This window comes from Anguilla anguilla, chromosome 5 (genome assembly GCF_013347855.1).
Source record: "Anguilla anguilla isolate fAngAng1 chromosome 5, fAngAng1.pri, whole genome shotgun sequence".
Lineage (NCBI taxonomy): Eukaryota > Metazoa > Chordata > Actinopteri > Anguilliformes > Anguillidae > Anguilla > Anguilla anguilla.
The window spans coordinates 39434486-39578664 of NC_049205.1; the positions used below are offsets into that span (position 1 = coordinate 39434486).

The 144179-nt window shown below is 44.0% G+C and overlaps 3 protein-coding genes and 1 long non-coding RNA gene across 9 annotated transcripts; 2 read left to right on the plus strand and 2 right to left on the minus strand.

Annotated features, from left to right (window-relative positions):
• Positions 1 to 3248: 3248 nt before the first annotated feature.
• LOC118228492 (la-related protein 6-like) lies at positions 3249 to 8012 on the minus strand. Its single transcript, XM_035420044.1, has 3 exons — positions 7288 to 8012; positions 5874 to 6072; positions 3249 to 5393 (listed from the first exon to the last, which is right to left on the minus strand). The coding sequence occupies exons 1-3, from the start codon at positions 8010 to 8012 to the stop codon at positions 4242 to 4244; spliced, it is 2076 nt and encodes a 691-aa protein (XP_035275935.1). The 3' UTR covers positions 3249 to 4241.
• A 1008-nt stretch (positions 8013 to 9020) lies between these two features.
• LOC118228261 (leucine-rich repeat-containing protein 49-like) lies at positions 9021 to 58416 on the plus strand. Of its 3 annotated transcripts, none has more exons than XM_035419650.1 (18): positions 9021 to 9150; positions 11404 to 11469; positions 11981 to 12056; positions 12217 to 12438; positions 12703 to 12805; positions 13331 to 13534; positions 14633 to 14699; positions 21646 to 21789; positions 27573 to 27634; positions 29947 to 30094; positions 33831 to 33914; positions 41968 to 42131; positions 42359 to 42445; positions 49388 to 49622; positions 50005 to 50190; positions 50501 to 50610; positions 56814 to 56967; positions 57534 to 58416. In XM_035419650.1, the coding sequence occupies exons 1-18, from the start codon at positions 9100 to 9102 to the stop codon at positions 57747 to 57749; spliced, it is 2379 nt and encodes a 792-aa protein (XP_035275541.1). In that variant the 5' UTR covers positions 9021 to 9099; the 3' UTR covers positions 57750 to 58416. The 3 variants fall into 3 exon arrangements, with proteins under 3 accessions (XP_035275541.1, XP_035275538.1, XP_035275540.1); XM_035419647.1 differs by lacking the exon at positions 9021 to 9150 and adding an exon at positions 10862 to 11209; XM_035419649.1 differs by lacking the exon at positions 9021 to 9150 and adding an exon at positions 10862 to 11209 and having other exon boundaries at positions 12220 to 12438.
• Positions 25823 to 26784, minus strand: LOC118228262. Its single transcript, XR_004765435.1, has 2 exons — positions 26573 to 26784; positions 25823 to 26458 (listed from the first exon to the last, which is right to left on the minus strand). It is a non-coding gene; the product is annotated as an uncharacterized LOC118228262 (long non-coding RNA).
• Positions 58417 to 63194: 4778 nt separating the features above from the next.
• On the plus strand, positions 63195 to 107222 carry LOC118226956 (thrombospondin type-1 domain-containing protein 4-like). Of its 4 annotated transcripts, none has more exons than XM_035416967.1 (18): positions 63195 to 63728; positions 65635 to 65691; positions 66690 to 66759; positions 68181 to 68524; positions 69066 to 69477; positions 70333 to 70435; positions 74417 to 74553; positions 95764 to 95968; positions 98730 to 98905; positions 99550 to 99649; positions 100020 to 100211; positions 100768 to 100897; positions 101633 to 101837; positions 102828 to 103001; positions 103648 to 103821; positions 104366 to 104545; positions 104978 to 105122; positions 105553 to 107222. In XM_035416967.1, exons 2-18 carry the CDS (start codon positions 65663 to 65665, stop codon positions 105693 to 105695), a joined length of 2919 nt encoding a protein of 972 aa, XP_035272858.1. In that variant the 5' UTR covers positions 63195 to 63728; positions 65635 to 65662; the 3' UTR covers positions 105696 to 107222. The 4 variants fall into 4 exon arrangements, with proteins under 4 accessions (XP_035272858.1, XP_035272860.1, XP_035272859.1 ...); XM_035416969.1 differs by having other exon boundaries at positions 63195 to 63550; XM_035416968.1 differs by lacking the exon at positions 63195 to 63728 and adding an exon at positions 65334 to 65507.
• The last annotated feature ends 36957 nt before the right edge of the window (positions 107223 to 144179 follow it).

The window sequence follows — 144179 nt, forward strand, 5'->3', positions numbered from 1 at the left end:
CCTGGCTCGCAGTCAGCATTCCAATTCATCCTAAAGGTGTTTGATGGGGTAGAGGTCAGGGCTCTGTGCAGGTCAATCAAGTTCTTTCCCAGCAAACTCGACAAACCCTTTCTTTTCGTGCTTTGTGCACGAGGGAATTGTCATGCTGAAACAGGAAAGGGCCTTCCCCAAACTGTTGCCGCAAAGTTGGAAGCACGCAATTCTCTAGAATGTCATTATATGCTGTAGCATTTAGATGTCCCTTCACTGGACCTAAGAGGCCTAGCCCAAACCATGAAAAATGGCCCCAGACCATTATTCCTCCTCCACCAAACTTTACTGTTGGCACTGTTCATTCTGCCAAACCCAGATTTGTCTGTTAGACTGCCAGATAGTGAAGTATGATTCATCACTCCACTCCTTGATTTTATGCACCTGTTAGCAACGCGTGTGGCCGAAATAGCCAAAACCACTACTTAGAAGGGGTGACCACATACTTTTGGAAACAAAGTATATATGCATCTGTGATGAATAAGTGGCTTGATTGTTGTGATATATTTTTCAGAACATGTTTGGGAGCAAAACTGGAGTTACAATAGTAATGCAGCGAACCAACAACAGGGATTGAGTGAGAAACTATAAAATAAGAATCAAGCAAGCTTTTAAATGCTTTGTAGAAAAATATATGTACATGTTGTGTTTTAATAGGCTTCTGCTATTTCCAGAGAGACCCAATAGGGAGCTGACTGCAGTGTATTCCTAGCAGGATTTTTTGCACACAAGGACACATACACAGACACACACACAAACTAGTGTAAACAAGCCCTTCTACACAACATAGAAATTGAAAAAATACTTTGTGTGTTTGCCATGAAGCCAGCTAAAAACCAAATCAATAAAAATTGATTTTAAAATGAAGACTTAAAGGAAAACAAGGACGAATGCAAAGCATGGTTATTGAAATGTAGGGAAATTCTCAATTTCACTGCTATTTATGGCCAATCAAATCAGTGACTGTTACTTGGAATGGACTTGAGGTTGCCATGGAGATCACAGAGACTGCAGGTAATTTGTTCCTCTCCAGGGATGGTGTGCTTGTGTTTAAATCTGTTGGGTCCCACTGGTTAGTGGATTTTGCTGGTATTTGCTATGTAAATACAGTGTATTAGCTTTCCTGTAAAAGCTTTAAATAAAAAAACTACATTTACATATGGAGTACTCAAAATTATGTAATAGACAATCCTGAATATATTTTCTAAAGATGAGCTATTATGTTTAATATTCTGTGCTTATGCTATAACAAAAGACCATGGGGTATTACAGAGGATACTCACCCTCAATACCCAAATGTTTTCACATAATCTTTACTCCAATGCATATTGTGAGACCATATTCAGTTCTGTTATTCATAAAGTAATTTTGTACTTACGAGTCAGACTAGGCTCAAAGATACATATTGAGACAATGAAACAAGAATCTCAGAAATGCAATGGCGTGTATGATGCAATGTCCTCCTTCAGAACAGAGTGAAGAGTGCTGTTGGTCCCACCCCCACCACCCACCAGAATTGGCCAATAGAATATTTGCACAAAAGTGGGTGGGTCAAAGATTGCTGGACAAAACACTAGAGAACGACGTTTAAACATTACTGTGGGTCAGTGTGCTTGAGTCACATTTTCACGCTTGCTCACTTTCACAGCAGCCACACACAGATTGCCTAACAGCCAGGGACAGACACACTGCCGCTGCCGAACAGTGACTATCAAAGCAACATTTTAAAGATCTCTCAAACCACTGTCAAATTTTTTTGCAGTGCTTTGGACTATTTTTAGACGCCCCCTGTTCAACATACTGGCCTCTCTCAAGCTCTTGCCATCCAAACCAATACTAAAAGCCTAGCATCCAATAAAACACCACGTCCTGTATCCTGTGATAACCTGCAATGTGTGAGAGTGCTTGCATGCTTTACCCCTGTTGAATAAGTTCTTAAACTGTCCCCTGTACATGACACCTATTTACCAACCTTAATCTCTGAAGTATATAGCTTTATAGTAAGGGAATTTTACTCTTGCTGCAGAATGACTGTTTTTAAAAAAAAAAAAATTTAAAGCAGCAACCAATTCAGATTCAAGGAAGCAGGGGGCTCTCCACTTCCTCCTCCCACCCCTCTTACCACAAGGAAAAGGTCACATGAGTTTATCTAGCACTGTTTCAATGGACCAATCCTGAATAAATTCTATATGGTCCAATCAGAGATTGCTTTGCTTCAATTAATATTTTATGACGTGCTCATCTACGTCCCTCTGAACACGAACACACCTTCCATTCCCTTTGAAACATTAACCTTAGAACAAGAATGACACTGCAGTGCCAGGCTGAAAGACAGGCTTTTGCTATAGGCTGTAGTACATATTAATCAGTGGCCACTCTAACATCTTCAAAAATGTCAAAAATGCATCAGAACTCGGTATTCCTTTTATGAAAAACACCTCAGAGTACTGAATCTGTCATTTTTAACAATGGATTTGTCCTTAAGGCACCAGATTTTAAGGCTCAAGTATATATATATATATATATAGAGAGAGAGAGAGAGAGAGAGAGAGCTTGGCTTTTTTTTAACCATGAAAGGCTAGTATCGACAGTATTTGGCTGGACCGCAACAGCGGGGCCAGCCCTACAAACGCGAATGTCTGTGACTCAGTGACTGAGTGAGTGACGAAGTTACACCATAGGTCGGCCGAGTTATGAAGTTACACCATTGGTCGGCAGGAGAGATCCAGCCATACACTAGGTTTTGACCTGGTCTTGTTTTATTGTCAGGTGACAGCTTGTTTTGCCTACAGCAGGCTAGATTTTTTTTTTGGCAGGTATATATATATTTGAATAGATAAATGAATAGTACCCGAAGACAAAAATACTATTTTGAGGATGTTGATATGGTCGATAAATCAATATAAAAATCTTCCAATCCAGTAAGTACACCTCATTGCAATCCAGGCCTTTTCCAGTTAGTGGTAGCATCCATGCATGAAAATGTCAGTATATAATAAACCACCTGGTCAATGATAAGAGTTATGGAAATAATGGAATAAATGGAACAGCATATTCTGTGTGTGATTCATTCTTTCCACTTAAGACAGAGGAGTACTTCACTGTAGAGGCTGAAACACAAAAAAGCTTTTCATTCTGCTTATAAAATAGTGGGCACATGGACTACCCACATTAACCATGCAAAATTTCATCAACTTAGAAAATAGTTTCATACCATGTCAAATGAAATGCGGTATTTAGTGCTTTATTTGTACAAGAAAATACACTTTGCATTTCAGTGCCCCCTCACAGTCGAGGCAAATGTCAAAGCTGACCCCCCCCCCCCCCCCCCCCCCCCCATGCCCCACTCGCATACCCATGCGTACGTCACATTCACAGGAAATGCAGAGAAATCCCACTTCCTTTCAGCGAGAGCACTCCCCTTTGCACTGCTAAACAGCGACCCCTAAATGTCCTACTTTTATTTACTAAACTGCTACGAGGGAAAACGTTAGTGGGGAAAAAAAAAAACTATTACAGTGGAAAACACGGTTCCAATATGAAAATAAAGAGATAACCATGGCCACAAGTGACAGAATGTCAGTGTCATTTTTTGTAATATTCACAATGAACGAATGACAAAAGGCCTACGGTGAAACAGAATACAAGACTTACACTGTCACACACTTTTACGTAATTCGCTAACAAAGTGCTTCAGGTTGTTCCGTTTTTGTAAACACAATATAAGACTCAAGACACTGTTCTTAAACAAAATCTTACGGAAATCAATTACACCTCCCACCTCATTTCAGGAAGATCACAACCGACAGAGATGCGTTTTCAATTGCCGTGTGCAGCTTGCCATCAAACAAACAAACAAAAAAAAAATTCAAACTTAAGTGGGGATTTCTCAGAAATCAGAAAGAAAATTCTCGGACAGAAGTAACAGTTTTAAAGCATAGCTTATAAATCAATTCCCAACAGTTTCAAATCAAGTTTAACCACGCGTAAACAAACAAATAGCTTACAAAAGGAAAAAAATAAAAAAATACAAGGCAAACCTTGCATTCAATCAGAATTCTCATCTGGCCCATTTAGTGAGAGGGGCAGTGTGGTAGAGTACAGGCCTTGGGCTTAGACTCTAGACAGCACTCGTCTTTCAGCAGTACTGCAAGGTGACTCGGGAATTAGGACACAGGGGATCGAGGTACGGTACTCTCAGCGTGGCAAGATCAGGTTTGGGCGGTCGCAGCAGCGCCCCTCTGTCCCAGTGAGGCGCATTGGAAACCGCGGGTCCCGTCCGGCCCCCGGGGGAGCCTCACCACGCCCGGGGGCAGCCCGTCGGCGTTCTGGATCTTCCGGCCCAGCATGGGGCTGCCCACCGGGCTGCTCTCCTGGGAGGCCACCTGCCGGCGCCGCTGCACCCAGGGGCTGCCCGACGGCGTCAGGCTGCTGTCCGAGGAGTAGTCCGCCCAGCGCCGACCCGACTCCGGGCTCAGCCGGCCCTCGCTGGCCAGGGGCGACTTGTGGCCGTGGGGGGACTTGCGCTGGGAGCAGGGGCTGGCGCGGGGGCTGGACCAGGGGCTGGAGCGGGGCGAGACGCCGGGGCTCAGGTGGTTGTTCTGCTGGTAGGCCGCGCCTCCGCCCGTGGTGGGGCTCAGCTTGTTGGTGGACCGGGCCTTGCGGGCCAGCCGGGGGGAGGTGGGGTTGCTCTCCGTCTCTGAGGAGCTGCAGGCGGAGTCGTCGCCCAGGTACTGCAGCTCCCGCACCCGGCTGTTCAGGGAGCGGCTCTTGCGCAGGCCCCCCTCCTCCCGCTGCCGGTCTTTGGGGACCTTCTTCTTGGGGGGCTTGGTCCCGATAAGCACCACCTTCAGGCCCTGGGCGCCAGCCCCGTCCTCCGTCTCGCCCCCCATGGCTTCGTGGGCCTTGATGGCGGCCTCCACCTCCTCGAACTCCACAATGGCGCACTCCTCGGTGCCCAGCTGGGCGTAGCGGGCGCTCAGCTTCTTCAGGTCGGACGGCAGGTCCTTTCCCGGCTTCAGCACCCGCACCGACGAGATGGCGCCAAACGCCCCGAAAGCTCTGAGCAGAACCTCCATGAGGGGTTCCTGCTGCGCCGCCCCGCCCCCGTTGCCGCCGGCGCCGCCGTCCCCGCCCTCCTGCCCCGTCCCAGCGTCCCCGCCCCCGCCCCTCTGGGCCACGCCCAGCTCCGGCCAGTGCTGCAGCTCGCTGAGCAGCAGCATGCGGCTGGGCAGGCTCTCGCTGGCGAACACGGGCACCAGCGTCCGCCGACGCACCTTCCGCCCCTCCTCGTTCAGCTCGAGCAGCGTCGACTGCCTCAGCGCGTACGCCGTTGTTCGCCAGTCTCGCGTGAGGTGCTTCACCTGACAAGATAAGATTAGGAATCAGAAAATGGAGGTCGGCAAAAATTCCTCACGTCTTATCAGATGGAACTTACTTCACTTTATGTCTCCTGAGTGTGAAAAAATGAAGATCTAGGTTATTATGTCGTAAATGTAACAATATCAGCTCTGTATCAAATCATGTTACTGCAATGCGACAATGCCAAAATTGACAGATGCAGAACAGTATTAATTTCAGCCTCTAAAATGTATGATTTAAAAAAAAAAAATCACATTTTCAAAATGGGCAATTATTTTAACTAAGTTTAACAACTTGTTCACCAGGGGTTTTCAATTTGAAGGTATAATTTTCATAAAGCTGGTGACAACTGAATCAGAACATCAAATTGCCATATTAACATCTCTATACAGAGAATGCCCCGGAAACAGAATGTCAACAGCGGCCTAGTTTCTACATGTTAAACAAAGCAGAGCATGCAGGAGCCGACCGACCAATCATACCTTTTTGAAAGAGGTCAGCAGCTTGACGCTGACGAAGCCCATCTTGTTGCGACGGACGTGTTTGAGCAGAAAGGCGTCGTGCTCCAGGTTCTCGTCTGAAAGGTAGTATTCGATCTGTGCCACGAGCTTCTGCGTCAGATCGGGGTCCGGGGGCTGCCAGCTCTCCTCCTCCAGCTCCCCTCCGCTGGTGCCTGCTCCACTACAGGTGAGAGGGTTTCATTGCACCCAAATGATCAATTATCCGGAACAGCCCATTCCCCAAATTCAAAGCAAGTTGCAGTGAAGGGGAAGAAGCTCACTTCAACCATCAACCTGCAGCATCCAACCAGGTTATGCATGCCAGCCATTAGGCCAAAACACTCTCCATACAACAGTGGCGGTGGAAGAGATTAGATTTAGGGTACAGGCAGGAATTCATGGGGTGGGTTTACATCAGCTAAAGCCAGCCTCTCTTTTCAAGCCCACCATACAGGAAAAATCCATTCCCGAAGACTCACAGGAATCCACTGAGAAGCCTACCGATCCTTGTTCGACTGAGAATGTGACCCTACAATGTGTCCTGGCCAGAGCTTCAACACCAGGGTGTTCCAAGCCGATATGAACCAAACAGCCAAGACCTCTCCATCTGGAGAGTGCTCAATCCCAACACACGGCCCAGGCTCCCACCCACATTGCAGGGCTACTGCCATGCCAGCCATGCTGCCGTTTTAACTTTGCGAAAACCAAGCACTCTGATTCATGTGCATAGGTTTCAGCGTGTTTCCAATTTCGCCGATACAACATTATACCCATCACCCACCTGACGAATCAATAAACTACTCTCGATGTGACGTCACTTGAGTTTAATTTTTCTTGACCCGGCACTTGACACTCGGTTTGACTAGAGGAAGACTCTGATGCATCTGATAGCGCAATTTTCCCTTATTAAACTCACTGAACGGACAATCAATCTACCTTTCTCAAACCTGTGAGAAACATTACTCGCGAAATGACAACTGCACTAACGCATGATATCAATTTAACCAGCGGTTAGTAAATAAAGCCAATAAGAAATTCAATAAAACCGGAATTGCCCTGGAATTACGCAAGATTCTAGCCACACCAACAAGTCACCATGCCATTTTCGATTTGAAAGGTTCTTTTACGTCAATGGTATTACAACGCGTGCTCACAGGTGATCCGAATAAAAAGCCTAAACTAGAAGGCGCAGTTCATATTCGAGTTAAAGTTAATGCCCCAAAATGAAAGAACACTTTCGGTAATACACATATAGCCAAGTTGCCTACAATGTTTTATATTACAGTGGACTGTGGTCATAGCCTACACGGTTACGGTTACAACTATTACTTCCTCAGCACAAGGTAGGCTATATGAAGTAAAATGTCATTGCTGCTACTAGACAGACTAAGGTTACCTGGATTTATCGTGTCTCCCAGCGTCGTCTTCACTACAGCTGCCCCCATGGATATCTAGGTGGTTTGGGGAAAGCACTTCCGAAGGGTCTTCGTCTTCAGCAGCCTCAATAGCCACAGTTATTGTTACTTGGGTCCCCATCTCCTGTACCTGTCGATCCATGACCATCCCGGTTACTGTCAGTCCAGCCGAATCCGTCAAGGATTCAAGCGAGCTGGGCAGCTCCATCGTCGCGCTCATGCCCGGAACGAACGCTTCCCTTCCCAGCTCGTTCCTTCCCTCCTCTTCACAAACGATTACACCCAGCTCTTTTTCAGCTACAGCGCAGCTTTTTCCAGCACTCGTTTTGCAAAAGGAAGGATTCGGATAATTTGGGACCTGACGCGTTTGGCACCAGCGCTGTCGGATAGCGAATGGAATCCAAAAGTTGCGCTCCACAGCTTGCCACGGCTCCCAGATTCTGCCCCACGGAGACCCCTGGGGAAGCACGGGGCTAGCAGCTAGCGAGACGCAACTCTGAACAGGGGAAGTGGCGGAGGTGGAAGGATTTTGTGTTCTTACTTCCTGATCTGTAAGAGGCTTTGTCCCTTTGAAACGAGCTCTGGGATTGGGCCATGCAGTTTTTCTACACTCATCCCCAACCCACCAGCAAAAACCGAGCTGAAGCCAAGGGGGAGGCAAAAGAAAGGATAAACAGCGGAGAAACGCATTGATTATGGTGTGCATTTTTCCACTGCCGTCGTTTTTTAATCGTTAGATTTTCTAAAGGGGTTTTGCTGCCAAATAACATGACTTTAAATAAGGAAGGGGGTGGGGTGACAATTTTATGAAACGGTTAACATAATGCAATCAGAAATGGGAAATGCACGTATATCAATTGGATGGACGTGCTGGTTTGACGGACTGCAAATTGGATAATAGGCTTTACATTTTAGATCGGAGAAAGCTGGTCTATTTCTTTTTATTGAGGCACAAAATAAGCTCAACAAAGAGCATACTAAGGCACTGAACGAACGAACAGCGGTGTGCTCGTTTCAGTCTTTAATTTCATCCAGATTTTCTCCTGCGAATCAGGCCTAAATTGTGATTTCACCTAATAGCTGCTGGCGATTGTTGATTAGCTTGCCACAAACCCTGTTGTTCTCCTTTTAAAGCCACTTTATCGTTATGGCACCTGGCTGTCCCTTCCCCATGAAACGGTTGTCATTGCAGATGTACCACAGTGCCACTCTGGGTCTGTAGAAAACAATGTTTGTTCCATTCATACTTTTCGTTTTAAATTATTTTGACGGTTATCTGCTGTACACTTTTTTCTCCCAAGGAATACAATGATTAAAATAAAGATGTAGATCTTTCATACTGAATACTAATCTGTGTACTTCTCTCCAGTCTGCTAGAGGCACAATGTGGCTGTAGGAAGCTAAAGAAAAGCCATCACGCTCCCCAACACATTTCAATGTGACAAAGCACCTCCAGGCGATCAGAGGTGGCTGAGCTCTTTCATCAAATAAAATTAATTGGACTCAGCTGAAGTAAACGTATATTTTACGACGGCATCTATGTTGCTTAGATGCTACATTATCTTTTGCATGATCAGCATGTGCCATTTTTAAAACAATGTTTTGTTCTCAGGTCTAGCTGCAACTAATTTGTTATTCCTCCAGTGTTGTAGTAAATTATCCAGTGGCAAAGAAAATTGTGAGCTTGAGAGAAATGTATTATTCCTCTTGGCCTGAAATGGCCTGCTGGTAAAGTGACTCACGCTTATGCAGTGCAAAGCCTTGCTTTGGTTTGCACCCTGTTGTTGATCGCTATGGTGCTGGGAACATCACTCAGTGGAGGCAGCAGTAAACTCCAGCAGAGGGTAATGTAATGTTTCTGCTGGCAAATGGGCATGTCGTCTTCTGTGAGATGTCATTGATTAGGGGGTGCACAGTTGGTGCAAGCACTTACTGCACTTTTTCTTTTGGTGGGGGGGCTATAATTTAACAACATGATAAATGCCCTAACTGTCAACACAGCAGGAATAGAGAGCTGGCCAGCAGGGTTTTTTCCTGCAGGGTCAGCGTACCACATCAGCACTCTCATCTTGAGCAGGCTGTGTTTAAGCCCCTCCATTTCTTGAGGTCCTTTGTCCTTTGTTGGGAGGGCACCAGCCATTTTGAGACAGCAATCAAAAGCATAAAAACTAAGCAGACAACAAATGTCCCCAACAAACATAACCCCCCATATCACCCCGTCAAAATTCTATGTTTTTCTATTAACCACTACCATGTTTGTGAATTTTTAAATATTATAATACATGATCATGCTGGGTGGCTGAATGATGATAAATAAATTAATAGACTATCTATGGTTGTTTAGTAGTGAAATTTTAATTAAAAACAGACCTAATTGGCAGGTTTCTGACTGTGGTGAGCTAGGGATTGTGTGTGTAGTATGCACCCTGTCCTTGTCTACAACATAACATAGTGATCTTCTGCTGAAGGTACTTTCTGTTTAATCTATATTAATCCTGCCTGGATTGTGGTTGATTATGTGGCTCACAAGGAAAGAAATTCCTCGCCGGTGTGATTTTGGGTTTTAGATGTGATGACAGTGGGTAGGTGATTTTTTTTGGCCTCCTTCAGCTGACAGACTGCTTTGTGTGGTAAGAGCTCCTCCAGCTGTTTAGGACATGCCCACAAAGTCATGTGACTCTCTGACTCATCAAGGGGTGGGCTGGGGACTTTCCTGCCTCACTCTCCCTTTTCTGTTCCTCTTGTTTTTTGTTTTTTTTGTGTTCTCCATTTCAATTTTGATTAGCATATTTTTTCAAGGCTGCTGTGCGGTAGCGAAAGTCATTTTGTGTGTCTCTTTGTGTAGTTAATTTAATTACTGATTGCTGCAAATTGCCTCTGTCCCACGTCACACTCACATTCTGAGTCAGACAAGATATTTATAGCCTGCTGTAACCCAGAGAGGTCTGACTGGCCAAGCCCCTATGCGTATTGTATCACAACAGAAAAAATTATATTGATCCCTTACATGTCTCCTGGCGGCAGTGTGAGCTGTTTCATGGATTTTGATTATCCCTTTATCTCTTGCCTCAAAGAAAACACCAACCAACAGATAATATGTGGTTGTAGACATAACAGTGCTAACAGGTAACTGAAGAGGAGATGACACTGCACACACAACATATAATTTTGCTTAAAATGTTACTTTAAACATTAAGTGCTGCTAGGTGGACCTGTAGGAATTGGAAAGAACCAGGGAATCATATCTGAAAATCTGTGTCGAGGCAAAATATGTTTTATGTTGCCTGGATTAATTCTAGTGAACAAATTATAATGAAAGTTATCATATACGTATTGTCTGAACAAATTTATGAATACATGAGTGAATCTAGCACTGGGTTAGAGGTTTTGTTGTTTTCGCATATGGAGAAATACATATTTCGCAAACAATATACGTTCTGGCAGCCCTACAGGTGAATTGCCTCGCGCTATTCATACTGTGTAGGAACTTCTGAAAATTGTGTTATAGCTCTTTCGGAATGTTTTCTAAGTAGGAGAGGATGTTGGTGTAGCTAACAACAAAACGACATCGTTGCCAAGGAAGTGCAATCTAAGGAGTCATAGCAGCGCTAACGTTATATTTGTGTCTTTTCTGTTTGATTTCATGAAACTGAAAATGAACGCAACTTAACTCGAACTCCCTTGCTCTAACCACAAAATACACATTTCGTTGGCACAACGTTATCAAAGCTAGTTGACTAGAATTATCTCCACCGTAGTCAGCTAATCTAGCTATAGAGGGGAACAATACCCCATACCAATATTAACTGATTTAGGGGGATTTAGCTAACGCTCAACTTTGTAATGCGCTCCCAGAAACCCCAGAATAGTAACGTTAATAAGGGAAGATTTCTTACTCCCACGGTAAGCTGCTTCTCCGCAATTTTAACAGTTAACGTTAGCTAAGACTAGTAGTTAGGAAGTTACCACAACGTTTTGATTCTGATATTTACAGCTAAGTGTCTTCGTTCAGGCTGTTACTTATCATGTATGATGGTGTTGACCTGCTAGTAGCAGAGACACCGTGATCCTGACAGTGTTGTTGATTCCTTCCGCAGGTTAATTTAAAATTACGCCTGACAGCTATGAACACACTTGCCCCGGAGCGACTAGCGCAGAGACGGGTGAGTATTAGGGCTGGATATTGTCAGGTGCTTCACGATACAATATGTGTCCCGATAAGCATGTCACGGTGTAAGACATATAGTCTACTGATGCGCATAGGGATGTGCTATTTGGAAGCGTTTTTAAACCAGATCAAAAAGCAACCGAGGAAGCTTAATTGAGTACAACACTTGTTTATTGTGTACAATAAAAGTAACTTAAACCATATGATGTCATCCAGGAACAACAAACAATACACAAACGTCTTCAGAGTTCAGTAACCTCCCACACAATGCATTTAAAAAAAAGATAACAGTTATGAAGGCTTAACTTTAGTTTCACTCTTAAAGCAGCACTTACTTGGTAACACAAAGGCACATGTCTCTTCAGGACTTAATTAAATTAACCATTGTCTTTTGTAAGAGCACTGTTTCATTCCAGCAACAGGCAGAATCACACCCTCCGAAATGCAACATTGCATCCTTCTCCATCATCGACAACAGCCTGATATTCATCTTTTTTATTTCTTAGCTGGACCTTCGACTGTACAAAGAACTTTCCAAAGAAACGGCCATAGACCCACTGAAAACGAGCCCTCAAAAGCCAGGTACAGTGCTATTGATGGCGGGTGAACGTTGGCGGTTGTTTACTAGTGATAAAACAGAACTTATCCGTTCAGATTTTGTGATCGCTTAATGTAGGAACGTGAACTGGGGTCATTAACCCCCTCTGACTTGTCCCTGTTTCTTCCCTCTCTCTTAATATAGCAGAAAGCAGGCTCAGCCTTCACAATGGCGGCAGGCCTCTCCGAGGGTTTGACTGCGAGTTCACAGGCCCTGAGTGTACCCTTCTGTCGTTCCCTGCTGCGGCTCCCTGTGGCTTCACAGGCGACACGGGCCAGCAGCCCCACAGAGTCAGGTCCCGTCGTGCCGCCCACAGTGCCGATCCCACCTACGCTCACAGCAACCCCAGCCTATCTCAGGCAGCAGGTAAGAGCTCGCAGGACTTTCTGTGATGTTTCCACCCACTTCCTGCGATGTTTCCACCCACTGTCTGCAAAGGTACAAATCCGAATGGCTCGAATGCCAGTTAGCCTTACTGAGTTACGTTATGCAGGATGGCAGCTTCACATTGGCCGAAGTGATAGGCCCTTTGTTTCAAACAGCTTTCCCAGCTGCCCCTTGGTACGACTCCCGCCCCCCCTCCCCGATCCTTGGGTATTTAAAGGGTTAATGACGAAAATATTGTTTCAGGTGATAGAAGGCATTTCATGGAGAATACTCCTCCCAGTTTCCCCCTTGCCTTCCGGTCTCGCGAGGACTGTACTTCCAACCCTGAGCGTCTGGACATGGACAGGTGAGTTTGGGGTAGGAGAGTCATCCTGTGGTTTGAACACTTGTCGGTAGCCCTGACTCACTAGGTAAGAGTCATTAATGTGGCAGAAATGAACCATGTTGCAGTTTCCTTGGGTCTATGTATATAATTTTCAAAGAGAGTAATAAATAATAGAAGCAAAAATGGCCTGAATGTACTAACTAATTACGGATTACTGGTAATTAGTAAGTAGCTCATGATTTATGCAGTGTCATGTTCTTGCCAGCAGGCGGCAGTTTTGTAAAGCCTAAGACCAATGTTGCTCAGCATTCAGTTATCAACATATTTTGCAGGGATTTCAGAACCATGAGAGCAAGTTACTTAGGCAAGTAATGGAGTCAATTATGTAAATATTCTCAGGTGTCTTGAAGGCCAGTAACATTCTGGCCCTGTTGAACTGGAATTCGCTCTCCCTCCAGTCCGCAGTGCGTCTCAGTGACGCAAGGCAGAGGGCAGAGCATTCATTAGGCAGCAGGGTCATGTGACGGTGCGTGTCTTTCTTGTAAGGCGTGGCCTGGAGGAGTGCCCCCTGCTGGAGGGGGAGGAGAGGCTGCGGCTGCTCAACTTCCAGCACAACCTCATCTCCCGCGTCGAGAACCTCTCCCACCTGCGGCGCCTGGTCTTCCTGGACCTGTATGACAACCGCATCGCGGAGATGTCCGGCATTTCGGCCCTCGCCTCGCTGCGCGTGCTGATGCTGGGCAAGAACAGGTGTGGCGCCGGCGTCGCGTCGAGCTCGCGGGCGTGACGCGCGATTCGCGCGCGCGCAGGCGAACGCAAACATGCTAACATGCACGCATCCGCTGACAGGCACATGTAAAGCTTTACCGGCAGTCTGTCTGCCTGTTTTCCCAATGACGAGAAGAGCTTTTGACATATCTGTGTACCCTGACTTGTATTTGCCGTGTTCCGTCAATGCTGCAAGATCTGACCAATCGCATTAGCAACATTTCTGCCGAGCGGTTGATCTCTGCACAAGGCACGCTTCCCTATGAAAGTCCCGTATCACCTTACTTTGAAGAGCTGGGCAAGAGGAGATGAAAGTTTCAAACCATGAATGGAAATGCCACGGGGATCTCATTGCCATAGTCTGGTTTTCCTCCAAATCTGTAAAACATGACATTTTCTTTCTGGATCACTTACCGTTGGCTTTCTAAAAAAAAAGGGGGCGTACCACAGCTTTGGGTTACAGTGGGCCTTTTTCAGAGTCACGGAAACGCAACTCCCGTATTCCTGACAAAATGGCCACACTGCAGGAGTTCTGCCCTGCATTTGTCCCATCCTGAGAGTGGAAGGAATCCCACACATGCCCATTACATTCTTCACATCATAAGTTCACAAGTTAACTGTCCTTAATGTGGGATTTTTTTTTTGCTACATATATGATGGCAGATTTCTTTTGTAAAAAAATGAAAGGAAAAACATTCTGACCTAGCCAAAGGGATACTTTGGAGCAGTGTACCACACGGCACTGACCTATAGAAATGAGTGACATCCAACGGGCTGACTTTGACCGACTGAGCCAGCATGTCTTTGTCACTTTGATGCAGCTGATCTCTGTAACCTATGCAGGAATGTTTCATTTCTGTTTAACCACACACACAGTTTTAAAAGTACATTATTTTAGCAGTTGCCTTGCATTCAGTAGGCAGAAGCTACTCACCTAATTGATGGTGGAGTAATTGACATTCAATGAACTGTCATTAAAACAAAAAAACTCCTCCAGGAATGTTAAATAATGCGTCTCACAATTTTCTCTTGGTTTTATGACCCAGACCAAAATGACACTTTTTGTCTGTTCATTCTCAGAATCAAGAGGATTTGGAATCTGGACTCCTTGACGAAACTGGACGTTCTCGACCTGCACGGCAATCAGGTAAGAGTCCCCCTGTGCTAGAATGGGATAAAGTCCAACTTGCGTTAAGTAGCCTTGAGTAGCCTTTCACAAATATGTTTCATCCGTCTGTTTGCGTTCGGCTATAGCCTCCGAGAGGTGAAGGCTCCGTTAATTTAGCCCACCGTATTGTCGGTACTTAATGACTGACGGCGCACCGCTGTGGCTCGCAAAGTTAGAGCAGGAGAGACACCTCCTCCAGACAGCCGGTCCCTGGCGCGGCGCGACGGGCTCGCTCGGCTGGCACGGCCGGGCGCGAACGCTCTCATTAGCGGCTGAGTGGAAACGCGCCTGCTAGGCTGCCGCCCACGCGCCGCTAGCCGGAGCTTAACGCTTTCGTTCCCTGTGGTTTTGTTTCCGGGAACTGAGCGGCGGGACCCCTTGCACGGTTCCGGCCTTTGGCGCATGAGGGTTCCTTTGAGGGGGCGGGTTGTTACGCGCGTGTCGACCCCGGGGGGCCGAGCCTGGCGCCCTGGCGTTGCCAGGAAACCCGTTTAGGCCCGGTTGCTTGGACGCGGGGGCCGGAAGCCCCAGTTAGCCCTGGCGAGGGAATGGGGGCTGAGAAAGGGGGGTTAGTGAGGCCGGCGGTACGGTCAGCGTGCTTAAAGGCGGCCGGCAGCTCCGTCTGTGTCTCGGACCCTTTGGGCCCCCGTGTGTCTGAGGCTGGGTGGACTGACTAGAGCAGCGGTCCTTAAACTCCAACAGCCCATGACCCGCTTCGCCAGTGAACTCTTTTCCTGTGACCCACTCCTTAAATCGAACCCAACCAAGCATGATATGGAATTAAAGCTTTAAAACAACTGCACTGGCAGTACGTTGTAGTTAGTACTGTGCACATAAGTTGTTCAGCGTTTCATCCTGGCCGGTGTTAATGTGCATCATTGGATCTTTTTTCACATCTTGTAACCCGCTTGAACGCCAGCAGCTCACAAGCCGCAGTTCTGGAACCGCTGAGCTAGAGGATAAGTGTAGCCGGGGGATGTTTTAAACGCCGTGTGACAGAAGCTCAGAAGCTCCGGACAATGGATTTAGCAGGCCGAATTTGACAGCGCGTTCCGGTAAGAGGCCGATATTACCGAGGGCCTTGGGACATGGCGAAGGGCTCTGCGCGGTAATGGATGCCTGCTCGCGGCCACAGGCTGCGTTGCTATGGCTCACTTGTGCTAAACACATTGAAGCAGACTGTGTGTGTGGTCGCAGGGCTTTCACAGTTTTAACAAACCTCAGGGGGAGAAAAAAAAACAAACAGGAAAGATAAACAGTCCAGGGTCTGTTTGCAGCTCACTTCCTCTCCCCAAGTTCGTCCAAACGGACTCTTCGTCTCGCAGCTTTGTATTGTTATTCATTAATTCCCTTTTTTTAAGATTCTCATTATTATTTTTTTTCCACGGCTATCAAAGGGACAAGACGTTTGGCAGGGTGGTCCGCCTTTCAACCGCGAAAGGAAAGTTTCGCCGGCGCGTTCGTTTCTCGGGCCGCGGCGAGGTCTCGGTCGCATGAATGCCGGCTTTGTGGACCTTCCCCGCCGGTGGGTTTTTTGCGAGAGGTCCGGCTCGGGTCGCCGGCGCTCAAACGGCATTGAAGAGATCAGAGCGCGCTCGCGCGGGGGTAGCACGGGGCCGCCGGCAGCGCCCGAAAAAAGGGATAGAAGATAGAAGAAAAATAGAATAGGAAAAAAAAAGAAAAGAGAGAAAGATTGTAGGTTGGAGCCCGCTTCAGTCGTTCGTGAGGAGATGCAGGTCTGGGGAAGGCCTGTCTCGCGCTCGCTTGCTCAGAAACTTCCTCCTGCTCAGCTCCTGGGCTTGTCCTGTCCTGCGATTACTGCCTGCTGCCACGTTTTAAATCGTCTGGCCTTGAATCGCGCATTGGGATCGGGTTGTTTGTGGGGGGAGAAAAATCACGATGGACCATCAAATTTCTTTGCTTTTGAGAAAAGGCCTGTTTGAAACAGAATGTGCTGAGTCATTCCCACAAGTGAGCTTTGCGTGGTTTATATACGAGTCTTTATCTTGTCAGGTAGGCCAGCTGGAACACAGCTCTCATAAGAAGTGATGACTTGGGGAATCGAGGTGGATTGGGAATGCGAGGAATTGTGTAACTGATCCGCTGTAGGGAGGTGATGACTCTACACCAGATATCTCTAAGCAGCCCTACCTCACTATGACCCAGCTGTGCTGAGTTCAGTCTTTCTCCTTAGCCTGAAAGCAACCCACCTCAATATGACCCAACAGTGCTGAGTTCAGTCTTTCTCCTTAGCCTGAAAGCACCCCTGCCTCAATATGACCCAGCAGTGCTGAGTTCAGTCTTTCTCCTTAGCCTGAAAGCACCCCTGCCTCAATATGACCAAACAGTGCTGAGTTTAGTCTTTCTCCTTAGCCTGAAAGTAGCCATCCCTCAATATGACCCAACTCTGCTGAATTCAGTCTTTCTCCTTAGCCTGAAAGCACCTCTGCCTGAATATGACCCAACTCTGCTGAGTTCAGTCTTTCTCCTTAGCCTGAAAGCACCTCTGCCTGAATATGACCCAACTCTGCTGAGTTCAGTCTTTCTCCTTAGCCTGAAAACACCCCTCCCTCAATATGACCCAACTCTGCTGAGTTCAGTCTTTTTCCTTAGCCTGAAAGCACCCCTCCCTCAATATGACCCAACTCTGCTGAGTTCAGTCTTTCTCCTTAGCCTGAAACTAGCCTGCTGAGTTCAGTCATTCTTCAGACCCCTAAGCAGAGATCTTCAAGTCGTCCCTCTCTTGTAAACGCACACACTTTGCCTACGCACCCCTCCGACTGTAAGCTCCCGCTGTGGTTCCAGCTGTCTCCTGTGAGTTCTGTTGATTCCTGTAGGGGGCAGCAGATCTCTGGGGAGACGGTTCCATAATGCTTTCAGCTGTGCTTGGGTGGACTTCACACTTGGGACAGGCCTCCCAAGGAAATGGAGAATGGGAAACCTGATAAATCCTGTCTGGCCTCCTTTTTTTGTTTTTTTGCTTTCGGTCTTTTGCGGCTGCAGAGCGCATTCCCTCACAGGGATGTCAGGTGGCTTTTATTTACGCCCGAAAATGTAAAACTTACTAGGTCAGGCAGCTGTGAGCCGAGAGGCCGTCGGGTCTGTTCGTCAGAGAGACAGAGAGGGAAAGGGACGGCGCTGTCCCGTCGGGTTTCTGGCAACGGTAAATGGTAAATGGACTGCATTTATATAGCGCTTTTATCCAAAGCGCTTTACAATTGATGCCTCTCATTCGCCAGAGCAGTTAGGGGTTAGGGGTTAAGGTGTCTTGCTCAAGGACACTTCGACATGCCCAGGGCGGGGTTTGAACCGGCAACCCTCCGACTGCCGGACAATCGGTCTTACCTCCTGAGCTATGTCGCTATGTCGCCCCTATGACGGGTAATTTGTAATTAAACTCTCCGGCTGAACATGTGCCTCCTGGACCGCAACGCATTCACGTTGAAAGAGGAGGGCGGCAAAGCCGAGAAGGAATGCGAAGGAGCCCGACTTGGCGATCGCCGGAGCGGGGCGCCGCGGTCGGCGCGCGTTCGAGACGGCCGGTGCGCCGGGCCGGAGAGAATCGACGCGGTGAGCCGTAGCGCGGCACGGTTAAACACGTGGGGGGGCGGGGTTATCTGATCAGGCCCCGATGACTGACGGCTGGAAGATAACGCCAGGGATGCGTTTGCGGGGCGGCGAAAAGGCAGCGAGGCGTCCTCGCTTTGTCACCGAACCGGAAAGAAACGCCGTGGCCACCCGTGCTGCGACGACGCGTTCTACCGGCCCTTCCCCTCGTGCCGTCGTTTGGTTCCACCCTCTTAGCGCGGACACTGAACCTCACCTCTGCCGCGCTAACGCCCCTCCCCAGGCGCCCTGACCCTGTGGAGGCACGCGTTCGAGGCCCGGCTGCCCCCTCCCCCGGAGCCTCTGTGGAGCGCGGCCTGCATGGGACATTAACCCGAGTGGAGCGCTCCGCTATCGTTAGCAGTCATAACAAAGTCATTACCGTTCCCAGATGTGCCCAAACCCCCCCCCCCCCCCAAACGGCCTGCCGCTCGCTCTCCCCCGGACGCCAACATTAGCAATCGAAAGGCGCGGTGGAGATGTGGCACAGCTGTATGGTCTCTGTGAACGTCTACGCGGTCTAACTAGGTGGCCGGCTCCCGCGTAGCTTTTGGTCCTTCCTAATTCCTAACCACAGGAGGTTCAGGTTCATAAAAGGAGTTTCCTGTGGAGTGCTGCGGCACAGAACTGCCGCTGCCTCGGTGTTGTTCTTGGTCTTTCACTCTTCAGGCATATTCATGAGACGCGTCAAATTTGAATATTTCGCCTCTAACGGCGAAGGCAGCGCTTTCGATATTAAAAATATGGGGCGGAATATCCGGGGGGGTGGGGGGGTGTGCCGAATCGGTTCTGCGGTCTACGGGGGCCGGCCTTGACGTGGTCCGGGTCTGGGATAACGAGCGGGGACGAAGAGGGCGACGCGGTCCGGGTCTGGGGTAACGAGCGGGGATGAAGAGGCCCCGCTTCCTCCGGGCCCGTCTCCTGTTACAGCCCGGCGGAGCCCCGTCCGCCGCTGCCGTGGAATTCTACCTTGCGAGCGGACGTGTGCGGTCTGGCCTTGATTTACGAGAACCGGGGGGGGCTCCGTCGGTACCTGCGGCTCTTTTGAATGACCCGCGGGGCCTTCGAATCTCTCGAGAGCCGGGAACAGCACTTGGAGGCCCCCCCTGCGGAAGCACCGGCTCTCATTACCATGCTGTCTAACGCGCGGAAGACTGATGACGAAGTGACAGGCGCCTCAAATCGAACAGGCTGCTGTCTCCCTAGCGTATCTCCCTGGAGGGGATGAGTTAGTTAGGCTCATTACAAGGGGCCCCCTCAAGTCCCATCTTCTTTTGAAGGGAAGTCATATCTCACCGCCCCTGGAGAGTTTTCCTCCTCCTGAAGGTCCTTGTGTAACTTTGCTCGAGGATGTACGGTTAATGGAGAGCCCTGCGGCTTCTGTGAGTTCCGGAGAACCCGAGGGACAAGACTGTGCTGTTCTTACTCATTGTGAACCCTGACCTCAGTTGTGCTTCGCTGCGACAAAAAAGAAAAGAAAATTTTGCTGTGAAATACTCGCAGCTGGGTTGCCAGAACCTTATCGTATAAATAACGGTCGCAGTATGCTCAGTATATGTCAACAATATTTCCGACAAATGTTGAATGTATTATGGTGTTTCACTGTAAATAATACGATACTTTACATTTTAGCTGTCAACAGTTTTGTAGCTTCGCTATTTTACCGTAGAATTCGCTTAATATTTTTTTATGTAGCAGATGGCCTGGGTTCTGTTCATGGCCTGGTATAAACTGACTGAAATTTACATTGAAAGTCTTAGCGAACCAAATAAGGGCAGTCTGTGTAAGTGTAATATAGTAACAGCTCAAAGTATGGTGGCTGCTGCACAGGGGGCTTGTGGTTAGTGTCTGTTAAGAAACTGTCTCTGCTAATGGATGCCCATACAGCCTTACCCGAAATAATGATGAAGGCGTGAACTAGCGCTAAGGTATTTTTTTTCTATCCCCCATTTTTCACCTCTCTTCAGTTTGAAATCCTCAGTTGCATTTGTCAGTCTTTATTATTGCTGCATGCATTAACTGTATTTCAGCCAGCTGAATAGCGTGCACGTCCACCCAGAAGATGATTTTCACTCTGCAGTCCACCAGCTGAGGACTGCAGTCATTGTGCAGCTGCTGCAGGCAGACTGCTGGCACCCGATTGGCCAGAGTAGATGCATTTCTCAGCTGAAACAGGGAATACCTGCTCCCTAAACCCCCCCTCTCTGGTTATTGCTAAAGCCGATTATGCTTTGGCCCCTAGAACTCTCTCACCTCATACAGTACGAGAGAAGTCCTCGTCAGTAAAAGCATATTGGATTTCTACATGTAATTTCCCTGGCTTTGTTTTAGCCTTTTCATTCATTAAAAACAGACAGAGGACAAAAGGCAGGATCACAGTGCTGAGTGCAGTCTGTCTGATACTCCGGAGACATGGCTAATCTTTAAATGGGAATGAGAACTGAGAAACCCCGGCCATTGTTTCCGTGTGAACGCATTGAGTCAGAGGAGCGCAAGTCTCCGTGTGGAAGCTTTAATATCTGGGCGGGATCCTCGCTGGGATGAGGTAGCCTGGCCGTGGAGCAGTGGAGGTGTAAGCGATGACACGCAGCTGTCTGCAGCCTGTTACCTCCCGGAGGGGGCGGTGCTGTGTTTGTGTGACTGCAGCTCCTAGGCTGCCGGCCAATCCAAAATCAGGGAAGACTCCGAGCTGGCCAGTCAGCTGCAGGAGATTCACTGTGAGTGTGGAGAGCTGCACTCATTGTACCAGTGTAAGAGGGCTAACATTTATTTTTTAATTCAAGAAATAACGAATGTTGGATTTAGGCTAGCTTTTGTATATAATGTAAGCACGTATACATATAACAGTATATTGTAGCTCATTACAGTAGGCATGTCCACTTTTTGTCTTGTTTGACACTTGTTTGAATTTGTGTGTGTGTGTGTGTGCGCGTGTGTGTGTGCGCGCGCGTGCATGTATGTGTGCATGTGCATGCATGTATGTGTGCGTGTGCATGTGTGTGTGTGTGTGCGCACGTGTGCATGTATGTGTGCATGTGCATGTGTGTATGTGTGCGTGTGCATGTGTGTGCATGTGCGTGCGTGGTGCGTGTGTGTATGTGTGTGTGTGTGTGTGCATGCGTGTGTGTGTGTGCGCGCGTGTGCATGTATGTGTGCATGTGCATGTGTGTATGTGTGCGTGTGCATGTGTGTGCATGTGCGTGCGTGGTGCGTGTGTGTATGTGTGTATGTGTGCGTGTGCATGTGCATGCGTGGTGCGTGTGTGTATGTGTGTGTGTGTGTGCATGCGTGTGTGTGTGTGTTCTCCTTCTCTCCTCAGATTGCGCAGATAGAGAACCTCTCCCACCTGTCGGAGCTGCGTGTGCTGAACCTGTCGGGGAACCGTATCAGCCGGGTGGAGGGCCTGCAGGGCCTGGACTCCCTGACCGAGCTCAACCTGCGGCACAACCGCATCTCCTGCGTGGTGAGTGCCCCGGGGCCGACGCTGGGCCGACGCTGAGCCCCAACCTGCAGGGAGAGGCTCCAGCCTGCATTCAGATCTGGTATCTACGGGCTACATGCTAACTGTGCTACCACCATGAGTGGTTGCAGACAGAAGCGAAAAATTATTATCACTCTTAGCTTTGCTAATTACAGACAGAAACACACCTCCCACCATCTCCAAAGGCTGCAAAATCTTGCATGTTTGTAACAAGTAAAAATAAAAACAGAATAACGAGATCCTAGTTGTTTTAGAGGCTGCTAAATTCTGAACTATAATTGACAAATAACCTTGTATCCGTCCACCGCCCACAGTGATTATTGGCCTAGTTGTGCAGCGCCACTTGAAGTATGAGTTTGAGGTTGCCAGGTATTGTTGTACTATTCACTGCAGTGGAAGTGGTGGGTGGGATAGCAAGTTTATGTCCAGTGACTCGCTAACTTGGCACCCACCAACTCGTGATTGTATTTACACCACTTAACTTAGCAGAGCTAACGTTGCTTCTGCAGCCATTCATACTGATAGCACAGTTAACAGGCAGCCCCTATTTCTCTGACACTTTGCTTGAATGCCGGCATAAAGAATGATGCAGCATCTGCATGTGCACGCACCCAGGTCATGCACTGAAGAAAAGCAAATGCACTGTCAGCTCTATTTCTCACCCATGTCTTTGTTTCCTGAAAACATCTGGGTTGGAAAGGCTTCCATTTTAATAACGGGATATAGTATTTTTTTTAATTCCGGGAGGGAGGAAAAATTCTGCCCCTCAGCAAAATTTTCGTCTTGTGTCTTTCATTATAAGGCTATCCTGCCAAGATTTTATTGCAGGGACAACCTAAACAGGGAAATCTTAAAAGGTTCTCTTGAAGTGTTTTCTCTTCATCCTTGTGAAATATAAAGTGGATTTTTGGAAGAGGTTGCAGGGATGAGCTATAGCTATCAAGGTTTATTTTATAAACAAGTCGAAACCTACACTTGAAGTAAATCTATGTCACGTGCTTGTACAGTGATTCAGGGACATGGTTAAATTATTGGGTGCTTTATCTCATATGCATCTAAGGCTATTTACCAAAAGAAGACAGCCTGAAATAACATGCCCTAAAGAGAAGTTCAGAGAGCTTCACCTTAAAACATGGATCAGTGTATGCAGTGACTGGATTATATCATTATAGATGTTAGATTACATTTGGTAGCCTACTGAAGGCTGTTTCGGGGCAGCTAATGTAGATGACATTGTCCACTTATGTTGGTGGCTATTTATTGAAGTTACTGAATTCAGGTTACACACTGTAGTTTGCTCAAGGGAATTACAGTAGACCCCCTCATTGGATTCATGACCTTTTCACACACGCTCCACAAAGATATGTACTTAAAATTAAAAAATAAATACAGAAATAAAATGTAGCTTCTAACCTGCGTGTGTTTGTTGGAAAGCCCTTCGTGTAGCGTGTTTTTGCTGCCGCGTTAAAGTTTGCGTCGAGGGCATAACGAGGCGTCGGTGAGTAATTGGCGGCCAAACAAACACCGAGCTGTCAGCGGAGACTGGGCGTGGACGCGGGAGAAGCCGGGGAAAATTGCGGCGGAACGTCCGGAATGTTAAACACAGGACACCTAAAACCGTACGCATGCAACCGGTCTCAGGTTTCCCCCACACAAAGCCGTAACCTGCTTAGCAGTCACGCACCGCTGCACTGCGAGACACGGCTTAAGGTGGGGAGCGTTTTTTTTTTCTTTTTTTTTTTCAAATTCTCGACCGCTTTCCCGTCGGCGTGGTTACGGGATGCATCGCGTTGACTATCTGATGACATCATCTTTCCTCAGCTGAGGTGTGGCTGGCTAACTTCAGCAGCTGCATTGACAGAGGTGGGAGGGTGCGATCAGGAGAATATAGCCTGGGGAGATGTGTTGGCACAACGAGCACGACGCCCTTATTATAGGGCTAGGATAAATATGCAAGATGTTCTTGCTACAGACAAATCTTACTGTAATCAGGTTGTACTTAGTTGCATTCTGTTTGAAACAAGTTCACTAACAGTGCATCATGCATGTCATTGTCTCATGTTTGTGGTTCAGAAACAGAGAGAGCCAGTTTAACACAATTTATCTGGGAATGAGGGACTCCCAAGCTCATGTTATGTACAGTCTGCAGCCTAATGCGCACGTGACTCTAGCCCTAATTTATGTCTTTCAGTTTCCATTGCAGTTTACTGCAGTTCTCTTTGATATATTTTCTTTATGGGGAAAAAACTAAACAATGTTGTCAGAACCTAGCAGTTACCACATTAGGCTAAACTATGAATGCTGGATGAAAGAGATTACCTAGAACCACACAAACCTTCCTGTGTGGAATAGTCTCTGCACTGCATGTTCTGCTTCTGGTTCCTGGCTCATCCAGGTTTACTCTTGAGCCAACATCATGTGGTCTGAGTAGTCCACTGCGCTGTCCAAGGTTCTGAAATCAATAAGTGTTGTTATCCACATGTGCAAGACAAGCTGTCAATGGGCGTAGCAGTATTTAGATGGATATTTTGTAGCTGTGTTCATTTACACAGTTACTTTCAATCAGTACTATACTAAATCTGCAATTTTTTTCACGGCATTCAAGATAGATTGTTGCACTGTAACAATCTATGCCTCAGACCAAGTGGGTAAGGTGCTTAAAGTGACAATATTTGGCCTTGCAAGCACCTACAAGGCAAATGACAGTTCCAGACATGCAAAAAAAAATTCACGTAATCTCGTTTCTGTGTCAGGTTTCAAAAGCCAATGGGGACTGACAAAAAACTAACGTGACTTAAGTGTAAGGAAGAATGTTTGCAGATTTCATGCTTACAGAAGCTACATTTCGCAAGTTGTAAGCTTATTGTTGCGGTAAAATGACTGTAGCATAATTTGAATGAATTGTCCTAACTTGAATGCGGTGTTCTAAGGGGAGAGATGTATACCAAATCTCTCCGTTTAAAAATCTGTAGTAGCGTCAGCCCCTGAATCTAGCATGTCTACAATGACCCACACCTAAAGCATGTCAGTGCGGCACCTTCAGTGAGGTTTTACAGCATGCGTGTTAGGTTGAACAGTATTGCTGTAGTTGTTAAACTCCGCTCTGGGTGTGGTTGTCACTTCAAAGGCTTGCCCGCCTGCCGGGGTCAGTGCCCGCACGGACCTAAGGGGTCGAAGGTCACCCTGTGAAAGTGAAGCAGTTTACAGGGCTCTCTTGAGACTGCGTGAAGCGCAGCAATCCTGTTTATTCTCCATATTTTTGGCGCGCGCCATTTGGCCTTTCGCTCGGGCTCCTGTACGGAAATTAGCGGGAGGCTAGCTAATCCCGTCTGGCCTCCGTCTGCCCGGCCGTGATTTAATTACGGAGGCGCGGCCCGGTCGGGAGAGATTCGAGCCGCCCCGGGCAGTGCGAAGTGCGACGATGAAGATGACCGCGCGGTCGCCCGCAGGAGAGAACCCGAAAGGTGCCAGGTTGCCTAAACCCCCCCCCCCGACTGAGCAGAATTAAGCGGTTGTAATTCCGGGTTTAACACGGAGTGCGTATGAGACTTCCCTCGCGGCAGAACAGAAAAGAGACGGAGCCCTGGCCTCTGTCTGTGCCCGGCTCCACACCAGGGAGGGGTTTTTTAGCTGCTGCCAGTTTTGAGCAGCGTGTGAATTTGGGCCCAGTCCAGCGGCCCTGCTGGTCGGGCGTATGCGCCTCCCGCTTTCCCTCTCTCCGTCTTGTTTTCCTTAGTTTAGTTTGTTAGTTTCTTATCCAGTTTTCACAAGCTCTTGCAGTTTGATTTGGTAGAGGCGCTTGCATTTCGAGCCGGGGAGAAAGCGTTTTAGGGAAAATTACCTCGTGATAATAATTTTGAGCCTCATAAGCTCGAGGGACGGCTGCAGAGGCGGTTCGTACAAGTGAATGGTGTCAGTTTTAAAAACACTGGACCCCTGATGGTGGCATTATGTGAATTGTGCATTAAGTGTTTAACCTATGGCTCTTTTTACTGTTGACTTTACTTAGCCGTTAATACATATCAGTGTTTTATTTCATGGTTACTGGATCCCAGGCCTTTTGTGTGCAATATAATGTTCACCAGGTTATTGATTTTTACATGCTTTGTCACTGCAACATGCTGTATCTCTAATCAATATTTCAGGGAATTCAGTTAATGCTAACTTAAACATACTTTAGGTTCAACGTTGTTTTCGTTTGTTGTTGATTACAGTTGTTTAGGTTTTTGTAACATTGAAATGATTTAATTAGACTTATGAATGTTTATTTTCCTGTATTAATCAGAGTCAAGGTTATCTCAAGGTTATAAGTGGTGGTTTGTAGTCTGTGAACGGGTTAGCTTCTAGGTTTAGCACTGCAGAGCTCATTTACATAACACACGCTCTGGGCAGCGGTATGGAGGCCAGCGGCACCCTTACACAACAAACTCAAAAATGTAATTCACCCGCTGCCAGGCCTGCCGTTGCCAGAGTGTGGGCAGAGGGCGGCCCCGAGTCGCAGATGGGAACAGACGGGCACTGATCGAACCCTCGCGCCACGGGAAAAAACCCGCTGCGCGTTCCAAGTGCCCGCCACAGGAGGGCACGGGGCGCCGGGGTCATCGCTGCCGTGGAGACGGTAGCTCTGGGAACCGGGAGACCGGGAGCCGTCCTGCGAATGGAGTGGAGCAGTGGCAGGGGCGGCTTTAGCAAAGATGGTATACAGAAAAAAAGATAAATGACTGTAAGCTTTACTCTGAGCATTGTGTGTCGGGTCCGTCAGTACCTCGGCGTCTATCGCTCGGTACCCGTACGTAAGAGCTCCTTTAACTCCTCGCCGCCCCGATGGCGTAAAGAGTAGGGGAGCAGCAGATGAGGTAGACTGTGAGAGTGGATGCGGGGGTGGGAGGAAGAAGGCGCGGCGAGATCGTGTCTGCAGTGAGGTCTGACACAGCACAATTCCCCCCCTCCCCCCTCCCCTTGGTGGGAGTGTCCTCTCTCCCCATCCATGCGCACCGCACATCTCTCTCTCTCTCTCTCCCTCTCCCTCTCTCTCTCTCTGTCTCTCCCTCTCTCTCTCTCTCTCGCTCCCTCTCTCCCTCTCTCTCCCTCTCTCTCTCTCTCCCTCTCTCTCTCTCTCTCTCTCTCCCTCCCAGCCTCTCTCTGTGAAGCTGTAAAGCGTAGCACTGTGTCGCTCACACTGGACCGCTGCCCGCGTGCGAGGCTCGCCCTCATCAGGCATGCGGCGAGCTTCCCGTCCCTGGCCACGGCGGAACGTACCGCCGCTCCTCCTCCTCCTCCTCCTCCGCGCTCGCTCGCGATCGTCCGCAGCGCAGCCTCGTCCTCCGCGTCGCCTTTTAAATCCCGTCTCCCGCGTCTGAAAGCTCTTCCCCCCCCCCCCCCCCCCCCCGCGAGCGGAGGAGCCGCCCCTGCAGCCAGGATCTCTGCATTAGCGTAGAAGCTCCCCTCCCCCCCCCTCCTCCTCCCTCCTCCTCCTCTCCCCCCTCCCTCTCCCTCTCCTCCCCGCCCCTCCCCTCCCCTGGCGGTGCAGCGGCGGCGCAGGCAGAGCCGGCAGCGTGGCGGGGCGGGCCGATCGGCGCTGGGAGCGCGCGGGCCCGGCGGAGGAGAGAGAGAAGGTGACTGAGGGGATGGAGCCGGCTGCTGGGCTGGGGATGGACTGACCGCCGGCGTGCCTGCTTAGAGCCGTACTGACGTCCACCCATTGTCTCTCTCTTTCTCTTTTTCTCCCTCTCTCTCTCCCTCTCGCTCTCTCTCTCATCCTGCAGACGGAGGTGGACAGGCTGCCCTTCCTGCAGCGCCTCTTCCTCAGCTGCAACTGCATCGGCAGGTAAGAAGCCGCCGTTTATTCCTCTCCCGGCCCCTCGACACCCGCTCCCCCGCTCCCCCCCCGCCCCCCCACCCCCCACCCCCACCCCCGCCCCGCTTCCGTGGGCCACCGCGGCCCTCCGGCCCAGCGCCACGCCTCACCTAGCCGCAGTCCGAATCCGCCGGGCTCGTTCCGCCGCACCGTCGGGGGCGTGAGCGCGCCGCTCTCCAGCCGGCCGGGTCCTTGTGCGCGAGCGCCAAACTTGTGCGCGGAAGTTCCCTCCTTCGGCTGCGGCGTCTTTGTGCCGCCTGTGGAAAATTACTGCGAGGAGCCGAGACTCGGCGGGAGTCCTCAGCGCTGAGAGAGGAACGCTGCCATCTGTGGTGCCTCCGGCTGGCTGCTACCCTCACCCCCTCCGCCTTTGAAGAAGAAGCGCGTGATTATTTATATCAGTTTTGTCTCGATCGGCCCCAGGAGACGGGCTAGCAGGCAGTCACATTATGCTCAAATTAGTTAAGTGCTCCAACGTTTTCAGGATCTTTCCGGAAATAACTGTGGCCAGTATGTCTAGGCTCATTGTGCTTTTTCTTTCTGTTAGGACTAAAGGTGATGCGCTACTGTGTGCGGTTGTGTTTGGAAGCTCCTGATATCCTGGTTTTTTCGTGTCTGGCACAGATGAATTCGAGAGGTTAGCTGTTATGAAACAGTGCTGCTAACTCCAGGCGAGGGATAGAGATTGAGAGAGAGAGAGAGAGAGAGAGAGAGAGAGAGATGCTTATCTTTGTGATTCCAGATGAGGCCCATTCCACTGTACACAGTAAGATTAATTGTGATTGGCTTATTTTTAAACAGAGATGATGAAGTAGCTGTTAATGTTACAGATATTTTTAAATCCTCTCTTCATTCCATTAGCATTCCCATGTGGTATTGTAGCTTTGTGTGTGATACATAGCTACTTTATGTGTGTGCATGTCTGTGTGGTCTAACCTGCCCACAGTGGCCTCTGCTTGCACATTTTCATGATGCTGTTAAAGTTGCCTTTAGGTCAGATCTACTCATATCCTTTTATTCTGGGAATTTATATAAAAGAAAACAAATTGATTGCAGTTTCCCTTGTCAGTCGATAAAACTCAAGCCTGTACTCCTCAGTCGGTATAACTGGTAGGCTAAGCTAGTTTTAGCTAGCTTTTTGCTGTTCATTTTAAAGACAGATCAGCACAGAACTTGACCTCAGCAGTGTACTGCTGTCCTGCACTCTTCTCCTTGGCAGCAGTGATGCGGTCTCTCCGTATGCTCTAACTTAATTAGCACTGGCTGCGCTGGTTTAACTTCCACACACGCACAGTATGAGTATGCTTACGCAACTTTAGTTTTGGCCGCCTGTCTAGGTTTACCTGGCAGAGTGTGTGTCTGTTTGTTGGTTGAGCTCTAGCCAGAGACACAGTACATGCCATGTGGAAGGTCATCCAGCTCGCATAGACAGCCTTCAGCGCTGTCTGTGCGCATTGAATTAACTGTCACAAGGACACTGTGTGGGCCTGTGCAGCTCTTTTGGAGCTGTCTGTATGTGTTGGAGTAACTGTCACACGGGCCCAGCGCTCATTCGGCTGATTGGCTCGTCCTGGCCTCAGGGCGTGCGCTGGCTTATCTCGTCCCCCCTGGAAAACAGCGCACCGGGTCCCGGTGTCGCTCTGACCCGGCATGGCCTGTTAGTGTGGAGTGTGTGGCCGTAGCCCAGCGCGCGGACATCCAGCAGGGTAGCGCATAGGCTAGCGCAGAGGCTAGCGTGGTGCAGCGGTCCGGGCCGGCTGTGTTCCGCAGGGTCCCATGAGGGCAGAAGGCCTCAGTGTCTTGTCGGCTAAACATAGCCACCTCCCCCTTCCCCCCTCCCGCCCCTCCTGGGACCAAACGGCTCGTGCAACGCTCCTGGAGACAGTGATTACGCAGCGCTGCTGAAGCTCAGGGAAGCTCTTACTCTCTGTCCGGCTCCAAGGCTCCTTGGCGGCGTCCCAACGTTTAAGTGCACGCCCTTAAAAGTCCCGGCCCGCTCCCTGCCGGCTACGCTACGCCACGCCTGCTAACGCTAAGCACCCCGACCGCGTTCAACATCTCGCCGCCGCTGGCGTGCCGCAGTGTTCCTGGGACAAGCGCGTCGGCTCCACCTGGGCTGCCCGAGTCTCCGGAATCTGCCGTCTCAGAGGGGTGTGGAACGAGACTGGAGTTTGCCGGGGTGGTGTGTTGGGGGGAGGTGTGTAGGAAGAGGTGTGGGGCACGGAGAGGGAGAGGGCGTGTCCCGTTTTCAGCGCGGCCTATGTTTGTCTGTGTGGCCGCAGTTTCGATGACCTGACCTGCCTGGGAGAGTCCTGCTCCCTCTCGGAGCTCACCCTGGATGGGAACCCCGTTGCCCAGGAGACATGGTACAGGCAGACCGCCCTGCGCTGCATGCTTCAACTGAAACAGCTGGACATGAAGCGTGTCACAGTAAGGCCCCGCCCCCTCCGCAAACCACACCCTCCGCCTGTTTGCTTCAACTGTGTGTGTGTGTGTGTTTGGGTGCGTGTGTTTGGGTTTGTGTGTGTGTGTCTGTGTGTGTGTGTTTGTGTGTGTGTGTGTCTGTGTGTGTTTGTGTGTGTGGTTGGGTGTGTGTGTGTGTGTGTGTGTTTGGGTTTGTGTGTGTGTGTGTGTGTCTGTGTGTGTGTGTTTGTGTGTGTGTGTCTGTGTGTGTTTGTTTTGTGTGTGTGTGTGTGTGTGTGTGTGTGTGTCTGTGTTTGTGTGTGTTTGTGTGTGTGGTTGTGTGTGTGGTTGTATGTGTGTGTGTGTGTGTTTGTGTGTGTGTGTATTTGGGTGTGTGTGTTTGGGTTTGTGTGTGTGTGTTTGTGTGTGTTTGGGTTTGTGTGTGTGTGTGTGTGTTTGTGTGTGTATGTGTGTGTGAGTGTATATGTATGTGTGTGTGAGTGTACAGGCGCATGCGTTTATCCTGTGGGGCTGCCGGGTACAGTGACAGCATTGGGAGGAAGTCTGTAGCAGGGGCGTGGCCTTTTGCAACACAAGCTTCCCTTGAGATTCATGTTCTTCAAGATAAGTCTTTAACTGGGGTAAGCCTAACGTGCTTATTGGCAATAGATCTACACCACAGCCTCCAAAAAGGCAACGTTTGACATTTCCAGAGAATTTTATTTTGAGAAGTGTAATCCCTGAGTAAATCCCTGTTAAATGTGATGCCTTAAACATGCGAAAGGAAGCGTCTGGGAGGAACCCAGGCCTCAGCTTGCTCTGCACTTGGCGTTCATGCGCAGTTGTGCGTGTCATGTTTGGAGCGAGGAGCCTCCCTGCAGCTTCTCAAAGGAGGCAAGGCCTTTTGTTTGCATTCTGTGCAGGGAGTTATATACTAGCCAGAAATGCTGCCATTTTGCATAACTTTTCAATTTTGCTTTGCTCAGTTCTACATATTTATTGGCTGTGCCCTCGAGGTTCATGAAGTCCTTTGGGTCTGAGTCCTTGGTCATTGTCTTACCACAGCGTTCTCTCATTCATCAGGCACAGACTACACAGGAAGTGTCCAGTGCTAATTCAACTCTCACTGTGCTCATTCAACTCTTAACAGATAACATTTCACCCCACATTCCAGGCACCAAATATTACCTGTTAAATGTTGAATTAATACCATTAGAGTTGACTTAACACTGGACATTTTCCTGTGTAAAGACGTGTACAAACTGCTAGCCATTGCTCTAATTCCCAAGCCGCATTTGGCGACATGGTGGCAAAGCTCAAAATCTGCGTGTTTCATAGCACTGCCGACCTGATTTGGCGCGAGTATTCGCTCATAGTGTCTGGATGCGCATGAAATACAATTTGCCACGGTAAGCAATAAGCCCTGCCAGAAATGCGGCTTACGCTGCCAAGTGCGGTCTACGTGAGCGCGTACCGCCTCGCACGATTTTCACCTGCTCCTTTCACTTTTCTGCCCGTGTCAGTTACTCCTTCTAAACGTGTAGGCATCATTTACATAGTTATTGGCGCCTGCACAACACTGAAGATATTTGTTAGCGCAGGCGTTCATGTGCACGTCTTGCACTTGCCATATTTATCAAATATCGTCTGTAGATAATGCCCTTTGCCGTAGCACAGAGTCAAAAGCCATCTGATTTTAAGCAATAATATGTTGTGGACTGTAAGTAGTTGAATCATTGAAGTATTGTATTTCAGTGAGATGTTTTTGTCCTTAAATGCACATGGACTGGCCTGGATTTGTCCTTAACTTTAACTCCGGTCAGTGCTCATGTTTGTGTTTTTTTTTAAAGCACAACTTGGCAACTTCAGCCATCACCAGAATGGACTTGCCAAGCTATTGTTTATATTGAGAAAAACACTTAATGTAGTTTGTAAATGAAAGCTACGGACATATCTTGATTGAATCCAGACCAGTATCTGGTTTGGGAGCTACTGCAGCGGCTGTGTGTATTCACACACACACACACACACACACACACACGCGTGCATACACACACATGTACGTTTACGCACACACATACATATGCACACACACACACACACACACACGCGTGCATACACACACACGTACGTTTACGCACACACATACATATGCACACACACACACACACACACACGTACGTGCACACACACACATACACACGCACACCCACGCACGCACACGCACACACATTCAGTACAAAGACAGCTCATGAGGTTGGAGTATAAAGATGGCAGCAGCAGGCTTCATAATTTAGCACATGTACTTTACATACAGGAGCCATGCTGTGACAGGGGTAATGAGGATGATGGGTAATAAAGACCAGGAGTGGTAAAATGGAGAAGCAGTAAACCCAGGAGAGGGAGATTGTCTTCCTGAGTGAATAGCTGAACCAGGGGGCCAGGCACGGCATTAGACTCCAGGGAGATTTTGGTGAATGAGACATTTGGCTTTGGGCAAAGTCAAGGTATTTTTGTCCTTGGCAGGGGTGGGTAAAAAAAAAAAAAAGAAAGGCTTGAAAAGCTCGCATTGTGGAGGGATTTTCTGACGGACCGGCGAGGTCGCAGGCTGAAGGGAAGGGAGTCCGAGCGGGCCTGCGAGCGGCGACTTCAGCGGGCCTGTGAAATCGAAATCACTCTGTGGATTAAACCGCGCCGGAGAGGCCCGGCTGTGCGCGGCTCTGATCCGCAGGGAGAGGAACACAGCGCTCGATTCATTCTCGTGACCCCGGAGCGCCGCGATGCCTTTTCTGTATGCCGCGCGCGGAGAGAGGTGGTCTGGAGTGAATCGTGGACTGAATCGGCGAGAAACACCTGCGGGGAGCGACAATGCCCCTTTGAGAGCGATTCCAGGAAATATCGAACTTCCCTCCATAAATCAGCCTCCTGCAGCACCAAGGCTGTTTATGAGAATGTGCACAGCAATAGGAGGGAAGGCCAACGCTTAACGGCTGTGCGACGCTGCATTAACACCAGTCTGTCTGCACAATGAAGACCCCTACAAGTGCCACACTAATACTGTCAGGTATTTTTCACATGCATTCAGGAAAAGTGCCCTTTCCAAGTACACTCAAACTCAAAATTTGGCATAATAAATTATAAGATATTCCTCACTGTTCTTGATTGCTGTTAGGCCAGATGTCTGCGAGAGCGTATTGCTGCAAGAATGAAGAAAATTACACTTTTGGTTCAATAGTGTCTCATTTGCTTCAGTGGGTATATCAGCGGCTGTAAAATATTGATAGCACTTTAGGCTCGATTCTCACAGAGTGTGAAGTCCTTTGAAACAGCACACAGGAATTGAACCTGCTATTATGGCCAAGAGTGGGCTTGCATGAGTCAGAGAATTCATATTCTGAAATATTTCACCATTATTGTTATGGGGCTTGCACCGTAGATATTTTTGTTGCCTGTGACAAGACATTGTTCTTTTGAGTCCTCATTGAGAGCATGGTCCAGATGGGCGTGGCTTTGTGTAACAAGGGGAGCCCGTATTGGCAATGTGTTCCTGTTGGGGTTAGCCTTGTGCCATGCAGTAAACTGTCCTGTGTTAATTAAACCCTTACAGAGCACATACGAGTCCAATAGGTAAGAGTTGATTTGACACAGAACCTTTTAATGTGTACAAGGGGAATGGTTATTGGTTCTAATGGGGTGGGCTTTGTGCTACAAGAATAACCCTTATTGGGAGCGTGGAGCTAATGGAGTTGGCTTTGTGTTTCAGGAGGAGGAGAGGCGCATGGCGTGCGTTTTGGCTCGGAAGGACGATGAGAGAAAGCGAGAGAGCCACAAGCAGGCCGTCCACAAGGTACGCTCCACGTTTACCCAAGCGCCTTCACCTCCATCATTCGCTTCTCCACCTGCCTGTGTGATCGAACATTGTGCACTCACTCCTGTTTTTCTTAGTGACATTCTCTGTCTTCCTCCTTTCTTTCTATGTTTGTGAAAACAAATGGCGGGAATATGTACTCTTAGTTTAGGAAAGCATGTATGATTGAACTGATACACTACATGGCCAAAAGTATGTGGACACTGGACATCCAACATTTTGTCCAAAATTATGGGCCTTAATTAGTTGGTCGACACTTTGCTGCTATAACAACCTCCACTGTTCTGAGAAGGCTTTATACTAGATGTTGGAGCATTGCCGCAGGGATTTGCTTTCTTTCAGCCAGAAGAGCATTAGTGAGGTTGGGCACTGATTGGGCGATTTGGCCTGACTCGCAGTTGGCTCTCTGTTTGATCCCAAATGTGTTGAATGGGGTTGAGGTCAGAGCTCTGTGCAAGCAAGTTGCAAGCAGTCAAGTTCTTCCACACTGTTCCCCACAAAACCATTTCTATACGGACCTTGCTGTGTGCCTAGGGGCATTGTCATGCTAAAACAAGAAAGTGCCTTCCCCAAAGTGTTGGGGAAGCACAGAATCATCTAGAATGTGATTGTAGCATTAAGATTTGCCTTCACTGGAACTAAGGGGCCTAGCCCGAACTATGAAAAACAGCCCCAGACCAAGGGGTGTCCAGATACTTTTGGTCATATAGTGTATGTACTTCAAGAACAATATAATAATAATGCGAAAATATTGCATTCATGTTTTACATCATCACAAAGTGCAGTGGAACCTCTTCTCAGCCATCAACAATGTGTACCACTGACCTTGGTGATACATGACAGCCATTTTGCATCAGAACACATCAACAGATGTGGAGACAAAGGGAATTATCAAGCAACAGCTTGATGCTCAATTCTGATTGGCTAGGGGTGTGTGCATTATTTTTCCATAAACGCCTGGCTATGAAGTACCAGCAAATGCCTAATCACAGTTAAAAATGAAAGCTCATCAACAGTCTGACTTGATAAAACAAACATGGACAATTTGTTGTATTGTAATTTTTAACAAGCCAACTGTTAATATATCTTACTTGCAACATTATCAGACTAATGATCTCGATATCACATTTCACATAAGGGATGCGTCCAGCCACTGCCAACTGAAGCACAGTCAGCTTGATGTCCATGAATGACTGCAGAGAATAGCTAGTTATACTAGCGTGACTGAGGGTTGCCAACTGTGCCGTGAGCGTACAACACGGAATCATTCCATAATAATCTCACATTCCATCTTGAACTCATACAGGTCGCGTTCTGTTCTGTATTTTTGAGAATTTGTAGAAGTTGGCAACCCTACCTTGACTATGTTTATAGATTAGTCTCTGTTTTGAATATAATTTGATGTTGGCTAGCTAGCCATCTGTGATAACAAACATGCTACAAGGCCATTTTGATCTAAACCAAACTGAACTTTAATGTTAGGTAGCATGAGTGACGGGAACATAAAGCTAGCTTTCTATCTAACCCAGTTGAGGGGCTAGAAATATGTGTTTGTTACTAAGTGATAGCCCTGTACGACTTGAGATATTTGCTGGAATACTTAAGTAATGTAAGGTTGCATATTTTGAAATGCATGCCTTTTGTTGGTAAGCTGTTGTATAAGCGGCTTCGTCTCAGGCAATTTACTACCTCTGCATCGAGCATTCAAACTGCATAATTCCTAGCCCGTTAGCCGTAGTTCCTTACCAATAAACTCAGGGGTGATTATGTGGCCAGATTGAGAGGGTTCAGGTTGAGATTTTCTCCAGGAAAATCTCAATTTTCTCCCTGGGGAATGCCCTGTTCTCTATGCACATTTAATGGCTTAGGTTTAATGTGCTCCTCCAGCACAGGGTCCCTATCGCTGCATGGAGATATAGTTATTTTTTTCTTTTTGGTCTGGAGGGAAGACTTGCGTAGCCCATCCCTGCTTAACATCAGTGAGCAGACAGGAGAGAGCTGCAGAGTGTTATGGCTGCTGGCAAATTTCCAGGCTGTGCAATTAACAGAAACTGACATTTCGGGGATAACAAACCCAAAAAAGCGTGTTGGAAAACTCCCCGTTATTTCTCACAACTTTTTTTACCAAGACTACTTTCTATAAAATATTACCAAGGCTCATTTTAAGACTGCACCGCACTCCTGATACTGTACCAATGAGAAGTATTCCCTGTAACTTTTTATTCTTTGGAACAGTAGTAGATTGCTTTGACTACGTGTGCGGTAACACCTCTTCATGGCGGACTGCGGATGCTCATGGCCTATTTGGCAGCTTATAAAGAGATGGCACCCGGACTAGCCTGCAGCCTAGGGGGCCTGGTGCTCGGCGTGTCGCGGCAGCCCCGGCGTTCAGACGAGCTCGTACACCGCACGGTCTCCTGGGGGATTGCACAGGGTTCCTCCCTGACTTTATACGTCTGCTGTACTGGGCCCTTTTCCAGCACCACATCATTTTGCCATCGTTCATGGAATCTCAGTAAGCATATGCAGTTTCCCTCCATCCTGCATAAGACGGTTCGGACATCGCTGTTGTTTCGCAACCTCGCACCGTGAGCTGGAAGTACTGTCAGTGTGGACACAGCTTGACACAGCATGGAATATGGGATTAAGGTGTTTTGCGTTACATGGATAGCGTGCCATGTGAGGGCCTCAGGTGCTCTAGAGATACACAGCTGCATAGTCTCCCTGCCCAGGATGTCTTGCGGTTTGTTCATTGTCGCGTTCAGCATCGTGACCAGGCTACGTCTGTCGGCGTGTAGCGAGTCTTTTTTTACGGTGGTCAGCGGTAGCATTGTAGCGACATGCGGTAGAAGGCTTCCAGCGCAGGGCTTTGAAATGCTGCGCGGCTTGGCCCTGCCTCTCTCTTTAACAGGCTCCACATGTTGAGATTAAGAGGGAAACAGAGTAATAAAGACCAGGAAGCGAAGATGAAGAGTGAGTGTTTCAGCCTCTTTCTGAACCCTCGAAACGACACGGATTTAAGTTGGTTTACCTTGCGTTTTAAAAATGTAATTTATGGGTCTAATTGGTGTTCGAAACTCCTTGTGCGCTTTCTGGAGAAAATCCTCATTTGTGAGTGTTTAAGTAGGAACCCCCATGGGGACATGTTTAATTGGAGACACCCCGCGCATGCCAAGTCAGCCTCCCTCTCAGACAGATTTATGCAGACGTTTTCATTGGCCGTTTCATTGGTTTGCCCCTGTGAACTCTGGGAGCCTTTTAAGCCCGCTTTATCAATTAGGCCTTCGCACTCCCCGGTCCAGCGTGAAAGCAATCGGACAAGGTGGGAGGGGCCCTGATGCGTGCCTCTCGCCTGCTCCCTCCCCCACGGACCCCCCCCCAAACCCCCCCACCCCGCCACCTTGGTCTCTATGGTTTCCCCAGCTGTTCTCTCTGGGGAAACGAGCTCTGTGATTTTCACTGCATTCCTGCTTCACCTTCAAGCCCTGCGATTTGGCTGCCTCGCTGTCATAGGCCGTTTCCTTCTCGTTCATCATCCGTTGCCGAGAAATGGTGGCTAAGGAGGGACCTTCTGGTTTGGGTTCTGTTTTCTAACGAAAGTTCATTTTCAACTTTCTCCCCCAATTCGAAGCCACAAAGAGCCCTTTGATTGCAAGGGCAAGCTTGAGAATTACATACCAGTTGCACATTGTTATGAGTGGCTTTGAACAGGACTGACTGCATGTTTGCCCCATTCATTTTGGGGCAGTCATATTGTGCAAATAATGGGCAGGTTCAGCATCCTTCTCCTTCGTTCTGCTCTGAAGCTAGTGCTAAGAAGGTGTTATTTGGTAAATCAGGTTTATTCATTCCTGGGGTTGATGACTAGATTCTAGATCAAAAAACAGTTCTGCTGCTTCTTGTTATTCAGCATGAATACATGTGGATTGTGTGTGTGTGTGTGTGTCTTTCTGTGTGAGTTTCTGTCTGCGCATGTGTGTGTGTGCATATATACGTACTAATTATCTTGTGCTATGCAGTGGAGTGAAAAGATGAATACATGCATGTGTGTACATGTATGTGTGTGCATGTTCATGTGCATATGTCTGTGTCTGTGTGATCTAATGTGTGCGCATATCTGTGTGAGTGAATTTGTGAGTGCCCGTGTGTTCACATGCGTGTGTGTGTTTGTGTGCGTGGGCGTGCACTCGCTTGCGCACCGTCGCATAGGAGCGCTGAGCGGCGAAGCCCTCCGCTCGGAGAGAAGATGGTGGGCGTTCGTGCTTTTCTGTAACCCAATCCAGCCGATCCCTGCTGAGGGTATGAGAAATACGAGGCCCGGCGGAACGTCACGCGATACCATTACTGTATCCAATAAAGCACCCAGGCTGCTGCTCCGCGCCGGTTCTCCTGTGTGTGGGAGTGATGCATTCCTCCGTCTGGATGACAACCGTACCTGCGCAATTCGCCACCAGGCTGGGGGGGAGAAGGGGGAAACGTCGCTCCCGCCCAAGTCGAAACGGACGTGCGTGGCCGAGTCGGGGCTCGAGGGAGGAGATAATTGCCCGATGTTGGGCGTGTATATTTACCCCTGTGAGCTGGTTGGATGTGCTTTATAAAGAGACTGCGCCTATTGGGCTGTACCTGTCCAGACTGTGTTTTAGAAAGAGACTGCCTGTTGGACTGTGCCTTTCTACATTGTGCTTCAAAGAGACTATGCCTGTTTGGCTGTGCCTGTCCACACTGTGCTTAATAAAGAGACTATGCCTGTTTGGCTGTGCCTGTCCACACTGTGCTTCATAAAGAGACTATGCCTGTTTGGCTGTGCCTGTCCACACTGTGCTTCATAAAGAGACTATGCCTGTTTGGCTGTGCCTGTCCACACTGTGCTTCATAAAGAGACTATGCCTGTTTGGCTGTGCCTGTCCACACTGTGCTTCATAAAGAGACTGTGCCTGTTGGGCTGTGCCTATCTATACTCTGCTTCATAAATAGACTGTACCTGTTGCGCTGCGTGTGTCCACACTGTGCTGTAAGGAGCTGAGATAGTCTGCTGGCTGCTGTTGCTGCACCCTGCTGATGTTTACATAGAGTTGCTGCGTTTTGTTCTCACCCTTTAACAAGAAAAAAAGCCCCTTAGTTTACATGATTGTCGTGGCAAACAACTCCAAAATAAAGGACGAAAGCTGAAAACAGGTCTCATTTCCCTCTGGATAACTAAGAAACTGAGAAAAAGACACTCGCAAGAGATCTGCGGTCTCTTCGCCAAGTGCATCGTTTCCAGGCCTTAGTAAGCTATAGAACCAGCTCCCAGTGACCAAGCTTGTTTTTACCTTTGAAGTACAATAATATCATTTTTTTGTACTTAAATGTACCTCTCTGAAGTGAGTGGTTTTCTCAGTAACACAAGATGGTCTCCTCGTTTTCTGTCTGTCTGTGGGTGTGACTGGGAACGCTTTTGAACCAAACAGGCAGGGATTGCATGCCAGAGTATAATGAAATATCATTTTAACTAATCCCCGTGATGGAGATTGTGTCTGCTGTGCAAGAACGAGCACACACCGCACCATTGGGAAGTCTTCAGTTTCACATCACAATGCGGGCGGCACAGAACTTCTCCATCAAACTCCGACAGCAGTTGAGCTGCAGTCAGCCTACAGGTGTTGAGCTAGTCATACTGTTTCTTGGATGTGTCCGGCTAACTGTCAGCCTTTAACAAGTAAATATTACGCGGAGTTTAGCGTACGGTATTGCAGTGTTAGCGAGAAGCAGTATTTGTGTTCACAGAGAACAGCAGTGCTACTTTCCAAGATCAGTGGCATCCCATGCGCTGGTCCGGCTTCCCTCAATGAGCCAACGCTGGGTGCTTTAGAATGTCCATATGTTCCTGGAAAGCATACCGTACAAACAAAATGTCCTGCCAATGCGACAGGAAGCAAAGTCTACAACAGCAGAGGGCGCCAGAGCAGTTTTACAATTAGGAATGTTATATACAGTATGTAGAAAAATAGGTGTCATCAAACATCACGTCAAAACCCAATCACATCGTTGTGATTTATGGTCTAAATCTTGTTCATACACCCTCCCCTCAGCCATCAGCCCCTGAAGACATTAAAATTCACATTTTATTGTAATGGCCAGCCTTAATACCGGCCGGCTAGGCAGCCTGTTCTGTGTTTCGGATCTAAGTTGCTCAGTCCCACTGCTTGGAATTGTTTGCGGTTGACCTGTGTTGCTTGTGGGGGGAAAATGTACAGTGCAGTAAAAACGTATTTGCCCCCTTCCTGATTTCCTATATTATTGCATATTTGTTCTCAAATAAAAGATCTGAAACACTGTTTTCAGATCTTTTCATAAAATATTTGACAGAGGGAACCTGAGTAAACACAAAACAACTAAAAAAAAAAAGATTATTTAATTTTTTAAATGAAAACTCAATAACTGGTTGTACCTTTAGCAGCAATAACTGCAACCAAATGCTTCCTATTATTTCATATCAGTCTTCCACCTCCCTGTGGAGGAATTTTAGTCCAATCTTTTTTGCTTAGCTGCTTTAATTCAGACAAATTGGTTTGTTTTTGAGCATGAACTGCTCGTTTCAGGTCCTACCACAGCATCTCTATTGGGTTCACGTAAGGACTTTGACTAGGCCACTCCAAAACTTTAACTTTGTTTCTTTTTTGCCATTCAGATATGGACTTGCTTTTGTGTTTTGGATCACTGTCTTGCTGCATAACCCGATTACGTTTCAGCTTCAGATTATGGACTCATGACCAGACATTCTCCTTGTCTGGTAGAGAGTAGAATTCATGGTTCCTTCAATAATATCAAGTTCTCCAGGTCCCGAGGCAGCAACGCATCCCACGTCATCACACTACCACCACCCTGTTTGACTGTTGGTATGATGTTCTTACTGTAAAATACCGTATTTGTTTTACTCCAGACATAACTGGACTCCTGTTGTCCAAAAAACTCCACTTTTGACTCTGTCCATAAAACACTAATACAATTGGCTTGGGGATCATCCAGGTGCATCCAGGTTACAACTGTGAGACAAGCATTGATGTTTCTCTTGGTTAGCAGTGGTTTCCACCTTGTTACTCTCCCATGAATCCCATTTTCTGCTCAGTCTCTTTCTTATTGTGGAGTCATGAACACTGACCTTAGATGAGGCTAGAGAGGCCTGTGGTTCTTTGGATGTTCTTCTGGGTTGTTTTGTGATTCTTGAATGAGTTGTCGCTGCATGCTTGGATAAATTTTGGCAGGCTAGCCACTCCTTGATAGATTCACCACCATTTCAAGTGTTCTCCCTTAGGAGATAATGGCTCTCACTGTGGTTTGGTGGAGTTCCTGAGCCTTAGAAATAACCTTGTAACTCTCTCCAGTCTGATATATTTTAACAACTCATCTCTTCCAGAATTTCCTTTGATTGTGGCTTAGTGCGCTTGTTGTAACTTTGTGGTGACTACTTCACTCTGATGGGAAGGTTCAATATTAGTGAGGTTTAGGTTCAACAGGGCTGGTTGCAAACAGTTGCAATTGTGTTTAATTGGTTGATTGACTAACTAAGGGGGAAATTACTTTTTCACATGGGTGATATGGGTGTTTGATAACTTTTTTCATTAAATAAATGAAATAGTAATTAAAAAATGTTTTGTGTTTACTCTGGTTCCCTTGATCTAATATTACATTTTGTTTAAAGACCTGAAACCATTCATTGTGACAAATATGCAATAATAGAGGAAATCAGGAAGGGGCCAAATACTTCTCACGACACTTTATTAACTGGTCAACTAACAACTAAACTGCTGTGTGTTGCTCTTAAAGCCTGAAGCTGCACAGATGAGTACATCTGAGTGGCATTAGCATCCTTGTGCTTATGCAGCACTGTCAGTGAGTTAGTGACTGAGTGGATGAATGAATGAATGACTCCTAAGTGTGCCCTGTCTTCTCTGTCGGTTCATGTTGGCTGAAGACTATGAGCGTGGCTTGCGTCCTGTGTTAGAGTGGCGCCTGACCTGGCGCTGCCGCTGTCCTCCGTGTCGGTCTGCAGGAGAAGCGTCGGCAGGCCATCCGGAACGCGGCGCAGCAGTGGGAGGGCCTGAAGGCCAGCCTGGAGCCACCAGCACAGAACGGCACCAAGGAGGAGGTCAGCCCTGAACACAGCCCCGCCCAGGCCAATGGGCTCCCTCAGCCCCTTTCCCCCGAAGAGCTCAGGTACAGGGGCGGGAAAAAAGGGCTCGTTGTGTGCAAGAATAATGTGAGCATGGGTGTAATGTGAGTGTGAGTGTGAGTAATATGCGTGTAAGTAATGTGTGTGATTAATGGGATTGTGAGTAATGGGAGAGTGAGTGTGAGTAATGTGAGTGTAAGTGTTGGGCTGGCAGGGGGAGTGTGAGTAGTGGGATTAGAAGCGGGTTGCTATGTGATCTTCCTTTTCTTAGGCGGGTGAGTCCAGTGGGAACCCCAGAGAGACCAGCAGGGGGCAGTGAAGGGAAAACACGCTCAGCCAGCCGACCTGGCAGCCCTCGGTACAGTAGACCCCACATACTGTACCCTCTATTTACACACCCCAGTGAACATTTTTGAGAAAAAAAGCAGGGAAACACTGCACAGACCTTCAGATGAAAAACCGGCTGCATTTGGTTGAAAAGTGAAAGTGTTCAATCCGGCTAGGGCATAGCCAGTCTATATCCGGGTAAAACCTGAGCTATATTGGGGTTAATGTAGTCTGTTCTTGTCAGAGCATCTCTTAACCTAGATTTCCACCCCTCTAGGTGTCTAGATTCTGGCTTTTGTTCACTGGGATACACACATACACACACACACACACACACACAAACACTACACACCATGTGCTCCTTGTACAGAAGTTATAAATACATAATAGTACCTTTCTAATCTCAAATAATCATCAACTGTTACCGGTTAAATACTTGCATGTGCTCAGTGCTGTTTTTTGTTTTGTATATGACATGTAACTGGAGTAATTACAGTCAGGGGGATAGATATAGGACCAGCTGCATTGTTTGCAATAAAGTGGGTTATGCTATTATCCAGTATTTATTAAAGGACATGATGGTATTTACTCTTTTCCCTTCATTTTATACTGCACTTATGTCTGTCCTTTTTACTATTTCTTTGCAATTGTGTTTTTTTCTTTTTTCAAAGCAAATAATGTTTATTTCAAAGGATTTTTATTTCATATTCGGTGCTTATTTCCCTTGCTGATACTGCGAGCTGCGCTGGGGCTTGTACATCCTATGGACAGGCCCATCGATCGAGTGTCTCTCAGCACCATCGCGCAGCTCTTCCCGTGGGAAGGGTTAGTCTCATTCCCCCAAACCCTGGTCCATATATCACAGCTCCACCGCTAGCGTTCCCTCTCCGCACGGAGACCCGTCGCGCTCGCGCTCGCGCTCGGGTGTCTGTTTTCGGTTAGGCTCGCTTAATTCCACCGGCTCACAGAAAATTGCCTCCGGGATGTTATATCGTTCGCTTTTGTGGCCAAAAGGCTTGTGCCGTTTGATATTTATTTTTCGTAGCGATCCCTTGGCTGCTTCGCGTTATCGCCTTCCGCAGCGACTCTCGCTTCCCGAAACGACGCCTTTCCGAGAGCCGCTCTCAAGGCCGGAAGGTTTTGGAAGCGTTCCCACTGGCAACGTGTTGGGGGAGGGGGCGGGGGCGGATAATTTAGGAGAGGCTAAGTAGCAAGGGACTTGGTGGCTGGCTCTTGTGCTGTCGTTATTAGTTCCACAAAGGCGGTTTTTCTTCTTAGCTCCCGAACAAAATGGTGGGTCGAGCAGATTCTGCTTAATTGCTACAGTGGGACATTTGTCTCTGACTGTGCTAGAAAGCTTCAAACCAGCATATAAAAGCGGGGCCCGTCGTGGTTGCTTCCTAGTTTGCTGTCAGTCCCTGCACGCTCTGGGCATTGCCGCCCTCCCTCGTATTTCAGTACAGAGCCTGAGAATACCGGGCTCTTCTGACACATCCTGAGCGAGAACGCTCTTTGATCCTTTCTGCTCCCGGCTTCAGTCTCTCCCGACGACACGACGGGAGTCAGCGGGCTAACATCGGGGAAAAGAATTTAGAAAGTGTGTCAGCGCTGAAAAGAAGACACTGAGGACAGTTCTGCCGCGCAAAAGCCCCCCTTGCTATCGTGACAGATGGGAACCGCCTCACGGTGACAGATTTGCGGCTTCCTAAATTCACTCTCGGTCCAGCTCCGTCCCGTCCGGGCCCTGCGTAACAGGACAGGCTTTTTTGTCATGTAAGGAGGCCCCGCATCGCCCCCGTCCTCGCAGGGTTCGGTAAACGAGTGTGACCCTCAGGCCTCCCTCACTCGTTCTTCCTCTCTCTCTTTCTCTCTCTCTCTCTCTCTCTTTCTTAATCTCTCTCCTCCCTTTCATCATACCTGCAACGCGACAGCCACTGTAATCTGTTGGCTTTTTCGCTTCTGCCAAGATCAGCTTCGAATAACACTTAAAAAAAGAAAGGTACTTGAGAGGCTCATAAATGTTGTAAAAAAAAAAAATGAATAAATAAAATATTGGAGAGGAGCAACCCTTGAATTTCAACACTTTGATTTGACTTCCAGGTGGTAATGATAGCGTATCGTGCTAAAACTGTAAACAACGCGGCACAGTGACACACCCTATTCCTGCACTCAGGTGCACTCTTGAACTTAAAACAGAATTAAAAATGAGACACAACAACACATTAAAACCTGTGTGAAACTGTTTGCATGACTGGCTTGTGTAGACGTTAGACATTTTCTACTTGAAACAGTGCATCGTTATTATTGAAAGCAGGTAGAGTATTACAATGAACAATGAGAAGCAATTTTGAAAAACCAGACTCTGGCCAAAAAGGGCTAGAATTTTCAAATTATTCAGAGCTGGAACAAAGGAAAGCTTGGAATCTGAGACGCACACCTTATTGAGAACAGTGAGATACAGAGTCATTCAGAATGCTGAACTTATGATATGCTAAAAGGTATGAACTTTGGCTGACTTCAGGCTGATGTGTTTCAGCTTTCAGAATTGAATCTGTTTCATAGATACGCATCCAGCGTGATCACAACTTTCCATCCTCTGTTCAGCTGATGCTGTAATTCAACAGATAAAGAAAAGGCAAATGATCTCACCTCTTTGGGGATTTAGAAGTGAGTGAGTTAACAACACAGTGATTGATTGAGGAGATGAAGCAATGCAGGATTCTATGCGTGCATTCGAGCATGTATGTGCAGCATGTGCATACGTTTGCACGTGTGTTTTTGCGTGCATATGTGTGCGTGGCCTGCATTCAATCAACATTTTTCCTTAGCTTTGACTTGCAAGTGAATTTAAGCATTTCTTTTAGTGTGCCAGGTTAGTTTTTGTGATTTCTCAATTTGCCAAACCGTGTTTGTGATGGAAAAAATAATGATACTTGCTTTTATTTATTAAAAGTCATTAGGAACAGCGTTATTAGGAACAGTGTTGATTGAATTCCAGCCTGCATATGTGACTGTGTGTTTGTGTGTGTGCGTGTAAGAGAGAACGTGTGTTTGTGTATGTGTGTATGTGAAGGAGTGTGTATGTTTGGGTACAGGAAAAGGCACAGAGATCTCCTGAAGGCTGTTCCTGACTGTAGACACAACAAAGCAGATGGTCCAGGGGCTGGTCTCCTGGGAGGAAGCACTTATAGACCCCTGGAGAACATGTAGCTCCTGCCCCAGCAGCCTTCCCTCAGGGTCTGCCTTTGAATACGGCCGGGTGGGGAGGTCGCTCGAGAGCGGTCTGTGAACAAAACAAAGCTCTTTGCAGGAATCCGTGGCACATGTGTGACGGTTAGCCAGGAAACACAGTCCTCCTGTGCGTATTCGTCCGAGTTTGTGAGCATGCAAAGATGTGTTCAGTGAATCCTGAGACGTGGGAGGAAGAGTTATGACAGAGATACTCAATGCTCTGAAAGTGTGCAGAGATGGGAGGAATTTTAGTGCCATTTATGTATTCAGTTAATGCCTTTCCATGCAGATATCTCAAGCATCCATGCAGAACAAGGGTGTGAAAATGTAGAATATTATCAAAATGAGGGAAGACATTCAGGCATATGCATAGTATGAGACAGAATTTTGAACAAGGAAACCAAGGAGATCTCCTGGTCCCTGTGTCAAAACTATCAATCAATCAAATCAATCAAATTTTATTTGTATAGCGTATTTTACAACAGTTGTCACAATACGCTTTACAGACAACCCTAGCCTAAACCCCCACAGGAGCAAGCCTAAGGCAACAGTGGCAAGGAAAAACTCCCTGTGGCAGATGGGGAGAAACCTTGGAAGGAACCAGGCTCAAGGGGGAAACCCATCCTCCTCTGGTCGGCTCAGGGTGCCGACTGGTGACCAGCATGTCAGCCAGTTTATGCACAAGATATGATATGTGATGTGGCTCAGATGATGGGTGGGGCCGAGTGGCGGTGATGGGGAACAGCAGGTGGCGGCAGATGTGGGCATTTGCTATGAGAGATTTCCATGCGTGACAAGCACTTTGGGGTCCTGAGTGGTGCATCTAGTTAAGACGCTAGTGTATAGTGAAGAAACATGTCCTGTCGTTTGGACCGAATCCTGACCGTGCGGGCCGGCAGTCCTACAGGGCAACATGTAATGGGCACATCGTTTCTCAGAGGGTTTCAGTCGACCACGCCTCATTGCTGAATGGAGGCTCCTCTGGTTGGTTGGGGGCCTGTAGTCCATCTGCACCAGCTGTACTGCTCTACTGCATTTCTGATTTCGATGTGGAATGTGTGTGGTCTGTGGTGCATTTTGTGCTGTAGTCACCCCAGTATTTCCCTTAATCTCTTTCAAGCTGAGGAGCTTCTTGCATATTTGTAGGTCCAGCCTCACATGCAGAAGGCCTGCTCTCATTCTGAAAATACTAAATATTTGATTCAAGGCCCAGCTAGGATGAATGGAAGTAGGCTTTGTTTTTCCTGAGCCCAATAAATCTGGAAAGGTTGAACATGTTTAATCCACGTAGTTAGGATCCACATGTTTTTTTTTGTTTTGTTTTTTTTTGTATCACCAGTAATTCTTCTGTTAGACAGAATCTGGGAACGTCTCTGATAATTGTACGTATTTCAGAGGGGTACCCGGGGAGCCTGAGGTAAATGTACCTGGCAGCTTCTCAAATAAGATTACGGGGAACGAGATGGTGCACACAGAAGAATTAGCTAGCGTCAGGCATCCAGGTCATTGGTGATTCTGTGCTTATCTGGTCTCTGCCTGCAGCAGACCTACAACGGGAAGGTGGGTGAGGTAGTTCTTTTGCAGCCCCCCCTCATCGCACAACCCCCCCCCCCCCCCCCCCATTTCGGGTCTGAGGGGTGTGGTTCAGTCTTCACATTAGAGCTGTCTGTCAGCAAGTGACGCCACAGTGTCTCTCTTTGGCTGGATACGGCCAAGTACCGAGGTCTCCTCCTTGTGCCCGTACCTGTGTTCTGGCACCCCATCCTGCCTCCACGTGCAACAGCCAGCGCCCTACTCCTTAACCTAACAGGAGGGATTCCAAGACTCTCTGCTGGTGTTGGATGGAAGCAGTGCATGACACTGGCTCTGGGATGGGTCTTGTTGTTGTAACATTTAGACTGAATGTAGTCAGCCAGATTCCACACCTCTCAGTTCAGTGTTTTGTGATATTTTATCTCTTTTTTTGTTGCGAATAGTCCTTTTTTTCCATAGAATCAATTTGTAATCAACATGAATTCTTAGAATTGATCCAAAGGATAATTTTGTTTTCTGATTGATCATGTCGTACTATGTAGTCCTAACAAAAACCCAAGACTGAATTATCAGGTTGTTTGTCTGTGGCAGGCTTCGCCTCAAGGATTATTCTAGGAAGTAAAAGCTTAATATACTGTAACAATAAACATAAACTTTAACGCTTAAATATAATCCGTGAGGCAGTTTCTAAAGTCCAGATTTTCTGCTCCAGATAAATAACTGATCATACTGTCTTCTGTTAGAACTCAATGAGCTGTGACTTAATAGCATTATCCATTTGAACAATCCTACTGAAAACTCCAAAGAACTTATATTTATTACAAAATGAAGAGAAAAAAACCATGTTAACGTATACAACAACAAAACGGAAAAGATTAAACATTAAACTAAAGTGTGAAGTTTATTTGGCTGACTAGGTTCAGTGTTAATGTTAAAATAACAAGAAATCACAGGGCCAGTGTTATTTAATACAGATGCTCATGTTAATTTTGTAAGTAATATGAATTTCATATGCTGTTGCTATGGATACTGTTGTTCGATGTCAGTGGTTGTGCAAACTCAGGAACGTTATGCAGAATTTACAGATATCGCTTCAGTTATCTGATGCCTGCTTGACAATGCATGCCAAAACATCTTTTTTGATGCTCTGTAAAGGGCCCTTAAATTCAAACAGGATTTAGGTATGTACAGCACTTTAGACATTAATGAGTTAACTTTACAATGTATTGAATTCATGCGTCTCTATGGCTAAGTACCAGACTTTTACCTGTCTTTTTCTTGGCATACCTTTACTTGTCTCTCTTAGCTCTTATAGGCTTGTCCAAGACCTGCTCAGCACAAAGCTCTGACTGTTTCCGAAGGTGAACAGTGACACCCCCGGTTTACAGCGCTGTTCTGACTCACTGGCATTTGATTTCCGTCTCCCTCCGTTCCTCTACCCTCGTTTCTTTGGGACATGTCTGGTCTTAATCTTCTTAAATGAATGGAAGGGTCCAGCGGGAATAAAAAATTGGAGCTCTCCTCTTAGTCATCTGAATGGGATGTCCCAGCGAGTGGATCAGATTTGTCGTGCAGCACAATGATGTCTTTGTCTAGGTGGCTTTGGCTCCAGTCCTCTTTGAGCGAGGCACACCGTACCCACAGTCTGACAAATTATCGTATTGTTGTTTTTAGTTCTAAGACTCTGGCAGTGCATCACTCAGTCAGGATTTAATGGACATGTTAATCTTTGGCCTCTTGTTTGTAAGTCCTACGTTGCTTAGCGCCTTGGTATTTGAACCAGTGCATTTTCTGGGAAGAGCTGTAGCATGTCCCCTGTACGAGCGCATAGGTGCAGGGTCGGCTGTCTCCCGGACAGGAGAGCCCGAATCTTGGCAGGCACTTCTGACTCCCAGCCAGCCCTGCTAGTCTCACGACTCTCTTATCATGGGAGGACACTTCCAGTGTTGTCAAGAGAATGGATGGCAAATAGATAGCGTTGGAGGAAAAGTGCTGCACGTACTGCTCTCGATTACCAGGGAGCGTCCATTTAAAAAGAACAGTTTTTCCCTGCACTTCCCTTATGTAGTCATGCGTAAGATAAGGATGAGTTCTAAAATTATATTAAAAAAAAAAAAAAACCACAGTTGAATTAAGGAGTTTGGGATGCTTCAGAGAGACAGCAGCTTGCCGCAGTGCCTCACAGTTGCTGGTTTGTTGCCATTTACAGGTCCTCCGAGGCAGGGGGCGCCAGCGCTCAGAGCCTGTCCTTATCTGACAGTCACCTGGCCGAGCTGGACGGGGACACTCTCCGCCTGTTCGGACCGGGAGCGCTGGAGGCTCTGGAGCGAGGCTGGGGCGTGCAGACGGCGGGAGCCGTCACCGCCATCACGTTCCGCTACATCCCCTTCGACGGCATAGTGCCAACACTGCCACGCATTCGGGTGAAGTTCCCCAACTTATCGGTGAGACCACGTCGCTTTTCCCTCTGAAATTCCTCAGCTTAACACCAATATGGCATGAATTTCAAAGTAAAACTTTGAAGTTCCCAGAAATAAACGATGACCTATTAAATTCTTAGGCATGGAACGGTTACCTGTTTATGTCAAATGCAAATGTCAAGTCAGATGGCTGTCTAAGTACATGCCTGCATGGTCTTGCTGAATGTTTTCCAGCTCAGCCTTTAAAGTATGCTCTTCTGGTTCTTCCTTTCTGTGATTATGGTGTTACTTTTGGCTTCCTGCTCAGACACTTCTGTTGTAACACCATAAAAGCATGTGTCCGGTGACACATTAGCCCTGTGGCTCCTTAAGGCTCATCTAGGACTGCCCCTTCCTGTTCTGACAGCATCTGGTCTTCCTGGAGGCCAACATCAGTCGGCTGCCGCAGTTAGCGGCACTGGCCCAGGTGAGGCGTCTGGACCAGCTGACCATCCATCCCGAAGGGAACCCAGCGGTCAACCTGGCGCTGTGGAGGCCCTTCGTCATCTACCGGCTCAACCACTTAAACCTGCAGAAGATCAACGGCCAGGAGGTACGGTATACCGTGGCTGCTCGGCCCCACCTGTGTCACAACATCAAATCATGGTCCTGGATTGTCACAGGGTGTGTTGGTTTCTGTTCTCAGTAGCCTGAAGCCAAAGAAACTGGGTGAGGTCAATTCTGAAATCATTTGCTTTTATTGAACTAATACGTTTTGCGTAACAATGAAAACTGGCAGACCCCAGAGCTTTCCAGGACCTGGGTCGGCTACCCCACTGCACAATAGAATCACTGCTCACTGCCCTGTAATGGCATCTTTGCCTTATGCTCCTCCATGACACGCCTGCACATCCGTTCCGCAGGTGACCACGGACGACGTCATCGCCGCCGAGAGGCTTTTCGGAACCCTGGGCCACATCGCCACCGCGGAAACCCCGCACAGCCGCCTGCTGCTGCTCCTAGAAGAATCTCGGTAACCCCGCTCTAACCCATTTAACCCCCACCCCCCCCGCCCCGCCTCCCCACCCCCCAGTCACAAGGCTCCTTTCACCCACAAACTAATTAAACACCTGGCACCCAATCAGAGAGCCCGGTTTGGCCTGGAAAGCGAGCAGTAAAGAAAGGGTTTTTTACAGACAGGTCTGTGTGCCGGTGAGGTGGATGGAAGCTGGCACTCTGGAGCCGGCGAGCTGAACGGCACGGCCTCGGGGCAGGGTGGTACCTGGCTCTGTCACGCATTCCTCTCCTCAGCCAACACCGCTGCTGATATATCACTCCCCGGGTCACCCGACGCAACCGCGGGAGGCAAAAACGCGCCGTGGCCCAGGTCACACCCCATCCATAACGGCTGTTTTTGCGTCAAGGTTCCAAATCTGTCACGGACGAACGTAAAGTTCGGGAGGCATTGAAACAAATGGTTTTTCTGCAAGCCTTGTTAATCCTCACCCGAACTTCCTCTGTTTCTTTTTTCTTAATATTTCACTGCTTTGTGTGGGAAAGAGGATTGTATTTTCAACATTGCTTGGGAAAGAGTGCTTGGTATTTAATTTTCGTTATCATTGTCATTACGTACACATAATTATTTTGTATATTCAGTATAAACAAGTACAGTTGCAACATTCTGAGTTTTATTACAGAAGGTTTTTTTTGCAAACTTTTAGGCCCATGACACTGTTTGTTAAACTGTGTTTATGTTTGACCAGTAAAACTGCACGCTCTTTTTTGACTTTATCCAGGCCTTTCTGACCATTAACTTTATCATGTGAGAAGTGATTGTATACCTTAGTGTAGTTTGAGAAATGTGGGGTAAATCATTTTGACTAGTGGGAAACCAATGCTTTCTATCTGCGATGGACTTTGTGTGGTCCTCAGATCCTCCACTGAGTGTCATGTAACTTTTATAGAGTATCGATTTAGTTTGATGGCACTGTAGTTGAAATAATTCAGATCTGTGTATGTCTAAACTGGTAGACTGAAATCAAGTCTGTGAGAACTTGATGAATATTGCCTGTTGTGTCTGGCAACTTTCTGTGCTAGCCAAGGCAATGACTGTGTGTGTGAGTGTGTGTGTGTGTGCACATGCATGTGTCTGTGCCGGTGTGTGTGTTCACACGTGCATGCGTGTGTGTGTGCATGCATGGGTGCATGTGCGAGTGTGCATATACACTATGCTGCTTGCATATGGGCTTGTCAATGTATGTATCCAGGTATGTGTGCTGCACGAACCTCATTCATGCCAGCACTTGCTCTCAGCTGTCAGCAGTCCCGAGACTGCTTTGCATTTACAAAAACGGGAGAAAATGGCAGGTCTCTAATCTTTCCAGGTTTGCTTATCCTCTTCAGGATTACTAAAATATCTCAAGGCATATTGGAATGGGACCTGGAAGAAATGTTTGGCTGTTAGACTAGTACTGCCCAGGGGAGTTTCTGCCTCTTTCCAGTTTAAAATAAACAGCATGGGTATGCCATATTTTATGTGAAAAAATATGGGCAAACCGTGCTCTTTCACTCTAGCAAACTTGCTTTGGGAAAAAGGCCAAAAACTTGGCTTTGTCCCTCACCTGGTAGTTTAAACTCGTCACTAAAAGATCTTCCAGAAAGAAAATCAGAGTTATGCCACAATGGCAGTCTCAATCTCCAGGCTTTAACCTGTGGTTTTAATTGAGGAGGGCCATCCACAAGAGCAGTCTGTAGGATCTTTCAAGATTCTGTATGGAGCACTGCTCAAATATTTCCCCTGATTCACCAATCTCAGTTGCGTTATTTTTATGAAGGGGGAGTGTACAGTATTCAAAAAGTACTGCCAATAATTTTGACGCCTATCTTTTCTAAAAAGACAGAATGAAATGATATAAATATAGCTCATTACCTGTAGTGTTTATTTTATAAATCCTTTTTTAGCTCATCTTAATCAAGGTTGTCAATACATTTTGAGGTGATTGTGCAGACCATACCTCTGATGACGATTAACATCTGTCGTATTAACATCCTGCCTTTTACACTGTGTGCCGGGCATGTGTCCTTAAGACAGGTGAGCTGGTTTATTCTAGTCTGTCATCTGCTCATGAGTAAGACAGTCACTGAACTAACTCTGAGGTTACAGAACAGGAGGAGGACCTTGTAGGCCAACATTGGGAATGCTGGATTGTGGGTTTCAAGGTCTGTGATGTTTAGAATATCTTACTTGTCAATATTTTTGGGCCTAATTTTGTGAATCTAGTGGATTTTATTGAGGACAGTCTACACATCCCATCCCAGCACAAGGTAGCACAATGACTCAGTGTTGCCAGCTGCAGCAGGGGCTACCAAGCTAAGTTGTCACACCTCATAGTCAGAACAGAAATGTAATTGAGTTGGAGGATTTATTTTAATTTTTATTTAACCTTTATTTAACCAGGTAAAAGTGATTGAGAACAAATTCTCATTTACAACACTGACCTGGCCAAGAAGGCATGTTCCCTGGTCTGCTTTGAATGCACATCAAATTAAACCTGCCTGTTTGCAGTGTTAGCAAAAGCAAGAGTTTTGAACACAAAACACAACCTTACTACTCAGGAGTGCTGAGGATGTCAGCATGCTTTGATCTGATACCTCATGATAAAAGATTGAATTGCAGTGTGAGAAATGACTTGCCAAAATTCTCTTTCAACACATTTTCCTGATTTCCTGTTTTTTTTTTATCAGAGCAGTGAGATTTGAAAGTCTGTGCACATTCCTTTTTTATTTCACCATTTTTAGGGCGAGGTTTGAAACCGGGGTTCACGCAACGAATTTGGAGGTTGCGGGTTTAAGTCTTGCCGTGACACGCTTCACCATGATTGCTCCATACAGAGATGAATTCTGGCTGACATGCATTTTCTCTGCATATATGAACCTGTCTTTTGCAGTGAGATCTAAAAACAAATGTATTTGTGGAGAGAGACAGAGATAGAGACAGAGAGAAAGAGAGTCATGTGGACGTTAGCTGATTTTAGTGTACTGAGTTGGCAGTTGACCTATGTAACGCACTATATCGAATAGTCAGCATCCCACATTTGAATTTTATAGAAACCGTGTGCCATTTCAAACATTCCTCACATAATTAAACATTTTAGCTAAATATATTTCCCTTTTGGAACATGCCATTTATCTCTATAATGTCACTGGCTTATGGTTTTGCATCAAATTCAACCTTTTCTATCTGCTGCAAAGAGACTTTTATTACATTGGGACTTAGAGTGAGCTTCGTATGTGAATATTGTGAGGCGAAGTGTCTTTGAAACTGGTGATCATGATACCAGACCCTGTTTGGACACACTGCTTTAGATGTCTTAACTGGTCAAATGTCTGAAAGAGAAATTATATTTGAGTTAATGTTCGACAAAGGCATCTAACTCCTCCTTAACACTGCACATCTCAGTCTTCTATGAAAACCAGTTGAGAGAACAGCCACACTTCCCAGCAGAGATAAACAGTACCCGAGGCTGACATTGTTTGAATGACCCATGTGTTAAAGACAGAGAGCACTATTAGCAGACTGTGGCACATAGACACATGAGGTCTACAGGTTTGTCCTACAGAGCATTTAAACATGAAATGACACCTCATCTGTCTTCTGTAAAAAGACCTCATCCACAAACAGAAATAGCCATTAAGCCATGTACAGTATGAATGCTTTTTATTATTTGTTTATTAACAAACCTTGCGGAATCCACTGACATTTTAGCTATAATAGAGTGTGTGGGTGTGCAGGGTTCTTACAAGGTGCTTGAAGTACTCAAAGTGCTTGAAATTGATGCCCAGTAATTTAAACACTGGAATACCTGGAAAAACAGACCCGTTTTCACAAAGTGCTTGAAATAGCTAAACTCATCCTCTGACATTTTACAAAGAATGTTGTGTGACAGTTTCCCAACAAATTGTTCATTACAGTTTGACATCATAATTTCAACAGAAAAAAGAAAGAATACCAATAAAATACTATTACATACAAGTATGCTATTAGAACTGTTTTCATATATGTACTGTTGTATATCTTATTATATTGTTATGCTTTCAGAGAACCAAAAACATTTCAGTTACTTGTTTTGTGCTAGGTCATTGAAAATGGGGAAATAGTGCTTGAATAAGCACTTGAAAGTCCTTGAATTTAATTTCACGTCTGTGTGTGGGCGCGTGGATGAGTGCGTGCGTAGGTGGGTGCTGCGGTGTTGTAGCTAATAGTCTTTATGTGCATGTTTACTCATTAGTGAGGATGTGATTTCTATTTGTGCTATTTTACCCAAACCCAGGTAAGTGGTGAGATTGAACCCAGGACAGAGGCCTCTCTGGCCCATTCTTACGGTGTCAGTTTGGCCCATATTGGGGTAGCTGCTGGGGAGGTTAAGCGTTTGCACAGCTGTGCTGTGTGTACAGATCCACTGTTTGCCGATGCAGTCAGTTTCCCCTCAGTCCTCCTCCAAACAAAGCCAGCCCAGCCTCCGTGTGTCCCGCACACAAACACGCACACCACACACATTCACAGACCAACGTCACACACACGCACATACACACACACGCACAAACAAGCTTGCACGTACACAAATATACACACACATACACGCCACTCCGGCAAGGAGGCACGCTTACGTCTTCACACACACATGCTCACGCACACGCACACACTCACGTGCACACACTATACACACTGATCCCGCCAGGTATTTTAGCCTGGAGCCTAAGCTCAAATGATGATTCCAATTTTCTGGCACCAGCATTCGGGGCATGTTGCTGCAGTTCCTGTGTGTCACGAGATTAACGATGATAGGTAAGACAGGGCCATTTGACATACTATAATGATAACATCCGTCAATGATGTTCTCGTCCAATTTACATCTGTACGAATGTGGCTGCTGAGACAGAAACGCAGCCCACGCTGAACAAACAGAAGAAAGGATCACCTCTCAGGTTGGAGGCAGAATTTTAAAAAGACCCTGTAATACGATCTGTTGTTTTTCTCGGTCTTTCTTTTTTTTGTTGTTGTTCGCGTCCGCGTGACACTGGCCTGGCCCGCTCACCGGTCGCTAGGCTACGTTCGCCCATCGTCTCATCGCCGTCTCGCGAGGGGATGTTCGGCCCGCGATTCCCACGCCCACGCCGCGCTCCCCGCTAATCCCCGGCCCCTTCGCCTCCCTCTCTCCTGTGGGTCCGCCGTCTGTCTGGTCTCTCCCCGTCTGCCTCCCGCAGACACCGGCGCGGGCACCGGCGGCTTCTGCCCCCCCGTCAGAGTTGCAAAAACAGATCGCGGCGATTACCGCGGAAAGCGATCGGGTTTCCGACCGAGGAGGTCTGACGGGCTCCCGAACGCGCGCGGCACTGAGTCGACAGGGGAAATTACGATGCGTCGCGCCCTTCCAAAAGCGTCTCCCTCCCTTCCCGAACGTCGGATTTGGACGTCTTTGCCTTGACACGTTTCGTCGTCGTCGTTGGCGGTGTTGTTCGCGGCTGCGTAGCCGTGCAGGCGCGGTGCGGGCATGCCTCCCTTTCGACACTCGCTCCCCAGAAAGGAAGCTTTTTTTTGTGCGGATCAGGTCCAGGGCGTACCGTCTCGCGCGGTTCAAGCAGCGCCCCGAGCCACGGATTTCAAACGGGTGAGGGAAGGTGCGTTCTCTTAAATTAAAAACTCGTTTGGGAGCAGCCTTCTAACTGCAGCACGTGCCAGATCTGGCGTGATGTCCATTCCATTGACATTTGAGATTAACTTGTTGAATCTTTGAATCTGCTCGTTTTTTCTCATTTCGGTCGTTCCCACCGCCCCTCTCCTTCCCCCAACTTCACTCATTCTTGTCTCCACATTTCTCATTCTCTCTATTCTCTCTATTATTTTATCCCCATTTAATTCCCCCTCTCAAACATCTATGCTTAGATTGCCAAGGCGTGATGTAACATCAGTGGTTACACATGACACAGTCGTTGGATAGTGGGATGATTATGAACCTGTACATATAGTTTATTGTACACACATTTTAAAATGATTATGATATAAGTACAAATTATTTAAATTAAATATGTACAATCATAGATTCATGATAAGATTCATAGATTCATGGAGACTCATGATAATTGTCAAATATCAGTTTATTTTTCATATTTTAAAATGAAACTTCTCTCTCTCTTGCGATTTCTCTCTTCTCCCTGTCCCTGTCGGTCTCTTGGCAGGAAGCGTCAGCTGCAGTTCCTCCTGGACGGCCGCGGCCGCCGGGCCGGCTTGAGTCCCGAGGAGCTGCGTGAGAACGGCAAGCTGTTGGGGGAGGGGCTGAGCCGGGCGCTCTTCAACTACCCCAGCCGAGACGCCGGGGCGGAGGGCCCCGAGGTGACCGCACTCGACCGCACACGCTCACCTCACGCCCCTGCTTATCTGACCCGTGCAGTCAAAACCCCTTAACCGCGTCAACACGGCTTGAACTCAGATTGCAGGACATTTACCTTACGCTAATATATTTTTGCTGATGCTCTTATTCAGAGAGATAACTACACACACAATTAGGTTTTATGAGCATTGTTATAGATTTTACAAACCTTGACGATAACGCAGTCAAAACGAAACGTTGTACAACACCAAGGCTGTGACGGACACATTATTACACATCAGTGCCATAGGTTTGGGGAAATAATTTCATAATTGTCAAAAGTTCAAGCCCCAACATAGGCACCAATAGATCCCTAGACTGCACTGTGTGGCATGTCGGTACCCTCAGTAGCAGATTCTGATATGCAGTGAACTATTCAATGGCCTGGTTTGTACAGCTATCTCCTTGACCAACTGATAACACAGGATATGCTGCTAAACCTCACCATATGGTATGTTATGTCCAATGTTCTGGAACTTCCCATAAGCTTAGCTCTTTAAGCTAATGTTCTTTCCCTCCTCGGCCTCAGGAGGGCGCTGTGGAGGCATCGGAGCGGGCAGAGGTCACCCAGCAGTACCTGCGGGGGCTGGTGCAGCGGGCGTCCGACACCAACGTGAAGGGCGAGTCGCTGCACAAGCTGTGGCCCTCCATGTTCGTGGAGATGGTGAGGGACTGCGTGCTGGAGATGAGGGACCGTCCAGCCTACCGCCAGGCCTGCCTGAACAGGCACGCTCGTGGCAAGTGAGCGGGGGGGGGGGGGAAGGGACTACGCCAAACACCCCCCACCCAGAAACTACGCAATCCAACCACCCCCACCCCCTTGATCTCCCAAAGCAGACTGTCTCCCGCAGACTGGTCTCGGCTGAACGGCTCTTATGGTTTTCCACTGCAACGCTGCTTTTTTTCCCAAAGGACCCAAATCCTCGCCTCCCAAGGGGCCGTCTTCAAAATGGCGGTCGAAAGACTAATAAGTATGAGGAGCTTCTTCTTGAATGTATGTACATGCTCATACCAACATCACTTTGGAATCTCTTTTCTTTTCGGTTCACTTGCGAGCAAACTGATTTGCGAGGATGAGGCTACGCTCCTGACTGATGGCAAGGTTCTGATGACGCGTCTTCCGTTCATGTAATCCAAAACAGAAGGCCCCGTTTTCCCTGCCGTGTTGGATTCCACTTCAGTTTTTTTTTTAAAAATCTTTTTTATTTTTGTTCAAGCTGTCAGTGTACATTCTTCCAGTACAGATGGGCCCAGCTAGAATATAAGAAGAGAGTAAGAATATTTTGGAAGAGGACAAAATGGGAACACAATGCATTTTAGTTTCCCAACACTGTATTTGTGTTTTATTTAGTGTTTGAGTCCTTAGTAATTAACAAATTAACTCAATTAAAATTAAATGCCGTTTAAATATACAGACTCATTTTGGTCTTATTAACTGATTCTTGGGTTTTGGCATCACAAAGCAGTGCAAAACACAAGTCTTGCTTCACTGTCCTGATTTGAGCAGCTGCTACACTCTGCTGCTGTTCCTCTTTCTATGGAGAGGTGGCGCTGTTTCCACATATGGCTCGTGAATATCAAGCTTCAGTCGAGGGAACGCAATGAACTTTTGACCTCAGCTAGAGGTTATGGGAGCACCTGTTGGCAGATGTTATCTCGTACCTTCAGTTACTGGTCAATTAACTTTTAATGAATTTCTTCATGCAACGATCAACAGAACTGGATTGAGGGGGGAAATGCCTGCGCTGGATAGACTAGTAATAAAGAGGTACTGCCTCAGGCTTACCCTCTAAACAAAAGGCCTTTTTTTACATTGAACTCAGAGAAATCTTTCACTGGCTCCAGACGATAATGGCCTATTTGAGTAGCCACACTTGATGAGCTGATGAAGGGTTTCTTAGCTTTCTTGCGGCTGTTTAAGTGATCCTGTATTCTTTTCCTTAGATAGGCTAGTAATAAAGACGTCCTATACACTTTTTTCTTTTTGATGGAGAAGCACAGGCACGCATGGCGGCCTGTGGCACACTGACAATGGCGGTCGTAACTCTGCTCACTTAACCGACAGCACGCTTCTCCAGGCTTTGAGGAGGACGGCCTTTGTGGTCGAGTAGGCCACAGGGCTCTCCAGTATCCCGAAGCGTTGGCTGAAACTGCAGAAGCTGTCAGAGAAGATCAGCCGGAGCACTGGCTGGAGATGCAGAGGCTGTCAGAGAGGATCGGCAGGGCCAGAGCTGTCCTCAGTGGAGAAATCCAGGGCAGGGGGCAGAAACACTGGAATGACCCGGAGGCAAGGGTGAGGGAGAGGGCAAGAGAGGTGCAGTGCTCCTCCTCCTCAGGCAGGGCGGCAACACCGATCAGGGGGTTATCAGGGTGTTTACCCCAGAGCATTGCCAGAGGCCCTTATAAAGCAGACGAGGCAGAAAGGGGGGACTCAGCTTGTTGAAAATGGTGGTGCGGTGGTGTAATGAAGAAAATGCGACAGAGCGTTGAGAAAGCCGAGCACCAGAATGGGAAGAAGCGTTTGACGTCCACCACAGCATAGAGGGCGACGCAGTTGTATTTAGGAAGGAATCTTTGTACACAACTCGAATTCAGTAAGAACCAAATTAGCTCCGTGGCCCAGATTCCTTATGGTGGACAAAAAAGTAGTAACTATCAAAAACAGCTGACAGTATAGTGGGTATGTTTCACTGCATATAACACACAACTGTTTTCACATCATGCCACTTCTGTGATTTGACAATATATAATTTGTATTGACAGAGCAATGGAAAACTAAGCTGGGTGAAAAGAATTGAACGTGCTGTACCTTGGATCCAGAAGCAGACTAGATTAACTGCCTCATGCCCTGTAGGGCTGCTACTCGGTCATGCGAGACTGAAGCCTCCCCACTGATACGAACCAATAATTGTGGTTTGCTGGACCAAACATGTTTTTGGTTCAGTGGTTGACAGCTTATTGTTTCTCCACCCATTGTGCGGTTCCTGAAACTTCTGACAGTACTAGTGCTATTGTATCACAAGTGTACAGCTTGCCATTCTTCTTCTATGACCCTTTGAGTGGAAGTGCAAGCCTTCTGATAGAAACGGTGAGCTCCTGACCCACTGACAGCCGATAGCACCGTGGCTCTCCCAGCCTCCTGTGAGTTCCTGACAGAGCAGGTGTGCTCCACGGGTCCGCCTGTGTGCTCCTCTAGGAGGAATGTAGGAACCACTCAGCTAATAATTCCTTGCTGACACTGACCCAGGGGAGAATTGTCCAAATGAATAGGGAAAGATATTTATTTAATTACCAAAGCTGTCAAAAAAGTAGTTTGCAAGACCTCCACTGGCACTATTAATGAATGTGTCCCCCCTCCTAACCACCAGCACTGCTTAGTATGTTTTTCTTGTGTAACTATGCACAAGATTCCTGTAGTCTCTTGTACAGATGCGAAAACTCGCAGTTGAGAAGTGAGGCTGAGTGCCAGTTGCACAGTTCCCTTAGTTAAACGTTATGTTAGTTAAACAGGAAGTGTATCTGAGTGTATCTGCTCATCTTCCATAATTGCTAACATAATGGCCGTCTTATACCTTTCCACCGGTCCTGCCCTGTATGTCACAATTCTGGGATAATGCACCTAAACAGTGCTGCAAAAATCACTGTGCAGAACTTGCTGTCATAATTGGAATGTTTTGATTAAATGCTGGGTGTTGCAGTCGAACAGAAGACCTGCGTTTTGACTTTGTAATTTTGTCAAGTCGAGACCAGCATCAAAGTCAAGAAAACAAACACATTTTCCATAAGAACTCAAGGCAAGTGGGAACTTGTTCTGCTCGATGAAATAATAGGAAGGTATCCTGTTTTGGAATCCAGGTCAGAAATTCTGACAGAGCAGATTTCCATTCAAACAGTAGCAATGTGCCAAAGAGGTTAGACCAGCTGGGTGTAGGTGGATGAGAGAAAGGTGTCTATGGATTGCCTAGCCCTGACCCCTGATCCGAGCTACTGGCTTGACCGCTGCTCCCCAATGCTGCCACTGCTCCACTGCTGCTTTCTTGACCACCGATCGAAACTGCTGCTCTTACCACTGATCAAAATTACTGTCCTGACCACTGCTCCCCAAAGTTCTCTGCTCGGAAACCAAATCTGTCACTTTTGTGGTGGGAAGTTTTGGTATTCATAAGCAAGTTGTGGTACAATACGTATAATGTATAATATGCTCTGCAGCTAGTGCACATTTCCATTTCGTGAAATATGATTACTCATAGATTATGTTTGTAGGATTGTGTGATTGCTTTATCCTACAGTTGAATCAGTGACCATTAATACTTCTGTTAATAGCTTTAAATTCAAAATGGTTCAAACCCTGAATGTGCCATCATTCAAAGCCATTGACAGCATATCAAATTTAAGAAGACAGTTATTTATTTCAATAGAAGTAGTAAATAATGATAGTAATAGTAAACAGTGTGTAACTTGAGAGTCCTGCTATCTGTCACTCTGCAACCTTGTCACTGAAATTGGAGCAAAACATGATACAAAGGGATTAATTGATATAAACATTCATTTGCACCATGCCTTGTCCTCTTGCTGTAGAGGACATGTACCATTTTGTTGTTCTCTGCTATGCTGTATGTGATAAGTGACGAATTGACACTTTTTTACTCTGATGAACTACACACTGCATTGTTAGGGCGATGCTTATGCTACTTGCTAAAGCCCACAGAATTGCTAGGGGGGTGCCATTGGTTTGGAGCTCAGCCATCAGCCATGCGGTCTGAAAGGGGTCAGGCACAATTCTCACCCAATTTTGGGTACGCTCACAAGCCCTGAGTGACGGACAAACTTGACAAATCGTTTATTGTTAACCTTAAGGCCGGTGCTGAGGGATTCACATTTTTGTCTGATGAAACACTGCTGCTGCAAGCCCTGTCTGTTGTATCCTGTGAATGGGTCATCCAGACTTGAGATTCATTAGGATATTTTAATTGGGTTCAGTCGACCATGACCGGCGCCCGGCAGTTGTGGGGTTAATGGTAGCATTTTGAGGCCGGCGTCGAGTGTCACCCCAGTGTGGTAAAGCAACCGTCTAAAGGCGCACGCCAAGCAGAGTGGCTCCAAATAGAAATGAAATTAACATTTCGCCAATAACGTTTTGAGGTTAAGGCTTTAAACCGCTACGGCACGCGTCGCACGCTGCGAACACGTCCGGCGAAGGCCTCGGAGCAAGCGCTGGACGGATGCCCAACCAAGCGCGTATTCCATTTATCGAGTCAAATTAAGCACTTCCACGATCCAAGGGGAACAAAGCCGCAGACCCTCACAAAACCCTTTTTTTATTCGGCAGAGCGGCAGCTTTCCTTTTTACCAGTGAAGCGAGACTCTCGAGCGACACATCGCTCTCAGTGTTGAAAACAGCACCAGCGGCAAACAGCCCGCCATCTGATGTGGTTCCGCTCTGGCTAGAGTTTTGATTAGGCCATTAGCTTGGCTTTTATGTACATATTGAAAGCTCAAAGTCTTGGTCAGCTTCAAGCTAGTATGGTCATTGAAAACATCTACTCCTACTACCACTACTACTACATGCAGCAATAATAATAATAATAATCAATAGTATTGATCTAAAAACTATTACAATTATGTAAACATTTCGACTACACTTTGATTTATTCCCTTAAGAATATTCACATTAACCTCACAAAACAATGCTTTTCAAGACAACGTCAAGAGTAAGAGTATTTGGCCACTCAACATGTGGCTTGTGATGGAGCTCACATTCCTGCGTCACTAACCTTTGTGTTGACACAAAAAGTTGTTGTTCTGTGTGACTGTGACATGGATATGGTTGCCAAATATGAGACACTCAGCCATCTCCATCAGGAACAGTCATCATGTGTTTATAGTCTCACTTCATGGGAGTTAATACCTGTTATTGTCCAGTGTTAGGAGTGACCAAGCATGATTATCTGAATGTGATGTGATGCAGACTTATGTTGACACAGAGACTTGCCATCAGTTGTCATCAGCTAATCAGTTGCCCAGTCACTGCAGAGTGATAACCACCCAAGGTGCATGATTCCCTAGTGGGACCGCAGAGCTGTGAATGTGGCCTAGAACGCAGCTTACCATGAATGAGATCGGGCTGACTCTCCGGTTTCTGTTCTCTCCCGCGCACAATGGTGGCACAGCGTCTGGACAATTTTCTATACTATTCCTATTCACCGCAGCTTTCATTGGAGCGCTCTGCGTGTGCAAGTCTGACTTAAGATTTATTCTTTGAAGCCTGTGGCTTGATAGAGACATAAATGTGCTAAAGAGCCGACCAGCTGTAGATCTTTTGTTTAGAAACTCGAAACCCTGACCTTTACGCACACTCTCTCACACCGAGATTACTCGATGAAAGTAGCGAAAGGGGGCGCAGCAATTTGTTTTCTCTACGCCGTTCCCATGGCTTTAATTTACCGAGGAAAAGGCTGCCCAGAATGCGGAGGACCGAAAGGACCACAGTTGGACGGGACGCCGCTCATGGACGGTCACATAGGCTAACTTTGGATTTTGGAAAAGGTTTGGGAATGCGATATCGTGCTTCGGTGGATTTAATTTTAAACGCGTGGACTCCGGATTTATAAAGATCTCAGTGTGTGCGTGCGTGGAGCTACAAGTCTCAAAGCACCGTTCCGATACTCCAAGAGATTAGCTTTGAAGGAATCCGCATACATCACCTAGTACACAATACCAGAAGGTAATATTCGAACATTTGCATACGATTAATTTATTTGATTTGAGAAACGGGTGATTAATTATTATTATTATTATTATTATTATTATTATTATTATTATTATTATTACTACTACTAGTATTACTATTATTTCCGTTGTTGTTAGTAGTAGCAGTGGTAGTATTTTTATTTTTGTTTATATTCTTTAATATTCTATACTATTACATACAAAGTTTGTCAATTTTTCTTTTTTTTTTTAGGGGGCGGCGGCTTTTAATACTTTTTTTGCTACACAGGTCATACGCGGTTTATTTCAACCTGCAGGCAATCCGTAACTCTAATGTATTGCAAACCCTGAAATACTACGTATGCATATATCGTACTGCAGGATGACACAGAAACATAAATGTTTACTTTTATGACAACGATTGATTTTTGTAATCATTTGCGCATAAACACTATAAAGTTGGTGGTCTTTCAGCCGAATAGTGGTACGGTTTCTCAGCGTGCTTCGATCGGGAACTTGTACTGCCTACTTTCACTTGCGCAAATGTCTGGACATTCTTCTTGTGATTTTATGACTACATTTTTCCCTGTCGACATTTTTCTGTTGTCAGGACATAACATGCACATCTGTATGTCATATACAATGAAAGATTTATCTGTTGAATAGGGTCGACCAATGTGTACTGCTGTTGAGGAACAATTATAGGAACAGCTGCCGTTTTTACAAGGGTCAAAACTGTGAAAGAGAAACTTTTCAGCTGGATTAATGAAACGAAAATGCTGTAGGCTAGATGGATCCAACCGAGGGATTCATTTGATCTTTTCATTTGCTTTAAGTAAATCGTGCCTCGTATCGGATGGTGAGCTTTCACACAATTGTATAGATTTGAGATATCAGCTGTTGACAATTGAATTGCTGTCTTAATGCAGGGGTTCGAGCTGCTATTGACGCGTGTGTTGCAAGGAATGTCACTGCTTCATAAAAACGGTTGAACTCCAGAAGCTCTGGTAGAAATATTCTTCGACAACACTTAATTCTTCGAACATCGCCCACGATACTGTATATGCGTAAACGAGGAATTTGTTTAAACAATACTTGATAATCGTTGATATACGTTTTGATTTCACAGCGTCTGCAGTTTCTCAACCAATACGGTGCTTTAAAGAACTGTTTAACCCAACATGATATGGGATACATTCGTTGAGATATTTTTTAGAATGTTGGCATAACATTTTGAGACAACATAAATAGTCTATAGGATACAATCTGCTGTCAGTAGCCATACAGTTGTTTTGATATATGAAGTTTCACCTTCTTCTTGTATCTTATAATTATATTGTTGTGTTTTACATCCTTGTGAGTGCTTGCTTCAGATATTGAGCTGTTAAACATTTCATTTTGGAAAATAAGTGTAGGCTATAGTTGTTATTGCTGACAGTGAGTGTCAAACAGCTCTATTCTTTATGAACACAATACTACATCCAGACATAATGTTGCGTTATGCACCCTTACTGTCCCATTCAAGCGATTGTTTGCAGTCTGCCTGTTTCATTGAAGTGTTTTAGTTTATTGTGAAAGTTAGCCAAACAAGCAGCCAAACAACTAGTTTTCTCATTTGACAGAAAAAAAACCAGTGGCGGAGCTACCACAGCAAGAGGACAATTGTCAACACAAAGAAGGTCAGGGGTCATAGTACAAGGTCAAGCAGACAGGGAAGAGAACCTCAGTGGAAAGACATTGGACAGAGGAAGTGGGGTACAAGTCACCAAGTCTTATAGAGGCCTAGATGAACATTGTGAGAGCATACCACTGTTGTCATCATTTGGTTTCATTAATATTTGGGCTCTGATTGGAAAGCGTTTAATTTCTTAAACCAATAATTTCTTCTTCCTTTTGTAAATACAACATGGCTACCTCTTCAGACGCTGGTACCCACGCAGTTGACAAGCAATGATAGAAACCTTCATCCAAATACTCAGGTAAGAGAACCCAGATGACCACCAAACAATTCTGGAATGTGGGTTTAAAATTTACTTTCCTGATTTTTGCCCTGCTATGTTAATTGGTGACATGTTTCTAGCTTTCATCACCTTTTCTCTTAAAGTGAGCAACAATCTTTTGAAGGCTGTGGATTGAACAGATTAATTGATTTATGAATTGGGATGGCAGGTATGCCATCCCGCCAGGTTACGGCTTGGTGGGCTGGCATGCCCCATACCAATACAGCACCGAGAGTTTGGCACTTTTCAGGGTTCACAACAAAAATAACCACAATGACCACAGGCTCTCAGCCCTTAAAAACATTAATTTCTGTACCTTCTGACCCCATTTCAACAGACAGAAGTCACAGAAAAACTTCACACGCCCACACAACAAAGCCCCAAAGTTAGGGGATTTTGCGTGTTTTCCTCCTTCTTTCTTCTTTTTCCTGCCTGATTACATAATCACAAATGCTCCCGGCTCACAAAGAATAAATCTCCCCATTGGACATTTAAGTACATCAGCCAATAAAAACATTGAATACACACACAAAATGGACATATATACAAGTGCACAGGTTTAAAAGAACTTTGCAGGCCCAATGTATATTTTCCTAATTTTAATGGCAGGCCTAGAATTTGCCAGTTTGAATTAATGACTTATAGACAGTGCTTTGTATGTATGAGTAACTTGGCATTTTTGTATGTTTTTCATCAGATTTACTTATTTTTAACATGGACAGTAAACTATTTTTAGCATGGATGTTAGTTCATATTCCACCTGAAATAATACACCTGCAAGGCTAATCTGTACTCCTTGGGTAGGTTTGAACAGTACTTCAGAAATATTAGAGAATTAGATCAAGAAAAACAAAAAATAATTAAATAATGCATTTATATGAATGGTGCTAAGCACAGTAATACAGTTTGTGGTATTATAAAAATTGTGCACTGTCTGTCCTCTGAGCCTCCTGAACTAATTTGACTTTCCAACACAGAATTTCCACAGTTCTGCTGCTTCTGGGCCCAGACCTGCTGAACTGTCAGCACAGCAATCAACACAGGAAGGTAAGTGACAAAGTATGGTGTACGGAGTCTTTGGTTCCGGAGAACAGCAGACTCTTTGATGTCATCAATGAAGCTGTTGAGCAGGAATTTGATTGCCAGTCTTATCGAATTTCTCCAGTTGGTGTTCCTGGCGATGTGGAATGAGGCATGTGCTGATGGACTCGCAGACCTCCCATGCTAGTTTGCAGCTGCAGAAGCTGGTGTCTTTGTGGCAGCACAATGGCTGCTAAGTGCTATGGGAACATACATTTCAGGGGGCATGAACATGTCTCTTAGATTTAACTGAGCAAAGCCGTTTGGTGCCATAATTTATGGAGAGTGCATTTCACTTGAACTTCACACCAGTTGGTGTATAGGGCTTGCAAAGAGAAAGCTTTTTTATGGCTACCCCCCCCCCCCCCCCCACCCCACCCCATATAGCTTAATTCAAGTGGTCTTTCCTGTTTAAAATTCCATCGTGATATTAGTCTACAGAATATCTCCTGGGAAATCAGTGGAAGTATAAATCTGTCTGCTCGAAGATGAGAATTGTGACAGTAGGGTACAGGAGGCAGTCTCCGTTTTTGGGTGAAGATGGTGCCAGCTGTCATGTGTCCTCCCCCCTCCCCCATGGGTCTCTGGAGCATGAATAGACAGAGAGAGACGAATGGGATGAGAGCGCTATGAGAGGTCTGGCGATCCTGAGTCTGGCTTCTCTTCCTCTTGACCTCTGTGTGACCCTGGAGTTGACAGTGGGGTTTGGGTCGCTGGAGTTGTGGCTGAAGGTCAGGTGGGTGAGGACGCTCTGAATAGCCCAAAAGCAGCACAGCTGTGTGTCTCTGGACCTTTTCCTAAATGCCCTCCCGTTTTATTTTCATGTTTGTGCATTTATTTTGAGCAGCCGGACTAGATGGGAACAGAATTTCTCTCCTAAGCGCCAAATTTCTTCATAGCTCCCCTGACAGTAAGAGCTGGCATGTCCACTGGTTGTCATTGGCAGCCAGGGAATGAAAGACTAATACCTGCTCTGGTCAAGGCTGTGCTGAGAGAGGAACTTGGGAAACTCCAGAGAATGCAGATACTCAGTAATGGGGTGGGTTACAGTTACAGAAAACCACATATTTGGGATTGACAAAATTAAATACAAGAAAGCAGCACTGTATATATCAATACTGACTCGATCAAGATTTCAATTTTGTATGAGGCAGGTAATAATATCAAGATAATAATTAAAGCCTGTTGCTGTAACTGATCCATGTAAGACTGTATGGGTCTAGCTGCTCCGAGCTAGCGGAAGAGCTCTTACAATGCAGTGTGTGTGTGTGTGTGTGTGTTTGTGTGTGGGCATACTTGGTATATTTATAAATGTGTGTAGGGTGTGTCTGTGTTTCATGTTAATAGCCTAAGTACTATAACTTTCACTGCTCTCTGTGTCTGCACAGGTGCCTAAGAGGATAGAGGCTCAGCAGGACCCTGAATCCAGGGAGGCAGCAGGGCCGGGTTCCTGGGGCCCCTGGGGTCCCTGGGGGGCCTGCTCCCGCACTTGCGGGGGAGGGGTGCAGGAACAGACCCGACCCTGCCTGTCAGCTTACTCCCCCGCGGTCGCTTACCCGTCCAAAGCCGCCCACCCCCCTCTGTCCTCCGGACACGTGGTGTCGGCCCTGCGCCCCTCCGTCCCCCTTCATCGCAACACGGGACAGCCTCCGTACTCAAACGGGACAGGGTCGCACCCGGGGGGCCACAGGAAGCTGAGGGGCCAGCAGCGAGACCCCCGCGTCGGACGCAGGTGCTGCTCCCGCCCCCGGAAGGGTCTGGTTTCCCCTCCATGTGAAGCAAACGGCAGGGCAGGACTAGCATCTTTAGCGCAGCGGTTGAGCACAAGTCCGAATCCTGTATTTTCCGAGATGGACCGTACCGCATTCTGAGCAGCCCGGCTGAAATGAGACTCAAAGGACCCCATTGCTTATTTGACTCCCCTCCAGTGTAAAGATATTCTTTTATAAATAGAGTCAATGTCTCCGCATGTGCCAGGCCTGTTTGTGATCTCCTTGCTGTGGGGCCACTTTTAAAAAGGCTTGAAATAAACAGGCAGTGACAGTTGATTAATGGGTTTTTTATTGAGCTGAGCAGCAGGTTAAATTTAACAGTGAATCTTTCATCGAAGTGACATGGATGAAAAGTGGCACATGAATGGATGGACAAGAATCCTTTTTATTTAGAATAAGGCACAATTTTTCTTGCTTCGATTCTCTTTCCCAGTGCTTCTGACATTTGCGAACCGTGGCTCCAGTACTAATGAGAGATGTGATGCGTGTCTGTGTGTGCAGGAGGGGCGGGGACAGCAGACGCATTACTCCCGGCATGTATGGGTACGGAAAGATGCCCTTCGTCATGCCACTGCAGACGGACACCGGGCAGGAGCCGGGCACCACTCCTCCCCGGAGACAGCGACGGGCCCCTCCATCGGGCGCCCTGTACCCGGGCCAGCACGGGGGCCACCAGCAGACCTACAGGCAGCATGGCCCCAACTACGGCTACGGCGGCGGCCACCACTGGCCCCAGACGTCGCAGCCGAGGACACACCCAGCCAGGACCTCGCTATACCAACCCAGCCCCGCCCACAACCCACAGCAACCCCCGCATTCTGACAGCCAACCTCCACAAACCGGACCCCACAGCCCCCTGCCCACCTCCTCCTGCACAGGGTCCCAGAAGCAGTACAAGATGTGCAACGTTAACGTAAGAAGTGTTTGTGTCCTCATGTAGGCAGTTTTTTAGTGTTCATCCTTTGAGTAGGCGTATTTTCATACTATTGAGCTTGGCAAAGATTCAGTTTCCTGATATAAACGAGTTGTGATGATTAGTTTCCGCTGCTTCAAGGTTGAATTACAGCACATGCGCCCCCGTTTAATTGTGAGACCAGTTGTGGGAGCTTGTTAAATTTTTTATAGGTCTGGATACAGGTGTGTGGAACTTTCATGGATTTGATGTGGCAGTGAGGCTATAATTTGTGTGTGAATCTTTCATCGCCCATCAGTGTGCAATGAATAAGAAAGAGGAGGGAGAAAAAAAAGAGAAAAAGAGCTCACGAGAGAGAGCAGTTGTTTGGTGTAACAGGAGGCTGGTGGAAACAAACTGGAGTTTAAAGTGTGGAGATGGACTTCCTTTGGCATCAGCCATAAAGTCTGGAATTTTCTCGGGGGGAAGAATGCAGTTTGGCTGGTCCCAATGCGGTCCTTGCCAGCAGCCTAAGAGACAGAGGTCAAACCCCCCAGAAAGCCCGCCCCCAGCCCCAGGAGGCAGAGGTTGCCCCCCGACTCCCACTCTCATCTTTTGTAGTTCCTTCAGGAGTCATTTCACTTCAGCACACCCAGGCCGATCACGACTTCACTGGGCCACCAGCTCTCCTGGCCTGTGACCACATTGTTACAGTTTCAAATCCCAGACGGTGAACTGCTTTTGAGCCATGGAGAAAAGAACTTATATTCAGTAAATAGTCAGCTTTATAAACGAATAACCAACAAGCTGTTAGCCACCCTGCATTGGGGTCTCCATTGGCGTGTAATGCTTGTCTGTTCACATTTCTGTCTGCAGTCTTGTCCCCCGACCAGCCGGAGTGTGAGAGAAATGCAGTGCTCGTCTTACAACAACCAGCCCTTCATGGGTCGTCTGTACGAGTGGGAGCCTTTCAACGAAGGTAAGGGTCTCTGTGGGTAGTTACTGTTACCCCCCGTATTTCATTAAAACGGTATGGAGTCGTCAGTGTCATAGTGGTAATGGCTGCGTTACCTTTCACCAATGCTGTCAGACAACGTCTCCCTGTTGTGGTGCTTTGGAGGATTACAGCCGACTACAGCCTAAATCCTGGCTGTGGTCATGGCACTCAGCACAGCTCAGCTCAGCCCAACTCACAACACGAACACACACCGAGAATCAGCTCGTAACGCACAGATCAGCAAAGCATAACTCAGCACGACTCAAAAAATCTCTGTTCGGCTCAAGAAAAATCTCAGTTAATCTCAAGAAAAACCAACATGAGACACAGTGCATTGTAGGACAACATAAACAACATGTGTAGCCAAGGCATTTTCTGAAAAGGCACGCTGAAATTCTCATTCATCTTTCAAAGAGCTGGATTATCCAACTTGTGCTTGTTGCTGATGAACTGCCTCATTTATACAGACAACACGATGGCAGGTAACTAGAGCAGTGCTTTTAAGCGACGTTCCTCTTTCACTAAAACTACTCCGACCAAGTGATTTTCCTGCTTGAAACTTTTAGAATCTAAGTTTTAAATGACAAATGGCATTGCCTCTGGTGAAGCTGGGAGGCTACAGGAGGAAGAGCTAGCCAAACTATAACATTTACCTGCTGAACAAACCTCACACCTTGCTCACAGATCTCTGTCTGTCTCCTGGAGACCAGAACCCTCCCACACTGTATTCCACAGCTAATTTTCACTAATTGATCAGGTGAGAGGGTTTCAGCATTTATTACCACTGCCTTCTCAGGCTGGCAGGGTTGTCCTGGCAACACGTAGCCCTGGTTACTAGCCAAAATATCTTGTCTCCTGCGAAATTCCTTACCTCGAGTAATACATTGACAATCTCAGACCACAGCCATTCCTCATAATTAGGATGTGGTGTGCCGTAAGCTTGATGGTTAAGGCATTGTTTGCTTTTGTCTTAATGGTTTAGAAATATATATACAGCGGCTACTACTAAATTAAAGTAATTTCATGGAGTCTACCGAGGAATCCTGTGGGAATTGCATGTTTGCTGTTGCATTTTAAAAAAACCGTTTGCCAAGCCTCATAGGTAAACCTCATACCTTCAATGTAATTGCCTGCCCACTTCCACTGTTTTGGCAGTCCCCAGCCAGATTTGCTTATAAAAGCATTTAGGATATTATCTAGATCACCGTGTGTGTTTATACAGTGTGTGGCACGCAATTTATTTTAACAGTGATTGTTCAGCATCTTGAGGGCTCAGCGATAATGGTGTAATTTTGAATTCAGGGGGTCCTGTGTATTTGTATATAATTAACAAACAAAGGAGTTCCTTATTCTGTAGTCGTACAGTGTGGGGTGAATTGCACCCAGCCTGATCTTTCAGTTTACTGGCAGGGGCCTGATATCAGTGATTACACAAGGTTTGCATGTGCTGCTGCAGCTCACATTCTCTAATTCAGTCTGTACAGTGGCTTCAGTGCTCACAGGGACTTAGTCCCTTTACATGGCACTTAACACTTTAATTCTCTGCTGATTATTTATGGAAGGATGTTATAAATACGTGTGTGTGTGTGTGTGTGTGTGTGTGTTTATAAACACCCCCTTCCCCTCCACCAGTTAAAATAAACCACACCAGCACCTCCAAGAACCCATTCTCCCTAATTAACTTTGGAATCCTTGTCCATTAACAAATCCAATTACTTCAGTGGAGCTTGGTTTGGTGGGGGGTGGGGGTGCAAATTAGCCGAATGGCTCTGGAGTCTGCATAGGAGCTATCTGAGGGGAAGTTCTTTGAGTTATCTGAGGGTCAGTGAATGGATTTGTGTGCTCTGTAAATTCACTTTGCCAATGGCAAAACATTGAGCCTGATGTACTCCAACTCCATTACCCTCCAAGATGGGCATTGGGTTCCACCATAATCTTTGCCATGCCTTGATGTTCACACCAGGCGAGGGCAGCTTCCTGCCCTTGCCTGTAGGTTACCATTTTGCCCCTGGTTTTAATTTTGGTGCTGTGGTGATGATAATCATTCTAATGTTCTCTGTGGCAGATTTATATATAAATACAGTATCATATGACTGCCTCTTTCTTCTTACTACTGTATGCGACCGTATAGCAGTTGATCTGAGAGAGAAAACCCCCCACACCTAATGCACTTGCAAGTCGCAGGAGGGGGACAGTAATAGGGAGAGGTGGGGAGGGAGGGGGGTCTCCAACACCAAAAGGTCAAGGATTTCTTTATAGAAATGACCGCTCAGCTTCCTAATCTGAGAGAAAGAGAGAGGGGGGGGGGGGGGGGGGTGTGAGACCCATTTAGCCAACAAGATTATTTAAAATGGGATAAAAACCCTGTGTTTTGAACTTTATATGCAGAATTATATATAGAATGGTATACTAGAATGGTATACTTTAGGTCTGTATTTTATTGTATGATGGATAGCCCCACTGGCTGCTACATATGCCTCATCAGTTGTGCCCAAGCATGATATGATTAGGTAATGATGACGTTTAAGGCTTGAAACCCTTAAATTGACCCTGTTCACCTAGTGCCCACAATGTACGTCATGGCATGTCAAGCATTGCTGATCAGCCTATGTATTCTTCTGAAATGAGTCACAAGATAATACATAAACTTCAAAAAATATGGTGCTATAAGTGCACTTATAATATTTAGCTCTTATCCAGTTTAACTTGCACAGTTAAATCTTTCTCATACATTACATTTATGCAGCCAGATATTTACTGAAGCAGTTCAGCTGCTGTGCCCCATCTCAGTACTGAGCCTGCAACCTCTGGAGTTACAGACCCATTTCTCTAGCCAATATATATTTCAGTACAGCCTGGAAGTAAGGTATTGCAGTACTGGGCCAGCAAATCTACTGAAACTCTTTGCTTTGGCCCTACTCCAGTCCCAGTAGCCCATGTTTTAAAGTGTACTTAAGTTATGTTTCCCCAACAGATGAAAAACATTCAAGCCACTGTAAAATAAGGTGAAATAAGCCATGACCCCATTTTCTCCAACCAGCCAACTTGCAACTAATTTTCCAGAACTGTACAATATGATATTAAGCAGGGATAGAGTCTGTATTGCTGTGTTTCAGGTTTGAGTTTCAGCTGATGAGTTTTGTGTGTGTACTGGACCACCACTGGCTATTTGCCACAGAATGTCCTCTGGGCATTAGGAAACTTTATTAATTGCTCTGTAGCACTTGATGTGAATACTTTTTAACCATAGCAGGATAATAATAAATAAAAACACTTTTTCAGAATTGTATATTTTATGTGTTTATTAGTTACTGTACTTCTCGACTAATGGACTGCTTTATTGTAAGTTATTAGCATGTTTTAATTATCATATCACAGGTCTATTAAAGTTACTGTATTTCTACAAAACTCTTACAATGAAGATGACCTATAACCAAATGCATCAGTCAGATTTTCATTGAACAAAAGGTTTATAGTTAGTCATGCATTTATTTAACAAAAAAAGTGGTTAGTCTTTTGGGTATCCGAAACCGAAAAATGTGGACTGCAATTTTTGTCTCTGTAAAAATAACATATCTGTAATGTACACATGACTACCCCAGCAGGATATTAACTATTATGGTCATTAAAGTAATAATAAAAATGAATCAATAATAAATGCATCTTCATTATCTCATTCTTGTACATTTGGTTTTGAAGTGGTATAAATATGCAAAGTACACATAGGCATGCACACACTACATGAATGGTGTATGATAAAATACAATAAAAAATTTAAATACAAGCAGTAAACATACAAATTACTACAGACCGTGAGCTTTTAATGTGCTGCGTTTTGTTGGTGAAATACAATGCTGCACTCTTGTGGATACTATGTGAAGATTACATGGTGCTTGAGATGGGAGATGACACAAGTGATGCAAGTGAGTTGTTCTCAATAGCACGGTGTTTTTGCTCCTGCAGGTCGGGGGGACCAGTCCTGTGAGCTCAACTGCCTAGCCATTGGATTTCGCTTCTACGTGCGACAGGCAGAGAAAGTCATCGACGGGACACCATGCGGCGAGAACGAGACTTCTATCTGCGTGGAGGGGACGTGTCAGGTAGGGCCCAAGTTAGAAGTTAAATATTTTTCCCGGAGAAGATAATAACTTATCTCTCTCTTTGAGCTGTGTATTATATTTAATCATGCATCTCTGTCTTTTTACTGATATTGTAAACCCTTGTCTTTTATAAACATAAATACTTCATAAAAGTAATGTGGGCTTTTTACTGCTTGGATAAGCAACATAAATATTTTTATGAAGCATATGTTTTTTTCATTGAGTGTAAAGAGGTCACTGATTTTTGTGTATCAGGTGTAGTAGTTTTCAGGGTAAATGGACTGCATTTATATAGCACTTTTATCCAAAGCGCTTTACAATTGATGCCTCTCATTCGCCAGAGCAGTTAGGGGTTAGGTGTCTTGCTCAAGGACACTTCGACATGCCCAGGGCGGGGTTTGAACCGGCAACCCTCTGACTGCTAGACAATCGGTCTTACCGCCTGAGCTATGTCGCCCCTAGATGGGATTGTATCTGAACATTTATTTAAACAAGACCAGGTCAAAACCTAGTATATGGCTGGACCTAACACATGTGATCCGGCCGACCAATGGTGTAACTTCATAACTCGGCTGACCAATGGTGTAACTTCATTACTCACTCAGTCACTCAGTCACAGACATTCGTGTTTGTAGGGCTGTCCCCGCTATTGCGGTCTAGCCAAAAATGACAGATAGTAATAGTGTTGAATACACTTTCCACCAGCAGAGGGCAACATAACTGTGCCCACAGCATGTTGGGACTGTTTAAAAATATCAATGCACATATTAAGGGAACAGATGTTCGTACTTTTTGTATGATACTAACAGAAATCTGACCTGCATATTTGTAAGAGATGTTGTGTTGCATGTTAAACTTGTTTATGTGTTTCAAACATGTAATAGCAAGAAAAGTACTTTACTTTACTATCCTGGATAAAACAAGGAAAAGCCAATTACAGGTGAAAATGGCATATAGCATATTAGTTTTTCTGGTAATTGTTTTTTAGCCCCTGGCCAATAGTGTTTGTTTTTAGCCCCTGACCAATAGGGTTTATTTTCCTTTGAGCTGATATTCATCATAAATCCTTTTGGAACTACAGATTAGCTGATGTCACCACTTTTCTTAATGCATTCTGGTGATCCCTTGAATTTGGTTGTAATGCAGACTGTACAGGCTCTGTAAAGCAGTAATGCTGTCTATCATGTTAAGTTTTAATCTGGATAGGAATCTTTTCATCTCATATGTGCTCCATATGTTCTCCTACTTTAATATCTGTAGAATTCAGGTTGATCACAAGGTTAGGTTCCTACCCTGTTTCTGGCTTTCTCTCAGAGAGAAACTGCTATGTGTGGTTCTTCTTTGTCAGAGCCCAGTCTGTCCATATACAGTGTGCTGAGGGTACATTCTGGAAGGAGGCTGGCCAGTTTGATTGGTGTCTATAGGTATATTGGATTGGTCTCTATATGTCTTTATATATAGTGTAGTATGGTCAGAAATATGGAGACATTTGGGTAAATGAGGGACAAAGCGTATATTGAAGGCAGCTGCTTCCACGTCGGTGTGTTTTTGAAATTAAGCAGTTAACATCCCAGCCTGTTCAGGGCTAGAAGATGAGACCTCAGTGGGTGATTACTGAGGCATATTTGGTGCTTCTGTGGGCTTCTAGGATGGAGACAGCTGAACTTGATGATGTTTTATGAGGAGCAGTGTCTGAGGTGATGTTGGCATGAAGCTCTGAGGGAATGACATCATCAATAAATGGCAACCATGGTTGGAAGCACCTACTCCTGGATCTGGTTTCCATGCAATAGTTTATTCCTAATATTACTCTGGGGTATGAGCATGTTTTATCATGAATGGCTTATCAAGAACTCTTTAGAGCATGATATTGTTGTCAGGTGCGGAAATCATTAATTACACCTGGCAATGCACATTTGCGAGTACAGTGGTTCGAGAACACAGCGGAGAAATGTGATATGGTGAGATTAATCATCCTTCTTGAAAAATGACAAGTTCACATGTGGTGCACACCTAAAGTAGCCTACAGGCCTGAGTGCTTGGTTTCAGTAGTGAAGGGTTCTGCCAGTTCCGTAATGGTGTTTTTGCCTTTTCCTGCTATATATTGGGTGCACTCTTTCCTTCAGAAGGCTAAGTCAGTGTTATCTAATGATTCTCAAGTGATCACCTTCATCCAGTGCTGCAGAATTTCTTTCCTGCGTATTTGAGCTTTGCTTCTTAACTGTGTCTGTGAGCTCTGGAATGGCGCAGGGCTGTAGTCCTCCTGCTCTTGTTATATTCAGAGCCGGGATGAGGTGCTGGAAACAATCTAGAACTTTCTTCACGCATTGTAGCACATACAAATTTAGGCCATATTCTGAATGCACGACCTGAGAACATTAAGTACCTCCCTTCTTCAGGTAGCACTTTAGTAGTTTGCCTTCTCTGGTTGCTGCTGTTTCAGTCAATCGAATCTCAGGATTCTTTTTTAAATTTAGCTCCTATCAACCAAGTCTCAGCGTCACTCTCTGAGTCAGGCTCCTCTCCAGGTGCTGGTCATTATTTGAGGACAGATCTGAAAAGCTCATCATATACAGGTAGCACTTTAGTAGTTTGCCTTCTCTGGTTGCTGCTGTTTCAGTCAATCGAATCTCAGGATTCTTTTTGAAGTTTAGCTCCTATCAACCAAGTCTCAGCGTCACTCTCTGAGTCAGGCTCCTCTCCAGGTGCTGGTCATTGTTTGAGGACAGACCTGAAAGCTCATCATATACAGGTTTCTCAAGACAAAAAGCTGAAGTTTTGCTCTATAATAATAGTTTTTGTTTTAAATGAACTCTAAAAGAGATTATTTGAGCCCAAGCAGAGACTGGGAAGATGTGGTAAAGAGTAGACAGTGTGAGTGAGCTGATGTCATGATAACACAGACAGTGCAGATTCAAATTTGGAATAACTACACAAGATTAGGTTTGGGTACCGAAACCTTATACCACTATGGCACTGGTTCCCATATGACCAGTACCTGCTGGACCGAATCACAATGCAGATTTCGGTGCCACTTTGAAATATCCAATTTTCCACCACCCTCTTGTGCTCCAAAACAGAAGCATCACTCATCCATGCCACCACTGCATGCCTTCACTAGCTAACGTTGCACTCGCTCAGTCAGTGACTGCAGGTACCATTAGCAAGCTAGCTAACGTAAAACTCAGTCAAAATTCCAAAAGCCAAACGATCTAATAATAGTGTTTGTATTCATTTAGAAGAATAATTGAAACAGTCAACAGTTAATATATAATTAAATTTCTTTGGCTTTGCAATAAAAATACATTTTAAGAGTTTTGTAAGAGTATTGTAGCACCAGTATTGGAAAAATGTAAACGATACCCATTCATACGCATTCAGGTCTTTCAATGAAATGCACACTACCTTTAACTTTCTCCCTCCATTACACAGTCCTGGTTATGCCAGCTTAGATAAGGGCTAGTGGGACCAATCAGAGCTCAGGGGAGGTAAAGGAGATGCCCCGAAAATACTCAGCTACACATGCATTCATCCATTATGCATTTCATGAAGTTATTTTTCATAAGTATCACATTCCATTACCACTATTGGGAGCTTATTAAAAAGAAACAAAACAATTGGATATTACATCAAATTGTTTTCCGCCCTGTGGCCCCTTTTCATGTTTGCCAGGGCCCGTACTTGCCACGAAACAGGCAGGCAACGTTCTGGATCCGGACGAGAGCCCTGTGGCTCGAACAGTCGGCCTCTGTTCTTCTTCTGCGGTCCCCATTTGAGAAGCGAGCAAATTTGTTTTGCTTTTCTTTGAGGGCCTGTCTTCCGCCAGCTGTACTTGCAGTGGCACAAGAGAGCTGATTCATTGCGACCTAAGCAGTGTCCAGCATTTGATTAAGCAACGTGGGATGCTGAAATAGGCAGGCCACAGCAAACGGCCAGAGGAGGCCCTTTTACAAAATAATGAATGGTGCCAGGTTCCACGGCCGTCTCTTCCACTGCCTGTGCTGGAGCGATGATGCCCTGGGGGCCAGTGCGGCACCCTTGCCCTGTCCTTGGAGGCTCAGTATCATTCCGGAGCATTGACAGAAGGGGTGGTGTGATGTACCCGTAACATCTCTGAATCCTACCCTGGCTTGTGGTGTGATTTCATACAGAATCTGTGAAGCCTTCCATAGGCTTGAGGGGCTGTATGAGTCCTTGTCTATGAAAACATCAGTAGAGCTGTATGTTAGTGTATATACTGTATGACGCCTACTGTGGGTAGCTGGGCAATTTCATTGTTTGTTTGATGGAATCCTTTGTAACTTTTGACCTGTACTACCAGAGGACAGCATTAGCACTCCAATCCATGCGACAATGGTGAGTGCTTGCAATGGGTTAATTTTAATTACAGTACATTACAGGCATTTAGCAGACGCTCTTATCCAGAGCAACGTACAACAAGTGCATTAGTTCAAGGTGCGGAGGTGCAAAAGAAACATACTAGAGTTAGGTAAAGATCGTAGTGCCAGAAGTGACCACATAGATCAGGACTCCAACCCTGTAGAGTAACCTGTTCAGCAAACAAACAATCCTGCCAAGTACAAACTAGCACTGAAATCACATTTGCCTAATCAGAATCAGACAAAAACAATCCTGCCAAATAAAAACGAATGTGACTGTATTAGCCATTTTATGATCCATTTTAAAAGAATGCAGGAGAAGATACAATACGTGCTTTATGAATCCATGAAGAGGATCTTGCTTGTTAGATGTGGATTAGATTTTTTACATGGGATTCACCACTATTTTCCTCATTTCCCCCCACACTGTTTTGAGGCCGTGACCACATTCCTGTCTTAGGCAAAAAAAAGGCTTCTCTAATCTCTGAGGTAATATAAGATGCCCAAAGGGTTGTTTTGATCCATGGAAAGGTATTCGCATTGCATTAAAATGACAGTTTATACCCTTATGCCACTTTTGTGTCTTGTGCGTTTATAAGAGCAGTTGAGTGGTAAACGGTTGAGTTTGTGTGTGCATATAACAGTTACGAATGAGATAAATTTTGTTCTCATGGTTTCATTCAGTCTTGGAGAGCTGTCTTCAAGAGTCACGCAAAGTGGAAAAATAAGTGTGCTTTGTTCAGGTCTGTTTTAAATGCAACTGTATGTGCCTAGCATGGGGACGTCTGCCCTCCCTGTCACATTGATTTAATTAAGACAAATACCCTAAGCTCCTTCTACCTCACTTTGAATGCATTCCAGCAGCGTCCACAGTTCCTCTGTGAGACTTTTTCTAGAGTTTTCTCCTGACGATGACTACTCATGAATCACGGCTTTTCTTTGAAATCTTAAAACGGATCAAGGAATGTAATGCGAGTTGCACATGTGCCAGAAGTTTGGTACTGAGGAAAATCCTGACCCGAGTCGTGGTACAGTTAACTTGACATGGTCATGCATCTCAGATAAAGGCATAGTACTTCCTTTATGCAGGGGTAGCTTGGGTTGTGAGCTCTTGTCTGTGCCTGGAAGGTAGACTCCAGAAGGATGTGTAGATTTTTAAAGGCTGATCATTAACCACACTCATTGCTGGGGAAACGCTAGGCTAGAATGAAGCTGAAATCGATACGGGCAGGTCTCCTATTATGCCTACTGCATATAACCTAGTGTGCGCTATGAAGATGTCTTGAGGCATGAGGCTTTGCCTAGTGTATTAGTTGTAGCCAAGCTGAAAAGCCCAAAATTTAAACCCCTTAAATCCACCACTAAGTACTCCAAGTAAAAAAAAAATCCTTATTTATTGAAGGGCTAAGAAGCCCAAGTTCCATTATTCCTTTGGAGCCAATTCAATTCAAGCCACCCATCAAATGATTAGATGGCTCATTGAGATCATTGTTAACCAATAGCCCCCATAGCTCCCCGCCTCCTAAATTTGGAATCACCAGTTGTGCCTGTTGAGGGAAGAAAAGAGTATGTTATGAAGCAGCACAGCTCTGAAGGAGGAAGCACACTCCTGTTATTCCAGACTGTCTTTGGTTGCTGAATCCTCCTCTTCCTCTAATCCCTCAGCCTTCAGACCTGCACAGGGCTGGGCTCCAGCTGTTCCATTATGTCTTAAAGTTTGGGTTCTCTTCCTTTCTGTGCTCCAGAAGCCACCCCACCCCGCCCTGTATGCTGGGTTGCAGCAGCTCCATTGCACGGTGTCCTGGCACTTTTGACTGTCCTACCCACTCGCGCCCATCACGGAGGGAAGACTTTCACTCTTCCGCTCTTGGTTGCATCTGTTTTTCCGTGTTTCCCGCCAAGGGGGCTGACAGATTTGTTAAGGCAAAAGAAGGAACTGAGAGACGAGACAGCTCATCCATACAGCTGGTGGGGAGTGGGAGAGGTCACAACCTTGCTTCCTCTCCCACAGTAAGCCCAGGATACTAGCCCTGTGTATGCCATTGGCTGGTGTGCTCAATGAAAACGTTTGCCAATAGGACCTGGTCAGCACTAATTCAAATAGAATCCACATAGCTTTATATACAGTATACATATTCTTGAGGAGATTTTAAAAAATACACAAAGGGCTAGTGGAATATAGGTTAACTCACTGCCTCTTAGGCGCAAACACTAAGCACCCCAGTTAGCAAAAGTTAGACTCTCAACATCTACAGGGTGGAGTAACCTTTTTACATAAACAGATTAGGTTAACCCCAATATAGCTCTGGCTTTGTCCAGACATAGCCTAGCTACATCCTGGTCGGCTATAAAACTTTCACTTTTCAACCAAATATAGCCAGGTTTTCATCAGAACGTTTAAATGGCATTTCCTCAACTCCTCACCAACATTACACCAAAAAATGTTCACTAGGACCTAAAGTGTATTCTGCATGGGGGAATTTAACAGTTTGAAGTAGGGCCAAAGGAACTCCTTTGAATGACATCAACCACCCCACTTTTAATATGAAGGATGGCAGAATAAGTAGCACAACACATCTATGTGCAAGTTGAAAGAACTGATGCGTCTCTTTCAGAAACGGGGTGTGGGTGAATGGGGTCACAGACTTTTACAGTGTCATCAAAGGTTGGCACACTGCTCTCATGTCCGGACAGGACATAGTCAGACGCACCTCAAGCATGTCTACCTAGAGCTCCGAGTTTTGTTTTAATATTTGTGCAATAAATTGATTCTTTGAACAGAATTCCCACTGTGAAATCTGATTTCTGGAAAAAGGACATTACTTGTTTTGTGGTAAAGGCTGAAATTGGGACATTATTCTTCTGTGAATATCCAGCATTGTTTTAAGCTCAATAAGTTTTGTACAGTTTGGTTTGTGTTGAGTCAGGATCTAAAAAGACACATATGCAGACAGCAAAGACTCCAAAGAGTTAGTATGGTGCCAGACCCCATTCTGCATCACTACAAAGAAAATTAAAGTTAAAAATAGGAAGAAACTCCAGGCAAAAATTTGATGAAAAATATGTATGGCTTACAGCTTGGATTTTCAGAAGGATTTGCAGCCTGTAAGTAAGTGACTGAAACATTGAAATTAGCTGATTCTTTAACAAAATATGTAATAAGTAGAAACAAAATTACAAAATTGGATAAATCATCTGATTTCACAGCTCAAGCAGAGCTCAGACACAGCCAAGACAGAGCTCAGACACAGCTCAGGCGCAGCTCAAACACAGCTCAGGCACAGCTCAGACACAGCTGAGACACAGCTCAGACACAGCTCAAGCACAGCTCAGGCACAGCTCAGACACAGCTTAAGCACAGCTCAGACACAGCTCAAGCACAGCTCAGGCACAGCTCAGACACAGCTTAAGCACAGCTGAGACACACCTCAGACACTCAAGGAGTCCTCAAGGAATCCTTCAATTGTTTTCTTTTTCTGATGCTTTCCTTTTCTCTCATGACTGTGTAACCTGTGTGACAGCCTTTGGCCAATTGTCAACATGAGTGTCAATATTCTTTAATCTTCAGACTCTGCTGCTGGATGCAGAAACGGTGCTGTACTGCAAAAGATGTATGATGTAACACTACCTGAGCCTATGTTTTTAATGCACGTGTCAGGAATTTATGGTCTGTGGAGGAGTTCTTCAATAGGATGCGAGTGTGTTACTGAAAATGAACATTTCACACTGTCATTGAGTGGTCATTGACAGAGTGCTGACCTTGGTGTAGAGCTCCTGATGAATGAGACCTATTGTCTCAATGTACTGTCCGTGCACTAAGGTCCTTATATGGTGTTGGCTATCAGCCCCCCGACACACACACACACCTGCGGGTGCTCCTACTCCATGGTGAGTTGTGTTAATGTTGTACCCCTACAGAGAATGACCCTTACTGAGCCTGGTGCTGTTCCTCCACAGGCGGCTGGGTTTATCGTCCGAAGAGGTCAAAGACAAATAGTGCCTCCCCCCTGCCCCATCCCTACCCTATCCCCCCACACCAACATCCAGCAATCCACCCTCCTGTTTTCTTCATTAGCAGGCCTCTTTGCTGTCTTAATTCAAATGCATTGCTTGAAGGAAACAATCAAGGGACCTGCATGCCTAGCCTTGCTGCTGCTAATATGTATCCCAGATGCGCAAAATATATGTTTTTTCTCTCGTTTTTGTGCCTCCACTTGAGCTCTTGACACAGAGAGATCTGTGGGAGGCTGCTGGGAATATTTCAGACTGGAAACAGGGCAGGTTAAGCAAGTACTGAAAGTTTGATTGTGGAAAAAAGCCCCGGACGTCTCTGCTGATGGACTTTGGCTCTGATGCAGGAAACCAGACGGGGGACTAGACACGCTAAATGGTAGCTGTGATAATGTGCAGTTGGGGAGCACACAGTTTGGCCGAACAATGACTTAAATGACAAAACTCTTGAGCCTTATGTCAGAGAGGAGTGCACATAGGATCTATGCGTGATTCATTCTGATTTCATGCAGATATTTGCTTCATTAAGTTTTATAATCTGTCATGTACAAATACATCAAGAATAGGCACATGTACATACTGTACACGCATATATAATTATATAATATTATGAAATTCAACTGGGAGTGGTTTTCTGAAGATTTTTCTGAATTTCCAATATTTGCCAATGAATGCTGTTTGAAATTGAAAATGCCTAGCCCCAGTTGTATGTTAACGTGAAATTTTTAACCCAAATCTCTGCATCTTGTATCATCAAGTTAAGTTGCTGTAGTTTTGAAAATAACCTGATCCAGAGCTGTGTGCCCAGCTCCTTTAAAACCAACCTGCATTTTTCCATGTAGAGTGTAATTTGCAGTCTACCTGTGTGTGTGCGCGCGTGTGTGTACATGTGCACTCGCGTGTGCGTGCGTATGTGTGTATTACAAATCCTGATCACACCCTGCCCTTGGGCTGTGACATTTGAAAGAGAAATGTGCTGCCCTCGTAGATTTATTTAAAGTCGTAATAGTTATTAAGAGGCATGTTCAGTGGAAAAGCTGTGCAGAATCAGTGTGCATCTGGGTCGACTGACGGAGTAGACCTCCCCGGTAGAGACGCAGATCCCTGTGATGGGAGGAGGGGGATTAGTCTCACCAGGACTCACTATCATTGTGGAAATATGGAATCTTGAGGACCTTCTGCCAGTAACCTCAGTCCAGGCAGATATTAAGCTGAAACTGCCTATTGTCTAGTTGTCTTAGTAAAACATTTTTTCAGTAAGAATGATCGCAGAAGATTTGCAATGATGTGCTCTCTGAAATGCTGCACATTAGATATTAATCGATCATAATGGTTCCTTGTACTCTTGACACACTGCAGTCTAAGAGGTGCAGATTTCTCTTACTGCATTAACTGAAGTGTAGTTCATTAAAAACTACTGTGTGAGGTCAGTTGTGGCCTGAGATAAGACTGGTAGTCTGACACTGACACAGACACACACACCCAGTGTACAAACATACACACAATGACATGCATGCTAATGAATGTATGGTGTCACAGAGTACAGAGTAGTGCACACATACATACACAGAAAACACTTATCACCTTGTCCATGGTTCACAGGTGTGCTTAACTGCTATTAGGTAAATGGAATCAAGAGGGAGTCGGTGTCCATCTGAGACATGATGGACATTCGTGGAAGCAGACATAAGTGATGGACAGTGTCCACCCACTGTGGTTTCCCAACCTTCATCCGTAGTGGAAAACTCATAATCACTTCAAGGACATGTTTGGAAAAATTCTATTTGTCTGCGCAAAGATTCGGCCACAATACCAAGATGCATTCAGCGTGGTCATTTTAATTTTATGTGAAGTGGGAACTTGTGTGTTATCCCTTGAAGAGAACTCTTTACCACACCGTGTCCTGACCAATCAGGGATTAAGGGCGTGGAACAGAGCTGCTTTTGGGAAAAAGGCATAATGTGTTCAAGGCATTTGGCTCCAGGTTGCTATTTCTGGCTTCTAATGCTTGGCTTGCAATTAGATGCTTTAATTGGCTTTTTGGAATTGGTGATATGGATATCATTTTCTTTCTCAGCAGTCCTGAGAAAATAATATTTGAGAAAATCTCAAATGTCAGGCTTGAGCTGCTTTAGTATTAATGTGTGGAACCTATGGCAGTACTGCTGTGCTGATTACACAGTTGTTGGAGTTAAATGGGCTACATCTGCAATACTTGAAGCACTTTGAAACACTGTGTTGGATCTGTTTTATTCGGGGAGCTCACTCTTGCCTCAGGAGCAGCTCTCAACGGGCATTTTGAGTGGAGCCTTTCCAACACCTGCGCTTGGCTGACTCTGCATGTTTGAGCGTCGTTCCGTGGCTGACGTCCGGGGGAGTTTGTGATTCTACTCCAGCTGTCCCCCCCCCCCCCAACATTCTGTCTCTTCCTCCCTCCTCCCTGCTTCTCTCTCTCCCTCTCTCTCTCTCTCTCTCTCTCTCTCTCTCTCTCTCTCTCTCTCTCTCCCTCTCTCTCTCTCTCTCGCCTCTAATATGCCTAAGCACCCTTACGCACCCCCCAGCTCATTTTACAAGTCTCTCCTCTTGAGTGATGCAGTGGAGCAGGCCTGGTCTTCGGTGCAGAGGCAAGGAAGAGGGTGAGAGAGAAGAAGGGAGAGAGGGTGGAGAGTGGGGAGAGAGAGAGAAGAGAGAGAGCAAAATCGGGAGCCGGCAGGCTTGCTTCAATGTGCGACTGAATGCAGGTTGCCTTTTCTTGGCTGCACGGGAGAATGCTATCCGCTCTTGTGCTTCTCGTGCTTGTCTGCCTCCAAGCGCAAGTACTGGGGAAGCCATGGTCACAGGTCAGGAGAGCCTCTTACTTATTTTTCTCAGCTTCATACTACCTTGTATGACCACAGTATTTATTGCATGGTCAATTGTTTATTTGCTTGTTGTTCAACCTTTGTGAGAAGCAAATTATTTCCTGTGAATAACTATTTGCAGCACCTGCTCACATTAATGTGAGTAGTGTGAGTAATCAGATTTTTTAAAAAATATGATGCTCATAACTTTCTGGAAATTTAATGCGAAGTATTGAAAATTTGGCATGAGTGTGGTTTTGACTACATGAATTGGTTTCCTGGGTCTGGAATGGTTCTCTACTTTTATTGTCCTCAAATGAGTCTAGCTCTCTGATTCTTCTCTCAGCTGCTTTTCTGTCTGTTTGTCATATATCTTCCTTTGCATTTGTACATGCGTTCTCTGGCTTATCACCTTGCCAGCCTCACATTCCAATGTTTTTATGAGGAATCCCCATGTCCTACCAGACTGATATATGTACAGTAAATCCTAGTGTAGACTGACACAAAGTGCTCTGTCCTGTGGCCATTTTAAATGTTGGTTAAGTTGAAATTTAGGGAATTGGATATCTTCTTGATGGGTTTTGATGATCCATGTGCCTGCTTATGAGCACATAGCTGAGTAGGATGATTCCTGTATGGGAAGGGTATCTGTGCTTTGACTATTTACCAAAAGAAATGACCACAGCCATACCTCAAGGTCAACACACCTGCTTAGGACTTCTCAGGACATGAGCAGCCTATGTTGCAGATTTACCATGTATCAACTTACAATGTCACTGGTACATTTTACAATGTCACTGGTACATTTTATCCTCCCATAGACAACCTCCCCAGACATTCCCATGTCACACCCCTGCTCACTGACCTCCACTGGCTGCCTGTTATGGCTCACATAAAATTTAAGACTTTGGTGCTTGCATACCAGGCAGCTAAGGGGTCAGCACCAGGACACATCCAGAGGATCCTCAGACCCTACACACCAGCCAGACCTCTCCGTTCTGCCACCTCTGGACGCTTGGCACCTCCCCCTCTTCGTGTCTCTACTTCCTGTTCGCTTCTGCTGTCTGTCCTGGCCCCTCGCTGGTGGAATGACCTTCCCGTGGTGGTCAGAACAGCAGAGAATCTGACTACCTTCAAGCGCAGACTAAAGACTCATCTCTTCAGGCTGCACCTCTCCCCACCCCTCCCTAGCCTCTAGTTTAGCTCAATGTACCTAGTTAGGCTAATGCGATCACGTTAGTTTTGTATTTGGCAGGATTGTTTTGTCTGATTCTGATTAGGCAAATGTGATTTCAGTGCTAGTTTTGTACTTGGCAGGATTGTTTTTTTGTTTGCTGAACAGGTTACCCTACAGGGTTGGAGTCCTGATCTATGTGGTCATGTCTGGCACTACGATCTTTACTTCACTCTAGTGTGTTTTTCTGCACCTCTGCACCTTGAACTGATGCACTTGTTGTACGTCGCTCTGGATAAGAGCGTCTGCTAAATGCCTGTAATGTAATGTAATAGCTGCTGACCTTATATATATATTTTAAACTACCAAACTTGACCAATGATATGTCACAGAAAATATAACATGTTATATTTATGGATTTTAAAATTAGGATTGAGTAAGATTTACCAGTCATTGTTTTGGTAAATTTCTCTTGAATTTGGAAGCTACAGTATTTTTTATAGCTATTGAAAGGACACCTTTCATACTATTTTAGTTTCAATGTTCTGTGTGTTTACAGCGCAGTAGTACCCTTTGCCCCAGGCAGTGAGAGCAGTGTGGTGTATACATGGGCCTTTTACTGCTGGGCTTAAGGGATTCCACTGGGATTTCCCATCAAACTTACAGCACTCTCCTCACTAAGTTCACATTCTTTCTAACAGTCTGGACAATTATTCTGGCTCAGTTTAAATCTGATATCTAATTAGATATTCTGAGTGATTTCATATTATGGGGTAACACAGTCTGGTGAGACTCTTGCAGATAAACAGCAGATAAGGCCGAAGTCATGCTCGTATGTAAGTGATTGTTCACCTGAAATCTGTGTAAGAAAAACAGATGCGAGCTGTTGAAGCATTCAGTGGTCACTGGGGTTACGTAAGCCAGGAACTCTTAATACAGTACATGCGTCTGAAAACTAAACAAACAAATTGAATTAGGTTAGCAAACATCAATATTCGTAGCACCAAGATGGCTCACTAGAGCAGTCCACATATTCCAAATAAGCTAAATATCCACAGACTATAGTGTACACCTACACTTACAATTTCAGCGTTAATACAGCCAGTATATTTTAAAATCTCAGCCAAATTAATGATAGAGAATGGCTTAAAATGTGCTAAGATATTCAATAAAATCATCACTAGGCTGATTTGGTTCAATACAATGGACCAGTGAGAGTTGTGGATGGGAGTATTGCAGATAAAATCATATAATCTTCTCAAAATAAGTTTTAATCTGTCATATGAGCTATCAGATTGTTACAGTAGCAGGCGATCAGATTGTTCCCATTCCTGGCACTGTACAAGATTTAACTGGGTGAGAAAAAACATAAAATTTCCACCAACTGAAATGTTTTGTGACTGTGTGCTTTTCAGAGTTTATGAGAGTGGCCATTTGTCAGAGCAGTAGAATGTGAAAAAGACAGCGTGGCTGTCTGACCTTCATTAACTGCAGCCCTTATTAAAAGTCTTTCAATGTTACGTTATACCATGTGGGATACACATGCTGGTGTCTTTGTAGCCACATGCGCTACATATGAATCTGTGGGGGAGCAGTTGGTGACCGTGCAGAGGGTCGATATGGGGGCCAGTGAGGATGTGCATTTAATGGTCCACTGCCTTTCAGCCACAATGTTGCTTAAAGTTGAAACTGTCCTTTTTGAATGTCTCATTTGGTACCTTGCTGCAAGAACTAATCAGTGATGAAGCGCGTGATATATAAATTGACGAGACAAAATTAAATAGAGAATAATTTGCTGGTGCAGGGTGGAATTCCTGATATTAAAGAAAGTTTCTGATAAAACGAAAAGGTATTTGCTAGAACAGTATTGTGCCACGACACGCAATTATCATCGGTATCTGTAATACGCACAGAAGCATTTGATTGTCATTGTGCTGGTTCTCATTCACAGTAGCTTCAGGTGCCTTGTTGAATATAGTGGGAAATGGTATATTATTTGTATCTTAGACTCAAGGGCAGATTCCTGTCAGACCCACTCTACAGTGCGCTACACGCTAGCACTGAAAGAGCCAGGAAGTGTACTGGAATGGTTATGAAGGGAATTTGAGGAACATAGTTGAGCTTTTCTATTTTCATGTGCCAAGCCTGGCCACTGCTTCTCTTTGACTTCACAATAACGCAGTGCATACAATGCGGTTTGATGCTGGTGAGACCATTTCCTGTCAACAGGAAAATGTCCAGCCAGTTTGAGCCATTTTGGAGGATGTCAAAGCAAAGTGCGAATGTCCAGTCAGTGTGAGGATATGCAGTCTGTAGCAGTTTCAATGTACGTTGTTTGATTTGGCCAATAATTTCCTTCCTCTCTACCTAAAGTAATGCATTGTGAGCCTTCTTTGTAAATTGTAAATTGTGGTTGAAGTGAGTTTTCCCACTTTGGGATCATGAGAATGCCAATATAAATGTGATCCATTATTGTCATTATTTTGTGGCTGTGGAGTCTGGTTTTTAGATGAATGCATACTGTATTTTGCTAATTAGCTTTGTGTTCTCTGTTTCAGTTTGTCCTGTTGTAATAGGCTAGGCACAAGGTCATGTGTCCTCTCAAGTTCCCTAATAGACAATGGATGTAACCAAATGATGCTGACTATGGATTCACTCACTGCAGCTACACATGAATTGCGAAGGAAGTGGACATGTTTGTCTGAGTTCATCTCTCTTTATGATAGTTTAAGAAGTTCAAATGCATCTGTGACATGTGTGTGTTGCCAGAGAGCCCTCTGATACCTTTTCTATGAAGTGGACAATCATTTATATGTTTATTCTGTATGTTGTACCCAAGTGTTTGGTATCCTCTAGTTTTCAGTAATATCATTTCCAGGCCAAAGCCACTTGACTGTAAAGTCATCTTCATAGTAAATTATTGGCTGGGATGGATCTTGTCATGATGTTCTCAGGTTTGTGGCCCTGCAATGTAAATATGGCATTTCCAGATGAGCGGGTGTCTAACTGTGAGCCAAGTCATAATAAAAAAAATAGAGGTATTCCAGAAGCCCTGAGTGGTGGGGATGGCTGATTCTTATCCCACAGTGCTGGGGTGCTCAGACGTCCCCTGTCAGTACGCCGTAATAAATATGGCCGCTTTCGTTGTGAAGTTGATTTTTATTAGAAAAATAAAACAGAGCCTCACATATTGAAGCTAAATGGGTTGATAAACAGGAAAAATGCAAAACTACAGTTCTGGCTCAGCTACATTGTCATGTGGATTGTTCTGGTTTGGTTGTTCTGTATTGTGGTGTCTTTTGGGTGGGTCAGTTTTCTATAGGAGCTCCTGGTTAAAAGGTCAGGCCCAAGACCACGTGGGTCTCATAACGGTCAGGATGATGAAAGGCAATTACGGTCCCTTTGCCAGAATATACCTGATTTGAAGACCACACCATTATACTGTGCTTTAAGCTTAAATCTGTCTTCACCTGGTAATGTCAACACACCACCTTCTCACTGTATATCCCTGGTAAGGGTACAGGGCTATTTTATATTTTCAGTTTGGTCTTGGATCTGTAGGAAGGTAATGCATTTTCATGCCTTTTCATATAGACTTACAATATGTGTAATGTCATTTATCTGAATGGCCCTCATGTGTGAAAAAGATTAAGTCACATTTTATAAAATGACTTATGATTTGCGACAGTTTTTCCTTGGCCACATGCATGTTAATGTTTATATTACATGTAGAAAAGGCTGCTTCTTGCACCTCTTGCCATTCTGGTTTTCTCTTCTCTACCATTTATAAAATTTCCCATCATCTTGTCAACAAATGTAAGTGCAGCTAAGGGAATCCTGCTGGTAATTTATCCATTTGCCTCCCAATAGGGGGCAGCGTGTGTTCCTTACATCATTGGGGCCCTTACTAGAACACTAGTCTGTCCATGCAGCAAGATATGTCCTATTGCTGCTATTAGATGATATGTGATACATTCCCCTGATTGGAGGAGAATTTGCCAACATTTTGCTTTTGTTGGCAAATCCAGTGACTCTTTAGTTCCTGTCAGAGACTTTTTCTGAAAAGGCTGAGTGTTCAAGCTAGGTTTGGGAATTTAGCTAATTTTAAACTAATTAAAACGGATACTACTGCCTTTCTGTACCTGTGCAGTTCACTGTGAACTGTGTTGCTTGCAAAATCTTGTTGTCTGTTCCAGTTGGTCCAGGCCCCACTCTGCCCTGAGCTGCCCTACCTACTATCAAAGGATTTGAGTACACAAATGCACTTTGGTGTACATGTAATTATGATGCAATGTCTAATGACTATTTGAAACGTGTAAAGGATTGTGCTGAGTAACACTGTTTAACCGTGTTTCATACTCTAACTCAATAAATCAAGGTTGCTTCATCAAGATCTTTTGCGAAAGAGTTGGCAATGGTAAAAACGATTAGGCTGTCTTTCTGAAGGTGTGTTTTTCACTGTGTTTAATCCACACTGTGAAAATGTCTGAACATTACTAGCAGTTAAAATATTGGTTCATGGAAGAATTAACATTTCTGTAGATCAACAAAAGAGATACAAAAGAGTCTTTCCTATCAGGCAAACAAAAGAACTGCACCACCCGCGCTTCCATAATACAAAAGCAGGATTATGGCCCGGCGCATGTAAGGAAATATGAACGAGAGCAATACGAACAGATTAGAAACAAACACTCCTATCAGTGGCTCTGGCCAAACTCTGTTAGCGCTGTCTACCCTTTAGTTGTCTCTTTTTCGTGGAATGGCTTTGAACGCCTCTCCAAGAAGTATGAAATGGACTTACAGTAAGCATCTGTCCTGCAGACTGAGACATCAGCTGAGGTGACACAGGTCCAATTGTGGTCTGTCTCAGAACAAACCCTTCAGGCTGTTCAGTTGGTGAAGTTGACCATACAAGAATGCTGCTGGCTGCCATCCTGCCCTCAATAATCGAACGCAGCGAGGCATGTGGTAATCATTGTCCGTGTGCTGTGGCAGGGCTTTTTAAACTGCCACCAGCCTTACTGGCAGTAATCGCCACAGGAGGGAAATTGATATCCTATAATAAAGCTGTAGCACAGGGATCAGCAACTCACGGTCCTCGAGTTGGCCGGGCCGAGCACTGCTGCTTTTCCACCCACCCTTTGCCTGGGAGTCAGGTGTGAAGACAGTCTGGCCAATCAGTAGCACTAATTACCCAGGAGAAAAGAAGACCAGGGCTGGATTTGGATTTGAGGGCCAGAGTTGATGATCCCTGCTGTAGCAGTTAAGGGCACTCAGACTCAAGCCTTTTTCTGAGATCCAGCTAGGTGTCCGGCTTCCCGTGTAAGTAATTTCAGTGGGGGGGGGCACGTTGCAGGGGGAAAGTGAATGTTACAGTATGCCCTTTTTGTATTAAATAAATTGCTGAAAACTGTGGTATGCAATGAGCAATCACTGGCCACATGAAGCTGAAAGCGGCTGAGTCATAAACCGTGTTTGTGTTATAAACTACCGGGAAATTTGAAATTGTGGATTTAGTTAGAAGCTAATATCATTTTCAGTTATTTATTGAACTGTGGGAAACTCCCTGTACCACCCTGCGAGATGTAACTGCTTCCAGATGAAGGTGGATTTTTTTAGGGCATTTTAAGCCCCATTACAGTCTTGCTGAAAGGGAATGTTGTACGGAGCCAAATAGCATAAAACTAACCAGCAAATTTGAGCTGGTGAGAAAGGAGAAGCAATGTGCTTAATCCCATAAATGCTTTTGAAAAGAATAGTTGCCCTGAGATACCTGTCACTGCCTTTGAGAGGGAGAGCTTTCGGTGTTTCACCACTACTGATATGTGTAATCAGCTGCCTTTAACAGTGTGAGGCTCCTTGTGCGGGTGTGACTGAGGTCAGGAGGTGCAGGTAAAGCCTGCAGACAAAGCCCTGTGTCAGGGTTGGGCAAGCTGTAAAATGTATGTTTGGGGAAGTGTTTTGTAGGTTCTACTGACGAACGATGTACATGATGTCATCTCTTGACAGGTAATGGTTTGAGGAATACAGCAGGCGTATCAGGCCACCCTTCAAAGCAGCCAGTGAAACTGTCAAACAGATATTCCTGCCAATGCAAGCCTGGGAGGGCAGAGGGACATTTGAGAATCCAAAACCTCAGCTTTACTTCAGTCAGTCAGTTCAGCCAAAACAGCACCTGAACCAGCTGCAGCTTTCCGGTCACATGAAGTAGCATGCTAAGATAACTCTGGGTGCTAATAAATGATGAGCTATTTCATTTTTTAAATGAATAAACTGCAATCCCGATCTTTTTCGCCTTAGGGTAGGAGCCAGAGGTAACCCCTCTGCTTGCTGAGCATTCTGGGAAATGTAATAGCGAGTATAAACAGGACTGAAGTGATCTCTGTATTAATGTCCTGTTGAGAGGCCTTTCTTCTGTTGAGGAAGTTCACAAGAGGGGAAATGGGAGCTAATTGGCGAAACTTGTGAACAGCCCCCCTCCCCAGCTTTTGCCGCGACCCTGGCCTTCCCAGCTGACACTGTGTCGAGATGGAGGGGGGTTAAAGATTATTGCCAGTTAATATACTGAGTCTGTAAGCTGCGGTGGCTGACTTGACCCCTCAGCTTTGAGGAAATCACATGTTCTGTCTGCCTGCTTAGATCCTGTCTGACCCAAAAGTAGGTTTAATAAGTTCAGAAAACCGTTTTGTGGCTCTGTGACTAAAAGCAGTTTGGGTAAACTTGTCTGCGGCTGCCTGGCTGGTGTACAAAGAAACGAGTGATCTAGAGATTGCTCTATTACACGGTCCAACCACATTACGGAGTGTTTCATGTGTCGCTCCTCTGGGGTCCTTTATATGACTGATCTTCCTTTCATCCAAAATGTGTCACGTGATTTTTTGTGGTGTGCTATGGGTTAAATCCGGTAATAAACATTCTTTATCAGCATTGTAACATGTGCCAGACCTTCTAAAAGCAAACAGAATACAGTTTGCGCACAATGAAAAGTCAGCCTTGCAAGCCTTGGCTCCTTGGTCATCATCACATCCTGGTCTGGTTTTGAGTGGGAACGCAATCTATGAACTGTAATTAAATGACGGGGTGTGTGAATAACCCCTCACCGTGTCATGATAGGGCAGCCACTGCGGATGATGAAATCGTACGACAGCAACGCACACATAAGGCCACATGCGGGGCATCTGTGGTTTAATGGTTCTGAAATGTTAAAGATGAAAAGTCGGATGTGAAGCTGGCTTCTGGGGGATAGAAGGGGCTAATCTGGTTCTCATTGTATGCATTTTTCCCCTTTGACTCAGTTTAGATGAAGCAGTAACGCAAGTTCACAATGCCAGCTGGTAAACCCCCCACTGCCATGTGGTGTTCCGTGAGCTTCCCTGTGAACTGAGGTGATATGGTCTCGTTTCAGACAACAGCAGCTCACGGCGATCTCCGTAACCTGTGCTTGGGACAAGCTGTAGGTTCCCAGCTCGCCTCTCTGGCCCCAAACTCAGCTAAGCCCCAAGAATTCTTGGGATATTAAGCAGGCCTCTATGATAAAACCATTTTAATTACTGTTTATGTGAGCCTTTTTAAAAATAAATTTCACATGGTTTCTAGACCAAAAAGAAAATCTGTTTGTTTTCCATGGAGAAAACATGTCAGCACTGATGATCTGAATCTTGGTAAATCCTCAACATGGATTACTGTGTTGGAATGTTGGAATGTCTAGCAAAGGGATGGATTGATGTGGTACCAGTATCGATGGTAACACCAGAATGTCCCAGTAAGAGACATTTGACAAGCTGCTGCTGAGCTCTGATGAAGCCCTATATCATTAATGACACAGTTTGCATAACCAGTGTGAACTGTGCTGTCATAGTTCTTCTCTCTTTCTGGCTATCCCATTGACTAATCCCTCTATTGCGTTTACATTGAGGCTATTCTCCAGCCTCATGCATGTCAGCATCCCCACTATCTGCGAAATGGAAGTACGGTGTCCTGCTGCGTTCAGCTCCTCCAGCGACTATTTGACAAAGCAAGGCTTTTAAGGAAGCATGGCCCTGGATTTATGGGCTGCTGATATGGGTGTCCTTTACTTAACAATCCTGCTCCTCAAAGATTTACGGCTTCTCTGTCCCCTGCCAGTACCTGAGAAGGCAAATGTTCTGGAGGACTGCTGCCAGAAATGTGGGGACTTTTCTGCGATAAGCTGAGAATTATTTTTGTTTCCTGAATGAAATGAGTTTGGGACATTGCAACCATTATACTGAGCGTGATTCCATGTTGTGGAAAGGATGCCGATGCTTTTTAAAATCTATTGGTGAATGCTAAAGTCTTTCTAGTTATTTTAGAAGTACAGAAAGAGAACAGAGACAGTACTTACTGTGCAGAGGTATTATTGTAACTTCACTTGCATAGCAGTTGAGCCATTCCAGGTTTTACAGGAAGTAGTTTAGTCTATTGAGTGGATGTCACCAAGAAACATATTGCACTAAACAGGAGAAGGTTACCCTGTTACTGGTCTGCCTGAGATATCTCCAGCTTTTCTTCCATCCAAGAATGTTTACACAGTTTGAGCAATTACTAAGAGTCTTAGCCCAAATATGCATAGTCTGGTGAAATGCTAAGTACCTTTAGAACACCTGTGTCCATTAAGCATAATGCCTAGTCCAGTGAATGCCAAAGGTTAGTTTAAATGAATAAATCTGACTCAATAACAACTGGCTCAAATTGTATTATGTCTATTATAAAGTAGTAGAAATAGTGATAGGTAGTCCTGATTTGGGAATTTGCTTGTGTCTGATCTGTACCCTTTCCTCTTTGACAGACTCTAGGCTGCGATGACTACCTGGGCTCGGGAAATGTGCTGGACAAATGTGGAGTGTGTGGTGGGGACAACTCCACCTGCAAGGTGGTCTCTGGGGTCTTCAAACACCCCCTGACCAAGGTGGGCTATCACAAGATTGTGGAGATACCAGAGGGAGCCACCAAGATCAATGTCACCGAAATGATCAAGAGCCAGAACAACCTGGGTGAGTGGTACAGGACCCCGCCCCCGTATAGCTGGAATGCTCCTCCCAGCTCTCTGTAAAACCACTTTATGCAGTTCAGGATTTCAAGATTTCATGTTTGTTGTCCTTCAGAGAAGGACATACGTGGCTCTGCATAAGTTATACACAGAAGTACCGTGTGAACACATCCTTCTGGTAAACGTGTAAACGCCTAGAGGAAGTGGGTACATTGGGGTATGCAAGAATAATTCTTAGTTTTTCATTATAGCCAAGCTCAGACTGGCTTGAATGACCAGGTCTTTTTTTGTTTGATTTCTGCAAGTTATCCCTGCACACCAGGGAGTATGTGGTGCTAAAAAGTGAATGGATTTGTTGAAATAAAAGTGCAGATGGAACACAAGCGGCACTTTTTTCCCTTGCAGGACCTGTCAGTGCCTCTTCCAAAAATTCCCCCTTTGGATATCCTCTGTCATCCTCAGAGGAATCTGAGTGTGGCAAAGCTGAGGGGGATGTTTTTTAGTGAGAACTGGACTATTGAAATGTTAGGGTTCTGTTTTTCAGAGCAAGGATTTAATTGGAGCTGTGCCTCAGGAGAGGAGTGGGTCAAAAAGAGGGAGGGGTGCAACTTCCACTTGCCCCTTACCTCCAGGACGGTGTATAAACAAGCTTTCATTTCACTCACTCGTCCTCATCCTTTTTAATTAAGGTGAGGAATTTTACTGATTTCCCCCACAACTGAACCCTGGTGGTGGGTCCATGGGAAGGAAGCTTTCGAGTCCAATTCCCTGCGTATGGAACATACACCACCTTTCCTTAGCGCGAGTCACCCCCGGATAATACTTATGCTGTGACTAAGGGAAAGTAGGTGCCCGAACAATGCCCCCTTTCAGCGCCTGAACCGTGCATTGGCTCTTGTTAGATTTGCACCATTGAATAGTAAGAGGGGTCAGAGGTCAGCTAGTTGTAAATGCAACCGAACCATTGGTAGGGGGTCATGCAAGGAGATGTGATGTGACTGACCAGCGCCACTGACTGTCATAGAGGTCTAAACTGCCTAATCCTGTCAGTAAAGTGGCAGACACCAACCCGATGGCCACACCTGTTTTGGTCTAAGGCAGTGTTTCTCAACCCTGGTCCTGGGGACCCACTGCCCTGCATGTTTTAGATGTTTCCCTGCTCCAACACACCTGATTCAAATGAATGGGTCGTCATCAAGCTCTGCAGAAGCCTGATAATGACCCATTCATTTGAATCAGGTGTGTTGGAGCAGGGAGACATCTAAAACATGCAGGGCAGTGGGTCCCCAGGAGCAGGGTTGAGAAACACTGGTCTAAGGTATCCAACCATTGAGACTCCAGATTTTCCCCTGCAATTTGACACTGTTTTTTATTATTACAGTAATGCAATTTGATTTAATCTGAGCATGTGCTGTTTCTAACAATGTTCTGTTAAAGGCAAAAAGCAGGCTCTTGGCATGATGGACAAAAGCAATGAAATGCTAAAGCACATCAATACATTTACTCTTTTTTTACTAGCGGCAGCTACTCACTGATTGATTGAAACTTCAAGCACGTGATTTTCAACAACTTTGTGATTTTAGCTGATATTTTTCGTGACAAACACCCAGCCTTAATTATTGCATGGGTGCTTTTTCTGCACCGTTTGGTGATTTCTATCTCAAGGAGTTAAAATAGTGTGATTCTTGTAAAGATTCTCACAGTGCATCTTTTTGATGCCTGCACCTGTGTCTCCATCTGGCTTGTGACTTGATTTATGCCTGCTTTAAAGCCAGAGAAATTTCATTCAAAAACGGACCCTCATTAATTGCATGAAATGTAAAAAATTCAGCAGAATACATAATCAGCCACACTTATAATACCTCTTCCTGTTATTTGCACCTTAAATGCATATGCATTAAGGAGAGAAATGCACCTTGCAATGACTCAAGTAGATGACACATACTTCACTTCCAGCCCCATGCGCCTGTTTGATACATAAGACACATATTTCTGCGGCAGATTGAGTCATATCTGCGCATGAAACTAGTCAAAAGGCTTAGTAAATCTTGCCCTTTGTGTGATGAACCTGCATTAAGTAGCATTTACCATAAGTCATAACTGTTGTAATAGCAGGTATTTACATTTCTATTGTGATGAAGTGCAAGTGTGTGTTTTATGTTCTCATTAAGTTATACCACTGTTTCACTACTGTTTAGCATTGAAAGTCTCTCTAATGCAGAAGCCAAAGAAGTGAAATGTGATGCCTCTGTGGATATTCATTATTATTTGAGGGAAATAATGTGGCAATTGATGTTACATATCTTGTACTTTGTACATATCTTTTCAATAATATTCATAAACTGTAATGTAGCACCTGAAACTCTTACAGGAACTCTTACTCTTACTTTTACTCTTTTTACAAGAACCTCCTGTAATTAGGAAGTAGTAATCTCTTAAAAAGTAATCTCTTTTGTGTATATATACAGGTCATTGGGTAATGTTGCAAAGTCTATGGACTAACAAGGTGATAAGCTACCATTTTTCTTCTCTCCTGTCTGGTTTTTAATGACAGAAGGTTCTGGTTGGTGTCAAGGTCACATTCAATCATGAATATTCATAAGATGTTTCACATTTGAATATCTCAGCTTCATGTTTCAGCTTTCAGCTTTTCATTTTTAAAGCTGAAGATATGGATCTGAGTATCTTTGGGGTCTACAGAATCAGTTGCAATGCTCTAATTCCATTCCTGTACAGATAGGTGATTGGTCGATGTTCTCTTGCAGCACTGCGCAGTCGCTCTGGGCGTTCCATTATCAACGGAAACTGGGCCCTCGACAGGCCGGGGATGTACGAGGGGGCGGGCACCATGTTCACATACCGCCGGCCCAATGAGATCAGCAACACTGCTGGGGAGTCCTTCCTGGCTGAGGGACCTACCAATGAGATTCTGGATGTCTTTGTGAGTAACCAATCATATCACAGAGCTGAAACTTCTCCTGTATTCATGGGAAGGTTAAATAAACAGTTCACAGACTGCCTTTACTATGGTAGTCACAGACGTTTTACTTGTACTTTGTTTTCAGTGTTTGGTAATATCTGTAGTTGTTTGTTTTTCAACAGTTTGTTTCCAATTTTATTCTCCCCAATTTGGAAGTGCCAATTTAGCATCTCATGTTACAGTAGTTCCACGAATCTGTATGCGAAGAGCACTGTAGGTAAAGCAAGTGCACTGCTTTGATGCAGTTTGCCGTGAGGCAGTGACTAATTTCCACCCTTAAGGCCAAACAGTACTAGAGGACAGCAAACACCGATGGGAGGAGGGGTGTATTTCTCACTTATGACAACTGGTCTGTGTAACAATGACCAACAAATTTCTGGCTAACGTTAACATTTGCTGGACAGCGTCAGTTGTGACCTGCTATTTTGGATCCTGCACTTGCAATGTTTAGGCAGTAGAGTCCAGGTTGCCCTCTTTGCGCATACCTTTATGAGCTGAGCCGGTCAGAGGAGTCTCCTCCCTGTAGTTATTCAAATTCCCCACCACTGTCATTATGTGTTGTGTTGCTCATAAATATACATAAATAACCACCTCTTTCTCCTCAGATGATCTACCGGCAGCCGAATCCTGGAGTTCATTATGAGTATGTTGTTCCTGTTGAGAATCGAGCCAATCCGCAGTTTCCTCCCGATACCAGGCCTGGTGGTGAGCCCCTACCCCCTCCTGCCTGAGACACAGCAGGCCGCAAGAAAGAAAACACAGAAAACACTGCACGGCATCCGCTCACTCAGGATGCAGAGGGAGACTCACAATGTGTGTCTATTTAATCTTCATCTCACTCGTTTAAGAAAACCCTTAAGAAATTCAGTCATTTGCAGCAAGTTGGGGAATTGGACCAGTAATCACTTGATAATTACATTTAATGAGGTTTGTTGTACAAGCATGGAAAATTATGCATGTAAACAATGTTTTCAGTCATTATATAACAGTACGCGCTGAAAGGCAGCAGCCGTGACACAGAATCCAGTGTGGGCATGCCGAATGTCTCCTTGCTGAGTAAGCCTTTACTTTCCAGGGAACACTGTGAATAGTCGGGGCGGATACATCCACCCCAGCCACCCAAACCAGGATGGGTATGTCCATGGCAGGGGGTACCCTCCCCAGATCCCTGACAACCAGGTGCCAGCGCCCCAGCCACCCAGACGCCAGCGGGAGCACAGCTGGAAACTCATGGGCACAACAGACTGCAGTGCCACTTGTGGCAGAGGCAAGTACTACCATTTCTGTCTGAATGGCCAAAACGCTTCACATTTCCCAGGCTTCATTATATCATTTGATACAGACGTCACTTCACATGGAGCCTAGTCAAAACATCAGGGGGTTCTCATGCTTTTTCTTCCCAAGGTCTCTGTGGCTGAGGAACTCTAACTAAATATAATTGCTGCTGTTTACAAGTATATCCAGCACCCATGTGCAGCTATTTATTACGCTAGTAAAAGGAAGCATGTCGAAACAGGATGCCACATCCTATGCATCTGTATCCAATGTGTCTTTAGTACAATTTCAATATGAAATAAATTACAATGATTATAATATAACATAGGATGTATTAAGTATACTTACTTGTAAACAAGGCTGATAGTATCAGAACATCTAAAGTATGTTATAAATTATGACCAGAATGTTCCCAGGGGGAATATTTCCTCAAGTTCTTTTTTTTTTAGGTGTCCCCTGGGACTCCTTCCCAGACCCCAGTCCTGGGAACCCATGCACCCCATGATTTTTTCAATGACAGTGTCACTCCACCCCCTGTTCCCGTGCAGGTACCAGGTACACAGTGTTCCGCTGTGTCCACAGGGTGACCCACGAGCAGGTGACAGACAGCCTGTGTGACAGCGCGACCAGACCCAGTCCCCAGGGGGAGCCCTGCAACATGCACCCCTGCCCTGCATAGTGAGGACCTTCTGCTCTTAACTGCACAGCCAATGATGTCATATTCAAGAGAAAAAAAGTATTTACATTTACGTGCATTTATTAACAGGGACAATGCACGCTAATCGAAAATCCAGTATGGTGAAAGTTATGGATCCTTCAGGAAAATTTTTCCTGTGGAACAAATTTTGTAACTCCCTGTCAAATGGTGCATTGGGGGCTGTGAACGTAAAAAAAATGTTTTCATGTGTGTAATAGCACCCTCAGGTGGGTCAATCTGTGCTATATTTTAACTGATGTGAGTTCAGGCATCCAAACAAGCCTGCCAAGCTTGTTAAGCCTGTCCCTTTTACTTTTAAACCAGGCTATTGTTTTTTTTTAATCTACTTTGCCCTCAGCTAAGAGTTGTTTGAGGGCAAAGTGGATAAACATAATTTGAATAATTAATTTGAATAAAAACAACAGGGTTTCATCACTTGCCATGCATGGACTCCTAATTAATTCACATAGAAATGCAGCACAATATCACAACAGCAGCACACAAAAGACAAGCATGGATAGATAAGGATTAAATGCCATTGCATATGAGCATATGCTGGGGTGAGTATGGGGTGACAGTGTGGTGTATAGGTCAGAAAACTGATATCATGCAAATAAATGAGTTAATAATCATAATCAAAACAATAATAATCCCTCACTTGGATAAGACATAATGAATAATTAATTAATACATGGGCTATCCTCTTGCTTGTTTAGCTGGGACATCGGGGAGTGGTCAGAGTGCAGTAAGACCTGCGGTCTGGGCATGCAGCACAGGCAGGTGCTCTGCAGGCAAGTGTACGCTAACCGCACCCTGAACGTACAGACCAGTCGCTGCCAGCACCTGGAGCGGCCCGAGACGACCAGCACCTGCCAGCTGAAGATCTGCAGCGAGTGGCAGATCCGCACCGACTGGACCACCGTGAGTGACTCCTGTCAATCACAGCCCTGGCAGGGTGCCGCATAGAACCAGACCTCGGTCAAAGACGCATTGGAGATACTTATAACTCATCAGATGTTGCTGAAATTTCTACTTGCACATCAGCCCTGTACAGTCTACAGTTCAAAGAGATAAGGCATAGTTTTTGCACAAGAAGATAAGAGCTTATACGTAGATTGTAAATATAGTTAAAAAATAATTTAGAATAAAATTTGATAAAAAATTGTCAAGAGTACCTTTTTCCCATTTATGGACCATGCTGTTGCACCAAAGCTTGGTTCATATTAGTTGAGAGGTATCTCAGATTTAATATAACCCAGGAGCCAGAGGTGTGTATTTACTCTGTATTACAATAGAAAAGCCTCTTCTGAATGTGATACCTTTATTACTTTTCAGGATGTATTAATTATTTTTTTATTTGAGAGGCCTGCCTTCACACAGAAACAGCCGACGTATGCCATGTCAATTTAAGGGCATTCAATATTGACAAGTAGCTAGTTCAAGATTGTCTAAAGAATAGTATTATATTCTCACTACAAAGCATGGTAATTTCCTGAAGTTTGGCTTTCAAATAAATACTGTTCACTTTTTAAACAGTAGGTATTAATCCCATAAATGATTTCAGGAAATGATGCTTATGAACAAAAAACTGTTAAGATTTTAGGCAAGCATTGATTAAATTTAGTGTTTTGTCAATGCGGTGATGTGTGCTTGTTGTGTGTCATAGGGCTTTTGTCTCCATTTTGTAAGTGGCGTCAGTGTGTGCTTGCTTTGTAGTATAGGGCCTGTTGTGTCTGTTTTTTGATTGGGGCCAGTGTGTACACATTGCATGACATAGGGCTGGGCCTGTTGTGTGGTATAAAGCCTGTGTCTCTGTTGTGTGAATGGGGCCGGTGTGTACATGTTACATGGTATAGGGCCTGTGTTTTTAGGTAAGTGACCGCCCACCTGGCCTTGCCTATGTGTCCCCAGTGCTCTGTTCCATGTGGGGTGGGGCAGAAGTCCAGGGAGGTGCGCTGTGTCAGCAATGTGGGAGACACTGTGCCGGACCAGGAGTGCAACATGAGGCTGCGGCCCAATGATGTGGAGAACTGTGACATGGGCCCCTGCGCAAAGAGCTGGTTCTTCACAGAGTGGGGAAACCAGGTAAAGACAGGGCTAATAACTGAGGAAGTCCTCATTGGTGTCAGAGTAGGTTCACTCAAAACCAGTGCAAAAGTTATGCATACTTTATTCTTTCCTGCTTCTTTCCAGGGTTTTAATCTATGAGATAAGATTTAGAAATAGAATGTTGAAAATACAGATTTTATACAGCATTTGCCCCCTCCCTCATTTGCTCTATTATTGCATATTTCAGTATATGTGAGGTTTAGATTCAACAGGGCTGGCTGCAATCAAGCCTGGCTGTGTTCAATCAGCTAGATCTAATTATTAATGAAATTTGGTTAATCGGTTGATTGAGTAACTTTTCACATGGGTGATTTAATAATTTTAAAAATATGTTTTGTGTTTACTCCGGTTCCCTTTGTCTAGTATTACATTTCGTCAAAAAATCTGAAACCAGTCAGTGTGACAAATATGCAGTAATATAAGGGGGAAAATACTTTTTCATAACACTGCATGATGTAGCAGGTAACTTGTTTATATACTGTGATATACAGGATGTTTTCCAGAATTAACTGGTTTATTAATGTTTTAAATGAATGATTTATTTAGCACTTTAGCAATTGTTGGTGTTAAAGGGCAGTGACATCGCTGTTTTGTATGCGTGTGTATCTGTGTGTGCCTGCAGTGCTCAGCTGAGTGTGGATTGGGAGTGCGAACTCGGAGTGTGCTGTGTCTCACCAATCACATCAGCAGCCTGCCTTTGGAGGGCTGTGGGTCAGTGCGCCCCCAGGAGAACCAAGTGTGTAACAATGGCCCCTGTGACACTCGCATAGAGTGGTTCACAGGACGGTGGAGCCAGGTGAGTGATCCCTGTCCCTGTCCTCCACTCTCATCTGTCTTAGTGTTAACCCTTTTTCCCTCTTTTATTTTTCATCACATTCAACTTAACCTAGTGCTGCAGGATTGTGTCATCTCAACACCAGTGCGCTCAGTGCATATCGCCTAGTGACTTGCATTTTATTTTTACCAAATCATGGCTGCACAACAGATTTTTAGAACTTGGACTTTGGAAAACATAAAATACCTCTTTGTAGGACACACTTCTAAAGCTCCAGATGGTTCAGGTCCTCAGCAGTGTGAACTCAGGAAGTCAAATCAAATCAGTTTTGTTTGTATAGCGCTTTTTACAGAAAACTGTCACAAAAAGACTTTACAGTGTGGCAGAAAAAGGGTAAGAAACAGATAAAAAAGAGCAAAAACCAGGCCTGAACCTCCAAATAGCAAGCACAGTAAGTGGGTGTTTTGGGCGATGTGGTTTCAGGTTTGTTACTTTTGTGACTGACGATAGGGCTAGTACGTGCGAGTGTACACATACGCGAGTGTTTATGACGCCTTTCTTCCAGTGCTCTGCAGAGTGTGGTACAGGCACCCAGCAGAGGGAGGTGGTGTGCCTGATGAAGTCAGACGAAGGCTTCGTGGTGCTGCCGCCCTACGAGTGCTCCTCTCTGGACCGCCCCCTGAACCAGCAGACCTGCCAGCTCAAACCCTGCGGTGCCAAGTGGTACCACACAGACTGGAGCTCCGTGAGTTACCTGGAATGTCTGATCACTCGCTGCTGTTCGTTTGCCTGTTCCAGAATGGCATGCTCTGTGTTTACGTATATGTGTGATGGCTTTATATATATATATATATATATATATATATAATGTATGGCCATACCCCCCTTGGAAAAGAGATGGAAATCTCAATGGGGCTCTCTCTTGGGGAAATAAAATATATAAATATGTTGGAATTCTTCAAGTGTTGTGCACTGCTTGCCAGCAGTATGTAACAGACTGCCAGCAGTCTCACTCCCTGGCTAGACTCCCTGGTTTGTTTTCGTGTCCATTTTTAGTTTATGCCTTTTGAAAAAGATTTTTTTTTATTTTGAAACCTCATGAGAACGCGTTGTGCATTTTGCAACCCTTCCAGACTAACCGTGCTGAATGGCCCGGCTGTCTCTCTCTCCTCCGCAGTGCTCAAAGACATGCGAGGGAGGGTTCCGGGTGCGAGAGGTGCGCTGCCTCTCCGATGACATGCTGACCAGCGAGGCCTGCGCGGCGCAAGCCAGGCCAGAAGAGCGCGAGGCCTGCAACCGAGAGCCCTGCTTGCCGCAGATAGGCGAGTGACCGCCGCGCCGCGCCGCGCCAAAACGAGGCCTACTGGTCCTCCTGTGGGCGGAGGAGCGTGACCGTTGGCTCAGTGTTAAAAAAGAAACCAGCGTCTCAGAGCTTCCGTGTCTTTTCTGAGACAACGGTGATCGGTTTCATTTCATTCCCAGTGCTGCTCTGAAGTTCCACCCGTATAGGGGCGCTCCTGTACTGCATGCGCACTCTCCCTCACCCTACAAAAATGTTGTGCCCTTACATCAGTTAAACGTTAAAGAAATAGACCATCAATGACCATAGACCATGAATTTCTTAATGCAAATTCCTAGTAATCTGTCTAGATAAGTGGAGATGGCTATTTTTTCTTGGAGATCTTGGGGTTTTTTTTTCCTGTGGGACAAAGCTTTAGCTTAATGCAGAGTATTTTGTTCTTTTTTTTGCAGATGAGAACTGCCGAGACAAGTACTTCAACTGTAACGTGGTGGTCCAAGCACGCCTGTGCGTGTACAACTACTACAAGGCAGCGTGCTGTGCGTCCTGTTCTCGCGTGTCCCAGCGGCAGGCAGGGTTCCGGGGACGCAGATAGCACCATCTCCTTGGCCCTCCACCAGGGGGCGCCAAGTTGTTGCCAGTGCTGGCCTCCCTATGACCTCTGGGCTGACCACACTGACCCAGGCAGTCTATGGCGTGGGGATATCATTGACTGTGGATATTCAACATGCTCAAAGACTAGGACTAGTGTGGATGTAGATGTGACCTCATTCTTATGCTGAAGGCTCCAAGCGCAGCATTGAGTATGAATGGTGCTCCCGGATTGGGTACGATGGCCCCACTCAGGCGACTCCTAAACTCATTTATGGATTTTGATTGGAACCTCAAGCGAAGTTAGATTCATCCATGGTCTCTGTACTGAAGGAATGCCAGGCTGTGCTGTCGCTCTTCTGTTTTCAATATCAGCTGTGAATGGACTCTGTGACTCAAATCCACAATGGTGCTTCAGACAAATCTGCATTCACTCCTCTGAAATTTTGGTCATGGACAGTGTGGAGTATTTTTTCCACAGTTCCACTGGAAATATTGTGTAAGGTTCTGTTATTGGGACTGTATTCTTGTTTTTGTTTTTTTACATATGTAATGTACATATGATGTATACTTTTTGTATGCTGCACCACTATAAACTACATATATTTATGATGAGATGATGAATTACATTAAATGGGGTCTACCTTGTTTAACCACTTGCTAATAAGACTGAACTGTTTCACAGTGTTCCTTAACCTACTATGTGCTCAAATTTCGCCAGTAAATACACAGCGCTTAGGTTTTCCAAAGACACTGCAGACAACTGTCCACCATGCCAGCATGTGAAACCTCAAGATTGAAAGTGTAGGAAATTGTGCTTTGGACTCAACCATTTTGATTAAGTTCGAATTTGAGTGGGCTGCTTGCAGTAATATAATTTATTCAAGAGAGCGTTCCATTGTCTCATCTCTTTACCATTCTGTGCCTGATAATTATAGTGAGACCCATCTTTTGTTGGATGTGATTAACTAAAATCCCTGGAAGGTACTGTAGCAGCCCTTATGTTCTGTGTTTCTGTTAGACTGAGGACAGGGCTCTGGTAGAAGGTTAAAACCAACATCATAACAATATGGTCATGGATATGAGAAATTTCAGGTCAGAGGAAGAAGGAAAAAAACATTGAAGTTTCAAGATTCAAGTGAAATAAAAAAGTCATAACGTAGCCACTGGTCTGTAGTATATGCAATCAAACACTTTGTGATCCAAGTCATTCTGACAGATACCTGAAACCTTAGTTGTTGTCATTTTTATCTGTTTAAGAGCAAATCCTGTTTAATGTAATAGTGCTGATCGGAATGTCTGCTGCCTTTCCAGCTGTATTTGTGGTAGTTTAATATTGTATACATATTCATGTCATGTTTCACGCTCACACAGATGGAATTTTTAAGTGATCATTTTACCCTACCATGTATCATGCCACTTTTCATTTCTAGTATTACTTTTATGTTTCAAAAAGGAAAGTAATGGGGGCAAATATTAAAATATTTAATGAATGAACATCATAAAGCCAAACAAAATGAAAACATTTTACAAATAATATCTGACTATTGGTCCTTTTTATTAGTAGATCACAGGCAAGTTTGGCATGGGGGTTGCTGTCTTTTTGCTAATTGTGTTCAACACTAATTTTTTTTATTTTCAGTTATTACTGATTGAACAGGCTGTCTTCGCACCTGACTCCCATGTAAAGGGAGGGTGGAAAACAAGCAGTTCTTGGCCCTCGAGGACTTCTATTTGAGGAACAGGGACATAATGGCTTTAACAACATGCGCACTGAAATATGAAAATTCTAATCAAGTGTGTTGCTGATAAATTTAAAAGAACCTAGTTGTGGACTAACCAGTGAACAGAACAGGGTATGTATCAGGGGTAATGCAAGGGATGGGATATTGGTGCTGTCAGCACAGAGGATGAACCACCATGCTGCTGCACGCTCTCACTGAAAAGTCAAAAAGGTTTCAGTGGTCCCTATTCTGCCATGAGGCCTTCTGGCATCTCTGCGCTGCCCGGTTTCCCCAGTCTTAGCTATGATGGACCCTGACAAGCTGTTAATTTTGGACACTGATGCTAGCAATGTAGGTATTTGGGGTGGTGTTGTCGCAACCTAGGGAGGATGGAGGGAAAGTGCTGGTGTACTTCAGTCGTGTGCTTACCAAAGAGGGGCACAGTTTGTGTGTCACCAGGCGGGAGCTATTAGCTGTCGAAGGCAGCAGTTTAGCATTTGATGCATATCTACTGGGCCGTGAGTTTAGGGTCCATATGAGCCTTGCTGCACTGCAGTGACTATTACATTGCAAAGAACCGGAGGGGCAGATAGCTCATTGGATTGAACTGATACAGAACTACCACTTCACCCTGGAGCACCACCCAGGAAACAAGCACTGCAGCCCTGGTAGCCTGTCATGCCCCCTTTGTGCCAGTAACCAGTGCCATTACTGCAAACACGTTGGGCAGAGGGAAGACTGGAGAAGAGCACAGGAGACTGTGACCATCCCCGAACCTGAACCCACCCCTGAACAAGTATCGGTGGCCAGTGCCACCTACATGCTAGAAGAGATTCAGCCTGCTCAGCTCTTGCAGGCTCAGAAGGTGGACCCAGAAGTGGGTCTTGTGCTGCCGTGGGTGCGGGAGGGGCAGAAGCCTGTTGTGTCTTGTCTGTCTGCTTTTTCCACAGGGGTGAATGCGTTAGTGAGCCAGTGGAACTGTCTGACGCTGCACCAGGGCCTGCTGTACAGAAGGTGGCAGGACCCCACGGTGGGCACTGACTGGCTGCTGCTCGTGGTTCCGTGGTGCTTCCAGTCCAGAGTGCTGCAGGGTGTCCTGGGGCACCCCGGGTCGGCCACTTCGGGGTGAACAAGAACCTGCGCAGGCTCTGCCAACAGTTCAGCTGGGGCCGGTACAGGAGGAACGTGGAAAGCTACCTTTGGCGCTATGATGCCTGCGCAGCAAAGAAGAGTCCAGAGGAAAGGGTGAGGGCACCAGTGGTGTAGTGGGGTGCTGATGAAAAGGGTGTCAGCTGTTCTTGGTCTTCAACAGAAGGAACTGTTACATGCTGGTGGCCATGGACTACTTCAAAAAGTGGCCAGAGGCATACACGGTTCCCTCGTTGGAAGGTTTGGAAATGAATTTAAACATCGTAACACAATTCAGAAGTTTAATAATGAATTTATTAAAATAATAAACTTAATTAAACATAATTAAAAATAATGATAAAATAAATAATTTATCGGCACTCTGAGGTGCACTTAATAACCCGGGAAACTATACATTTCAAATTTAAACATTGGTATTTCCCGGATATACGTAGTTCTGGTGTCACATAGGCTACATTGGAAATAGCATTCGCTTCTGACGGCGGCGGCTCCGGCAGAGCAAACATTGGTTCAAACAGAAAACGGTAAAACGAGAAAAAGGCAAAAAGAAGTAACAAATCAGCTGAACAATGGATGGTGGACTTAATAAACGGTGTGTGAGTAAATAAATGACTATGTGTGTTTGTTTTACCTGATAAAGTTGAAATGGAAACAACGCTAGGCTACTACAACTCGTGCATAATCTTGAACCGGTATTGTTTGGTAGCTGTTAAGTAACGGTGTTTTAAATGGAGAAATGAAAACCAGAAACAAACAGTGAAATTAAATGGATGACTTAGAAACAGACCGCTGAATGAGCACTATGAAAAGTCCGTAGGTGTCTTTACGCAAGTAGGGAAACTGAGTTTAAATTAATTGCTCAGGTGATGAGGCTGGCATGCGGCTAGCTTTTAGCTTTTTAGCTTGTTAGCTTTGTTAGTGAAGTTGGCTACACATAGCTAGATAGCATGCAATTCAGTTCCCGATTTAAGTAAATGCTGGTGAATTACCAAGCTAGCTGAGTTGCATAAACAGTAACAACAGTTTCCATAGGGAGGAAGACACAGAATTCAATGAAAAAGCTCCCCAACCTCGGGCATCTAGCTGCCTAACATAACTAGCTAGCTAAGTAGCGTTACTTACAGGTCCAACAGAAAACATGCAAGTCCGCATCGCTTTTCATCCTCTTGGTAAATTTCAGCTGACGCCACTGAGGAAAAGCAATTCCAAGGTTTACTGTAGTTATTGAGTGAGCCCCGTCAGCTTGTCTTTTTGCTCTGCTGTATCTAGGCTTATTATTGCAGCAGCTAACAAGCAAAAAACACTTCTGGAATCTGATCCCAAACCACAGTCCCACCCTTCCCCACACAGAAAAGCGAGCCATGCCCATTTCCTCCCAGTCCTCACCTCAATTCTGGCACTGGCTATCTTTGGATTGCTTGACTCTGTACTGCAACACTGGAGGATCTGAGTGGCAGTTGCAGTTTATTCTTGTGTCTATAGAGTGCAATTCATTTTCTCATGTGGTTGCTTCCTCTCCAGGGCTTCAACTGTTAAGATGAACTTCACACATCAGGAGTGACTATAAGATTCTGGGCAGAATGCCATGCTGTTATACGTATGCTTTAAACTTCCTTGGCAGTCCTGATTGATCCACTGATTTTAACCAGCCCCCCAACTGAGGGCAAGCAGTTGCAAACTTTATCCCTCAGGGTGTTGGCAAATACCTCTCGCAAGATTTTTTTACAGGCTTCTCTGTGATTGTTGGGATGCTTGCAAATACCTGAACAAAACTTGTAATACCCGAGTCATCCACCTTTCCTCTCCTAAGCCCAATCGATCTTGATTTGGCTGGCTTGACACTCATCTGGGCCCATGCCATCAGTTTCTTGAAGCCCTACAGGACCCACCTACAACCTGGCATTGAGGTGGTGTCTGTCAGATCATCCATAAATGCCCTGATAGGTGATTGGCATTGGTCTGATTTAGTCTTGGATTCTCTGCATTCTGGCTTGGCCGACCCTGTGAACATGTTCATAGCCTGGGAAAACAAGGTTACGGAGATGGTACACCCTGTAATTATCCCAACCTCAATCTTGTGTCAGCTTGATGTGACCTCCTGAGGAGACTCTTAAGCCGCGTTTCCACCGCAGGAACTATACCCCGGAACTAGGAACCTTTTGAGGAACTCAGTGCGTTTCCACCGCAGGAACTAGGGTCTAAATTTAGTTCTGGGGGCTTTGTTTTACCCCCCAAAATGTTCCTGCTCGGGGGGTAGTACTTTCCGAAAGTACAGGAACCTTTTGGGTGGAGCTTGCAGCGCTGAACATTTCTGATTGGTCGAGTACTCGTAGCATTTGTGTTGTATTTATTTTCCGCCATTACCCGCCATGTTTGAAAATATGCTGCGGCAAACCAGTTTTTCATAATAACTTCAAATCAAACTTGTATGTTATGCGGCGCAGTAGCCTACTTTTGGTTATAGCCTGTCAACGTCTTGGAATTATAACGTGTGCTCTTCTGTTCTTTTCTTGCTTTAGTATTCGTTTTATAAAATGCTAAGCATTCGTGCTGGGACAGCATATTACGTATGCTACCAAAACATTCAAACGGATTAATTCGGTTGCTGAATATTTTCTTCCGGATTTTCTTTGTTAGCCCGTTGTAATTGACTCAAAACGTTTGATACAGTTATGTGAGGTATGCGGTAGTTCTGCATAATTGACATTGGTGATACAGTACAAGCAAACTGGAAATCACCTTCCGCACTTTTTATCCGGGTAAAATAACAGGTTAATTCTAGTAATCTTCCCTTTAGCTTTTTCAGACTGCCGTAATTTTACTCAATTTTACTGCCATTTTTCAATTCCACGAAAAGACCAGGAAGACTATGGACTCATTTATGGTGCATGGTTCGCATCTGGAGGGCACACTTCGCTGCTCGGCTAGCAGTAACTTCGAAGGAAAGCAAACGGTGGCTGTACCACTACTAATTTACATTTTCACGCAAGTCCGAGTTTTCGTTCTATTCTTGTCATTTTGCGATTAGCCTATATGGAATTGACGACGAGAAAGTAATAAAACAGCAAATTGTTTACAACGTGTGCATGTTTTCTGCTGTTAATGAATGTGTTTGAGAGGATATATGAAAATCAATAAATACAAAAGTAACCATATATAGTCATTGTTGGTAACCCGTTGTATATAAGTGGAATAAACCCCTCCGGGCTGTCCCGGTTATTAGAAAATAATGTAGGCTACTTCGGTGGTAGTATGGGGTTACAGAAGAAATCATATGACAGATGGACCGACGACAACGTCAGTGGGCTAATTTGCCTAATCTTCGCGGTACTTTAGACCCCGGTGGAAACGCAGACAACCATTGGCTGAAGGAACCTTTTAGTTCCTGGTAAAGTAGTTCCTGGGACTGAAAGTTCCGGGTAATTTTGGTGGAAACGCGGCTTTATACTGTAGTCTGTAGCTAGTAGCTCACCTTGTTGCTTGTGATTTTTGTGCAAATAGCACAGATTTGTTTTTAGATGTTTATGATTTCAAATTGGATGATTTCCCATTTAGTAACGTGTTCGGAATGCGAACAACACACTGGCAGATGCAAGCAACAATCGGTTGTATCTCAGAGCCACAAGTATAAAATTTTTTAAAAATTATTTGTGTTTTGCTCTTCAGAACCACTGTAGAATTGACTGTGGATGTATGAATAAAATATTTGATTCTGTACAGTGTCCCTATGTTCCTGGAATTTGTGAAAATTATTAAATGACTTAATGATGTGTTTAACAGTAGGAAACATCTGTAGCAAAAACACTCATACTGCCACTGTATAATCAACTAGTCATGTTAATAATTAGTCATAGTGCATTTGTGAATAAATAACTATGTGGTACTGTACAAATAATTCCTGTATAACAAGTTACAAATACCCAGTCAAAATACATAGCCAATTCCCGTTGCAGATGTTCCCAAGTTCCAATCCACCAAGGATACAAATACACTATAATTTGCACAAGCTATTTATATTCTCTTATAAACAGCTTAACTACATAGTCCAAGGAACAGTCCTGATTCCATAACAAGAAACCACCATTGACTAAACAGTCATAATTTGCCATTATTTTAAGGGATGCCTTTAAAATGAGCCTTTCAATCTTTCTTGAAATAAATTATGACTAAAGCAGCATCGAGTGCTAAAAAGCTTATCAGAGTTTAATGACTGCTGTGGTGGACAGCTTGATTATGATACGATACAATGTGTCACCCCTCAAAGCATAATCATTCAGACATCGTCATTTAAACATATTACACACATGCATGCACACGCGCACACATGCACACGCATATTTATTACGCATTTTCCCTCAACACAAGTGTGCATCTGGTTGTAACTAAAAGCAATGCTGTATTACTATAAAACAACCACCAGAGGGAAATGTAACACTACATTACATTGCATTATTATATTAATTTAGCAGACCGTCTTATCCAGGGCGATTTACAATATAGGAGAAACATAAGTGCATTTTGCTGATAACTAGAAACAGTAGTGCCAGACCTGGCTAAATAATATTCCCAAGATAGAGAGTTAAGATGCAATATCACTAATGCAAGTGTAATTTATCTAAGCTAACCAAGAACCAAAGTACAAAATTCTGAACTCAAACATGTTATATCCATAACAACCACTAAGAAGAGAAAGATGAAACCATGAAAACATGAATTAGTTCAAAAGAACAATGTTTTATGCGGTCAACAAATATTCAGTCTGCACTGGGAGATGGGCAATGATCCTCTTATTCTGACCACTTTTGTGTGCTTCTTCCTAAACTGTAGTGCAGTTGCATCCTTTATGAGCTGCAGGGGTTTATTGGCCCAAGCAAGGAGAGAAACGAGTGGGGAATTGCAGTTGTCCTGGTTTGAGATTGCCAGGACCTGGGTATGGACTTGTGTAGATATCGGGAAATAACACTTAAAGTATTTCTTGGAGCAGATCATATGCAATATGCTTGTGAAGGGAAGTGATTACCTAATGCAATATGTGGTAAAAAGGATTTGCACAGCATAAAATCCATGGTTATAGCACAACACGTAGGCTTTATGCACTCGTTACAATGGCAATTATTTTTGAAAGGTGCAAAAACATTTTCCCTAATATATAAGAATCTGCTGGTGATTATTTGTTTACTTGAGTAAATGCTACCACCTCTAATATCTGTAATTAGATGGGCCTGGATTCACTCAACATTTGCTGTACTCAACTTTGACAGGCAAGTGTTATTTTTTGCAGTGCAAACACATTTTGGCGAGTTAAGTCTGGTGACACAACACAGGGACTTGCTGCCACTTGTTTGCAGGCCAGTAACACATATGAGTGTGAACAGCATATGAGAAAACAGAAGGATGATGAGGTCATTGTCATTCTGACAAAAATAACACCTTGAGTTGGAAGAGACAACCATGCCACCTCACTCCCTTAAGAGCCTTGCAGATGGACAAGAGATAAACACCAGAAAGCTAGGGGGAACAACCACAGACAACTTGTGAATGGTATAAAACAATCTATTAATAAAAGAATACAGTAAATTACATGAAAATAGTTTGAACCATTGATCTTCTATCCTTTCTATGTCAGCTTATGGACAAAATATTTCAACGTCGTCAACAGTTCTGGCTCATTTGTGTATTCAGCCTTTTATCATGTTTTTTTCACAGACTTTTGACAATATGCCTCTGTAGCACAGGTTACAATAAGTTCTAACATAAACAAATAATCGCATAATGGAGAGATGTCTCTCTCCCTCCATACGCCTTATGATAAGCTACAATAAATCAAGCTTTATCATACATTTTGGGGTTAATAAGATATATGTCCACTAAGGCTACTACCTTCAGTTACTGCCAGATGAAAAGCTAGCTACTAAGGCCTAAGCTGAATCCAGAGGCTACTAAACAGTTCAAGGTTATGCTGCTTTGATAGTTTAAACATGCTGTCGAAATTTTTATATTTTAATTGAAATTTCACTGGTTTTTATTAATTTTTATTAATCACTTGGTTTCATATTTCAATTTATACAAAACAGTTTTGCATTTTTACAGAGATAAGTTAAGCTTTGAAATAAAGCACTGCGGATGCAACATGTAAGGGTGGCATTAGCTGAGTTTATTTTATTTTTCCCTTAATTTTTTTACTTGTATTTAGCTGGCTTGAAGCATGCTGGGCATCCTCTTTCATATGGCATTGGCTGATGTTTCCTTTTTTTACAAAGTATCGTCTTAGCATCAAGTACCATCATACTAAACTTGGCATCGGTATCAATAACAAGTATCTTAGTACTTATCTTAGTAATTTTATTTTTGCTGTTTCTGTAAGAGCTGCAGAAAGGAAATTCTCCAAAAGGTAATTTCAGCTGTCTAATCTTGTTTTTAATGCAATATTCTGAACTAGCCTATATAGCAGACTGGAAATAGCACTAATCAGTCTTTTTAGCAGACATTATTGTGCAGTGTAATGGACTTTGAACATTTATGACCCATTTTAGCCCAACAATCAGCAAATTGCCGTTGGTCTGCTTTACTTGATTAGCCGCATGGAACTGGAAAAATTGCCTATATCTGGAAAACTCATGTATTGCTTTCCAGGTGCATATGTATTTCTCTCTAACTGCTATGTGGCACAATTGTCTGTGTACTTATGTGTTGTATGCAGGTATTTTCTGAACTCCCTTTGATGGGATTTATGTTTGCCTAATTATTCCTCTACTGACTACACTCATAGTGCTTAGATTGCGGTAGTATTTAGAGAAGCTTGGCTGCTGGGGTATGGTGCATAATTCAGTTTTTATATTTGTATCCAGTTCTTATATCAATGCAAAAACACAGAAGGAAGCTGTGCAAGTCCAAAGCTGTTAATATAATTTTAATAGTAAATAAGGCTGTGGTGAAGGCCATTAATAGGAGAGAGCACTCTGAATGTAGCTGTAAATCGGAAGGAGTCCCTCTAGACAGACCTAGACAGAGCATGGAGCTGTTCTCAGCACAGACCACACTAAATAATCACTGTCGAGCCATTTGGGCATTGCCTTATGAAAAACTTTGTTCTTTTATAGAAAAGCTGCATTTCATACAGCGCTAGTTGAAAGCATTCTCAGCTTGTTTGTAGTTCTGTTGAGTTGATTTTGAGCTCACCATTTTTTCTGCTCAGTTTGCTGTTAGAAGTTGTTAATGCTGTCACCTTTTACCAAAATACCCATTAACCAACATCTATCAGTTCTCAAATTAAAGGACGGTGGCTATAAAGTTGAAGTGCTTTATGAGATTGCGTCAGGTTAGAAGCAGGGAATATAAAACAAAGTATCTCTCATTTTCTTTCAGTCCTCTTATCCAGCCTGTGAGACCTACTTACTATGCACATCTATTGTATTTCTAGTTTTCTCTCCTAGAAAAAAAATAAATGATGAAGATGCAAAAGGATGAAAAATCCTCTTTGTAGTTTGCAACATTTCAGTACTAACTCTGAGGTCTTCATTAAACACATTAAAGAATGAAGCATAAATAAATAAATAAATAAATAAATAATAACACAGCCCTGTGATGGACTGGCAAACTGTCCAGGGCGTATTCCTGCCTCTCGCCCAATGCATGCTGAGATAGGCTCCACCACTTCCTGTGACCCTGACCAGGAATAAGCGGGTATAGATAATGAATGGATGATCCATGGAGGACAGATGGGAGGATGGATATGTCTATTCTGGTTAGTCAATATAAGACCCAGAGGTGATACTTGCACCCAGTCTGACAGATGTGAATACCTGAGGGTCCGGTTCACTTTTCAAACCATTGTTCATCGGCTCACACGGACCTCCCCCATGCCAGGTTACTGAAGAGCATTTCATTTGTTTGTTGGCAGGATCCATCCCTGGGAGCACTTCAAAGAGAAGTGTAGGGTTGTGTGAGTTTAGTACAGTCATGTAAACAGTGGTGGCTCCAGAGTTTTTTTGACTGTAGTGGCTATGGGGTGGCTAGAAGGAGAAACTGATATTAACACCAAAATTTGACTACAGTACACAGTGTATGGCAGCAATAATGCCATGCTATTCATTGAGTCACTTGGAGATCTGATTAAGTCAACATTGATAAATCTGAGAAAATGTAACAAAAAAATGTGGCCAAAAGCCTATATTGTAAATGTACCTCAAAGAATGGACTAAAAATGACTTGCCCTTAATTGCTTAAATCACAATAAACTAATCCAGAATCTTGAAGAGAACACACTGACGTACCAAAATCATCTTGTAACAGATATCAGCCACCTGAAGCCAGCATGTGTAAAGGCATTTTTAGAACGAATTCCCCCTGTGCATATTCCTTTACCAAAATGTCGACAGGCGAAACAAAAGACAGCACTGCATGATACTGAATACTCGAACCAGCTGTATTGTTCACACCACATGTGGTTGAAAGATCATGTTTGAGTGCCATACACTCTGAGTTGTATATTTGGTTAGATGAGGTTACCATGGAGTATTCTCTTGGAGCCAACAGAGCACGGATTACAGGAACTGTGACTGAGCTCAATTGTGATTCTTTCCTGCGATTGTGGAAGGAAGGATAGTGACAAAGACATTTTTTTTTCTGGATTTTGCCCTGTACTCCACAATTTTTTATTTTTAATCAAGAAATTCACATGTGGTTAAAGAACCAATTCTCAGATTTTATTAATGGATATTTTTATTTTCACCATGTAGGAAGTACAGCACTTTTGATACATAGTCCCCCCATTTCAGGGCACCAGACTGTTTTCTGAGGGTGGGGTGGTATATATAAATAGGGCTGCAATTTCTACCTGCAATTTCTACCTGGTGAAACCATATTAAACAAGTGTATTAAACATACACTTAAATAAAAGATGAGAATGTGTACTTGTGTAACCACACACAAATTGTTTGATTACAAATCAAAAACTGTGGAGTGAAAACAAGAAGAAATATGTTTTGCCCCGAACGTTATGGGGCTCATTGTACGTATGTTGTTTAGTTTATATAAACTGAAATCTGAGCCCAGTAATGATAATTGTTTGTATTTTCTTACTGAGTACACGTTGCCACCTTTTGACTCTTAACTGGTTAACAGGATGTTTCAAATCACAAATCATTGCTTTTATCAGCAGCTTCAACAGCTGCCCTGGGTTTTACAAACGAGATGTGTTGGATCTCGACCGCATAGGAGTTTTTATGCTGTTACGCAACATAGAGCTTAGGAAACAAGATTTCAGGTTCTATTACTGTTTCAGATGAGTAATTCCTACACAGATCACTTAATTAGGATATAATATAACCTCAAATTAAAGCTGAAGTCTGCACTTTAACCTTGTATTTATTGCTTCATTTCAAATCCACTGTGCTCGAGAACAGAGCGGTATCACTGTCCAAATACTTACTGTATGGACTGCACTGTAGATTTTGTTAATAGTGCTATTGACTTGAACATCACTCCATGCAAATCAGAGCTAAATCTTTCATTTGCAGAGAGCCTCATTAAAACAATTTCACAGATGAATCCAGCAGGCTGCCCACTGGAGCCTGTACCAACCAAATGGTTTAAGAATGCTTTCAGCACTCTCATCATTGTCTAGTGATGTCTTAAGCGATTATGAACTTTCCCCAGCGGTTTTTCCTGATAGCCTGAAAGTGGTTGTTAAACCTCTTTTCAAAATAGCTAATTTAGACACTTCTCTTTTAAGTGATTTTGAACCAATTTCAAACATCCCCTTTTCTCGAAAAAATGCTATTACTATTTTTAAACAACTTGGCAATTTTCTTAGTGACAACATTCTTGGGAAGTTCCAAGTAAAAAAAGTTTTTGGTGGTTAATGTCTTATTCCTTAATACAAATGGCAGTAAATTTTGGGCCACTTTTCCAGAGAGGGTTTCAACGTAGTTCTAAACTAAAATGCCCTTTTATTTGAGACACAGTTTAATATAGTCCTTTATTTTACAATTCTACTCTGTCAGAGGAGACCCATGGATTATGTGGACTATTTCAATAAATACCCAGAGGCCACCCAGATGAGTACTTACTGACAGGAACAGCCCATTGATGGTTTTAAGTTAAATCAATTTCCAAGACCGTTTTCCAATGGGCAAAGAACATGCAGTGGTGATAATGCCATTGTTGAGCCCCAGACTTGAATTTTTGTCACAAAGGGGAAAGTCTGTGTCCTCTTCCATCTAGGTTCTGATCACAAGGTATCGGGAACTGTTCACTGTGAGACTGGAGGTTTATTTGGTGTCAATGAAGCAAAGGTCTCCTGGGCCATTTGTGAACTGAAGGGCAATTACATCAGGTTCCCCAATGCTGCAGGCAATTAAAGACTTAAGTTTCCAGCAGACAAGATTTATTTTATAGATGAATGTATTGTGCACCAAAGTTGGTCTGACATGTGCAGAATCTGTTATATTTCATGACTCCATGACCAATTCATTTACTTCAACCTTAAGTATTTTAAATTTCATTTCACACTCTTCCTTAAGATACTGTATTTCAGCATGTGAAATTTAATGACAAACTTTCCATGCATGGTCAGTTTCTGTTTTTTTTTTTCCTCTGCTGACTGATAGTGACCCCGATTTCCCTGATTGCTTCAGCAGATGTGAAGGGTGGACACTCGTATAACTCTTTCAACCTGTTCAAATGACTTGCCTCTGGAAAAGTGTTATTGACAGTATTCTAATTTCAAATAAATTCAGACATGTAAAGGAAGTAAAGGAAGATACAGGCAAATTAATCTATAGGCTACTTATTCAGTGCAGATCTACTCAATCTCTCATCTGAACAGTCCAGATCTCTATCATCTGGTCTACAATACCTTTGAGAAGAATTTAATGTCTAAAATGTCATTCTTTAGTTTTAGGGGTCCACTACCAATCCTGCTGTAGGGTTAGGGTTAGGGTTAGGGTTAGGGTTAGGGTTAGGGTTAGGGTTAGGGTTAGGGTTAGGGTTAGGGTTAGGGTTAGGGTTAGGGTTAGGGTTAGGGTTAGGGTTAGGGTTAGGGTTAGGGTTAGGGTTAGGGTTAGGGTTAGGGTTAGGGTTAGGGTTAGGGTTAGGGTTAGGGTTAGGGTTAGGGTTAGGGTTAGGGTTAGGGTTAGGGTTAGGGTTAGGGTTAGGGTTAGGGTTAGGGTTAGGGTTAGGGTTAGGGTTAGGGTTAGGGTTAGGGTTAGGGTTAGGGTTAGGGTTAGGGTTAGGGTTAGGGTTAGGGTTAGGGTTAGGGTTAGGGTTAGGGTTAGGGTTAGGGTTAGGGTTAGGGTTAGGGTTAGGGTTAGGGTTAGGGTTAGGGTTAGGGTTAGGGTTAGGGTTAGGGTTAGGGTTAGGGTTAGGGTTAGGGTTAGGGTTAGGGTTAGGGTTAGGGTTAGGGTTAGGGTTAGGGTTAGGGTTAGGGTTAGGGTTAGGGTTAGGGTTAGGGTTAGGGTTAGGGTTAGGGTTAGGGTTAGGGTTAGGGTTAGGGTTAGGGTTAGGGTTAGGGTTAGGGTTAGGGTTAGGGTTAGGGTTAGGGTTAGGGTTAGGGTTAGGGTTAGGGTTAGGGTTAGGGTTAGGGTTAGGGTTAGGGTTAGGGTTAGGGTTAGGGTTAGGGTTAGGGTTAGGGTTAGGGTTAGGGTTAGGGTTAGGGTTAGGGTTAGGGTTAGGGTTAGGGTTAGGGTTAGGGTTAGGGTTAGGGTTAGGGTTAGGGTTAGGGTTAGGGTTAGGGTTAGGGTTAGGGTTAGGGTTAGGGTTAGGGTTAGGGTTAGGGTTAGGGTTAGGGTTAGGGTTAGGGTTAGGGTTAGGGTTAGGGTTAGGGTTAGGGTTAGGGTTAGGGTTAGGGTTAGGGTTAGGGTTAGGGTTAGGGTTAGGGTTAGGGTTAGGGTTAGGGTTAGGGTTAGGGTTAGGGTTAGGGTTAGGGTTAGGGTTAGGGTTAGGGTTAGGGTTAGGGTTAGGGTTAGGGTTAGGGTTAGGGTTAGGGTTAGGGTTAGGGTTAGGGTTAGGGTTAGGGTTAGGGTTAGGGTTAGGGTTAGGGTTAGGGTTAGGGTTAGGGTTAGGGTTAGGGTTAGGGTTAGGGTTAGGGTTAGGGTTAGGGTTAGGGTTAGGGTTAGGGTTAGGGTTAGGGTTAGGGTTAGGGTTAGGGTTAGGGTTAGGGTTAGGGTTAGGGTTAGGGTTAGGGTTAGGGTTAGGGTTAGGGTTAGGGTTAGGGTTAGGGTTAGGGTTAGGGTTAGGGTTAGGGTTAGGGTTAGGGTTAGGGTTAGGGTTAGGGTTAGGGTTAGGGTTAGGGTTAGGGTTAGGGTTAGGGTTAGGGTTAGGGTTAGGGTTAGGGTTAGGGTTAGGGTTAGGGTTAGGGTTAGGGTTAGGGTTAGGGTTAGGGTTAGGGTTAGGGTTAGGGTTAGGGTTAGGGTTAGGGTTAGGGTTAGGGTTAGGGTTAGGGTTAGGGTTAGGGTTAGGGTTAGGGTTAGGGTTAGGGTTAGGGTTAGGGTTAGGGTTAGGGTTAGGGTTAGGGTTAGGGTTAGGGTTAGGGTTAGGGTTAGGGTTAGGGTTAGGGTTAGGGTTAGGGTTAGGGTTAGGGTTAGGGTTAGGGTTAGGGTTAGGGTTAGGGTTAGGGTTAGGGTTAGGGTTAGGGTTAGGGTTAGGGTTAGGGTTAGGGTTAGGGTTAGGGTTAGGGTTAGGGTTAGGGTTAGGGTTAGGGTTAGGGTTAGGGTTAGGGTTAGGGTTAGGGTTAGGGTTAGGGTTAGGGTTAGGGTTAGGGTTAGGGTTAGGGTTAGGGTTAGGGTTAGGGTTAGGGTTAGGGTTAGGGTTAGGGTTAGGGTTAGGGTTAGGGTTAGGGTTAGGGTTAGGGTTAGGGTTAGGGTTAGGGTTAGGGTTAGGGTTAGGGTTAGGGTTAGGGTTAGGGTTAGGGTTAGGGTTAGGGTTAGGGTTAGGGTTAGGGTTAGGGTTAGGGTTAGGGTTAGGGTTAGGGTTAGGGTTAGGGTTAGGGTTAGGGTTAGGGTTAGGGTTAGGGTTAGGGTTAGGGTTAGGGTTAGGGTTAGGGTTAGGGTTAGGGTTAGGGTTAGGGTTAGGGTTAGGGTTAGGGTGTCCGCTACCAATCCAGCTATTTGGATCACATCATTTGTCTTTTGTAAAGTCATTTTCATGTTCTCCCACCAGACCTGTAAGGAAATACATGTGATTTCATATAGCCTAGACTAAGTGATGTTTTGAAGCGAAATATTGTACGCAGTGAACATTATTAGCAGTAGTTGTTTCATTGTTTAGTTTTTTTTTGTGTTTTCTTCAGCATTTAAATTTTCTCCCCCTTTCTTACACATTATGACACCATCAACCCATGTAGTGCTCATTATGTTTCTATCAGACTGATTATTATTTAATTTACAATTCAATACTTAATATTCAAAATTGACAAATAGAATGTACAGCTTTTCTGAATTTGTCTTAATGAAACCAGATAACAGTTAGGATGCTGACTTGTGAGTTGCAATCATGCTAAGTGGAAGCATATGCAAGGTGTTTGAGAAATGTTCCAAAAATGGGGAAATTACAGTACAAAGGAAAATCAGTTTCACCAAGTGTGAAAAAGTGTTTTGTAGGTTACTTTTAAGTAATGATAGTTGCAACTGACAATGGCCAGTTGTGGAGTTCAGCTACGGACTAAATTCTCTCTTGCATTTTAAATGTCTGTGATCATCGATGCGTTTCAATATCTTGTTTGCTAATTTTCTTGCAAGTGTTATGTTATGAATTGGGTCATTGGTTAAATGCTATGGTCCCCCCCCCCCCCCTACAAAATATTTCAATTTTAAAAGGGTTAATTTCAGGTAATAACTCCTTGGACTCATTGTGACTTGTATCTGGTCTCTGATCTCCCATCATCCATTCTCTGCTTTAGGGGCAGGTTGTAAATAACTATGATCATTATCAATCTCATTACCAATCGCCTGAGTAACGACAGAGATCTTAATCCAAAGATATTGGCAACAGAGAACCCAGTGGAGAAGAATTTGTTTTGAGAAACAAGGTAAAGAAATAAATCAGGAGACCACAATGACCAGGCTGACCAAAGTTTTACAGTGTGTGCAGTTTACCAGATACATCGATGAAATTTTGGCTTTATCTTAAACTTTATTTTTTCAGTGTCTACAGTGTTTCTACTACTAGAACAGAAGGCAAAAACATTTGTAAGCTTGGGCATTGTTCTCAGTAGTAATTCTTTCGCTGGTTGCTTGCAGTGATTTGTGAATATGTACCAGCACCCCCCAGATATGCTAATTCTGTTCATTCATCATAGTCCCCATGGACAAGTCAGGGCTGTGTAACCTGACATTTATGCTTTGTGCAGAGCTGTAATAAAGCCACTGAGCTTTGTCACATACCATTTCAGTGTCACTGTAACCATTGTCATTTTCTTTCATCATTATTTTATGCTGACTTTTTCTGTTTTTTTGTTTTACCTTCTTATGGAATATTGATTGATGAATGCTTTTTTGGCCATCATGAGTCCTTTGGTTGTCTGTACACAGGGAAGTCACAATGATCTTGATCTTAATTTTTTTTTTTACCCCCAACCATCTCTTCCACCTCAAGGTTCTTCTCAATATTTCTATTACATAATGTTAACGCCCTGTCTGAGCAAACCTGTCTGTGATTCATTGCGCATTGTGCAAATGTGATTGGACTTATTTTGGTTTACCTGCTTTTTTTGATTATTTTGTTTTCAGTTAGTATACCTACATACTTTATCAAACAAGGAATGTTACAGACATATACCAAGGCCTTAAACACTGTTTTTTTTATTAGTGTCAATCCCCCACTCTTCTTTGGAAAGAGATTCATTTATTACCAAGTCATTGAAATAGTTTTGTATCATCGAATACACAAAACATTTGCAAGCTAAATTATTCATGAGATGATATCCTTTCTCTGGAAGAAAAATTTGAGCATTGTCTGCATAAATTAATGTATTAAAATGTATTTTAATTGCTCTCAACTTGTGCATTAAAATGTATTTTGTTATAGAATAATGAATTCATATGTCAATGGGAGGACATTACAGATTGATAGAATACACATTCTAGATCTGGTTGTGATGAATTTGCCCTTCTGGGGGATGTCAACAACTTTCATCTGTTTCTTTGCTTGCTTACGGGCCTTTATAATCCAAAAGTATGTAAATAGTTCATTGTATCTGCAAGGGACAAACAGATGTGTTTACATTTACTAAGTTCTTTAGATGATTTTCTTCCATTGCCTTGTACTGTGTAAGTTTTACCAGCCCTTCCTCGGTTGTTGTTTGTTTCTATACTGTATTGAAGCTACTCGTGAAATGGTTGTAGTTTAGAGCATATCGCCACAATCGGATAGTGTCGCAATATAAACTGTAATGTTTCTTACAGTTTAAATTGTGCCAGAGAGGTGATGCATTTGAAGCATCCAAATGTCATGCTTAAAAAGTAGCCTTATCCTCGTCATATGAACCTCTGTTATCAATTTTTAATCCATAATTATTAACAGACAAACTCACAAGCAAAGCTGCACAGAGACTTAGTTGCTCTCTAGACTCCTGGTCTCTGCTTAATAATAAAGCAAACAACTTTAACTATTTTGTTATTTAAAAATTGAAATAACAAAATTGGCATCTCTGCTCATGGACTTCTTCCAAGAATGTGGAAACTTGGCTGCAGTTTGCATTTGCACTATAATGTAAACCACTAAGGTGTAAACGTTACCAGTAGAAGAGCAGTGGTAGAGCAATATTCAATAAAGGTAGAATATATATATTTATATATATATATATATATATATAATAAAAAAAGAGCTATCATAGGCAATCTGGAATGCCTTTGAAAAAATATTTGAAAATAAACTGAATATAAATCATAATAGAAATATTAAAACGTAGCCAATGAAGCCATTTCAGCTTCCTGCTGTCGGTTCCTGCAGTGAGATGCTGTGGCCAAGTTTACAATGGGAGGTAATTACTGGCTGCTCACAGAAGCCAAGGTGTCTGTGCTGTATCCAGCCTCCCAGGCAGCACCCTGAGCCGGCCCACTCAGCTGTAATGGTGTCCGTGCTTGCCTGGCTGCTCTGGGCATTAGGTTCAGATGTTTATAGCTCTGTGGGGAGCCAGTTCATTGTGGTTACACCGCACTCTGCTACAAACTTTGTGTATTTTTCCCTCTTTTGTCTTATTACCAAAGATTATCAAAGAGGGTGCAGGAACAGATCCATCCTGATGATCTGACTTTTCCCAAATAGGAAACCCCAGCACTCCGGCACATCTGGTGTTTAAAAATGAAAAATTGAATCTTCAACAGCATGCATTTTGCTGAGGCAGATAACATGTATATTCAGAGGCATATTGATAGACATACAGTAACCTGGGAAGCATTATGAGGCATAACTTCAGAAGTTACGGAAACAGCCACACACACCTGGCAGTGTCAGCAGTGACTCTAATCTACACAGAGAGGAGTGACGCCCTTGACTCTTGTTTTGCTCTCCTCCTGCAGCCGCCTAATTAAGACCGATATGGAGCTGGAGGTCCTGCGCTACACTAACCGTGTTTCCAGCCAAGCCCACAAAGAGGTAAAATCCTGCTCCTTTCCCCACCTCATCTCATTCTTCAGACGGTGATCTATGCATCACTGAGATTTAAACTTTATGTGAGGACAGAATATGCACAGGCTTGAAGTTCAGCCATTATAAAACCAGAGACTTGAAGTGAACGTAAAACACTTTGGTGAAATCAGGTGGTGGGTGTCTTTTTAGTAGGATGATAATAATGACTAAATATTCTTGAGGGGCAGGGTTAACTGAGGTAATAAATGAATTGCTAAAAATTATAGATTCAGTTCTATCATAGTTAGTGTGTGTGAAAGGCAAATAGGCAAACTGTATAATTTTGGACTGGAGGTACTTATTTGGTCAACGGGTGGAGCCCTCTTCCCTTGATATTATGGGATATTATGTGTGGTCTGTTAACAAAGAATTCACATTTTAAAATAATCTATTGTAGAATACAGTTATCTGCATTATTTATCTTTTGGTATCCCTTATTTTATCAACAGTATTTAATTATTTATGCATTAATGTACTATTTTTCTGCAAGGTGAAATGACACATTTCATTGATTGTACACAGTAGCAGTATTTAACTTTGAAAATGATTAAGTTGTAGGTGTGTTTAATTTCCTTCATTATTCAGTTAAACATGTACGAACACTGTTAAACAAAAATGTTAAATATGAGGCTTGTGCTTAAAATTGGCTTTAGTGCATACTACTTAGCACATACTGCTTAATACATACTACCGAGTGCATACTATCTAGTACATACTTAGTGTATACTACCTAGCGCATACTACTTAGCACATACTACCCAGTGCAAGCTACACAATACACACTTCTTAGTACATACTACCTAGTGCATACTACTTAGCCCTGGTGATACTTCCCACTGTACTGGTATGCATGCAGTCTGGAGGTGGTAGAGCTCCAGAGAAATTAATGACTTTAAAACAGGGATTCTGAATGTGGAAGTAAGAATTCAGTACACTTTGAGTTCACCAGGTAGCCATTCTGATTCTTGTGTTCCTCTTGTTCATTTGCCAGTGAAGCACTTTCATATACAGTATTCCTCACAGCAGTTCATGCGCAAGAAATTGTTTTAAAGCATTATTATTATATAAGTAAGTGATGAGTTTAACTGAGAAACAGCCAGTGCTGAAAATATATCAGTGACATATTGACAGTGCAACTGGAAGCAAACATTTCTTCACACAGGTACATTTAATTAATACATCTCATACCTGCCATTATTACATTCTATGAATTCGAAATATAACTGAAAGTGTTGTTACATTGCACTTAGTTACATCCTATATACTGAATGTGCTATATAGCCTGCTAGAACCCAAATTTCTTGATGTGAATGAATGAAACAAGAGAGCTGCAAGCAATTTAACGACTGAACTTCCTCATCGGTGCAATTTGTTTTGAAGCGTATCACAAAATTAGATGTTTTTTTAAATGTGTGGGAATGTATTTTCAATGTTTTCAACACATTCTGTATGTTCCATCTGCTGTGATTGATTAAAGTCAATTGCACACCTGCTGGAAATTATAATTAGCATGAGTTAAAAGCCAGTGTGTAAGAGGTGTAGGAAGACCATTTAGAGGTGGGGTTGTGTTGTTTAGCTGCAGGCACCCTTTGCGGTTTTGAAATAAGTACAGGTTTTCTCATTTTGAATTGCTCTGTAAGGTAAAGCGCTGGCCAAATTTTTATAACCACACATTAAGTTCTTAATGGAATGCTACGTTAGATTAATTATCATAATGCCCAAAGCTTAGAGTGGATGTTTCTGTAGATAATATTAACAACGCTTGTAAAAATGTGCCTTTTTGCTTTTGCACAAAGATCTGGATCAGTGTTAAGTATGCATATGAAAGTAGGGAGGTAGGTGGCTAAACTGTGATCGGTCCAAAAAAAAAATTGTGGTCCTCAGTTTGAAGGAGAATCCAGATTCTCTTAAAAAGTTCAATGAAGAGCTGCGTGCGTAGATTCCTCCAGATTTCTAACAGGAGAGGCTGTTTTGTAGAGCAGATTATGACCTGGAGCAGAATGGAAGTCTGTTTTTATGATTGAATTCCAAGTGGTAATTGAATGAGCTCATTCTCTTCCACCAGTTGAGAGATTAAATAATAAGCACTATGCCCAAGGACTCAGCCATGTAAATCACACGTTAAAAAGAGAGCGTGGGGTGATTTGACCCTATTGACTAGTTTTATGAGAGGGTGGACAGTAGTACAGTGTTAATGAATAAGACCTAGGAGCACAAACACAGCGTAAGGATGATGTACCGAGCTATTACAGCACCTGAATATGGGCCTGGCCCTCACTTCTGCCATGCCAGTTTGAAGGTAGATCTTACACGACTGTTGCCTGCCTCATTGATTAGAGGGTGTACTGTAACATTACGCCTCTCATATCTATATGCTGTTTGTTTTCTAATACATTGTATGCTGTAATATTCGCAATATGGGCCAAATTTTTTAACAATCTCCCACCACATCGTCATCTTATTCTGTTACCCTAGTATAATAGTAATCACAAACAGGCCTACATACTCTGCCTTAAATAGATACTAATTATAGCAATGCTGTATAGTTCATAATTGTTGCTTTTAAACTTCGCCTACTATTAGATCTACCAGAACAGTTGCTAGATTTTCCAATATATACGTTAATAGATTTTTGATTATATTTCCTGCATTTATTCTATTTAATTCAAATCATTTTCTCGAAGTTGTCATGTATTTTTTTTTTAAATTGAGCTTTTTTGTTTGTTCTGGCTACTATAAGTGTTTGGTGTGGTGTTATTATGTAACTTTAGTTTCATCTAAAGATAACTTAGTTCAGCAACGAAACCAGTTATAGGTGACATACCTAAATAAAATTTGAATGTGACTGAGTCATCTGAAACTCTTAACTATACCTTCATTTCAGAGTAATAGCCTAGAGCTCTATTGCCATAATTTCTTTTGAAATGTGAAAGCCCCTGAAGGACACAATAAATTTGCATGTACAATGTGCCAATGAACTAAATAAAAGTCTGCTCTCAAGGTGACTGCAGACCTCCCGGCTGCCATTTGACTTGACAGGGTCGGCTTACCTCAGCCCTCCGTCCTCCTGGGACTTCATTAAATTTTTGACTCCGGCACCTGAGTCTCTTTGAGTCATCCGGTCACGTTTGTGCCCGTCTGCTTTGCTGTGATGCCATGTCCTCTTCTGAATGCCAGGCTGATCCCTCTGAGCCTCTGAGTCTGTCCTGGACCTTCTGGTGCTATTTTCTGCTCAGGCGACTGGGCTTTTTCATAGCCTTTGTACTTCATATCATATTTAGCAACAATGATGACGATGACAATGTGATTCTTGACTGTGAGTGGAGGGGTCTCCAGATGCTAGCCCTAAGTCAGCAATTCACAAACTTTCCAAACACATGACACACTTGATGAACTGATACATTTTCTGTGACCCACTTATTAAAACTATAGGCTGATATACTGTGAGCTCCATAATGTTTGGAATCAAGGCATTATTTTATTTTATTTTTTTTGATTTGGCTCTGTACTCCGTTTCACAACTGTTTCACAGTTGAGAGGGATGCTTTGGATCTTGGGCAGTTCCTTGTGGCCACCACACTTTGCTGTTGCCATCAGTTAGATAAGTAAAGTAAAGAAGTAAATGGTCTCATCTGTCCACAAGACCTTTTTCCAGAACTCTGCAGGCTCTTAGCAAACTGTAGCCTGACCATAGTTTTTCCGGGTAACTAGTGGTTCGCATCTTGCAGAGTAGCTAACACATCCATGCCTGCCTCCTGAAGAATGTTTTTGATCTGTGAGACAAGGAATTGTGGGGTTTTATTCATTATGGTAAGAATTCCTCATCCATCAACAATAGGGGTCTTTATTGGCCTACCAGGCCCTTTGTGGTGTTTTTGGTGATTTTTGTAAGCCTAAGGTTTAGCCTGAGTCTTTGACAGTTATTTCCTAATAATGGCTTTCTTGATGTTTGTTAACATAACTATGGTTCTCATGTAGACAAATGCGATAGCTCACTCTAAAGGCAATCAAAAGCCTAGAATCAAGATTAGATACTGAAAGCTCTGTTATACATGCACTAAGGAAGCCATTGAACACACCTGACTAATCAACAACTCCTGTGAAGACACTTGTCCCAAACATTATTGTGCCCTGAAATTGGCTGAGAATCTGCACCTTAACCACATTTGACTTGGTTTGTTACAAATCTAAAATTGTGGAGTACAGAGCCAAATAAAGATAAAAATAGATATTGTCCCAAACATTATAGGAGCTCACTGTATGTCAAAACAACTGCTTGTACAGTAGTGCACTGGCAGTAACAAGTGACTAGTTTGAATAAGTAGTGTGTGTATTATATTCTGAACATATTTTTCATGTGTCATCTCACACACTACTATACCTCGCCTATCTCACGAGCCTCCAGGGAGGCTCAGCTTGTGCATAGATGGGGTCGACTAATCCAAGTACCATAGTAGACCTGTAGTGTTATTGAGGTGCATTCAGTTTCTTTTCTCCAGAAGCCCTTCAGTTTGAGTTGGAATGTGAGGTTCTTGAGCACCATCTGCTGCACACAGCTCTCAGAACACTCTTCTTTTGCGGAGATCTCTCTGCATTTGCTAGTATGATACCTACACATGGTCAGGGCCAGACTTGGACACCAAGGTTCCACTATAAATGTAATGGTTTTTATGCTCAGTTTTCAGTGGAAAAAAGCACTACCTTCCTTCCCACAAGAGAAAATGTTTAGAAAGTATTGATGTTTGTGCAGTTATATTCTCAAAAAGTCCAAAAACTGTATACTTGCATTCAGGAATCCATTCGCTCCCTGGGTTTGTTTTGACTTTACAAAATGGGAAACGGAAACAAAATGTTTGGAAGCTGTGATGCTAAGTTTATACAGTTAAGTTGTTTTGAAGTCTCACAGCTGTTTGAGAGTGATGCGCTGTGGGGAGCCCACAAACATCTGGCAGTTGCTATTTTACCTGTCCTCTTAAATTAGGCTAGTCTGCACGAATTAAATCACAAGCAGCAGGTACTGTCATAGGAACTTTCCGGTATTTCATCTAGCCTACCGCTCTGGCACCAGCATATGCCTGATGAGTGGAAGTTGGCCCAACACTGGTTACAAAGTGGTCGATCAGAGAAGATGTAGTTCTATTAATTGTGAAATGTGTACTGCATTTTATGTTTAATTCAGAACCCCTGAGGGCATTTAAACCTGAAGCTTATCAGGTATTTGGACTTTGCATTGACAGTTAATGTGCAAATTGTGCTTAATGAGCATCGCTAATGTTCTTCTGCACTCAGTTTACTCTCGCAGCTTGGAGTGAGTAATTCTTGTAAATGTGTAAAAATCCCCATTAATCTCACCCTGTTATTTCAACTCCAGTGGAAAGATACATATGTTGCAGAGCCAGAGTATAATGCTTCACACCTATAATTCTACCATTGCACATATGCCTGCCCTTTCTGTGAAAAAATACCAGAATGGGAAACTGTGTGGTCCAGTTCATAGGGCAGTAGACTCTAAACCTGTATTTAAGACCCCCATGCAGCCAGGGACTGGGGGCTTGGCACTTTCCGGACTGTGATCCCATCTCTACCCTCACTGCTTTTCTCCAACTGAATAAAATGGAAAATAATGCATAAAGAGGACAGAATAAAATACAGAAAGTATAAAAAGCACCAGGGAAAAGCTAGGCAATTAGCATGTTGACTGAGATGTCATATTAATACAATTGTGCGATTCAAGCTTTCATGTAAAAGGCCACATATTTTTTTACCAGCAGATGAAAGAGAATAGCATTTTTCTCAATATTCTCTTTTTTCCTTTAGATAAGGACATGTGAAACCTGGACTGAAAGAATACAAAATGGAAAGGTAAAGTGCTGTTCTTCTTTTCATTAAAAAAGAAACCTTTATCAATTTTGGCACTGAACTGCATATTGTTGAAAAGTATTCATTCTAAACAATGGCATATCCACACATATACGTGCTTTGCTTTGAAGATGGTGTTTCCAATGATGTGTTAAACATCAAGATAATTCTGAAATGATCCTGCTCCCTACCTTCCCCACAAGGTATTCCCCAGAGTAACGGTTTTGTTCTGTTATGTCTGATGCAATGTCTGGGAGTCAAATTGATTTATTTTGTCTGTGTTACTGTCTTGTGAAAAATGGAAACCCAGTAGCAAGTAACCAATGACTTCCAACCGCAGATTTCTGTCTTTGTAGTGTGAGATGGATACGGGTCTGTGAGATTAAGTTGGGTGATTCTAGTCAGTGCAAACACATTCTCAGCACAAGCGCTCAAATGGGTTCAGCGAGGAGGAACCCGATTGTTTCTGCAGGCAGATCAGATCCCCTGGTTTTTATGCATGTTTAGAAGGAGAGTTCTGCTCTTGGGAACAGTTCTTGGAAACAGCTAGCTTAAAGGAACTGTGGTGATGGCTAGAGAACATGTCATTTGTCCACCTCACTTTGTTGGTTTGACCTCAGATGAATAGAATAGAGTACAAAGCTTAAGCTTTATTGACCATTTAAACCCACCATGGAAACTTTCGCATGACTCAGCAGTCAGTTAAATGGGTGCTTTAAGGTTCGATGCGTTGTGCGCTCAGAGATGCTCTTCTGCATACCTCGGTTGTAACAAGTGGTTATTTGAGTTGCTGTTGCCTTTCTATCAGCTCGAACCAGTCTGGCCATTCTCCTCTGCCATCAACAAGGCATTTTCGCCCAGAGAACTGCCACTCACTGGATATTTTCTCTTTTTCGGACCATTCTCTGTAAACTCTAGAGATGGCTGTGCGTGAAAACCCCAGTAGATCAGCAGTTTCTGAAATACTCAAACCAGCCCGTATGGCACCAACAACCATGCCATGTTCAAAGTCACTTAGATCACCTTTCTTCCCCATTCTGATGCTTGGTTTGAACTTCAGCAGATCGTCTTGACCATGTCTACATGCCTAAATGCATTGAGTTTCTGCCATGTGATTGGCTGATTAGATATTTGTGTTAATGGGTGCAGTTTGCAGTTGAACAGGTGTGCCTAATGAAGTGGCCAATGAGTGTATATATAAAATATGATGAGGAGGTATGTGCTCATATTTTATAGGGTAAGAACATGCATATGAAATTGTAACAATTATACAATCTTATGATTGGTGTTACACATAAAGATGTCCCTTTCAAGATTCAGAGGTCATTTTTTGTCTTGAACAATCTGTTTGAGAAGTAAACAGATTTGTATTTACAGCAGCCACGCGCAAAATAGCCAAGATACATACAAAGATGTACGTATTACTGCTTGTAACATTTCAATTATTTAGGTTGCGTCATATTTTTGATATTGATATATTCACATTGGTCATAAGAGACAACTGTTAAACAGTATTAGCATACCCTGGGCAGTGTCAGTGTAGTGTAGTGGCTCATAGTGGCCTGCTTTGTTAAAATTCATAACACTCACAATTAAATTGAGTTTCTTTCAAGAGGTTTGCACTGTTCTCTAATGTAAGCATTTCACACGTGTACTGACATCCTCAATTATTTTTCATTTTTATCTTATTATATTCAAAGAAACCATATATGCAAAAAGACATAAAGCAAACTGAATCAAATCCACTCTCGTTTCTAGTGATGATATACATCCCTCAAAAGTGTCACTGTTCTTTTACACAAAGTTTAAAATGGGTCAGTTTGACCCAAACCAAACACAAGGATGAGTCTGCAGAAAAACAGGCTTGAGGCACAAAGATATATTTGAAAATAAAGAAGTGTACTCATAAATGCAAGGACAAATCCGCTTGCCATCATTTAGAAAACAATTTTAAATGTCCCAACCATACTTTTGGTACCGTACTCAGGTAAAACGTACTCAGGCAGGGCACATGGACAAACAGATTAGGCTGTGCAAAAGATTTCTGATTTGATTTGCATTCAAAGCTTAGAGAGTGAATGTTGTTTTTCAAAGCACAAATTTTAGAGGCGGACATTGTGTAAACTGGGTTCTTCTGAACACCTGCGCTTCTGTTTGCAAATGGCTTTCGCGGTAGCTGTTGTAATGTTTAAGTAACGGTGCAGGTGGCACGGCGTCCTTTTGTTTTAAGAATAATCCTGAGCTAGCATACTTTTTTTGGCAAATCATGTAACAGTTTGTGAAAGTTTTTTAAACTTTCGTTTTTAAGGACAACAGCTTTACCTTCCTCCCAGTAGCCCCTTAGATTTAGATTTTGTACCCATATTTTTCATATCGTACACTAGTGTTTTACTGTGTGCTTGAAGTGCTTGGAAATAAGTGCAGAGTATATAAAGAATAGAACAAGGTAATAAGATTCCAATATTTATTCCTGTTACATTGCAATGCAAAGCTGATAAACATGTTTATTTGTCTTCTCACCGCTTCAGCTGAAAAATAAGACTATTTTTCCCTTTAGAGGAACTGACTCCATTCTTTGAATTTAAAGTGGGTGTTCAAATTGTGACCTCTGTGGATTGAAGTTGCTGGGCTGTTGTGTGGGAGAAGGATATTGCCCTGGGTTGCTGCCCCCAGCCTGCTCTTTGGTCTGAGGCAAAGGAGTCTGATGAGAGGGGTTGGTCCCTTTGGGAGCCATTAGATCCTGTGAAAGATCTTCCCCAGGTTAGAGCCGTGATGGTTCAAGCAGTGCATCAGCCTCTCATCAGCAAAGTTCCAGTTTCTCAGAATTGTGTTTATAATGGCAGGACTCCTATGTCACTACTCCTACACTAACGCTGTACCATTGATTGTTACGGTTTGAACTCTGCTGTACATTTTGCATAAATGGATAGAGAAAATAAATAAAATGGATAGATCCGGTCCTTTGTTCCTATTGGTCAATTGTGTTCCAGCCGTGACAATAATCTCAGATAAACCATGGATAAATACTATGTTTGCACAGTGTTTCAATATCATTGTGAGTGCGACCATTTTAAATATTGTAACTCAATGTTAATGGATCCATTAGCCTATACAGACTGTAAGAGAAAAGTTTCAGAAAGTAGAAACTTTTAATTTGCACTACACTTCACCAGTGAAACAGATGAAGAACCCCACTACCTGCATTGACAGTTCCTTAAGTAACTGTACCTTGTTTGGCAGTGTCCGTATTGGTATAAACAATAAGGAAAATATACAGTATATATTGTAGTGTTTATGTAGCTAGCTAGATCATTTGTTTTAGTTTTTGTAGTGTGCTAAGTTTCACCAACCTTACAGCTATCCAGCATTCAATTAATTACCTAAACAGCTAACCTTAGTAGTTTTTATGTTCCAATTAAAGTAGGTCCAGACAAGGAATTGTTGTTTAGTAGCCAATTAATTCAACGGAAGGACACACGGCACAAATTTATTAAACAATCACTTTTAAAGTTGTTGTATTGGCTTTATTTGGTGAATTATTAATAGATGTAGAGACTGTAAGCAACATGGCATTTGAACCCATGGCATATCATGACGATTCGCAAGACTTGGGGGTTTGCCAGCACTCTGCCTTGTGTCAAAATGAGGAAATGCAAGTGCCATTTTCTCAGGAGCCTCCAATAAATATTTTAATTTTAAATGTCCCGTAGCTTTTGTGATAAATTGAAAAAAATGTGTCTCATATAGTGGATTGCAAGGAGTAAAAACAGATTTTTTATGTGTGTGCATATATTTAAAACCTTATATTTAGCTCCTCCACATTGACAGCTCTGACAGTGTATTGAATGCTTTGTAAATGTGTTACAATGCAAGCTTGTCCTCCAAGGAACATAAGAAACTCTGTGACAGGAATTCTCCCAGTTTAGCAACGCAGCAGACCCGTTGTTATGGTTACACCTCATAGAGTAGCTGGGTGTGCAGGTGACTGGGGAACTGAGACATCTGAGATGAAAGACACAGCTGTAAGCCATCCCACAATTCATTTCTGTGTGGCTCTCTCAATAATAGGAAAGCAGCCATAACCGTGAACTTGATAAGTGCACAGTTGGATATTTGCTTTCCAAATGAAGAATACATAAATAAAATGTTCCACAGGTTTCATTGCATGGAAGTATCTTCATTAGCATGCACTTACTGCTATGATGATTTTCTGTCATTATAGCTTGCTTGCTATCTGTTTTCGCACTTTTTATTAATCTATTGGCTGGACTCAGCAGGTTATTGATGATATAACACCTAAGTGTGTGTGTGTGTGTGTGTGTGTGCGTACGTGCGTGCGTGCGTGTGTCTGTATGTGTGTGCTTGTGTATAATCAGACAAAATGCTTTAATCTGTATTCCATAATTGAATTACTGAATGTGATTCAATTATGGAATATGGATTAAAGCATTTTGATTTCAGTTGCATGTGGCCAGAAATCATAAATATGACAATTAATGCAGGGACTGGTCCTTCTTCCCTGCATCCTCTTGGCTTTTGGTATTTGCACATGCACATCGCCCCCCCCCCCCCCCCCCCCCCCCCCCCCCCCCCGAACCCGCAGCAGAGCTGAGCAGATGATACCCACTGTAATTAGAAGCGGCTCCCACATTTAATGAAGAGGAGCTCGCTGCATGGCAGAAGCGCTTGAGACGTTGCCAGCGGTTTCGACTTCAAAGCGGCAGACAGGGCTTCACAGCAAAAGCCCGGGAAAGCTGCGAGGAGATAACTAGACATGGATATTTTATTTGATTTGTGGGGTGCCAGGGCACTCGATCTATAAGGTCCTGGACAGGGGGAGAGGGGGGAACGTGACAGAGAGGGCATGGGTGCTCCAGGAGCTCTACGGGTCACCTTGTTGGCTGCAGTGAGGCCAAGAGCGTTCCTACACAGCGCAGGGATGCGTGACCAAACACTGCATTTCACAAGGTTTCCACCTCACCCACAGAGTATCACATGACACGACCAACATTTTTTTTTTTTTTTCATTTTTTCCCCTGAGTTCTATAAATGGGCATCTGTGACATAAAATATACATTTGGACATAAAATATACATTTGGATCAAAGTCATGTAATCCAATATGCCTGAATCTGAATCTTAAAAAGTAGAAACAAAGAGAGGGAAAATTTTACATAAGGGTGCCTACACATGCAATCAACCTCTTAACTGTAATAACAATGAAAGAATAAAGAAAACGCGTTACTACTAAATATAATGATGCCTAATGGCTAAACACATTTGGCTGACTGTTCATGGGTTCCTTTCATACTCCAAATCACATATTGTGCTGAAACATATTGGGCTGCTGGTGTCAGCTGTTGACTTATTCGGCACGGCCTGCATATTGAATGACCACATTTACCTGTTTAACGATTCACAAAAATGTCAGTTCTTTTCCTGCTGCTCTGATGATGCTGTTAGTTACATGGCTGCTATTATATTGAAGGTAGGGTCACCATTTTTTCAAAAGCATGTGACCCGGGATTCAAACTTGCATTACAGTCGATATCCTTGTGGCCTCATGGGCACACAAATAGCGCAGTCACCTGACTGACTGTACAGTTAGTGGTTAATTGTGACCCTAATGAAAATAATTCCTTTCCCTTATACATGCAAAGGAAGGAAAGTAACATGAACAGAAATAGGGTGGAATTGGACTTGCTCAGCCTCATGTTGGGCACCAAATGTATTCATTTTTCAATTTAAAAATCTATTCTATTTATCATTTTTGTGCAGGTGATATCAAGAGAGTCAAGAGTCAGTTTATTTGCCATTTGTGATCACCACATTGGAATTAAAAGGTGCAGAGCTCATCAACACATAATAGATACAATACACATAAAAATACCTCTCATCATACAGAATTGGCTGACATTTTTATGATAGGAAATGCACCATAAAAAGAACCCATAAAAGTAAATACATAAAAGAATAAATAAGAATAAAAAAGATAAAATGGTTGAAATCAAAAATAAATTAAATAAATAAAAAATGACCAATAAATAAAGACAGGCACATAACTGCACTTAGTTAAATTGACTGAAATCTTATCTACCTTAATTTTATTTTAAACCACAGGTAGCCTAATACCATTGACCTGTAGTATAAAAATGATATGGCAGGAGACAAATATCTTGTGGTCTCTAGCCAAATAAACCATCATAAAACTGCACCACAACTACAGGAAGAACTCAATGCAACTACAGAGATACCAGTTTCCCTGACTATAGTGAAAAAGCAACTACGATATGCTGGTCTAAAAGGATGTGTATCCACGAAAAAGCCTTTTCCCAATCTTTCTTGTTCCAGTGTTGATAGTGCTTGGCCCTCTGAAGTGTTTTCTTCTTGTTAACACTATGTAGCAACGGCTTGTTTTGCAAATACAAATCCTTTTAGTCCAGCAGATTGCGGTCGTTGCTTCACTGTCGTCAGGGAAACTGATTTCTCTTTAGTTTCATTGAGTTCTTCCTGTAGTTGTGGTGCAGTTTTACAATGGTTTATTTTGCTAGACATCGCAAGATATTTGTCTTCTACCTCTGATAGTATCCTTCTTCTTCCTGGTCTTCCCCTGTTAACATAACTGCCCATTTGCTAGACCCTTCTGAGTGTGTACTGAACACACTTCTTTGCAATTTCTTGCTGGGAATAACCTTCTTGCAATATCCTCAATTTTTGCCATTTTTCTTGCAACTTTTGTGTCGATTTTATTTACACTACAGACTGAAGGCATTAGGCTACCTGTGGTTTAAAAAAAAAATATTTCAATGAATTTAATTACTCCTGCACCTCCCTCCCACCCCTCCACCTCCCACTTTGCAACATAATTGGATAGACTTCCAGTGAATAGTTTAATTGTAATTAACGCCAAAGGAGGCTAGTCTGAGGAAAGTTGTGTCTAAGATTAGTTTTTATCTCATCTTTTTGTGTCATTGTAGGTAGAAAATTTATTTTTACTTCAGTTTGTTATTCAATCAATGTCCATAAATTGACTGAATTCTTCTCTACTTAAGGAATTATTTTTTAAAACTACAGGTGGCCTTATACTTTTGGCATGTACTGTATGTACTGTATGCATGTAAAACTGACTCTGAAATGCATCTGCCTTGGTTCTCTGTGATCTTGCATTGCAGTGGGAGGAAAGCTTGGCAGTATTCGAGTTGCCAACATTGAAGCTCAGAACTGTTTTCTGAAGCAATTAATGCATTGGTTCCAGAATGGAAATGGTGCCTTCAAGAAGACTTTGAAGTACTTAAATTAGTGTTACATCTTCGAAATGCATTCTTGCCATGCAGGGTTCAGTGCTTTTTAGATCACAAATCCCAGAGCTCTTTCTTAAATGATTCCTTTTTGGTGTTTTTACTGCTCTTGCATTTCTTGCTGAATACAGTAGCTCAGTAGAGGCTGATCAACAGACCTGCAGTGTTGCTATATCTTTGTGGGAAGATCTGTGGTTATAATCACAACTGTGTGCACAGCAGACCCTGAAAGCACTTTCATCCATCCAGCATGGCTGAGATCTTTTCAAGCGCAATAGGCTGCAGACTACAGAGTGCGCACTATATATTATGTACATTCAGAAACAGAGATTTCTTGTCATGAGAATGCCCTGTGCCCAATCGTTCTGTCCTTCAATTCTTGAAATAAGGTGCAAACTAATGAGGGTATTTTGTATTGGTAGCAAAAACATACCATTAAGTGCAGCGGTTTAAAACAAATGTAATTCACAAGATCCATACGTGAATGAAAGATGTCTGCCAAGGAAAGGGTATGGAATAGTCTTAGCCAATAATAATGCCCATGTGTGAATAACAGGAGTTTTGGTATTTATATGACTTCAGTAAAATATGTTCTGGTAACTGCTGCAGAAAGTGGTTTTGAATGTTAAACCCACTGGTAACCCAGAGGTATGAAGACAATTCACAGAATTCACAAAAGGCTCCTCTGTAGAATTAAAGTAAATTGTGTACACACCAAAGACTGACAGGCCAGTAGCACTACAGTGAGCCAGTTGTGGTGGATTTGTTTTTGCTCAAAGGCATTTTAAAACAATCAATGGTTAATCAATGCCATGCCCGCTGGGATCTCTGCCCCTGTCTCTCGAGCTTGCTTGATATTTCCACTCACTTGTTAATTTCACCAACACGTCCTCTGTGGTCAAAATGTTTGCCATCTTAATTTAGCATGGAATGCAACTTTCCATCTTGTCTGTCAGAAGTAGCACCTTAGCCCATGTAGCCTGAACTATTGGATTGAAAAAGCCATCCATGTTAGGTCTGGCCTCACCATCATTATACCAAAGCTGACAATGTTATGAAGCATTCTCTACCCATCATCTCATCTGTACATTTTATCCTTATACTGTATCTCTGTCCCAGACCGCTGGTCATCACAAACAGCTTTTTCAAAAACAAAGGATGTTTGCTCTTTGTAACGGATCAATATCTCCCCAAATTGCAGACAACATGGATTTCAACAGGGGAAAAGGACGTGCGACATAATAATTTCCTTCAGCAACAAATGAAACAAACATCTTCCACCACCCTCTCTTTCTTTGCTCTAACTAATGTACCACATGTCAGTGTTGCAAATTAAATTCCCACAGGCACCACAGTGACAAAGTTTTCTGGTATCAAAAACTTTCACTAGTTACTCACTGGGTAGCTTGTTTGCCTATTGGACCTTTGGACGACTGACAGGCAAGGGTTCAAATTTCCCCTCAGACTCAGGCACGTTTTTACTTATCCTGTCTAAAGCAAATGAAAGTATCACCACTTCTTGATAAACATGCACAAAAGGCAAGTACAACACAGTAATTGAAAATTATTAGCTAGGGTCATGCTCATTAACATAAACGACAACCTCAGAATTGTTTTTACAGTGGTATCTATAATCAGCATTGGGCCATGTTGATGCTGTCAACGCTGCCGATTTCTGCCAAAAAGCTTTTTTTGCATGATAATCAAAATCTTTTGCAATAAGGCTAATTGGATTTAAAACAAATTGGATTGGATTTAACAAATCTTTTTAAAACAAACAACCAAAAAAACTGGCATTAGTCCAGATAACATATGATTGTAAGGCTCCTCCCACAAGCAGCATCCTCGGTAATGAACAGCTGTCCTGGGTTATTAATGCTGTTGCTGCTTAACCTGTCACAAATGGAGGCTTTGACCAGGGTTTCAATATTGCATAACAATTGCATTATCCAATATTGCAGTCCCTGTCATAATCCCTTTCGCCATCTGTCATAAATTCATCCATTTTAAAGTAAATATGAGTTTAAGATTATTAAAAAGAAGACCATGAACTTGCAGGACTTTTCCATTCAGGCATGAATATATCTCACAAAGTAAATTTGTTTAGCCGCATTGGTCAGTTGTGCATCCACTTCTCCAACGACTGAATCGTCTCCAAGCACTGAATCTTGAATAACTTAAGATTTTTCATTTTTTATGCATTGGATGGTACATTGCATTGTACTATACTGTACATCAAAGAATACTTACATGTAGGATGGTGTGCATGGGAGGACTGTTGGATGGTGGCTAGTTTGGCTATCAACACACTTTAATCTACAATTTGTCATGTGCAGATTATAAAATGGAGCCATTTGCTTTCTTTTGGCATGATACACTCACATGAACACTATCTCTGGCTTTCATTTTCTTTCTCATTTGCCAGGAAATCAAATCAATTTCAAGTTCCAAGTATACATTTATCTTAAGACTGTATTAATTCAATTACTGCTATTTTTCTTTTTTAAAAAAGAAGTTATTTAAGCTGGATCTTGGTACTATGCATCTTAATTATATCTGTGATTATATGTCAATTGTTAGCAACTATCACTTTCAGGTAATATGTAGCCCATGGCAAAATGCCAAATAAAGAGAACTAAAACTGATTGACTAGCTTGTTAAGTAATTAGTAACTGCAGCTAATGCATAAATGAGGCTGGCTTACAGGAAAAGTATTTATATCAGGAAATAATTTCAATTTGCCTCTCCCATGGTGGCTAATGTTGGAGGCCATCCCAGCTATCTTGCTGATAAACGTATTTCAGTGTTTGCATGGCACCATTGGCTTTGAAAATGTCACTGATTTTTATAGCCAAATTTAATTGTAATTTAATTAACAGACATGACGATATAATCATGATTGATGGCTTTAGTGTCAGTGCTTGGTTTTCAATTGTTTATTTTAAAATGAAAACATTAGAATTCATTAGTTGGCACATTTGTATCCTAACAACATTCAAGAGGAAGAATATTGTATAAGTGATATGTAGAAGTGAAAATATTTGATTGTCTCATTGTGAATTCCTGTTGGTTAACATCAGTGAGAAAGGCCCAGAAAAAGAAAAAATAAGCAAAATAGTGATTTTTCATGGGATGATTAATACTTAAATTGTCAGGGTTTGGTGGGTTAGGACCCAGGTGCAAAGTAGAAAAAACACTGGAGGCTCAATAGGTAAGTATTAAATAAAGACTTTACTTTCAAAAAGGCAAACACAAACAGGGAACAAAAAAGGCCACGATGGGCAAAACCACAAACTAAAAAATCCTGGCCACTGATAATGCACAGAGGAATCCCAAAAACACTAGAAATAAAAGAACACGCAGAGGGCTCGAAAAACTCGAAGAGCAGGGAACTCGAGTACTTGAAACACGAAATCCAGGGAACAGACAACAGGGAACACAACAGGAGGAGCACAACAGTGACATTAAATGGTGAAAGAATTTGTAACTGCATAATTAATGCTTACATTTTGTGATTTGGTCCAACAACAAATCAATGATTTGGATCTTGGTTTACCAAATGTACTTGTGTACATTTCTACACTGAGATTTAGTTAGTAGCATCATCATTATTCTGTTCAAGAGCAATATTCCAGTGTGTGTGCACAGTGAGAACAGTCATAGGCTCGTCTGTGAAGAAACATGTAGTAAAGCTGTCAATCTATAGATTGCTAAGAAGAATAATTGTCCTATCCAGGGACCTGGAAAAGCCCATGGGCGTTCCAACAGAGGTGTTACTCATAATTCTGTACATTCCTGCTTGCTGTTAGAAACAAAAAAGAAATGAACATGTCAAACGTTTGTTTATGTATAATTTAGTACTGAGATTGGTATATACAACCGTTCTTTATGGAGAGATGTTTTCCCATGTCATTTCGTACAAAGATGCATACACTCAGAGAACTGTGGGGACCTGCCTCTGAATGAGACTTACATCTATCTCCCTAGGACAGACGTGACGGGGAAGTGAAATCATGTTTACGGCTTGCATAGCGTAATATGTATCTGTCGAACAACTGAGTTGCTGATGGAAACATTGCAGTTGCGTTTGGTACCATATACACACAGTACATTGAATGGCGCAATACATTATTGGGAATTTGATCTTGATTATTTCATCATGTAAATGAGTTGTGTCTGGAGTTGTGTAAGTCGCTCTGGATAAGAGCGTCTGCTAAATGCTTGCAATGTAATGTCTTTAGCCAGTCAGAAATGGGAATTTTAAAGCACGTGAAGGATACATTTAAGTGAAGAACAACAAGTTTGAAAAAAAAAAAATCCATTCTCATTCGATAAAATTCACCATCTGCAGCTGAACAGGTAACATTTAGAAAACAATATCGGAATTTATTATGTTCACCATTTAGCAAACGTACACTTGTTTTGCAGAGATGCAAATGACATTTGAGCGTGTTTGAGAAAAGATCTTTCAGTAACTAGTCGCACTAAGAATGCTTTTTTCTTTACCACTGGGAGCTCGCAGCTTCAGATTTTAATTAAAACTTTCATCTCAGAGGCTGAGAAGTGTAAATAATCAGAGCTGGTATGGCTGCGTTTGATGTCCCGCTAGTCTTTGCTAATTAAGTGCGGCACTTCTGATTGAGATACTCCTGGTTGGTCTTCTGATTGAGATACTCCTGGTTGGTCCTTGGAAGCTTGAAGCTGCCATGTCAGCCTCTGTTATCTCTCCTCTCTGCTCCTCACTTATGGGTGGTTCGCAGTGGATTCTCCCCTGAGATTCAAATCATGCTCTTGTGTATCTCATATGATAGGCTAATGCTGCCTTGTCCTACCTTGCATTCATGTCTCTTTGTGTGTAGTTATGTTAAATTAGAGATTATGGGAAAGCAATCACCCTGAACTTGTACTGTCTGCTTAGTGCATATTGGTGAACAGGTACTTGCTGCAGAGATGACAGTAAGGTTTTTCATTTAGTTTTAATCACCTCTGGCCACTCCAGTATATTGGACTTGTCCTGACAGTTAAATTAAAGGGCATACTGAGACATTAGCATAATTACTGGGAAGCTGTCGACCATGTTAATGAGTTTCAGCACTTATAATTGTTTGATTATTACCTTGTAATCTTGAGAGAACACTTATATACTAAGCAACTTAAGGCATTATGTTACTATGTGCCACCTGAATTGCTGGCATCTGCTGCGACATAGAATCTACTATACCAGCAGCTGGAATTTTGCAGGGGGATGAGGTACCATGAGAATGAATAATCAACTCATGCCTTTTTGATGGAGGTAGAAAGTGCTGTCTTTCACATAGTACAAGAAACTTCCACAAATGCTAGATTTGCCATTTAATACACTGTTTTATGTGTCCTTGTGGTTTTTTTTCATGGAATTTAAGCACTGTTGAGTTTCGGGGAATATCGAACAGGGGTGACTGTGTTTCCTTCCATGAAGAATACCTGCTCTGTTAGCAATCCGAAAAGATCTGGTTGAATTCAGGTACAGTCCAATGTTGGCATCCATCACAGATCCTTTCATTTATAAATAAAAGATGGAATTGTCATTTAATTTCTAATAACTAGAAGTTTTGTGCTGGAAATTGTCCAGATTGAAGGTAGGAAATCCATGCAGTAATACTTACAGTACATATAGCTTGGCGAAACTCGGTATATTGCTTTAGTTGATTGATGCTTACCTAGGGACTATGCTTCATCTTACATAATTCTACTGCTAGTACTGTAGTAGGTCAAACACAAGATTTACATAAGTATGTAATTCTCTGAGAGATATCCCCTGTGACGTTAATAACTTCTGCACCCATGAAGAGTC

Excerpts from the sequence above, each read along its gene's own strand:
- LOC118228492 (XM_035420044.1), bottom strand. The coding sequence starts at position 8,012 with ATGCACACCATAATCAATGCGTTTCTCCGCTGTTTATCCTTTCTTTTG. Across the intron at positions 6,073-7,287 it reads GGGAGACACGATAAATCCAG|TGGAGCAGGCACCAGCGGAG; the intron begins GTAACCTTAGTC and ends TCTCACCTGTAG. Across the intron at positions 5,394-5,873 it reads TGCTGACCTCTTTCAAAAAG|GTGAAGCACCTCACGCGAGA; the intron begins GTATGATTGGTC and ends TTATCTTGTCAG.
- LOC118228261 (XM_035419647.1), top strand. The coding sequence starts at position 11,150 with ATGCGCTCCCAGAAACCCCAGAATAGTAACGTTAATAAGGGAAGATTT. Across the intron at positions 11,210-11,403 it reads GAAGATTTCTTACTCCCACG|GTTAATTTAAAATTACGCCT; the intron begins GTAAGCTGCTTC and ends TTCCTTCCGCAG. Across the intron at positions 49,623-50,004 it reads TGAAGTTCCCCAACTTATCG|CATCTGGTCTTCCTGGAGGC; the intron begins GTGAGACCACGT and ends CTGTTCTGACAG.
- LOC118226956 (XM_035416967.1), top strand. The coding sequence starts at position 65,663 with ATGATAGAAACCTTCATCCAAATACTCAG. Across the intron at positions 95,969-98,729 it reads CAAGAGCCAGAACAACCTGG|CACTGCGCAGTCGCTCTGGG; the intron begins GTGAGTGGTACA and ends GTTCTCTTGCAG. Across the intron at positions 98,906-99,549 it reads ATGAGATTCTGGATGTCTTT|ATGATCTACCGGCAGCCGAA; the intron begins GTGAGTAACCAA and ends CTTTCTCCTCAG.